This window comes from Oncorhynchus masou, chromosome 5 (genome assembly GCF_036934945.1).
Source record: "Oncorhynchus masou masou isolate Uvic2021 chromosome 5, UVic_Omas_1.1, whole genome shotgun sequence".
NCBI classification, from domain to species: domain Eukaryota; kingdom Metazoa; phylum Chordata; class Actinopteri; order Salmoniformes; family Salmonidae; genus Oncorhynchus; species Oncorhynchus masou.
In genome coordinates this window covers 44,563,744-44,687,017 of record NC_088216.1, presented here as the reverse complement: position 1 = coordinate 44,687,017, position 123,274 = coordinate 44,563,744, and the positions used below count along the sequence as shown (strand labels likewise).

Genomic DNA, 123,274 nt, shown 5'->3' with positions numbered 1-123,274 from the left:
GTGCACAAATTGCACGCGGTCTGTGCGCGCACCCGCAGCACATTGTGGCGACAAAAACGAGGTAAAGACTAGGCCAAATACGAATGGAGTCAAACTTTCAACGGAGGAGGAATGAATGTAAGACAAGAGCAGCAGCTGCACTTTTGAGGACGAGATTCTGTGCTGCCCGGTTGATAAACATCTGTTGCAAGAATATCCGAATAATATCATTAGCAGGCCTATAATTATAAAGGCTATTATCGAGCCTTGAGACTATTTGTTTCAAATAACGTTAACACATTTTTTTAATATGTTATTTATTTGTAGTATTGCTATTATATTTGCAACAAAATGTACTTATCATGTAGAACGCCTATATCATGTCCAAATTAGGCTATAGGCCTATATTTCACTAATCTACAGCCTAAATCAGTACATGGTGTCAAAGTTTAATAGATAGCCTAGACATTAACAGATTAGACATCTGAAATAACCCTGAAAGAGTTTCACACAGCCATAGATCCTGACATACTGTAAGATAACGTTCAAATACATTTGGGTTTGAAGGGTGAGGCTCTGCTTATAAGATGAGTTAAGGTTCCTCTCTTGTGCAAATACAATAACATTGAATCGAAATTCATTTGGATAATTTTTGGATCAATTTTGATAACAATCTGACACTATAAAGCTCATAAATAACAAGGCCTATTCATGAAAGATAGAGTGATGTGAATAAATGTTTGATTACATCGCCCCCTAAATGCAAGAAATAGTTCACCAAAAGTAAATTTTTGTAAATTCTTTTTCCTCAACCCTAACAACCCTTCCCTGATTGGAGTAAACTAATAGACAACACTTACAGCTATTTTTTACTCACACAGTGCACTCTAATCTTAATTTCAACCCTCAGATGTCCACAGACTAACCCATCTTTCCCAGTACCCTACCATTTTACTATTTCCTTTTGCAATACCTACTATTTTACTGGGATGTCTTACGAGGGTCTTGAACCTCTGTATTTGTACAATTTATACCGAGATTGCCCTTAAAAAAAATACTTTACCTAAGAATATAATCATATTTCCCATTGATTGGTCGTGTTATTTGTTCAAGATCTGCTAGCACTGTTTGTAGGTCCATCTGAACACAGACATTATGATTTAACAACCATTCCTGGACCTGACTCCAAGAGCGAGCCACTGAAGGACAGTACCAAATGAGATGATCTGTTGATTCAGTTTCCTCGTGCTGCATAGGGCTGACTGTTCAAGGGTAGCCTAGTGGTTAGAGCGTTGGACTAGTAACCGCAAGGTTGCAAGTTCAAATCCCCGAGCTGTACAAGGTACAATTCTGTTGTTCTACCCCTGAACAGGCAGTTAACCCACTGTTCCTAGGCCGTCATTGAAAATAAGAATTTGTTCTTTACTGACTTGCCTAGTTAAATAAAGGTAAAATAAATAAAACCTATATTGAGCATTATTTTTGTGGCAAGAAAATCCGCTGTCCTTTCTCCTGATACCTTTGTGCCTGTTTGTTTCTCTTCACTTAGCTAAGATATGTAAAAAAGAAGCTTCTGTACATTCGATGGAAAGAGTCCTGACTCAAAGACAGATTTACCGGAAGAGTGTAGGCTTCAGAAACCAACTCGATCAGCCAAGTGACATCACCTGTGGCGCAATGCTGTAGCCTATACATCCTGTAAAAGTGTGGAAACATGACTTTAGCTTCAATACACACAGTGCATTCGGAAAGTATTCAGACCCCTTGACTTTTTCCACATTTTGTTATGTTACAGCCTTATTCTAAAATGGACGAAGAAAAAAAATCCTCATCAATCTACACACATTACCCATAATGACAAACTGAAACCAGGTTTTGCAAATTTTTGCAAATTTACTACAAATTAAAAACAGAAACACCTTATTTACATAAGTATTCAGACCTTTTGCGATGATACTTGAAATTGAGCTCAGGTGTATCCTGTTTCCATTGATCATCCTTGAGATGTTTCTTCAACTTGATTGGAGTCCACCTGTGGTACATTCAATTGATTGGACATGATTTGGAAAGGCACACACCTGTCTATATAAGGTCCCACAGTTGACAATGCATGTCAGAGCAAAAACCAAACCATGAGGTCGAAGGAATTGAGCAATAAAGCAATCGGGGCAGAGTGGTCTTGGTCAGGGAGGTGACCAAGAACCCGATGGTGACTCTGACAGAGCTCCAGAGTTCCTCTGTGGAGATGAGAGAACCTTCCAGAAGGACAGCCATCTCTGCAGCACTCTCTACCTTTATGGTACAGAGGCCAGACAGAAGCCACTCCTCAGTAAAAGGCACATGACAGCGCTCTTGGAGTTTGCCAAAAGGCAACTAAAGGACTCTCAGACCATGAGAAACAAGATTCTCTGGTCTGATGAAACCAATATTGAACACTTTGGCATGAATGCCAAGGGTCACATCTGAAGGAAACCTGGCACCTTCCCTACTGTGAAGCATGGTGGTGGCAGCATCATGCTGTGGGGATGTTTTTCAGCGACAGGGACTGGGAGACTAGTCAGGATCGAGGGAAAGATGAACGGATTAAAGTACAGAGAGATCCTTGATGAAAACCTGCTCAGAGCGGTCAGGACCTCAGAATGGGGCGAAGGTTCACCTTCCAACAGGAAAACAACCCTAAGCACACAGCCAAGACAACGCAGGAATGGCTCGGTGAAAGTCTCTAAATGTCCTTGAGTGGTCTGGACTTGAACCCAATCGAACATCTCTGGAGAGATCTGAAAATAGCTGTGCAGCGATGCTCCCCATCCAACCTCACAGAGCTTGAGAGGATCTGCAGAGAAGAATGGGAGAAACTCCCCAAATACAGGTGTGCCACACTTGTAGCTTCTTACCCAATAAGACTTCAGGCTGTAATCGCTGCCAAAGGTGCTTCAATAAAGTTTTGAGTAAAGGGTCTGAATACTTATGCAAATGTTTACATCTGCAACCATTTCTAAAAACTTTTTTTAATTTGTAATTATGGGGTAGTGTATGTAGATTGATGAGTGAAAAAACAATTGAATCCATTTTAGAACAAGGCTGTAATGTAACAAAATGTGGAAAAAGTCAAGGGGTCTGAATACTTTCCAAATGCATTGTATCTTCAATATGAAGCAATCTTCACTCGACCTACAGCTGTGGGCGTAAAAACACTTCCATTTGACTTTCCATTTTAGTCATGAAGTGCTCCTCTCGTCTTGTTCATGTTGCAATGACAGCGTGTGTCACTCCATGCCCTTCCTTTACTTTGGAAAAGGAAAGGGCACTTTTACTTACTTTAGATTATACTATAGTAACCCAAATCTGAATGTCATCTTGTATACTGAGACAATAACTCATAACCTTTTCAGTCAGCAGGGGGGATTGTGTTGGTGTGTTCTGTAGTTAGAAGGTGGGTGTCCAGGAAGAGCCAGTCAGACAGAAACAGAGGGGCCCTGACAGTTAGCCAGTTTCCATTCCTTTGTATCGGCATTGACTCACCTAACATCCATGGTGCTTTCTGTCTACCCCCACCTGGGCTTCCCTGTCTTAGTCACACCGAGGGCTCTCTGACCCCAAACATTGTGTGTGTAGGTGGGGGGGATGACCGGGGGATGCCGGTGAGAAAGAGAGTTCCCTGAACATTTAGCACCAAGCACCACATTAGACAAATGGAGAGTGTGAGTAACGTGCCATTGACATGTAGTCAGAAGAAGGCTCCCGTCATTGGAGATGCAACAAAAGCAGTATTAGGATCATTTCCCCTGCCCTTATAGGGGCACTATGGATTGTGGGAAGGGAAGAGACGGAGAAGCTTCAGTTGGGTGAACTCAGCGTACAGTAAGTAGCCATGGCCGACTAGACAAACAGTCAGACAGACAGATTTTAAATACCTTATTTGAATCAACAAATCTCATTACAGTTGAGAAGGATTCAAGCAACTCAAAGGACACAGATATCTGGACACTTATGGACAAAGAAAGCACCTCCTTCTCCAAACAACTAAGCTGCCCATGACAGCTGACACGGAGCAGTAGCTTGCTATCTGCTTTGCCTTTGTCCTATGCAGGCCTACAAAAGGACACGTACTTTCAATCTATGTACACACGTACATGCACCTATGCAAGTATACACTCGCAGATGTGTAACCCCCCCAAAAAAGTATATGGAATTGTCTATTTTTAAGACAATGGGGCAATTTGTAAGACAATAGGACAATGTGTAAGACAATAGGACAATGTGTAAGACAATAGGACAATTTGTAAGACAATAGGACAATGTGTAAGACAATAGTGATCAAGTATATTATCAGTTCATTGTAAATGAACTAAGGCTACATTAGTTAAATACATTTTGCTAAGGGGTTTCTAATTGGGAATGCTGAAGCCAATGACATGAGGCCTTTCAAGATGCAGATTTGAAATATTTCAACATAATTTGTTCTAAATTTAAGCTGTCTGAGAGAGATATCTATTATCATGGTTGACATTGTTTCCGTTGTTTCTAAAGATTGATGTCTTAACTTTATGCGTTAAGTTTTGCTAATGCTTTGTCTGTGTTTGTTTAGGACTAAAATGTAAATGTAAACTGTATACAGCACTTCATTAAAATCACTGTGTATAGTCAACTATATTTCAATATTTCGTACATTACATAACCACGCCATGGCCGAGTGATCATAGATGAAAAATGTTCGGTAAAGTATTTGACCAAATATGCACAGGGACTGTGGTGTCGGCTATATGCACATAATAGGGGGAAAACCAAACAATAACAAATGTAAATAAATGTGGTTCTTGACATTGCTGTAGATTGCCCTTTGGTGTAACAATAGAAAACGTAACAGAAATGGATGTGCCCAAGTTTAATATTATGGCTACTGTCAGAAGGACAATCTACAACTGAGACTACAAATACTAAACATTATGAGACTAGAAGAGCAACAATATCTTCAGCAGTGCTTACATAATATTTTGTGCAAATGTTTAAACATATACTTTTTAAACTAAAATATAGTACTATTGTTTCTATCATAAAAAGCTATGTTTGGTTGTTTCATTTTCTCGTCAAATCAGAGGAAAGACCATAAAATAGTCATAGACTGTTTTCTCTGCTACAACCACGGCAAGCGGTACCGGAGTGCCAAGTCTAAGACCAAAATACTCCTTAACAGCTTCTACCCAATGCCGTAAGACAGCTGAACAATTAATCAAATGGCCACCGGGCTATTTACATTGACCCCCCCCCCATTTATTTTGTACACTGCTGCTACTCACTGTTTATTATCTATGTATAGTCACTTCACCCCTACCTACATGTACAAATTACCTCAACTAACCTGTACCCCCACACGCTGACTCGGTACCGGTACCCACTGTATATAGCCTTGTTATTGTTATTTTATTGTGTTATTTTTTATATATTTTTTTACTTTAGTCTACTTGGTAAATATTTTCTTCACTCTTCTTGAACTGCACTGTTGGTTAAGGGTTTGTAAGTAAGCATTTCACGGTCAGGTCTACACTTGTATTAGGCATATGTGACAAATAAAGTTTAATTTGATTTGATGTCTTTCAAAAACATAAAAGAGAAGAAGAATTTTAGGAGTACTCTTGTTTTTTCATATAATCCTTATTACACATTACATTCATAGGCTAATGTTTGTTTGTTGAAGTGGATATTTATAAAAGTGATATGTGTTATTTTTTACTATGCTCATACAGATACCATATATTAAAACATAGGATTACTTTTCAATTATAGTTTTTACTGTATATGCTTCCGTAACAATCATTGATATATTTTTTCTCAAGTGATTACTATTCTTTGTATATATTTTTTATTCTAATACATATTCAGTACATCTCTTTAGGATAACCAAATACCATTCCAGATAGATGTATTGGCTGTTGTGAACATGTGCACTAAATTGGAACATGTTGATGTGCAGAGCAAGAACATAGGATGCTTGATTTAGGGCAAGTGAAATGAGTAATGTTAATTTGATAGTACTGTTTCCACTGGTGTTTACCAGGACTGTAAAATAAAGTGTTTTCCTATGTATTTAGTATAGTATCAATGGGTACTTTTGTTCTGTTACCTGTGACAAAGAAACATCGTTTGTCAACCATAGGCTACCAAATACATAGTGATGCTTTTTTCAATTCATCTTTAAAAATAACAATGTGCAGGGTAACGTGGGGTAACTAGTGCTGTGTAAGGTGCCTTGCGACAAACCATGTCCAAGTCATTGTAAAGTATAAAAGATGACTGTGTAACTCAATTAATTTACTTGTAGATGATTTGGTAAATGCTAGTTTAGGCACCATTCACTTGCATTGGATTGCCGGGTGGGCAAGATGCCCCATTGGAGGGGGGAGGCAGTTACCCCCAACATTCTCACCTTAGTGAGACCTACTGCTTTATTAAAAACTGATAAAAATGTGTATCTCTAAACAAGTGGATTATTTATCTTTAGGCTCCCTAATGGTGTATACTGTATCTATACACAAGTTTATAGATCTAACTTAATCAGATTAATATATATATATTTAACTTTATCTAAATGATGAAATATTTGATAAATTTACCTAAGAATTGTTAAAGTGACTTAAATGAGACAGATAACATTTTTAGTTGAGCAAGAGTAGTGGAAACTGTGACCTTGGTTACAATGATTTGGGAGACAGGCGCAGGAATGCGTAATAAGGGTTTTTATTGTACCCAAATTACGGCGTGCCGTGTAAAGGCACAGGGACGAAGACCAAACAAACACTATACAAAAAACAAAGGGTGGAAACCCAGACAAAAGAGCGAGGAGTACCTCGAATAATGAACATACGTGCACAATGATTAACACAAGGGACGAGACCTGTAATCATCTGCGCAATCCACAATGGCACGAAAGCCAAAACACACAGCACAGGTACTCACACGCACCAATGGACATTGTAACAATAATAGACAGCACCATGGTGAACAAAGGGCACATATATACAAATAGTAATCAGTGGGAATAGGGGACAGGTGTGCGTGATGAAAGTTCCGGGGGGGATCCGTGACAGCAAACAGGGAATGTGTTTGGGGGGGGGGAATGGTTACCCCAGGTGGCTAGTTACCCCATGTTACCCTAATTATTACAAAGTGATTAGATAAAAACTCTGTAAAATAAAGTGTAACAATGAACTGAAATTCTGTGTACATTTCTGATGCCCACTTATCTTCCACCATCTCAACCACTGCAGCCAACTTTTCCCATTTATTTTGTCATGACAAAATGCCAATGAAATAAAGAATGAGACAACACAATGAGAGGAGTTTTAATAAAGTTGAGGGTTTTTTCATGTCTGACGACAGTGTTTTCTCTCACTTTTCCTCCCTCCCTCTCTCTCTCTTCTGTCTCTGCCTGTGGCGGGCTCTGTGGTCGCTCTGTGGTTATTTTGTTTCAGTGTCAAGAAGAGGGGCTCAAAGTTGAAAGAACAGAGAAAGAGTGATAGCATCTCAATGTGCACAGTGCGCTCTCTCCTCTCTCTTTCTCGTGCCCTCTCTTTCTGTCACACAGGAAAGGGTCTTGTTCACTCGCTGAGACCTGAAGAACCACGGAAGACAGATGTTTTTGCTGCAGGTGTGCATGCTGTTTCATACAAGCCTTATCGTTGTGTTTATTATATATATACACACTAATATTGTGGTTGACATCAAGAAAGACAGTTTTTATATAGTGTGTTACATGTCTCTGCTTTCTGTTCAATGCAATATGAAGTGAAATGCTGGAGCAGGCTTGATTATGTTTGTGTTTAAACGCACAGTCAGATTAAAAGTCTCCCACTCAACAGTTAAACAAGGAAATACCACACACACACACACACACACACACACACACACACACACACACACACACACACACACACACACACACACACACACACACACACACACACACACACACACACACACACACACACACACACACACACACACACACACACACACACACACACACACACACACACACGTCGCTCTGGTCCCTATGATAAGATGGCAGTAAATGGACCTGAAGTAATGAATGATAAAAAAAACGATTTAATTCATCAACACATGATGCACACAGACAATAATCACATTAGGCTACTGAACCAGAATACAATGATTCATATTGCTTTGACTCTATTGAAATTACAATTTTGCCAAATATCAATAGGCAAACCACGGTATTGTTATTCCAGATGGGCAATGCATGGCAAACACAAAACAATAGATATACAGTATGCACCTATTTACAAGTAATGTATTTTATTTATTTATTAAAAGCTGCATTTGTGGTATACTAGCACATGAGAGTAATAGCAGTTCATAAAACATGTCTTCTGTTAAATACATCCACTTAATTAGAAAACCATAGCCAGAGGCATTAACATTGTGGACAGCATCCTAAGAGTTTCCTTTTAGACAGTTGCATTTTCAGGTAAGTTCATTGCTGCAATGAACAAAGAATAGAAAAGTGACATGCTAATAAAACTGTGTTCAGATTCAGTCGAATTGGATTCCTGGAAGGAGAGCCAAGGACACATACAGCACTGTCTCAGAGTCTGCAGTGCGGGCTCTCTGTCTTACTTCATTGGTCTTTTCCTGTGAGGCAGATACAAAACAGACAAACAGTCAAAGAGAGTCAACTACACAGAGATGAATACAGGGACAAAGATTGTCTCAATTATAGAGAAAGTCAGATCGATCACACAACATTTAAGATTAGAAGCGTGACCAGGACCTGTATTCACAAAACGTCTCAGAGTATAGGATCAGGTCCCCGCTGTCCATGTAATCGTACTCACTGTGATCTAAAAGGCAAAACTGATCCTACTCTGACGCTTTATGAATACAGGCTCAGATCAAAGAGTCAAAGAGTAAGTCACAGAAATCGATACAGAAGCAGGTAGAGATATTTTATTGTGTTGTGAGAAAAGGGGAGAGGAGGAGAAGATAAACATCACATGGAACTTACTTGGCAAACTGATGTCGACACTTTTTGGGTAGTCCTGCAACACACACACAATTAATTCAAAACGGCATACTAACAGTCATAAACATGAATATATTACTGTCTCCCCCTTTCAACCCCATAGGAGCAGCAGGTATACTGATATCCCACACAGAATACATAAATTACAATGTTGTTGCTTACTCCCAAAATAATGCACTTTATTGTCTTTCCCTTGTTAAACGTTAAATGTTGCAGGTTAAAATGTTGTTTGACCATGGTCAGGGTTCATTTATAATTTGATATCCACGTAACTCGAGTTTTCCCGCAAATATTCCATTGGCATCAATATACAGTTTACACGAGAGTTAAGCACGTACATCTCAAGTAAGGATTAAGCCCTGCGTGAGCAGTGTCTTTGACAATTGACAATCCGAATTACAAACAGCACTGGAGTTGGGTGCTTCTGCTATGTTGCTTTACCGGCAGGTAAGCAAGGCGAAAAGATACTCACGGCTGAAGTAGTACAGTGTGTAGATCAAAGCCACAGACAGGGTGAGGAGTACTCCGACCAACGGCCACAGAACTTTGTAGCCACAGCCTGGAACCCAATACAACACACTGTTACAGTGTTTTAGCAGCTTGTAACACAACATACAACCAGTTGTAACATAACTAGACATACAAAAAAGTAACCTGTAACACATTCAACTTGTTACGCAGCCAACAAACAACTTATTAGACAGACTTCTTAAAAGTTATGAACCTCACCTTCTGGGGTTTGATAGTTCCTTTTGGTGCAGCGGCTGGTTGGGATTCCTGGGGGCTTGGGCTTCGTGACAGGGGTTAATGTTGGACGAGTTTCTGGTGGGACACAAAAATAGACAGACAAACGTACGAGACACACCGTGAGAGAAAAAAAATAAACAAAACATAATGGATAGAGATTTGGATAGATGAAGAAGCTTAAGGATGACAACTCAAAATACAGGTCTGCAACTGGTCGCAAGGGAAACTTCTAATTGCTTTTATTTTCTATAACAAGGCTGAATTCCGCACTGACGTTCTGACTTCACAATATTTGGTAATGAATTCCAACCCAGCTCTGAAGGGACACAACGCGAAATCTGAATCAAAGGTTGAACTGTTTCGGAAGAACATGGAAAATCAGGAAACTGCTGTGTTCCCGGGTCATTCTAATTATAATATGGCAGATGTGCGTTCCACAGGCGTGTAACTCGTTCTAGGAGGGAAATGTAGGAATTCTGGATTCATTCACGAAATCTTCTCATCTCTAATCAGTCATATGAACAATGGGAAGCGTCAGTGCCGTGCAGAGTAATGGCTTCCTCTCACCTCTGGGTCTGAGAAGAACTCCTGGCCTCCACAACTCGTTCTCTTTCTGGTTCTGGAGCATACAAGAGTACAACCCTGCGTCCTCTGCCTTTATTTTAATGATGCGCAGTGTGAAAACCACCTTGCTCCCCGTGTCCCTTTTACTGGCCTTGAACCCGTGTTCATCCACCCCGGGTCCGTAGGTGACCCGCTCAGCATTGTTGATGCTGAGAAGGAACTGGAAGCCGGAGTTGTTGTGGTGTGTGCGGAACCAAAAGACTGTCTGGCAGGAGCGGCTGGAACACTCACAGCTGACGACCTCTGTGTTGTTGATTAGTGGATACTGGACGAAGTTGGACTCGGTTGGTGTCAGGCTGTACACTGGAAAAGGAGAAGTGAATGGGGGTTGAGTTTGGCTGGACAAACTGTCGCCACATCAAAGAAGACCAACAATACTGATGAAATAAGGTCCTATTTTCATTTGTGCATATTGGACAGAGATCACAATGATAAGAAGACGTGACGGATGTCCATAACAGTGGTATGCTCTTACATCATTTTTACCTGACAATTTTTTTTTTTACTAGATTGAAACATTATTTGCTTGTGCTTCACTGTAAATTAATGATTGCGCTTTCAACAGTGTTATTGAAACCTGTTTATTTACGACAGGTACATTTGACCAGAAATACATCAAGCGAGACAGAATGAGATAAAGGGTCGAGATTGTTCCATTTAAAATGAAGCAAACAAACCTGAAGCGGTGGAGGGATAGACACAAACACTGTGTTCAAACCAATCATTTTGCAAGAATGGAAGTGTTAAATTATGGCACCTTGGAACCATGACATGTAGCAACACAACAGAAAGGTTTAGACGAGAGACTTATCTATAACAGGTGACTTTCTGAGGCAAACGTTGCGAGAGACAATGCTGAACTGTTTCGCTTCGCTTCTTTACATGCAATGCTTCACAGAAATATGTATACATATCTTAACTTCAGAGCTCTCCTTTGGATTTAAGAAAAGCTATTGGTTGTCATTGAATGTCAGTCATGTTTTGGAGATGTGACAATTATTGAAGGTCTGTTCATTTTTGGCTCCGGCCTATTGTTTTTCGTCGACGTTTATCAGATCATCACTAAAACAACGTATCACTCAAATCACCAAACATATTTTACAGGACTTCATGCAAAGAAAACACTGGGGCCTCATCCACACTCCTTTAACACTTAACATTTCCTGGTGTCAAACCTTCTTGCAAACATACACAAGTCTAGACAGAAATAACAACCTTCGCCAAAATGGAATGAGAAGTAAATAACAACAGCGCATACACTTGTCATTCTGACTCTCACTAGTTGTCAAGGTAGGCCTCACGCTGTTCCTGAGACCTCAACAGAAAATAACTTGTTGACCGTGAGGTAGAGAGAATATTGGGGTCCTTACCTGTTTTCCACAAGCACACCGTTGTCCATACCAGTGCCAACGGGGTCATCTTGAGTGGTCGTGTGTTTATGATGCGTGTCGTCTCAAGGGTTAGCTGAGGGTCGGCAAACTGCTTTCTTTTCCCTTTCTGCATCTGTCTGAGAACAGGGGAGCAACTGAACTAACATGGCCAAGTGTCGCCTGGGTAACACCCCTACGTGACAACACACAGCCACGCACCAGGCCTATCAGAGAGTGAGACACACACACACATACTTCGAATGAAGAGAGGAGATGAAGTTCAATGTATATCTAATGGCAACATGTCAGAAGTTCTCCACATATAAGACACTTCATATCCTCTTGTCGATTGCTCAAAAGGCTTTGTCTGTATATGTCACAGTATCATACACTATTATCAATAGTGTATGATACAGTCATGTAAAATCAAATTTTCAAAAACACATAAACCTTTGAAGTTTGTATACATTAACACTTTTTACTCCTAATTCAAAATGTTTCTTGCGGTATGCTGTAGAAGTGCCCAGACACTTTCTAAATAATTTCACTTGGTTTTAAGAAACTTACCTCACCAGTTACAACCCTCATCAGGAATATACTGCTATTACTTTGCAGTAAAGGGGATGCTACACAAAGATGTATCTACTCAGAATAAAGTAACGCTCATGGACCAACAAAGTGAACAATTCCATAATATCAACAATTACTTTTCCCAACCGATGGACATCTAGAACCATAGGCAGAAATTTCAGTCAGGGTCTGTAACAATAGTGCTGGTCTACACTATTTTTGTACTACGGTGCCTTTGGAAAATATTCAGACCCCTTGACTTTTCCCACACTTTGTAAGGTTACAGCCTTATTTAAAAAAAACAATTTTTTAAGTTTATTTATTCCCCTCAAACTACACACAATACCCCATAATGACAAAACAATAGGTGCTCATTTTTTTTTAAATGAACGTAAATATCACATTTACATAAGTATTCAGACCCTTTACTTTGTTGAAGCACCGTTGGCAGCGATTACAGCCTCGAGTCTTCTTGGGTAGGACGCTACAAGCTTGGCACACCTGTATTTGGGGAGTTTCTCCTATTCTTCTCTGCAGATCCTCTCAAGCTCTGTTAGGTTGCATGGGGAGCGTTGCTGCACAGCTATTTTCAGGTCTCTCCAGATATGTTAGATAGGGTTCAAGTCTGGGCTCTGGCTGGGCCACTCAAGGACATTCAGAGACTTGTCCGAAAGCCACTCCTGCGTTGTCTTGGCTGTGTGCTTAGGGTCATTGTCCTGTTGGAAGGTGGACCTTCGACCATATCTGAGATCCTGAGCAGGCTTCATCAAGGATCTCTCTGTACTTTTGCTCCGTTCATCTTTGCCTTCGATCCTGACTAGTCTTCCAGTCCCTGCCGCTGAAAAACAACCCCACAGCATGACGCTGCCACCACAATTCTTCACTGTAGGGATTGTGCCAGTTTCTTCCAGACGTGACCCTTGGCATTCAAGCCAAAGAGCCAGAGAATCTTGTTTCTCATGGTCTGGGAGTCTTTAGGTGCCTTTTGGCAAACTCCAAGCGGTCTGTAATGTGCCTTTTACTGAGGAGTGGCTTCTGTCTGGCCTCTCTACCATAAAGGCCTGATTGGTAGAGTGCTGCAGAGATGGTTGTCCTTCTGGAAGGTTCTCCCATCTCCACAGAGGAACTCTAGAGCTCTGTCAGCGTGACCATCGGGTGCTTGGTCACCTCCCTGACCAAGGTCTTTCTCCACCGATTGCTCAGTTTGGCCAGGCAGCCAGCTCTAGGAAGAGTCTTGGTGGTTCCAAACTTCTTCCACTTAAGAATGACAGAGGTCACTGTGTTCTTGGGGAACTTCAATGCTGCAGACATTTTTGGTACCCTTTCCCAGATCTGTGCCATGGCACAATCCTGTCTCGGAGCTCTTCAGAGAATTCCTTCGACCTCATGGCTTAGCTTTTGCTCTGGCATGCACTGTTAACTGTGTGACCTTATATAGACAGGTTTGTGCCTTTCCAAATCATGTTCAATCAATTTACCACAGGTGAACTCCAATCAAGTTGTTGAAACATGTCAAGGATAATCAGTGGAAACGGGATGCACATGAGCTCAATTTTGAGATTCATAGCAAAGGGTCTGAATACTTATGAAAATAAGGTATTTGTTTGTTATTTTTAATAAACTTGCCAATTTCTAAAAACGTGTTTTTGCTTTGTCATTATGGGGTATTGTGTGTAGATTGTTGAGGAAAATGTTTAATTGAATATAGTTTAGCATAAGGCTGTAACGTAACAAAATGTGGAAAAAGTCAAGGGGTCTGAATACTTTCCGAATGCACTGTATATGGAATTGTTTTATACCAACACATTTAAAACGAAGGCCAAGCTTTTCTGGTGTGACTAGTTTGCACAATTACCAAGTCTCACCTCTCCTAACCTCTCTGCCCAGGTGTGTGACCTAGCCCAGCTGCAGCCGCACTGAGTACTGGAGCACGGCTGCAGATCAAGCTACCTTAACTCCAGTTCATGTCAAAGAAATACAAAACCAACCAAAAATGAAGCTCAATGAGTACTTCTGTAATTGATAAATCTGATAAATACCTGAAAATGTCTGAGTCTTGACAATTTCAACAAAGCATGAACCTTACCACTGTGAGATGTGAAGCAGCATTGAGGTCACCTTTCCTGCAATAAAGGTTAAGTTATAAGTAGCCTATTTTTCATATTAAAATATTCTATTTCACAGCAAATATTGTAACTCACATTTACTTGTTCACAACCTTACAGCAAGATTTTCAATGTTGTGGATACGTTTTTAATTGTGGTTCTCATGAACAAATCTATTTAACACCACTCACTTACAACCCACATGTGATCATGCTTTCGTGTTTTGTTCACGTACATTATCTTATATCCTCTTTATGCCTGCCTTTATATGGGCACCCTGAGAGACGCACACAGCACACCAACTAAGGGATACAATTCAATAGAATGTGGAACGGTCTGCAAAATTGGTTCATTTTCTATTTCCACAAGATTTCCATTCGGTAAGAACATTACATCAGATACAGTGAGTTCCAAAAGCATTTGGGACAGTGATATTCCATTTGTTGTTTTGGCTCTGTACTCCAGCACTTTGGATTTGAAATTATATATGCAATGGCTATGAAGTTAAAGTGCAGACTGGCAGCTTTAATTCGAGGGTATTTCTTATCCATACCGGGCGAACCGTTTAGAAATTACAGTACTTTTGTACACAGACCCCTAAAATGGGGGGGGGGGCTAATAGGTATTGGGGCAAATTCCCTTATATGTATATTAAAGTAGTCAAAAGTGAAGTACTTATTTAGTCCCATATTCACAGCACGCAATGACTACATCAAGCTTGACGTTTGTTTTGGTTGTGTTTCAGATTATTTTTTCCTCAAAAGAAATGAATGGTAAATAATGTAGTGTCATTTTGGAGTCACTTTTCTTGTAAATAAGAATGTTTCTAAACACTTCTACATCAATGTGGATGCTACCATGATTACGGATAGTCCTGAATGAATAATGATGAGTGAGAAAGTTAGACGCACAAAGATCCTAACCCCAAGATATGCTAACCTCTCACCATTACAATAACAGGGGAGATGAGCTATGCATAGTCACTTCACCCCCACCTTCATGTACAAATTACCTCAACTAACCTGTATCCCCGCACACTGACTCGGTACCCCCTGTATATAGCCTCGTTATTCTTATTGTGTTACTTTTTATTATTACTTTTTATTTTAGTCTACTTGGTAAATCATTTCTTAACTCTTCTTGAACTGCACTGTTGGTTAAGGGTTTGTAAGTAAGCATTTCTACAAAGTCTACACTTGTTGTATTCGGCGCATGTGACAAATAAAGTTTGGTTTGAATAGCATGTCTTGAGGGTATGATATTTGTGCGTGTTGAGGGAATGATATAAACTTTCTCTCTGATCAGGACTATCGGTAATCATGGTAGCATCCACGTTCATGTAGAATTGTTCAGAAACATATTCTATTCTTATTTACAACAAAAGTGACTCCAAGATGACGCAATACATTATTTACCATTCATTTCTATTGGGCACAAAATAATCTGAAACACAACCAAAACAAACAGCAAATACATTCATCAAGTTTGTAGAGTCACAGACTTGATGTAATCATTGCGTGCTAGGAATATTGGACCAAAAACTAAACTTATAGCCTACTTTAATACACATAAGTGAATTTGTCCCAATATTTTTGGTCCCCTAAAATGGGGGGGACTTTGCACAAAAAGTGCTGCAATTCACAGACGTTCACCCGATATGGATGAAAATACCCTCAAATTAAAGCTGACCGTCTGCACTTTAACCTCATAGTCATTTGCATAATTTCAAATCCAAAATGCTGGAATACAGAGCCAAAACAACAACAAATGTGTCACAGTCCCGATACTTCTGGAGCTCACTGTATATATAGCAGGGTGATGGAGATATACAGTTGGGGTCATGCAAAGTTACCCCGTACTACAATACAGTAAAAAAAAGTGCTTAAAAGTCCATGTAACTGAACATTTCAGAAATGCTTTTCATAAATTCGGTTATTATTATATAATTGCTAATGAACTTGACATTTAACGTCATCCTGCCAGAGAGTTTGTCATAAAGGGAAAGTTATGAAAAAATGTGACAGCAATCCATGCTTTGGTCTATTTACCAGGCCAGTGTTTCCAAATGCTTAATCTAATGCAAGTCAATAATATTGATTAGCATTTTACATTCTTCATGACCAAGTAACTTAAGTGAAGTGTGAAAAATGCTCATATCGGTACCATTGACTTACATTGGATTTGTGCCACAAATGCTAAAAGGTTAGCATTTCAAAACAGTCAGGTCAGGTAAACAAAACCAAAGCATGGATTGCTGTCATACCCTTTCCAAGGACTGTTTACAGAGTAACAAAATACATTTGGTAATTTGGGTGAACCCTCCCTTTAACAATGTACCTTGCTGCAGTAAAGCAAAAGCATTCTGAAATTGTAAGCTGTTAATGCCTAACTAAAACTGTATGGCTATGGAGCTTGGTTTTTTAGAGTGTGTGTGTGTGGGGGGGTATAGGGGGAGAAACAAGGCCTAGGTGGGGGTCGTATAGGAGGAGGATGTGGGCACGGCACAGCTCTACGGGGGTCGAGGGTTTGAGAGAGACAAGGAACCAAACCACAGGATTCTTTGAAAACAGGAGATCTCAGAGGGCTTCAGAGCATCTCTACGCACCTCAGAACAGTCAAGCCTTTGTTGGGCTCTGGAGTCGCAAAGCTGAAATGGAGAAATATTTAGTCTCATGTCTGTTTAGGAACACAGTGTAGGAGATCTAAGAATGTTCAAGCATTATTTCCCATCTGTATGTGTGTATTATTGTTTGCAAAAAAAGTAATTAAAACATGGAACATCGCAATCTTGATAACAATGATCCAATTGACATTGTTCAAATATACACCAGATGTAACTGCTGTATATAAACTGTCATTAATTCTACAATAAACCATAGCAAGCCAAGTGTCCTCATTTTTACCACTTGCACCTGTTTGACCCAACACAGACACATTGCATTTTCTGCAGAACATTGTTCCAAAGATCCTCACTCTCTTCGAAACGAGATCTACCGCTATGTAGATCGAGATATCAGGCAACCTCTACATTCAATCAGAGATACATTTGTTTTTATTTCCTCCTACAGCTAATGTTATTACACTGAGAGTAACACAGTCCTACAGCATTGTAGCTAACTAATAGTAAAGTCATTTCAGCCCTAATTCCTAAGAACCTGATATATTTTATAGCCAACATAACAGATATGCATTCTAATTTACAATCTAGAAAAGTAGATTTGTTGAAGACCACATGTGTGCTTGCTCATTTTAGTATTTTTCATGGCAGTGACAGACTCCAAGATTGCAGAGTTGGATTGATCGACTGCTGCCCCCCTGTGGCAAATCTTGGCCCAAGCATAGAAGAGGTAAGATCTTTTTCTTTTTCTTTTTAACAAAAAGCACTCTTCTTTTCTCTCATGAGATTGAAGGCCAGCATCCCGGTGTCACCTCTTCACTGTTGACGTTGAGACTGGTGTTTTGCGGGTACTATTTAATGAAGCTGCCAGTTGAGGACTTGTGAGGCGTCTGTTTCTCAAACTAGACACTCTAATGTACTTGACCTCTTGCTCAGTTGTGCACGGGGCCTCCCACCCCTCTTTCTAGTCTGATAAGAGCCCGTTTGAGCTGTTCTATGAAGGGAGTAGTACACAGCGTTGTACGAGATCTTTAGTTTCTTGGCATTTTCTCGCATGGAATAGCCTTCATTTCTCAGAACAAGAATAGACTGACGAGTTTCAGAAGAAAGTTCTTTGTTTCTGGCCATTTTGAGCCTATAATCGAACCCACAAATGCTGATGCTCCAGATACTCAACTGGTCTAAGGAAGGCCAGTTTAATTGCTTCTTTAATCAGAACAACAGTTTTCAGCGGTGCTAATATAATTGCAAAAGGGTTTCCTAATGATCAATTAGCCTTTTAAAATGATAAACTTGGATTAGCTAACATAACGTGCCTTTGGACCTAGCTATTGGAGTAGGTACAAGGCTAAGTGCAAAACGACATTCAAGTTGGAAAGACGATTGTTTAACGACATAAATGGGTCCTCTAGGATAGCTGTTAGCTAAAGTTGACCTTAACATGGGCTACAGTGCCTTATTCGACATTTAACAGTTAGTGAACTAACCTTAGCTCCCTAATTTGAGAATGCCCTTGCCTTGGCTAAAGACATTAGCATTGCCACCTAGCTTTTTAGCTACGAACTGTAATTTCACATTCTTATTGAACTCACTTTCAATCTGTGAAACATTGGTATTATTAGTGTTTATACAGAACCCACGTTATGAGCAGAAATAATGTTATTTTCAGTATCTGACTCCACTAGCAGCGGAGAACATACTTTGCTCTTCCATCTTTGTTCCTATCTGAGCAGCGCATGTGCATTGCATAGATAACTAAAAATATGTTGCAGAATGGTCCTTGTTGTCTGGGTTCCTTGGGATGTCCCAACTCTGACTTTACCCCATTGAAGTTGATATTTAAAATGGTGAAGGTAAATGACCACCATACAAATATTCCTCCCTTAGTGGTCTTATCTTTGTGGACAGACTTTGAGCGGAGTAAACCTTCTCGCTTTGCCTCTTCTTCTCTGCTTTTTGAGATCTTATTTACTCTCTGTAAAGTTAGAATTTGGTACTCAATGTGCATTTAATAACTGAGAACATGTTTGTTTTTCTTTTTGTTTGTATTTTCAAATCATGTTTTCAAAAAAGATAACGTTGCTCTCATCATATGTCTCTTGACCTATTCTTTCGTTGAAACAAATCAATTAAAGAGAGGACAATGATGAAGACATTAATAAACAAAATAGATACTTTATTAAAGGAAATGGCATGTGCATGATGTTACATCTGTAATTGATAGTCTACAGCAGCAAAAAGGGGACAGAAGGAGAATGCAATGGTAAAGAGTGATGCTATATGGTTATCAAAGTGGATAAACCACAAAATTGGACCAAATCACATGAGATTAGAATAGAGGTCATGAAGGAAACAGACAGAGACAAGGAAGGATTTAAATCAGCCACGGTTGATAGGTTGTCTAAGGTTATTTTCGCTTCTGAAATTCTCTGGCCAGGGCATCCAACTGCAAAGAGAGTAACATGACATGAATTACAGGTACAGTATTTTTTTTGCCTTAATTTATTCCACATGTCAAAGTTATTTTACTTCCGGACCCCGTTCCCCCCACCATTTCCACCCCTGGATATGCAACATGCTTGTAACACCTGTAGACAAATAATAATACTACGCTCGATCACACACTAGTGGCCTTTCATTATTCACCCTGAATGAGGGACTGATTTAGACTTGGGACACCAGGGCTACATTCATCAGGGCACAACATTATGGAAATATCAGATAGAAATACATTATGTAGAACAAACATGCCTCTGACAGTGAAAAGGGCATCACATATGCAATGTTCCGCAACATTTGCCTATTCATCGACCATGTAGAAAAGAAAACGAGAAGTATTCCGACTCTCAGGCTCAGATTTGAGCTATCCCTGCCCTATATGATTGCCACCTGATACAGTATCATTACATGAATGTACTACTTTCGTCCCGCCACTGCACTCACAATAACGTTTTTAAGGATGTTCCTTCGCTGGGGTCTCAGGTAGCTGCATTCTCCTGCCTCACAGAGTTTAATCTCCTCTGAAATCTGAGACAGAGAGATAACAGCATGATGGTGACACAAATGACTACTGGGTGTTACCCAGACAGGTGCTAAAAACACCCGTCTTGACTCCTAATGAAAGGTGCTGTATGTAATATCCATTTGAGTCATTGAGATTGTAGTACTGTGACCCACCTCAGAGGTAGTAAATGAGTCAAGCTCCCTCTTGCCTCCAGGGTACCAGCCATGGGACCAGTGCTGGGAGGAAGACAGCTGGGCTCCCAGACACAGCAGCAGCCCCAGCACAAACACCAGTCTAGCCACACTCACCATCACTGGATCTGAGTGGAGAGGGATGGAGAGGTGTAAGGAGAGGGAAGTTGTAGGTGAAGACAGGATGCGACACTTGTCTGTGCAATAAGGCGTGCCTTTCACAAGGAAAGAAAGGGAGGGATAGGGGCAGGTTATACAATTAATACATCAGTAACGAGAGAAAGTGCGAGAGGCTGCTTTAACACTGGCTGCTCTATTCCCCTCAAAATTATCTAAACAAATTTGTCTTTTGAACAATCACATCTTTTTCCAATAATTGGGCAAAAGATCAGAATGAGGCTGTCTGTGTAAACGCAGCTCATGTGGCCTGTCCTACTACTGCTGGTAGTGACATTGGTGTCAGAAGTGTGATGGCGCCTTCTGATCGGCCAGACTTGCAAATCAGGGTATCCAAATGTTGGCGAAGAGGAACAATTGGACAGGCAAACAGCAACACGCAACGACAAGGCTTAAAGTTTAAAATGTGTTTTTCTTGTGCCACTCATATAATATTTATCCAGGGGTTGAAAATCTCCACAAACCCATTTTGCAGTGGGTTTTAAAGATTAGTTTTTCATAGGCAATTGTTGAGGTAATTTCTTCTCAAGATTCCACCAAGGCAGGATTGAAAATAAAGAATATGTGAACAGCGTAATATTTATTGTAAAAGGACGATAAATATCAAGGATTTTTTTTTACGTCGAATTATTCATAGACAGCATCAAACCCAAAGCAAATGCAATAATCCTATCCAAGATCTCACTTCATATCCATTGATACTCAAGAGCAAAAATCATAACACTCCTTACCTTAGACCCTTAGTTCGATAATCACTGTGGTATTTAATCGGTTGTCACTGTTGATGTCCCCCAGGTACGTCTGTGTCCACTGTTCACTTCTGCCTATTATTAACCTGTTGGTATACAGTGGCACGTCACTTTTCCTGAGCCGATAATGAGTGTTGTAGAGCTGGTCTCTTATGGCATCTCTGAAGCATCCTCTTCCTCCTCAATTTATGTCCCCACCCTCACGTCACTTGGCCCTGCCCATCGCTGACCCCTATGCTCCTTCCCCTCCCAGCGGTCAGCTGAGCGGTGTTTAGGGACGCATGGTGTGTCCGTAAGATCCGCTCAATTCCAATTATCATCGCCAAACAGTCCTGACCTCCCTCGGGATGTCTGTCCTCACTCTAATACCCCCATTTCACCCTCCCTCCCTGCCCCCTAACACCAAAAGCAACACATTTAGTGACGTAGGGTGAGTATTGGTTAAGTGGGACACAAGGCAAAGTGGGACACTTAAGCTTTGTAACGGATATCGTTGCATGTGTACAATAACATAACCAACGATCAATGCCTGTGTGTTAGAAATGATTAAAAAAAGGGTTCAGTGGGTATGATGTCGTCATTATGGCCGTGGCATCCCGTGTAATGACACATAATGGTTAGTAAAACGACATAAGGTTCTGAGGTGAATAATCAAACATTCAATTTCAAAAGCTTGCATAGCTGCATTTTACTTAGAAAAATATAAACTAACCAACATAAAAACTCCTAGCTAACTACTGTATACTCATAACCATTCAGGTATATGACAACAACAAAAAGTTTATTTTGCTGTATTTGACTCTGGTGACAATTAAGTTCATTTTATTTATAGTCTATACAATTACATATAGGCTACATCATATAACTATGATAAAGAATGATGATAATAAAAATAATAATAAATTACCATTCTTAATGTTCCACAAAAATACATAAAGAATTTTTTATTTATTTTTATTTTACCTTTATTTTACTAGGCAAGTCAGTTAAGAACAAATTCTTATGTTAGTATGAATAATTGAAGTTTATCACAAAAATATTGAAATTACTCATACATCCTCTAATTTATCCTTCTTCACAATAAAGAATTAAGTGTCCCACTTTGCCAATCAAGGTGTCCCAATTGGACAGTATCAACGTAAAAAATGTGGTCTCAGCGGTCTAATGTTGTAAATGACGATTGTAGCTGGAAACTGCGGATTTTTAAAGGAATATCTACATAGGCGTACAGAGGCCCATTATCAGCAACCATCACTCCTGTGTTCCAGTGGCACGTTGTGTTAGCTGATCCAAGTTTATAATTTTAAAAGCTGTTAGTAGCCCATGTGCCTATCCCTAACAATTTGGTCTGTTTTCACTTCTTAATTTTACCTACTGTTCTGACTTGGTGGTGCAGATGTAGCCTATAACCTGGTTTTGAGAAATGTAATTATTGAATATTGTAAGAGCTTTCATTGTATGCTTATATGCCCTCTTTATTTATCCTACGGTTCTGACTTGGTGTACAGGGAGAACACTGTAAGAACAGCCCATGTTCTGAATTCTGTCGCTGTACATTTCAAAAATGCTGAACAAACAGTTAGTTATATTGACTACGTTCGTCCTAGCTCGCTCATTAATGTCTTAATCGATAGCATTATATCTGCTTGTCGTCCCCGTTTGTACATCTCAATTGTCAGTAGAAACCACATTTGTTTAAGCAAGTCAGCCATATCAGCTATATATTTTTTAAAGGCAGTAAATGAGGCTGAATGAACTGTTTCGTTGCCAGACAAGGCTCCGCTAATAGCCAGGTGTAGCACGATTAAGGTTTTGGGACTGCTGTTGGGATTCTGCTGTTGGGACAGCTTTATATAGATCCTAACAGTTTGTAGGCACCGTTTGTCACTGGTATAGTGCAATTAATGTATTGTTTGGTGTTGTGTTGTGTAGTGGCTTTGCTGGCATGCATCCCACTTTTTTCTTTGTTTAGCCCCACCAAGATTGGTGTCATTTAACTAACAGTATGTGGGACCAGTCAACATCATCCCAGGGATCAGTGTTGGTCTGCAGTCCGGGGGTTGAGGATCACTGACCTAGGCCAAATCCCATTTCCTCTGCATTTGCCCATGCTTATTAAAGTGGTGCCGTGGCCCGTCACATGGCCTCCATCACACTGGAGTGACCGCCAGGACACGGTGACCATGGGGACACCAGACGAGCAAACACGAGCACGATCAAACATACCAGCCGCCACCATCACTCTCATTTCCGGTCTGACAGGCCTTTTTGCTTGGGGGAAGGGGTATCAATTGGAGAGTGGCTAATTTTCATGTTTAAAATGCACAGGGGGAGTTCCTATCAGGCAGTTGTTTGACAGTGTCGTCTCTCTGTTGACTTAGACAGAAATACTTTATCTGCTGACTGACACGGTGCTGACAGCACGAGGGGAGAGCAGGAAGCAGAAGGACATGATGACAGAGCACTGCATGAGTCACCGAGGAGACATCGCCTTGTCCGCCAAACCTTTCTGAGACGCACCAACGGAACCGGAGAACCTGGGCCCGTATTCACAATACATGTAGGATTAGGATGTAGTAGTAGGATGTATGATCAGTTGATCTTGGATCAGTTGAGCCTTTTAAACCATAATGAATAACAGCAGGGACCTGATCCTTATTACTCTAGGGGCGTCAAAACTCATTTTGTCCTGGGGGCCCGCAACGAGGTCTGGAGGGCTGCACAGAAAATTGGTTATATTTCCTCACCGGTGAAATTTGCAAAACAAATCTAAAATTTGGGGAAATGTTGATACTCATTGACTGTCTAGCTTTCATTTAGGTGATTATTAGCGAGCTGGACGCAGTCAAGGATCTCTATGAATGTAAGTCCACTATAATTTCTACAGTTTCCATTTGGTTTCAGTCATTTTAAAGTAGGGTATAATGAGTTTGTTTGTTTGCCCACCCGTGGGATAGACCATGGTTAGTTGGATTAGGTGTGTGCATAAAAGCCTACACACACAGTGCACTTCCAGGTCCAGATATCCATATCCTTGCATGAGTAGGCTCAATCAAGTTCTTATGACAAGCTGCATAATTTAGATCATGGATTATTTGGATATGGATTCAAATAGGGGTCTTCAACGTTTTCTTGCCCAGGCAAACCAGCGTCCCCCATCATGTATTTATTTTATATTATTTATTTAACCTTTATTTAACTAGGCAAGTCAGTAACATGTTTTTTCCCCCCCACATCTTCTCTCATCTGCTGAATAATAAATAACAAGGACAGGTAACCAACATTTTATATGGAATACACTTGGTTAATAGTTTTGCATTATTTTGACCTCCCCACATTATAACTGGAAGAAGTGTCAACTGTAACATAGCCTATTAGATAGAAAAGTAACTCCAAACGCGTTTGCTAATATTGTAGCTGCTGTTTAAACAAAGGTTAGCATTGTGTTGGCAAAAATGAATGTCCAAGTCAAGAAAGCTTGCCAGCAGCGAGCAGCACTTGTGACTGGTATTCGCAGGTGCTTTTTCAAAGCATATGTCAGATACTCCAGTGAGTGTAATTGGTTCCAATTAGTGTAATTACTCTATTAGGAGTTGAGAAATAAAGTTGACATTGTTAGAAAGAAGATATTCCCTTGTTGTTTATTCTGTTTTTGCTAGCAATATTCATAACATTGGATTATTATATATATATATATATATATATATATATATATATATATATATATACACACACACACACAGTTGAAGTCAAAAGTTTACCTACACCTTAGCCAAATACATTTAAACAGAGTTTTTCACAATTTCTGACATTTAATCCTAGTAAAAATTCCCTGTTTAAGGTAAGTTAGGATCACCACTTTATTTAAAGAAATGTGAAATGTCAGAATAATAGTAGAGAATGATTTATTTCAGCTTTTATTTCATTCATCACATTCCCAGTGGGTCAGACGTTTACATACAGTGGGGCAGAAAAGTATTTAGTCAGCCACTAATTGTGCAAGTTCTCCCACTTAAAAAGATGAGAGAGGCCTGTAATTTTCATCATAGGTACACTTCAACTATGACAGACAAAATTAGAATTTTTTTCTCCAGAAAATCACATTGTAGGATTTTTAATTAATTTATTTGCAAATTATGGTGGAAAATAAGTATTTGGTCAATAACAAAAGTTTCTCAATACTTTGTTATATACCCTTTGTTGGCAATGACAGATTCTCCACATTTGAAGCTGCACAAAGAACGGTAAATCGTAGTTAATATAGCCGACAGCTAACATTACATCATTTATAACTTTGCTCGTGGAGCATGTAGGTTAACCTAACGTTAAATCAATGAGCCTCCGAACAGTCAGTCAGTGCGGGAACGTGATCATTGCACCCAAGATTGAGGTACAACTGGCTAGTCAATTGGTATCCTAAATCCTGCCTGATGTTACTCCCGTTGCTAAAGCCATTGACATGCCTTAGCCTACTGTAACCCCACACAGAAAGGGGGTGTGTTAAGGTTGGGTGATTGTGTGCAAACCTACATCGCCCCATAGTGATCCTTGATAGTTGATCGCTATGGAGGGGGGGGGGGGGGGTCTTTCTCATGGCTACCCTTGTATTACCATGGAAATATAAAGTTTATTTGGAAAGTTGTAAATATATATATTTTTAAAAACATTCATGATTTGCGTAAATGTAATATACTAACTATTACTTTTGTTTAAAATATGAAATGGTATGACATTTGGTGAAAGAGCACATCATGACATGTTTAGGACTCGAAACTCAAAGTTTAGGACTGGAGACTTGTCGGTCTTGACTTGAGTGCCAAGACTTGAGACTTACTTGTGACTTGTAAAACAATGACTTGGTCCCACCTCTGATATATATACACACACACACAGTACCAGTCAAAAGTGATGGAGTGCTTGTTGGCTGCTTTTTATTCATGCTGTGGTCCAACTCATCCCAAACCATTTCAATTGGGTTGAGGTCGGGTGATTGTGAAGGCCAGGTCATCTGATGCAGCACTCCATCACTCTCCTTCTTGGTCAAATAGCCCTTACAAAGCCTGGAGGTGTGTTTTGGGGCATTGTCCTGTTGAAAAACAAATGATAGTCCAACTAAGCTCAAACCAGAAGGGATGGCGTATCGCTGCAGAATGCTGTGGTAGCCATGCTGGTTAAGTGTGCCTTGAATTCTAAATAAATCACTGACAGTGTCACCAGCAAAGCACCATCACACCTCCTCCTCCATGCTTCAGGAGTGGGAACCATACATGCAGAGATCATCCATTCACCTACTCTGCATCTCACAAAGCACGGCAGTTGGAATCAAAAATCTCAAATTTGGACCCATCAGACCAAAGGACAGATTTCCACCGGTCTAATGTCCATTGCTCATGTTTTTTGGCCCAAGCAAGTCTCTTCTTCTTATTGCTGTCCTTTGATGCAATTTGACCATGAAGGCCTGATTCATGCAGTCTCCTCTGAACACTGGATGTATCTGCTACTTGAACTCTGTGAAGCATTTATTTTGGCTGCAATCTGAGGTGCATTTCACTCTAATGAACTTATCCTCTGCAGCAGATGTAACTCTGGGTCTTCCTTTCCTGTGGCGGTCCTCATGAGAGCCAGTTTCGTCATAACACTTGATGGTTTTTACGACTGCACTTGGAGAAACTTTCAAAAGTTCTTGAAATTTTTCGGATTGACTGACCATGTCTTAAGACAACAAGGGTTACGGGTGAAAAATGACTATGTTTAACAGCAGAGAAACCCCCTAAATTATATTTTTTCAACTTGAAATTGGATTACTTTTCCTAGAGTGACCCCAACATTAGAAAAAAATGAAACCACTCGTTTGTTCATATTTCCATGAAAGCTGTACACCACCAGGGTATAAAGATTGTCTTAGGGTCATAGACCCGACAGTTATAAAATCATGCACACACCACAAAAACACAATGAGAAATTGAGATGATGTGTGCTACTGATTGAACTCAGCCAGCAGCTCCTGAAGAGGAAGATCACCATGGTTGGCACAGTTAGAAAGAACAAGCCTGAGTTCCCCCTTGCAATCCTCTCAACAAGGGGGAGTGAGGCATTCTCATCAAAGTTTGCCTTCATTCCCACCCCCACTCTAGTTTCTTACCTCCCAAAGATGAACAAGAATGTGGTCCTCCTGAGCTCACTGCACAAAACGGCTGAGACCAGTGATCGTGAGGACAGGAAGCCAGCCATCATCCTGGACTACAACCACAACAAAGGAGGCGTGGACAACCTGGACAAGGTGATTGGAACTTACAGCTGCAGGAGGATGACTGCCCGCTGGCCCCTGGTCATCTTCCATAACATCATTGATGTGTCCTCATACATTGCCTTCGTGATATGGAACAAGATCAACCCTACCTGAATGCCTGATGAGCGGAACAAGAGGAGGGTGTTCCTGGAGCAGCTGGGAAAGGCACTTGTAACTCAACACATTCAAAGAAGGGAGCGCCTCCCCCGTACAGCAGCCTCTGCAGCGCTTGTGAAAGCTGTTCAGGGGGCTGAATCTTGTCCTGATCCACCTGAGGCTGCAGCTGGTGCAGGCAAGAGGAGGATATGTCAATTCTGCCCCCCAAAGGACTGTAAAACAAATACTATGTGCTGCACATAGGCATACTTGCATACTGTCCAACATGTGCTAATTAGAGTTGATTGATTTATGTTCTTCACGTTTTGTTTTGTATCCATTGTCTTATTTTATTCTTATTTATTGTTGTTATACACCTTGTGGGTGGGGGCAATGGTTAAAAAAATAGGAGTTGACTACTATTTTGCAGTTGAATTCCTCATTGTACAGTTTAAAAACATATTATTTTGTCAAAAAAAGTTCAAGACTGTTATTGTTTCCCTTCAATAAAATGCATTCAAAACAACTTTCTGCACATTTTTGCCACTTTCTTAGGCTATACAAGTGCTATCTCTTGCAAACAAAAATCATGTTTACACCTATGCAGTACCTTTAGTAATAATAATGAGAATAATAAACATCTACTTTAGTAAAGGAAACAGTTATGACAGGTGTGTTGTAATAAAAACGAGTGGTGTCCACTGATTAGATGCAGTCTTTCTGCATTGTGAAGAGGGAAATCCCAGATATTCAAAGTTTGTGATGAATGACAGGTTGTTTCTTCATACAAAATATATTTGGGGTTTAAAATTTAATTTAGCTGATTTATTTTAGGCGTTTAGTGAAGGCGGGTCCTTTTTGACCCTTAGGACAAGGGGAGTATACAGAATGTTAAGACTACACAAAGGGTTAAAGTAATGATGGACGGCCGTTTCTCTTTGCTTATTTGAGTTGTTCTTGCCATATTATGGAATTGGTCTTTCACCAAATAGGGCTATCTTCTGTATACCACCCCTACCTTGTCGCAACACAACTGATTGGCTCAAAAGCATTGAGGAAATAAATTCCTTAAATTAACTTTTAACAAGGCACACCTGTTAATTGAAATGCATTCCAGGTGACTTCCTCATGAAGCTGTTTGAGAGAATGCCAAGAGTGTGCAAATCTGTCATCAAGGCAAAGGGTGGCTACTTTGAAGAAACTCAAATATAAAATATGTTGATTAGTTTAACACTTTTTTGGTTACTACATGACTCCATGTGTTATTTCATAGTTTTGATGCCTTCACCATTATTCTACAATGTATATAATTGTCAAAATAAAAACATTTGATAGAGTAGGTGTCCAAACTCTTAACAAGATATATATATATATATATATATATATATATATATATATATATATATATACATACATACAAATCGCAGACCTCCTGTCAAATACCCATGGATTCAAATATAAATGTTTCCAACACTGCCTTTACACACATTCCACCAACCCCCGCTGCAGTGTAATGTAATGAGACATGCAGCATGAATATTTGATAACTGCCAAAACACTCAACAGTGCATGACCTGGATGTGCATTTGGGAACACCACCATCAGTCAATCATCCAGAGTGTAATTAGTCTCAGAACAGGGTTGTGTTGTTGGGAGAAAACGATTGAAATGCCATTTAATGGGGAGATATTACCTATACTTGTCAAAACATATATTCACATTTTCTGTTGCAAAAGTTGTGCTATGGTGAAAAAAAAACAACAACATTTTGCTATGGTGTGCCCTACTGAAAAGAATGCAGGTTAGAGTACTTAGTTAAATTGAAGATGATAGTATTGGTGTTATATATATATATACAAACACGCACCCATGTGTGTGTGCTCAAAAAAATAAAGGGAACACTAAAATAACACATGCTAGATCTGAATGAATGAAATATGCTTATTAAATACTTTTTTCTTTACATAGTTGAATGTGCTGACAACAAAATCACACAAAAATTATCAATGGAAATCAAATTTATCAATCCATGGAGGTCTGGATTTGGAGTCACACTCAAAATTAAAGCGGAAAACCACACTTCAGGCTGATCCAACTTTGATGTAACGTCCTTAAAACAAGTCAAAATGAGGCTCAGTAGTGTGTGTGGCCTCCACGTGCCTGTATGACCTCCCTACAATGCCTGGGCATGCTCCTGATGAGGTGACAGATGGTCTCCTGAGGGATCTCCTCCCAGACCTGGACTAAAGCATCCGCCAACTCCTGGACAGTCTGTGGTGCAACGTGGCGTTGGTGGATGGAGCAAGACATGATGTCCCAGATGTGCTCAATTGGATTCAGGTCTGGGGAACGGGCAGGCCAGTCCATAGCATCAATGCCTTCCTCTTGCAGGAACTGCTGACACACTCCAGCCACATGGGGTCTAGCATTGTCTTGCATTATGAGGAACCCAGGGCCAACCGCAGCAGCATATGGTCTCACAAGGGGTCTGAAGATCTCATCACGGTACCTAATGGCAGTCAAGCTACCTCTGGCGAGCACATGGAAGGCTGTGCGGCCCCCAAAAGAAATGCCGCCTAACCGCCAAACTGGTCATGCTGGAGGATGTTCCAGGCAGCAGAACGTTCTCCACGGCGTCTTCAGGCTCTGTCACATCTGTCACGTGCTCAGTGTGAACCTGCTTTCATCTGTGAAGAGCACAGAGCACCAGTGGCGAATTTGCCAATCTTGGTGTTCTCTGGCAAATGCCAAACGTCCTGCACGGTGTTGGGCTGTAAGCACAACCCCCACCTATGAACGCTGGGCCCTCATTACCACCCTCATGGAGTCTGTTTCTGACCGTTTGAGCAGACACATGCACATTTGTGGCCTGCTGGAGGTCATTTTGCAGGGCTCTGGCAGTGCTCCTCCTTGCACTGGCGGAGGTAGCGGTCCTGCTGCTGGGTTGTTGCCCTCCTACGACCTCCTCCACGTCTCCTGATGTACTGGCTTGTCTCCTGGTAGCGCTTCCATGCTCTGGACACTACGCTGACAGACACAGCAAACCTTCTTCCCACAGCTCGCATTGATGTGCCATCCTGGATGAGCTGCACTACCTGAGCCACTTGTGTGGGTTGTAGACTCCGTCTCATGCTTCCACTAGAGTGAAAGCACCGCCAGCATTCAAAAGTGACCAAAACATCAGCAAGGAAGCATAGGAACTGAGAAGTGGTCTGTGGTCTCCACCTGCAGAACCACTCCTTTATTGGGGGTGTCTTGCTAATTGCCTATAATTTCCACCTGTTGTCTATTCCATTTGCACAACAGCATGTGAAATTTATTGTCAATCAGTGTTGCTTCCTACGTGGACAGTTTGATTTCACAGAAGTGTGATTGACTTGGAGTTACATTGTGTTGTTTAAGTGTTCCCTTTAATTTTTGAGCAGTAATATATATATATACTCAACTGTATGTATGTGTGTGTATGTATAATATATATATATATACATACATATATATATATATATATATACATACACACACATACATACAGTTGAAGTCGGAAGTTTACATGCACTATAGCCAAATACATTTAAACTCCGCTTTCATAATTCCTGACATTTAATCCTAGTAAAGATTCCCGGTCTTAAGTCAGTTAGAATCACCACTTTATTTTAAAGAATGTGACATGTCAGAATAATAGTAGAGAGAATTATTTATTTCAGCTTTTATTTATCACATTCCCAGTGGGTCAGAAGTTCACATACACTCAATTAGTATTTGGTAGCATTGCCTTCAAATTGCTTAACTTGGGTCAAATGGTAGCCTTCCACAAGCTTCCCAAAATAAATTGGGTGCATTTTGGCCCATTCCTCCTGACAGAGCTGGTGTAACTGAGTCAGGTTTGTAGGCCCTTTTTTAGTTCTGCCCAAAAATGTTTTATAGGATTGAGGTCAGGGCTTTGTGATGGCCACTCCAATACCTTGACTTTGTTGTCCTTAAGCCATTTTGCCACAACTTTGGAAGTATGCTTGGGGTCATTGTCCATTTGGAAGACCCATTTGCAACCAAGCTTTAACTTCCTGACTGATGTCTTGAGTTGCTTCAATATTTCCACATAATTTTTCTGCCTCATGATGCCATCTATTTTGTGAAGTGCACCAGTCCCTCCTGCAGCAAAGCACCTCCACAACATGACAGCTACCACCCCCGTGCTTCACTGTTGGGATGGTGTTCTTCGGCTTGCAAGCGCCCCCCTTTTTCCTCCGAACACAACGATGGTCATTATGGTCAAACAGTTCTATTTTTGTTTCATCAGACCAAAGGACATTTCTCCAAAAAGTACAATCTTTGTCCCCATGTGCAGTTGCAAACTGTAGTCTGGCTTTTTAATGGCGGTTTTGGAGCAGTGGCTTCTTCCTTGCTGAGTGACCTTTCAGGTTATGTTGATACAGGACTTTTTTTACTGTGGATATAGATACTTTTGTACCCGTTTCCTCCAGCATCTTCACAAGGTCCTTTGCTGTTGTTCTGAGATTAGCACTTTTCACACCAAAGTAGGATCATCTCTTGAAGACAGAACGAGTCTCCTTCCTGAGCGGCATGACGGTTGCGTGGTCACATGTTTAAATTTGCGTACTATTGTTTGTACAGATGGTACCTTCAGGCGTTTGGAAATTGCTCCCATGGATGAACCAGACTTGTGGAGATATGCAATTTTTTTCTGAAGTCTTGGCTGATTTCTTTTGATTTTCCCCATGATGTCAAGCAAAGAGGCACTGAGTTTGAAGGTAGGCTTTGAAAGACATCAACAGGTATACCTCTAATTGACTCAAATGATGTCAGAAATCAAATCAAATCAGAAGCTTCTAAAGCCATGATATCATTTTGGGGAATTTTCCAAACTTTTTAAAGGCAGTCAATTTAGTGTATGTAAACTTCTGACCCACTGGAATTGTGATACAATTCACTGTAAGTGAAATAATCTGTCTGTAAACAATTGTTGTAAAAATGACGTGTCATGCACAAAGTTGATGTCCTATCTGACTTGTTTACAGACAGATTATTTCACTTATTTGTGGAGTGGTTGAAAAACAAGTTTTAATGTCTCCAACCTAAGTGCATGTCAACTATATATATATATATATATATAACACGTAAATATGTAAACTCAGCAAAAAAACGTCCTCTCCCTGTCAGCAAACCTAATGTGTAAATATTTGTTTGATATTTAGATTCAACAACTGAGACAAACTGAACAAGTTCCACAGACATGTGACTAACAGAAATTGAATAATGTATCCCTGAAGGGGTGGGGGGGGGGGGTCAAATTCAAAAGTAACAGTCAGTATTTGGTGTGGCCACCAGCTGCATTAAGTATTGCAGTGTATCTCCACATGTATTACACCAGATTTGCCAGTTCTTGCTGTGAGATGTTACCCCACTCTTCCACCAAGGCACCTGCAAATTCACTGACATTTCTGGGGGCACTAGCCCTCACCTTCCGATCCAACAATCTGCAGTCCTCATGCCTCCTTGCAGCATGCATAAGGCATTTTCACACAGATGAGCAGGGACCCTGGGTATCTTTATTTTGGTGTTTTCAGAGTCAGTAGAAAGGCCTCTTTAATGACCTAAGTTTTCATAACTGTGACCTTAATTGCCTACCGTCTGTAAGCTGTTAGTGTCTTAACGACCGTTCCACAGGTGCATGTTCATTAATTGTATATGGTTTATTGAACAAGCATGGGAAACAGTGTTTAAACCCTTTACAATGAAGATTTTTGGATTTTTACAAATTATCTTTGAAAGACAGGGTCCTGAGTTCATATACATATATGCGCATCCACGCACACACACACACACACTTAACTGAAATGACCACTGAACTGCAGTAACTATTGCAGACTGCACCAGATAATGCTGTGTAGTCAATAAACAATCTCAAGCACTTTATTTAGGTTTGAACAGTATCTTGCTTTGAAAGGCCATTTGGCATTATATAATTATATCATATATATAATTATATATACACATATATTCAAATTTTTGAATAACAAAAACACTATAAAATGAAACAAACGCAAATTAAAAATGATTTAAGACAATAATACAAATTAAAAATAGCCAAAACAAAAAACATCAAATACATTTGAAAATGGTCCCAGTACAGTTAATATAGATTCTTAAAAAAATGAGAAAATAAAAAGCAAGGCAGCAGACAGGAATGAAATATAAATAACCCTACATTATGTACAGAAGGGAGCGGGACAGTGACCGGTTATAAGGGAGACAAAACCGGCCCCAGGGGCAAAGAGAACGAGGCGGAGGCGGAAGGAGAAAGAGGATAGGAGTTAAGAGAGAGACAACTTTGGGCATCTCAAAAGGGGACAGCTAAATGGTCTCAGAGGAGAGACAGGTTTAGGGGTGGAGGAGAGACAGGTTTAGGGGTGGGGGAGAGACTGGTTGAAACCTATGAAGTCCCACTCCTCCAGTCTGTTTCACTATCGTTCACCGTCTCTGGAGAAAGGTGTGCCCTGTAACCGGGATATTCAAAATACTCTACTGGGGCATTGCGTCACATTTTCAATCTGCAGCTAGCAGACGGTATGGAACAAGGACCCAGACACGCTAGGCTGTCCTCTAATAACCAGTAAACTATGTGTTTGTGATTGCAGTAACTCAGGGCAATGTATTATACCAACTATATTTGGTTAGGTGGAGGACACAACGAGGGGCCATAAAGAAGGAATAGTCAAAAGGTCCAACACTTCAGTGACATGGAGTGAAGACGTAGCTGGAACACAAAACAATGGGTTTGAATTGGAATGGAACCCGGTGTTACAGCATGAAATGGAAAGGGGGAAACCTAGTCCGTTGTCCAACTAAATGTATTCAACTGAAATGGGTCTTCCACATTCAACCCAACCTCTCTGAATCCGAGAGGTGCAGAGGGCTGCCTTACAAATCGACATCCACGTCGTCGGTGCCAGGGGAAGTGGGTTAACTGCCTTGCTCCGGGGACAGAGCGACAGATTTTTACCTTGTCAGCCTGAAGCTGGTTGAGCATGAACAGAAGAATAAAAAAGGCCCTGATCTTGGTCTCAAGAGTTACAAAGCCAAGAGGCAGCTCGGGCTTTGTACACAGGTGCTTTGGGTCGACAGAGTTCTATACGATGGCTCAGAGATAGTGGGAAGGGGGCAAATATATGTACTAATCTGTAAGGTGATACTGGTTTACCAAGCTTCTATACACAAACACTCAACCAACTCACTGAGGGAGAGGTGCAGTCAACATTTACCATATAAAATCAACATGTGAGGCACTTTCCACTTGTGAAGCTTTAGGTCAACAGGGTTGGGGGTTGGCACAATGTCATTGGGAAAAGGGGATTATTACATTTGGCTAAACATTCAGACACAGCCAATGACAGACAGAACCATAGCGTGGAAGCAAGGTGGCTAGAACCGCAAACCTTCGGGCTCAAAAAAAAAGAAGAGTAAAACCCTCCCTCCTCGTGGAGCACACAAACACCCACCCTGATGACTAAAGATTCAACACACCCAAAACACCCATGAAGTAAAACAAAAATGTAACCAATTGTAACCCACGGGCACTTGGGTAGAACGGGGTCTGAAATGACGGTGACAGTTGAAGTGACTGGTCCAAATGAGACATCCAGTTTGAAGTTCTCTACCTAGCTATTTATGTCCCATGGTTTAACCTAGGTTTCCCAGTCAGAACTAGAGGCCTAACTAGAGGCCATAACCAGAGGCTTTTATAAGGCCTCTCCAATGTTGACATCAGGGTTGCAAAATTCCTCAAAAATGTCCCCCAAAAAAGTCTTGGGAGGATTTCTGGAATCAGAAGGGAATAAAGCAGCAAGGTAATCCTCCAAACTGGAATTCTTTTAAAACAGGATAATAAATCAACAACCCTAGTTGACATCAAGTAATTTCCTATCTAAAGGGCCATGTTACCCATCTGGCCATTGTATCATTGGTTCAGTCACATCAAGGGCTTTTGTTTTTGGTGCAACTAGCACAAGCTTTTTGAACAATCAACAATAACAACCCAACAATTTCTCAATAAATGGTGCTTTTTTTTTGTGCAGAATTTTTAGGGACTCTTGTCAAATTCAATGATCCGAACACATTGACAGAGTTGGATTGTGCTCCTTCCTTTCTGCTCTATAAAAATATATTTAAAAAAGGGAGAAGTCAAACCGATCTATTCCAACTTCTGAACAGTGGGGGTTGTGCGTGGTGCAAGCGTTTGTCTACACACTGCTGGCTATCCTAATGACAAAAACGATGCTGAACCTCTATGATGGGACAAATAGAGCCATCTGCATATAAGAGAATGAGTTTGGTATCGACTAGGCTTGGCAGATCTTCATGGCTCTCTAGCACACCTGTCAACTCCACAGACCATTGGAGAAACTAGGATCAAAATGGCGGCTAAAAACCTCAAAATCGGTTACACCCCATTCACTCATACCAGGGTTGACACCTTGGTTCATGGGAAGGGGGTGGGAATCATGACCTGCACTCTACACACTATTACTGTTTACTACAATCCTTTGGGGCCAATTGGTAGCTATGATTGGCTAATGGACCAGGGGCAATTCCATTTGCACTCAACCAACTAAGTAGACAAATTGAAATTCTATTCATACATTGAGAGAACATGTATGGGGAACCCGCCCCCTCCCCCCAACAACTGGCAATTTCAAGTAATTTCCTGAGTTGACTGAGATGAGATGGAATTGACCTCAAACTTGTTGCTAGCTAATTGACATCATTTATATTTCATTACAATCGCAACTAAAAGACGGCGGCCTCATCCACAAACCCAGAGCATGTGTTTCTAGCCAAGCTGCCCTTGTAGGTAGCCATTTTGAAATGAAAAAAAAAAAAAAAAAAAAATCACTGCAAACAATCCATGTCACATGTTTCAACAATAAAAGTAACAATGTAATCCTTTGGGGGAGTATCAAAGCAACAGCATTAAAGTATAAAACATTGCTCAGTATTAGTCATAAAAACACTAACAGCACAGTATTGAGGTGCCACAACAGATGGTGAAACGTTCTAAATGTTGCAGATAGAAATATATTGAATAGAGCTGACAAATCTCCATTACATATGACAAACAAACATGTTCTACACAACACATTTCTATCGGAACATTCTATAACATTTCATCATCCTGAACAGGCCCCAGTTGAAAAACAGACAAACACGTCTTCACATTTTGACACCATTTTCTCAAACAACCTATACCGAAAATAAATATCTGCAATGGAGTACAAGTAAATGGAATGATACGTAAATAATAGATCGGAAATTTCTTCGCCCAATCTAATTGTAAGCAATTAAATATATGAATACATGAGAATCTCCATGACATTACAAAATGATAGGAAATGCACAGTAATTGCGTGGTTAATTTATTTGACCCATAATCTATGTAGTTTTCTAAATGGAAATTATGAAATAATAATTGTATTATGGCAACAATCAGGCCTCCTACTCATTATCATTATGCATAGGCTATTTTGAATGCATTGTTGGCCTAATCTTCAACAGGCCCATTACATTTAAATATATTTGACGTTTGATATTCAATTTATTTTCGGTATGGGCAACTTCAAGTTCCACAAACGTTCTACACACACAGAATCCACTGTGACGGCAAGCATGTGCAGGTACACCTAAACTACATTGTTTTCTATGTCCTTGAACACAAGCGCAGCAAAGCCACAATGTCTTGGACCGTGTGTGAGAGATGTGGCTTGTGACGGCCTGGCTCGCAGATGGAGACACGCTCCTGGGAGGAAAAGTGGCACTTAGGTTTAGATCTGGGATCAGCTCGCCCTCCCCAAATCCTATGCTTAACTATGAATGGGGGAAACGCAAAACTGACCCAAGAACAGCATCTAGGTGCAACTTCACCCTTCATCTGAAGAGACTGTTTGGCACATGGCTCCCTTTTAAAAACACACATATACAGTGTGTTTGTGCCCTGAGAAATCATTGGCTGTGTGATGCTATGCTCTTGTGTAACAGTGGGTTTAGCTAATGCCATGGCTCCTTGCCCTCTGTGTGAACTGTGAACTTTGAACTCAAAGGAAAACTAGTGGAAAGAGTTTAGATCATGTGATTGGCTAGGCCAATTCTGGAAGTGCTCCTGGCCAGCTGTAACGTGTTCGTGTGTGTGTGTGTGTGTGTGTGCGTGCGTGTGCATATGCACAGATTAATTCCGATTGGCTGTGTAAATCCATTCCTCTAAGGAAGATCTATCAGCTTTTAGCTTCAGCCTGAATCAGATAAAGCCATCAACAACGTAAGTCTCAAGTCACTCAACCGCAAAAAAACAAAAGAGAACAAAGAAAACCCAAACACCATTTCCTCGACTCTCGATTTGACATACACCTCTAAAGAATACGATTTATATACAGTACCAGTCAGAAGTACGGACACACCTACTCATTCAAGGGTTTTTCTTGATTTTTACTATTTTCTATATTGTAGAAAAATAGTGAAACCATCAAAACTATGAAATAACACATATGGAATCATGTAGTAACCAAAAAAGTGTTTAACAAATCAAAATCTATTTCATATTTTAGATTCTTCAAAGTAGCCACCCTTTGCATTGACAGCTTTGCACACACCTGGCATTCTCTCAACCAGCTTCATGATGTAGTCACCTGGTATGCATTTCAATTAACAGGTGTGACATGTCAAGTTAATTTGTGGAATTTCTTTCCTTCTTAATGCATTTGAGCTAATCAGTTGTGTTGTGACAAGGTAAGTGGGGTATACAGAAGATAGCCCTATTTGATAAAAGACCAAGTCCATATCAGGACAAGAACAGCTAAAATAAGCAAAGAGAAATGACAGACAGGAAGGTCAGGAAAACCAGAACATTTCTAGAACTTTGAAAGTTTTCAAATGCAGTTGCAAAATCCATCAAGCGCTATGGTGAAACAGGCTCTCATGAAAGGAAAACCCAGTTACCTCTGCTGCAGAGGATATGTTTATTAGAGTTACAAGCCTCAGATTGCAGCAATAGTAAATGCTTCAGAGTTCATGTAACAGACACATCATAACATCAACTCTTCAGAGGAGACTGCATGAAATCAGGCCGTCATGGTCGAATTGCTGCAAAGAATCCACTACTAAAGGACACCAATAAGAAGAAGAGACTTGCTTGGGTCAAGAAACACGAGCAATGGACATTGGACCGGTGGAAATTTGTCCCTTGGTCTGAGAAGTCCAAAGTTGAGATTTTTGGCTCCAACCGCCGTGTCTTTGTGAGACGCAGAGTAGGTGAACGGATGATCTCTGCATGTATGGTTCCCACCATGAAGCATGGAGGAGGTGGTGTGATGGTGCTTTGCTGGTGACACTGTCAGTAATGTATTTAGTATACAAGGCACGTGTAACCAGCATTCTGCAGTGATACGCCATCTCATCTGGTTTGCGCTTAGTGAGTCCATCATTTTTTTTTCAACAGGACAATGACCTCACACACCTCCAGGCTATGTAAGGGCTATTTGACCAAGAATGAGAGTGATGGAGTGCTGCATCAGATGACCTGGCCTCCACAATCACTTGACCTCAACCCAATTGAGATGGTTTGGGAGGAGTTGGACCGCAGAGTGAAGGAAAAGCAGCCAACAAGTGCTCAGCATATGTGGGAACTCCTTCAAGACTGTTGGAAAAGCTTGATTTGTTTAACACTTTTTTGGTTACTACATGATTTCATGTGTTACTTCATAGTTTGTGACTTCACTATTATTCTACAATGTAGAAAATAGTACAAATAAAGAAAAACCCTTGAATGAGTAAGTGTGTCCAAACCTTTGACTGGCACGGTCTATGTACACACACATACCCATAAAACACATTATGTCACCCTAAAAATGCAGCCAAACTTAAACTTTGCCTAAAAACAAAACCCCCAAATGTGACAGGGTAAAGTACAGTATATGTACATTGGGTGGATTGGGGAGTGTCGATGTGGGGGGATAGATGTGGGGGGATAGATGTGGGGGGGGGGTAGGGACAAGGGGCCCGTATTAACAAGCTCAATATTACAAAATATTCAAGAAGGCATCTCTGATATTCACTCCCTCCGGTACACTGCAGCGCTGCACTTGGCTCCGTCACAAAACTTCCATTCCCTTTTCCTCTGTGCACGCAGGCTGCCCAGTCATCTAAGCCGTGAACAGTTTGTTTTCTTTCCGTCGGGTACGTGTGGGTTTGGTGTTTATGACTGTGTATGGATGTCCGTCCCCTGTGTGGGTCCCTACTTGAAGTTGGCGTAGTCAGAAAAGGCATCGATATACTCCTGGACCACTTTGTAGCAGAACTCGTACTGCTCCTAAAGACGAGAGAGAACATCCCAATGATGAGTAGAAAATATAAAGTACACAACCAAGATCAATTCATTTGCACAAACTGAATTGCAAAAGTCTTTGAAGTCGCCGAAAAAAAGTTGTTTCCAATGCCGTCTAAAAACAGCAGAGAAAAGGGCGGCAGGTAGCCTAGCGGTTAAGAGCATTGGGCCAGTAACCGAAAAATCTGCCGATTTGCCCTTGAGCAAGGCACTTAACGTCTGCTAAATGATTCAAAAGTAAACGAACTCAAGCACACACACAGACAATGTCTCATTTGGTGATGATCACCTATTAAGAAGAAATGGAGGGGAAAAAAATAAATGTGGACAATAAATGTGGAGTTTCTAACTAGCTGAGCCAAGAGCTCGTTGAGGAGTTTACGCTAGCTTACTTGTGTTCACATGTTGTTGGTATGCTAGACACTAAGCAGCACCATTTTCACAATACTTTCCACATTATTCACACGAGGTGACATTTAGCACGAGTTAACCATAATAATAAAAAAGACAGGAAGGCATATTACTGAATGCCAGTTCCTAAGCTTGCAACTCCTAAATGCATCCCATGCAGTGAACAGTTGGCCAAACCCATTTTTAAAAGTACATCATTAAAGGTGTATAATTACATTGCGCAGCAGATTATAATGAGCTTTACAGTATATATATAATTTTTCTCTTTTTGTGTGATAAATTATGTCCATAGTGTGTCCTCACCAGTGTCTGCACCATGTGGGGCCTCTGCAGCCGGAGGCTCTTGACAGTCTGAAAGACATCCAGGATGGCCTCAGCCTTCACCCGCTCCAGGACCGTGCTCAGGGCACAGAAGGTCCCCGTCCGCCCCGCGCCCGCACTGACAACACACAGAGATAAACCAAAGTTAGACGCAAGCGCACCCACAACAATAAATGGCAAATGCTACAGAGTTGGATGTTAGGTTACACATTTCTGTAAAGGTATTGACTCGAACATTGTTAGAACGTTAGCTGAAGGTTACCTGCAGTGGACAGTGATGGGGTGGTTGCCAGATTGTTGCTGCTGCTTCTGGACCGCGGCGATGATGTTGATCATCCCCTTTCCGTCGCTGGGGATGCCCACCTCCGGCCAGCCATGAAAATGGAATTGCCTCACCGCACGAGCCTTGTTCTCCTAAAGAGAGCGAGCGAGTAAGAGAGAGAGTGTAAGGGAGACACACCCACACTCTGAAGACACACAGATGTGACTGAATTCAGTTGACCTTGGCAAAGGGTGTGTGTGCAGATGGTGTTTTGAATGAGTTGTGTTGACTACTAGAGTTCTTTTGGGGGGGGTGTGTTCGATGTAGCCTCTGTCCTCACCCGGTTGTTGGTAACCAGGAGGTCTCTAACAGTGTAGCTCTCACTCTCCTCCTCCCTCTTCAGCTCGATGGAGAGGTCACCACACACCATCACCCCATCACTGGGCCAATACTGAGCACACTTTTCCTACAGAAAGACAGCAGGAGATGGAGAGGGAGCGGGAGATGGAGAGAGAAAGGCAGAGAGAGAAAGGCAGAGAGAGAGAGAGAGAGAAAGGCAGAGAGAGAGAGAGAGAAAGGCAGAGAGAGAGAGAGAGAAAGGCAGAGAGAGAGAGAAAGAGAAAGGCAGAGAGAGAGAGAAAGGCAGAGAGAGCCGGAGGAAAAAGAGACAAAGTATGTGAAGCGCAGTCGTTTCCCAGGCTCATGGCACTGTGCATTCAGCTCCAGGAAGTAGTTAAACTAGCAGAGAACGATCCTCTAATGACAAGACAGAACCGGGAAACGGACCAATAAGAGGACTTTCCCCTTCCAATAATTGTTCTCTCTACTTCTGGCATGGCATGACTGGGCTGAGTAAAAGGTCCATCTCTCCATACCTGTCCTCTCTCCTCCAGCTCAGTGAGCATGACTATGGAGCAGCTCCTCCACTCCCAGATCATCCTCCAGAAGTCTTCGATGGTGTGCTGTAGCGGGCCCTGACTGGCCATGTACGAGTCCTTCTGACGGTAGCCCTGGACCAGACACACAGGTCAGCTCGGACACACGAAACTACACACACACCTCCACAACAACCATTGTAGGAGCCATTTCGGCCTTTATCAGTTGTGTAACCTTCCCAGACTCTCGCCAATGTTCTCTACCTCCACGATCATTTCAAGACAGGCTTATCCTTACATTCAACCTACATGTGAATAGTTACTTGTATTGGCGCTAAAGTTCTGTTAATTTGTCTAATTTTCAAAACCATCAAAACCTGTAACGCAGTACGACTGTCTACTCACATCAATGAAGGAAGCGTTGACATAATCCGTGCTCTCCTCCCCTCTCTTGACTGGATTGATCACTCTGTTGAACTCGTCTACAAAACACCCACAAACAGAGTTCTGTGACCGACTTTAACATTTGACTGCAGTAATCTGCTACGCTAAAGCCTAGGCATTAGCTCGGGGAGCTAACACAAGTCTTCAGGTCTCAGGCGAGGTATCTGGAACAGTAGAAGCCGTCAACTCACATGGGATGATCTGGAGAACTCGGTTCTTCTTCATGTTTGCCGGCAGGTTGCCCGTCCTCATCTTGTCATTCTGGATTTTGATGGAGGTCAGCTTCTGTGTGGGGAGACAAAACCAGAGGCTTAGCATTCAGAGACTCTGGAAAAAAAGGGGAAAAATGCTCTCAAGACAACTGCCACTGCAACAGTTTAAACTTTAATCATATTCTTAGTGCACAACGTAGTAAAACATTTTGCAACATCAAACAAAAACGGCCATCAATTTTCTTCCAATTTTCTTTGAGTCAAATAGATGTGCTATGGTCAAATCCTTTTAAAACACTTGTAGCGCTTGATTTAGTTTGCACTTTTGGGACTATTCCATTACACCAGACAAACAAAATCACCTTGAACTCTGCTTCCATGCCCCCACAGCCGGCGGCGGAGGGGGCGTAGAGCTTGGCCAGGTGGGACTCCAGGGAGGTCACCTCCAGCTCTGTGTCTCCGTACAGGTAGTGCTCCAGCATGGCCTGGAAGATGAACACGTATTGCATCTGTGGGGAGAAGGAAGAGGGTGAAGTAGAGAGAGAGGGACGAGAGCGCGAAATCCTTAGACTTTTAGTATACTTGCGATGCTCATACTATACATCCACAAGAGGTGTCAGCAGAGAACACAACAATAACAGGTAATACCCACACACTCAAAGCTCCCAATTTGAGACTTGAGTGGAAACCTGTTTATATAATTCATACATTATAATGATGTGAGTGTGTGGTCTTTATTCAAGTCAGGGTAACGTTGTGGTCTTACTCAAGTCAGGATAATGTTGTGGGGTCTTGTTCAAGTCAGGGTAATGTTGTGGTCTTATTCAAGTCAAGGTAATAATGTTATGTTGTAATCTTATTGCAGTCTAGGTAATGTTGTGGTCACAACAACTTACGTCGGTCTGGACCATTTGGCAGCGCTGGGCTCTGATGCGCGTGACGAAGCCAAAGACGTCCACCTTCCTCTCGGTGTTCATCATATCCAACATGGCATCTATCACTATGAAGGTACCCGTCCTCCCCACCCCCGCACTGATACACAGTCCGACACACACAGGTAGAGAGAGAAAGCGCGAGTCAGAAACTAACAAACAGAAAGCTACTTTGTAGTGTGTAACTGAACCTGGGTAGTGTTAGCCCACTCAGCTTAAACCTAGGCATTAGCTTGGCATCAGTGAACCACCTCGGCTGCCACCAATAAGACACAAACACACACACACACACTGACCTGCAGTGGACCACGATGGGGCCGGAGTACTGGGGGTTGCAGGTCTTGACCTTCTTGAGGAACTTAAGCATGCCGATGGGTGTGAAGGGAACGCCAAAGTCTGGCCAGCTGGTGAAGTGGAACTGGGTCACCAGCCGCTGGGGCTTCTTACCCCCCACATCCCCCACCTAGAGAGAGGGGTGGGGGGTGACAGAGACACCTTTAGTATAACTGTTTTGAAGTATCATACAACCTTAGTGCCATCTTCACCTTAACCTTTACCTCGCTCACATTTTAGAGACCTGCTAAGTGTGTTGTTCATTAGAGAATGCTTGGTGTCTGTAGGGCATGGGTTTGATAGATGGTGTGGTGAGAGGAGCCAGGAGAAAATAGGATAAATGAGGGAGGGAAGAGAAGCGTACCTGTGGATACAGAGGTGAGAAGAGGGGGACGCCAGGGTTACCTGTTGGATGCAGAACTTGCGGATGGTGTAGTCCACCAGCACCATCATGTCTTCCACAGAGACCCGGATGTTGCCGTAGGTCCAGCAGCCCTGGTCAGGCCAGTACTGGGCACACTTACACTGAGACACACAGAGAGATTGCCGCTGTATGGATTTCTTTCAAATGAAAAGAAACAAACACTCATAGTTGTACACTCATACGTTCACGTTGGAAATTTGACATGCTGAACATACCCCATCATCTTCATATGGCCTCTACTAAGAAAGACCGAGCCGGGGTCTTTTCAGGAGGGTGCAAGTTTACAGAACGGTTCAGATCCAAATACATTTCATAGAACATATATTATAAATGCCTTTAAAGTGTTAAAATAGCCAACGTTCTGAACGTTTCACCTTCCTGAACACACCCCAGTTCTCAACCCACCCCCTTCTTTCCCTACCTCTTTTCTCTCCTTCAGGTTGGTCACCATCACGATGGTGGCGGTGTTCTGTTCCCAGATCATTCTCCAAAAGTCGTTTACCGTCTCCTCCTTTGGCCCTGGAAGAGACAGAAGAGATATATTATCATCATCACTGATTAAATACAAAACCTGTACGTTTGATTTGGCAATGTAATATGTCGTCATATTACGATGCCAATAAAGCTCATCGGATTGAATGGAACCGAGAGACAGGGTGCTTTAAACCGGGGCCTGCGTCCCATACGGAACACTATTCCCTATTTGGTGCACTACGTAGTGAATAGGATGCAATGACTCTGGTGCAAACGTAGGGCACTAAATTGGGAATAGGGTGCATTACATGAGCCTATCCCAGCGGGTAGCTAGAATAGCCACCTTACCTTGAGCTGCAATGAACTTGTTCTTCTCTTGGTAACCCTGAGAACAAGAGGACGGCAGAAAAGAAAAAGGGTTGAGAAAAAAAAACGGTTTTGTTTGAACGCTGAATCCGTTTACTGACCATGTCTTGCATCGTTAAGTAAAGTTCTGATGTCTCATCCGCGTTTCTCTACTTCCTGATGTATTGATGCCGTTTCAAAACGTCATGCGCACCGAGAGTGAGACATGCGTTCTACAAATGAAATTGTATTTCTATAAAAAGAGAGAGCAAAGGAGAGCGACACAGGAGGGACGGCGAGAGAGCAAGAGTGATGAATATGTCACCATTCTAACGCAACCTTTTATCGATCCGTTTAAACTTTATTTATCCAGGGAGTCCCATGGAGGTCAAAAGACCTCTCTGACATGGGAGAACTGGCCAAGGGGTAGCTCAATATAAACAAATATAAAAAACACATCTTGTCATCGATGTCCATGGCTTTTGGCGTCACTCACGTTGATGAAGGACGCATTGATGAAGTCAGAGTCTGGAACTCCCTCTAGAGACGACAGATGCACCCTGGAGTGGTCATCTGAAATACACACAAACAGAACCTTGATCAGATGAACGGCAAGCCTGTCTTTTATAAAGCTGCCACTTGTAACATTTACATAATAGCGCCAAAATGTCAAATACATGCCGATCGAAGCCAGGGAATTAGAAATCCACGAGAGTAAAACATACTTTGTAGAGCACCGCTCGATGCTGCCAATTAGCTCTTTTACAGAGACTAGCCGGGTCGAGCTGTTGCTGTATACAAATTCCTGAATTACGATTCCTCTTGTTCGCAACGTTGACAATGTATTTCCAACGGATGTTTTTTGGATAAGGTAACAAGCAGTTCTATGCCATGCTAGCTATTTCTAAACAGAATTGGGATTTAGCTCTGCGTTGGGGACTCACATGGCAGGATGTTGACGTATCGGTTCTTCTCCTTGTTCTCCTCCTTAGAGGCCGCATCGCATGATGCCTGGATGGGACACACCGGCAGCGCCTGGACACACAGACAGGTAACAAATATTTGAGATGAATGCCCTGTAATGCATGTTCCTATCAGTGTCTCCCTAGAGTGATATTCTTCTTTGCAATTCCACAAAAAGCAAATAAGGAAAGGAAGTTAAGGGTATTCGGTGTTATTGGGACACAGCTTATAGGCTCTGTGTAGGGGAGTATACCACTCCAAATCAGTAGCTAGTCCCACGCAGAGCGTTCTAGTTGCAAATTCTACCCACCTATTGTCCTGACAGGGCCATAGATGACTGTAATGTGTGTAAGGCGTGTGTGTGTGCGTGCATGTGAGAGTATGCCCAGACGGCATCCCCAGCCGCGCCCTCAGAGCATGCGCAGACCAGCTGGCTGGTGTGTTTACGGACATATTCAATCAATCCCTATCCCAGTCTGCTGTTCCCACATGCTTCAAGAGGGCCACCATTGTTCCTGTTCCCAAGAAAGCTAAGGTAACTGAGCTAAACGACTACCGCCCCGTAGCACTCACTTCCGTCATCATGAAGTGCTTTGAGAGACTAGTCAAGGACCATATCACCTCCACCCTACCTGACACCCTAGACCCACTCCAATTTGCTTACCGCCCAAATAGGTCCACAGACGATGCAATCTCAACCACACTGCACACTGCCCTAACCCATCTGGACAAGAGGATTACCTATGTGACAATGCTGTTCATCGACTACAGCTCGGCATTCAACACCATAGTACCCTCCAAGCTCGCCATCAAGCTCGAGACCCTGGGTCTCGACCCCGCCCTGTGCAACTGGGTACTGGACTTACTGACAGGCCGCCTCCAGGTGGTGAGGGTAGGCAACAACATCTCCACCTCGCTGATCCTCAACACTGGGGCCCCACAAGGGTGCGTTCTGAGCCCTCTCCTGCACTCCCTGTTCACCCACGACTGCGTGGCCATGCACGCCTCCAACTCAATCATCAAGTTTGCGGACGACACAACAGTGGTAGGCTTGATTACCAACAACGACGAGACGGCCTACAGGGAGGTGGTGAGGGCCCTCGGAGTGTGGTGTCAGGAAAATAACCTCACACTCAACGTCAACAAAACGAAGGAGATGTTTGTGGACTTCAGGAAACAGCAGAGGGAACACCCCCCTATCCACATCGATGGAACAGTAGTGGAGAGGGTAGTAAGTTTTAAGTTCCTCGGCATACACATCACAGACAAACAATTGGTCCACCCACACAGACAGCATCGTGTAGAAGGCACAGCAGCGCCTCTTCAACCTCAGGAGGCTGAAGAAATTCAGCTTGTCACCAAAAGCACACAAACTTCTACAGATGCACAATCGAGAGCATCCTGGCGGGCTGTATCAGCGCCTGGTACGGCAACTGCTCCGCCCACAACGGTAAGGCTCTCCAGAGGGTAGTGAGGTCTGCACAACGCATCACCGGGGGTAAACTACCTGTCCTCCAGGACACCTATACCACCCGATGTTACAGGAAGGCCATAAAGATCACCAAGGACAACAACCACCCGAGCCATTGCCTGTTCACCCCGCTATCATCCAGAAGGCGAGGTCAGTACAGGTGCATCAAAGCTGGGACCGAGAGACTGAAAAACAGCTTCTATCTCAAGGCCATCAGACTGTTAAACAGCCACCACTAACATTGAGCGGCTGCTGCCAACACACTGACTCAACTCGAGCCACTTTAATAATGGAAATGGATGGGAAATTATGTAAAATATATCACTAGCCACTTTAAACAATGCTACCTAATATGTTTACATACCCTACATTATTCATCTCATATGTATACGTATATACACTGTACTATATATCATCTACTGCATCTTTATGTGATACATGTATCACTAGCCACTTTAACTATGCCACTTTGTTTACATACTCATCTCATATGTATATACTGTACTGTCGGAACTAGAAGCACAAGCATTTCGCTACACTCGCATTAACATCTGCTAACCATGTGTATGTGACAAATACAATTTGATTTGATTTGGGATTTGAGATATATATATAGTACCAGTCAAAAGTTTGTACACACCTATTCAATTAAGTTTAAAATTTTATTGACTATTTTCTACATTATAGAATAATAGTGTAGACATCAGAACTATGAAATAACACATACGGAATCATGTAGTAACCCAAAAAAATGGTTTAACGAGAAAAATATATATATTTGAGATTCTTCAAAGTAGCCACCCTTTTCCTTCATGACAGCTTTGCACATTCTTGGCATTCTCTCAACTTGCTTCACCTGGAATGCTTTTCTAACAGTCTTGAAGGAGTTCCCACATATGCTGAGCGCTTGTTGGCTGCTTTTTCTTCACTCTGCGGTACACCACATCCCAAACCATCACAATTGGGTTGAGGTCGGGTGATTGTGGAGTCCAGGTCATCTGACAGAGCACTCAATCACTCTCATTCTTGTTCAAATAGCCCTTACACAGCCTGGTGGTGTGTTTTGGGTCATTGTCCTATTGAAAATCAAATGAAATTTCCACTAAGCGCAAACCAGATGGGATGGCATATCGCTGCAGAATGATGTGGTAGCCATGCTGGTTAAGTGTGCTTCGAATTCTAAATAAATCACTGACAGTGTCACCAGCAAAGCACCATCACACCTTCTCCTCCATGCTTCACGGTGGGAACAAAACATTCGGAGATCATCTGTTCACCTACCCTGCGTCACAAAGACACGGCGGGCCGGAACAAAAAAAAATATCTAAAATTTGGACTCATCAGACCAAAGGACAGATTTCCACCAATCGAATGTCCATTGCTTGTGTTTCTCAGCCCAATCAAGTCTCTTCTTATTATTGGTGTCCTTTAGTAGTGGTTTCTTTGCAGCAATTCGACCATGAAGGCCTGATTCACGCAGTCTCATCTAAACAGTTGATGTTGAGAGGTGTCTGTTCTTGAAGCATTTATTTGGGCTACAAATTCTGAGGCTGGTAACACTAATGAACGTATCCTATGCAGCAGAGGTAACTCTGGGTCTTCCTTTGCTGTGACAGTCCTCGTGACAGCCTGTTTCGCCATAGTGCTCTGTGGTTTGTGCGACTGCACTTGAAGAAACTTTCAACATTATTGAAATATTCTGTACACTCTTTTACCAAGTAGGGCTATCTTCTGTATACCACCCCTACCTTGTCACAACAAACACATTAATAAGGAAAGAAATTACACAAATTAACTTTTAACAAGGACCACCTCTTAATTCAAATGAATTCCAGGTGACTACCGCATGAAGCCGGTTGAGAGAAAACCAAAAGTGTCTAAAGCTGTCATCAAGACAAAGGGTGGCTACTTGAAGAACAACAAATATATTTTGATTTGTTTAATTCTTCAGGATTATGTACCTGTACAGGAACCAAATCAGAGGAAATTCCAGAGCGCCAACTAATTGTACTCGATACAACTCAAACTTTCATTAAAATTCACATGCAGGGTACTCAATTCAAGCCACACTCGTTGTGAATATAGCCAACATGTCAGATTTGTATAATGCTTTTCGGCGAAAGCATGAGAAGCTATTATCTGATAGCATGCAGCCCCCAGAAACACACAAAGGGGACGTAAACAAAGAAATTAGTGTAGCCGGCGCTACCCAAAACGCAGAAATAAAATATAAAACATTCATTACCTTTGACGAGCTTCTTTGTTGGCACCTCTATATGTCCCATAAACATCACAATTGGGTCTTTTTTTTCGATTAAATCGGTCCATATATACCCAAAATGTCCATTTATGAACACCGAGAAATCCATGGAAAAAGTCACGTTTCCGAACGCGACGTCATTTTATAAAATTCATAAAGTTGCCTATAAACTTTGACAAAACACTTCAACCTACATCTGTAATCCAAGTTTAGGTATTAGTAAACGTTAATAAACGATCAAATTGATCACAGAGAGATCTGTATTCAAAAGCTAGAAGTTTTGAAAACAAAGTCCATTTCCTCACGGACATTTTTTTCAGTTGCGCACCTGAAGACCGGATGTGCAATTGACTAATCTGACCAAGGATAAAGGGCCCTGGTAATCACAACACTTGCGACATCGTGTGGAAGCTGTAGGAATTGCAAGCACAGTTCCATCATTTATGGCAAGCCATAGACAATACAAACACTGGCGGATGGATTTTTTCTTTGTCGATTTCGTGATCAGGTTTTCTTGGGATTTTCACCACGGAACTCGTTCTGTTATAGTCACAGACACCAATGAACCAGTTCTAGAAACTTCAGAGTGTTTTCTATGCACACATACTAATCATATGCATATACTATATTCCTGGCATGAGTAGCAGGACGTTGAAATGTTGCTACTTTTTTCAACATTCTGTTTAAAAATCGCTCTCGATCTCCAACAGGTTTTAACACTTCTTTGGTTACTACAAGATTCCATATGTGATATTTCAAAGTTGATGTCTTCACTATCATTCTACAACGTAGGAAATGGCACAAATAAAGAAAAACCCTTGAATGAGTAGGTGTGTCCAAATGTTTGACTTGTATGTTTGACTTGTACGTATGTATGTATGTATGTATGTTTGACTTGTACGTATGCATGTATGTGCACGCAGACTCCATACATTGAACTCCTCCCGGAAGAGCTTGTTGTCATCAGCCATGCGACGATTCATATCCTCCTCCAGCTTGTCAACAACAAGGGGTGGGTACTTCCTGTTGGTGCTAGGCGAGCGGGCCAATAGCGGCACACTCTGGAGCTCTGCAAGAGCAGGAAGGAAGGGAAGTAATGGGACAGGAAAGATAGGTGGCGATTGAGGCCCACAGGGGAAGGGGGGGGAGAAAAACCCTTACTGTTGAGACACTGCCAACAAAGATAGTGAGACATTCACCAACCAATTATTATAAATTAATGAACTATAGAAAATGTTATATTATGATAAATATGTTATACATTAAAACAGATTCTAATCTACACATGCAACTTCTCCAAACTGACTGTGGGTGTGTTAAAAGCCCACAAGGGGGCACCATAAAACAATCCAACATTGTTAGTGTGCCACAATTCATCATATTGAACAACTGCTTTGGCCAAGAATCAGTAAATGATCAGAAAACCAAATCTAATTTTATCTTAACACAGAACAATGGAGAAAGTTGGCTATGATAGAGACATGCATAAAAATTCTGGTAAATGTAAGACCACAGAAAAAACATGCACGTTCTCACACAGAAAACACACGTGTATATATACGCATGCGCGCACACACACACACACACACACGGTTACCTGTATCATCTGATCTACCGTTGGTCAGCCTGAAGGAGTTGGAATGGCTGCCGGCCTGCTTGTACTTCTTAAACCTGTCAATCATACGACACACACTAATACTCACACCCTTTGACTTTTTCCACATTTTGTAGTGTCAAAGTGGGATTAAAACGTCAACGACCTACACAAAATACACGGTTATGTCAAAATGGAAGAGATTTACTACTTTTTAGTAATGTAAAACAAGTATTCAACCACCACCCACCCCAAGAGTCAGTACATGTTAGAATCACCTTTGCCATCGAATACAGCTGTGAGTCTTTAGGGGTTGTACAACACCTGCCCATTATTCTTAAAAATATATATTTTTGTGTATATATATATATATATATATATATATAAATAAATAAAACATTGATTGTTGATAATTGCTAGACAGCCATTTTCAAGTTTTCCCATAGATTTTCAAGCCGATTTAAGTCAAAACTTTAACTAGGCCACTCGGGAACATTCAATGTCATCTTGGTCAGCAACTCCAGTGGATATTTGGCCTTGTGTTTTAGGTAATTGACCTGCTGAATGGTGAATGTCCCCAAGTGTCTTTGGAAAGCAGACAAACAGGTTTTCCTCTAGGATTTTGCCTGTGCTTAGCTGTAGTCTGTTTCTTCTTATCCTAAAACTCCCTAGTCTGTGCTGATGACAAGCATACCCATAACATGATAAAGCCACCACCATGCTTGAAAATAGGAAGAGTGGGACTCAGTGATGTGTTGGAATTTCCCCAAAGATAAACACGTTGTTTTCAAGTACATTTCTTTGCCTCTTTTTTTGCAGTATTACTTTAGCGCCCAAAATGCAAACAATATATTTTTATTCTGAAAAGGCTGAATTATTTTCACTGTCATTTAAGTTAGTATTGTGGAGTTTTTAATATCTCCTCAGTCACTTCCTAACCGGCAACGGAGTTAAAAAAGGACGTCAATCTTTTTTTTAGGCCAATAGGCTATTTGTCAACCATTGGAAAACATCCCTGGTCTTTCTGCTTGAATCTGTGCTTGAAATTCACTGCTCGACTGAGGGAACTTACAGATAATTGTATGCGTTGGGTACAGAAAGCTGCAGTAGTCGTTGAGTCCATGCAACGTGTGACTTCTTGTTAAGAAACCTTTTACTCCTGAACTTATTTAGGCTTGCCATAACAAAACATACTTTATTGACTTCAGACATTTTAGCTTTTTATGAATTGGTTCACATTTCTAAAAACATAATTCAACTTCGACATGAGTATTTTGTGTAGATCATTGAAACAATCTCGATTTAATCCATTTAAATTCAGGCTGTAATAACAAAAATGTGGAAAAGTCGATGGGGTGGGAATACTTTCTGAAGGCCTTGTACATGCAGAATATCACCCACACAGTCACGGCCATTGCCATGGTAACCACTATGACACTTGGTTCATTCACACTGGCCTCCATAGGGTGTTTGTATATGAAAGAAGACAAGCAAACGGTTTCCTGCTTTGCGCTTTTACAATGTGTAATGAATTGTGTGAGTATGTGTGTACAATACCGTTAGCATGGTACATGGGTCTCATATCTGACTATTGTATGGCTATTTCAAAGATAAATCATGCCTGCATCCAAACTCTTCTTTTCCGTTTAAAAATGCTTCCCTGAGACATAAGGCTGAAGGTGCGACTGTGAGGGAGAAAACCAGGGTGTATTCATTATGGTACACCATATGAAAATGTAGCCATATTTTTTTTTACTTTTATTGGACAAGTTCAGGAAGCCCCTCCCAGTTTCAGTCCATTTCTTCTATTTGGTGCCTGATGAACACGATCCAGGGACGAGTTTCCACTGGACCACACAGGCAAGTACAAGATGAACAAAACGTTTTGAACACAACCCAGATGAGTGGTGTGGGTAGTTTCTGCCAGAGAAACATGACTGACCTGAGCATATAGAGGATGATGATGATGAAGACGATGACGAGCAGGGATGACAGTGCCACCATCACCGCAATGATGGGCGTGTCATCTGATTGCGTATTTTGGTCTGAGAGAACGAGGGAGAGAGAGAGAGAATTAAACAACATTCTAAAAATGAGTACAAGTTCGATTTGGCATTTGATTGAGCCGGTCTCGGGTGCCCCAATGGGGTTTGGGTTAGCACTTTTTGGATAATTCATTGGATCCATCGCACCAGGCAAGCTCGATCAAGCGCACAAATCAGCTCAAGTATTTGAAAGAAAACTATTAACAGTATTGAATAGTATTGGTTAACAGTAGGCGTCAGACAGGCTGTATGAAACTGGTCCATGATTTCTGCACCGATTACAGGAGCTCCTAAGGACATCTTGGTAACATTTTTTTGGAAAGCATCGTCATTAGTCTTACATAACATTTTCATAATAATGACAGTAGCGATGCCGTTAACTGTCGTTACAGAGCAAAAAGAGTCAACACGACACAAACGATGAGACTTTACAGAAGCAGAGGGGTTAACCAAATAGATGAGGAACAGTCATATATTGCATATTAAGCAATAAGGCATGGGGGGGGGGGGTACATGGCCAATATACCACAAACCCCCAAGGTGCCTGATTGCTATTATAGTCATTTTTGGTTATTCTGTGGAATGTTCAGTGTTCTCTGTGGGACACTGTACACATTGAATGGTGCTGCACCATGTTGGTAGGAAGGTAAGTGAAACTGATGAGCAGTAGGAGGACTATTCAACCCATTCCAATTCAACGGCTCATACTGCGCGCACAGAGGACGGATAAAAATATATACAGACAGAGGCGAGATGCAGAGCTTGAATACTGCGTGTGTTCGACAGTTTAATTATTGGCACGTCGCTGCCACGACTGCTTATGACTTCAGAAAAGTAGTCACACCCCTTGACTTTTTTCTAAACGTTGTGTTACAGCCTGAACTTAAAACGGAATCAATTGAGATCTTGCGTCACTGGCCTACACACAATACCCCATGATGTCAAAGTGGAATGATGATTATAAATTAATGAAAAATGAAAAGCTGAAATGTCTTGAGTCGATAAGTATTTCAACCCCAGCCTAAATAAGTACAAATGTGCTTAAATCACATAGGTTGCATGGACACTGTGTGCAATAATAGATTTTTTAAATGACTACCTAATCTCTGTACCCCACACATACACTACATGACCAAAGATATGGTCCCCATTTTCTGCTATAACAGCCGCCACTCTTCTGGGAAGGCTTTCCACTAGATGTTGGAACATTGCTGCGGGGACATGCGTCTATTCAGACACAAGAGCATTAGTGAGGTCGGGCACGGATGTTGGGCGATTAGGCCTGGCTCGCAGTTCCAATTAATCCCAAAGGTGTTTGATGGGGTTGAGGTCAGGACTCTGTGCAAGCCAGTAAATTCTTCCACACCAATCTAGACAAAACATTTCTGTATGGACCTCGCTTTGTGCACTGAAACAGCAAAGGACCTTCCTCAAACTGTTGCCACAAAGTACAGAATCATCTAGAATGTCAATGCATGCTGTAGCGTTAAGATTTCCCTTCACTCGAACAAAGGGGCCTAGCCCGAACCATGAAAAACAGCCCCAGACTATTCATTCTCCACAAAACTTTATAGTTGCCACTATGCATTCGGGAAGGCAGCTTTCTCCTGCCATCCACCAAACCCAGAACCGTCCGTTAGATTGCCAAATGGTTAAGCATTATTAATTAATCACACCAGAGAATGCATTTCCACTGGTCCAGAGTCCAATGGTGGTGAGCTTTACACCACTCCAGCCGACACTTGGAATTGTGCATGGTGATCTTAGGCTTGTGTGCGGCTGCTCGGCCATGGAATCCCATTTCATGAAGCTCCCGACGAACAGTTCTTGTGCTGAAGTTGCTCCCAGAGGCAATTTGGTGCTCGTCATTGAGTGTTGCAACTGAAGACAGATGATTTTTACATGCTACGTGCTTCAGCACTTGGTGGTCCCGTTCTGTGAGCTTGTGTTGCCTACCACTTGTTTCCACTTCACAATACCACACTTACAGTTGACCGGGGCAGCTCAAGCAGGGCAGAAATTAGATGAACTGACTTGTTGGAAAGGTGGCAACCTATGAAGGTGCCACATTGAAAATCACTGAACTCTTCAGTAAGGCCCTTCTACTGCCAATATTTGTCTATTAAGATTGTATGGCTGTGTGCTCGATTGTATACACCTGTCAGCAACGTGTGTGGTTGAAATAGCCGAATCCACTCATTTGAAGGGGTCCCACAGTCGAGCAGTGAATTTCAAACACAGATTAATTCACAAACGAGAAAACTGAGGATCGATCAACAATATTGTCGTTACTCCACAAGACTAACCTAATTGACAGAGTGAAAAGGAAGCCAGTACACACTAAAATACTACAAAACATGCATTCTGAATGCAAAAAGTACTGCAAAAAAATGTGGCAAAGAAATTGCCTATGTCCTGAATACAAAGCATTGTGTTTGGGGCAAATCCAACACAACATCACTGAGTACCACTCTTCATATTTACAAGCATGGTGGTGGCTGCATCATGTTATGAATATGCTTGTCATCGGCAAGGAATAGAGAGTTTTTAGGATAAAAATAAACCTGATATAGAGCTAAGCACAAGCCAAATCCTAGAGGAAAATCTGGTTCAGTCTGCTTTCCAACAGACTCTGGGAGACGAAATCACCTTGAAGCAGGACAATAACTTAAAACACAAGGCCAAATGTACATGAGTTGCTTACAAAGACAACATTGAATGTTGCCGATTGGCCTAGTTACAGTTTTGACTTGAAAATGGCTGTCTTGCAATGATCAACAACCAATTTGACAGAGCTTGATAAAAAAAAAGGCAAATATTGTACTATCCAAAGTTCTTAAGAGACATACCCAGAAAGACTCACAGCTGTAATCGCTGCCAAAGGTGATTCTAACATTGATTCAGGGGTGTGAACACTTATGTAAATTTGATTTTTCTGTATTTCATTTTCCATAAATTTGCTAACATTTCTAAAATCATGTTGTTTTCACTTTGTCATTATGGAGTATTTGTGTGTAGGTGGGTGAGATTATTTTATTTAATCTATTTTGAATTCAGGCTGTAAAAACAAAACATGGAATAAGTCAAGGGGTATGAATACTTTCTGAAGGCACATTATGTTGTGCTCATGTTAGCTGTATGACCACGTTGCAACTTGAGACAACATACACACACTCTTACCTGTGTCGTCTTCTCCACCACCTGAGGGTAAAAGAGTATCATTACTATCCAACATTTAAAAAAACATCCTACACATCACACACAGACCTGCTCGCCTTTCACTCACAAGCACACACACACACACTCACACACTCAAACACACCTGTTGTAGTGTCACTAGTAGTGTCGGGCGACGTGGCTTTCACCGTAGGTTCTATGGTGGTCTCCAGCGAGGGATCTGTGTGACTGTCCGGAGCAGAGGGTGTGGTCCCATTCTCCCCACCCCGACTGACCGTGGTCGGAGCAGGGGGTGGTTGCGGGGCAGTGGTTGCACCCGTGGGGACTTGGGGGGCTATGGTGGGGCCAGGGGGTGGTGGAGGGGGGATGGGCACCTGGGTGACACTGGGGCCTGCAGTCAATATGTTCCCCTCTGCGGTGCTGGTTGTTGTCAGTGTCGTTGCGGCTGTTGGAGGGGTGGTGGTTGTTGCCACTGGAACATTGTGGAGGGTGGTGGCCGGAGAATCCGTGGGTTTGGCAGTGGAGACTGGACCTTCTATGAGAGAGATACAGTTCATCAAGGCCACGGGTTCTCAAACTTTTTGTGATAGCTAATTCATCAGGGACCATTTCATAATCAGAACAACTTCAGTGAGGTGAGAATAACAAGGAGTACAAGGAGTTTAATTATGACTTCGGCAGTGCATGGACGGACGGAAGGACAGACAGACCAAGTCTCGGGCACTGGGAAGGAACATTTTAAAGGTCTGCCTCTGAGAAAATGTTGCTGTTTTCAAGAGATTTTTCTGCAACACAACACATTTTGTCGTGGGGCAGAGAGATGTTTTGTTGCAGCTTTAAAGCCAATTCTACACATGTTACCATGTGGCAGATAGAACTTTGAAGTTTAAGTAAATTACGATGCATTTTATATAAAAAATAAAGAAAATATTTGGGGAAATACAAGAAGTATTGAGTTGAAAAAAATTATAATTGGTGGAGTACTGTGGATACCAATATTCCCATGTTGCCCAGGGTCAAGAACATACATTGTAGATGAATAATTTTACATTGTATTATATGACACCCTCTGAATTGAATCTGTTAGTAATATTTACAGTTGAAGATAGAAGTTTACATACACCTTCGCCAAATACATTTAAACTCAGTTTTTCACAATTCCTGACATTTAAATCCTAGTAAAACCACCCTGTCTTAGGTCAGTTATGATCACCACTTTATTCTAAAAATGTGAAATGTCAGTACAATATTAGAGAGAATGATTTATTTCAGCTTTCATTTATTTCAACACATTCCCAGTGGGTCAGAAGTTTACATACACTCAATTAGTATTTGGTAGCATTCCCTTTAAATGGTTTAACTTGGGTCAAATGTTCTGGGTATCCTTTCCCCAACAATAAGTTGGGTACATTTTGGCTCATTCCTCCTGACAGAGCTGGTGAACTGAGTCAGGTTTGTAGGCCTCCTTGATCGCAAACGCATTTTCAGTTTTGCCCACAAATTTTCTATGGGATTGAGGTCAGGGCTTTGCGATGGCCACTCCAATACCTTGACTTTGTTGTCCTTAAGCCATTTTGCCACAACTTTGGAAGTATGCTTGGGGTCATTGTCCATTTGCGACCAAGCTTTTACTTCCTGACTTGATGTCTTGAGCTGTTCAATATATCCAACTAATTTTCCTACCTCACGATGCCATCTATTTTGTGAAGTGCACCAGTCCCTCCTGCAGCAAAGCACCCCCACAACATGATGCTGCCACCCCCGTGCTTCACGGTTGGGATGGTGTTCTTCGGCTTGCAAGACTCCCCCTTTTTCCTCCAAACATAACAATGGTCATTATAGCCAAACATTCTAGTTTTGTTTCATCGGACCAGAGGACATGTCTCCAAAAAGTACGATCTTTGTTCCCGTGTGCAGTTGCAAACCGTAGTCTGGCTTTTTATGGCGGTTTTGGAGCAGTGGCGTCTTCCTTGCCGAGTGGCCTTTCAGGTTATGTCGATATAGGACTCATTTTACTGTGGATATAGATACTTTTGTACCCGTTTCCTCCAGCATCTTCACAAGATCCTTTGCCGTTGTTCGGCGATTGATTTGCACTTTTCACAACAAAGTACGTTTATCTCTAGGAGACAGAACACCTCTCCTTCCTGAGCGGTATGACGGCTGCATGGTTTCATGTTGTTTATAATTGTGTACTATTGTTTGTACAGATGAACGTGGTACCGTCAGGCATTTGGAAATTGCTCCCAAGGATGAACCAGACTTGTCGAGGTCTACAATTTTTTTCTGGGGGTCTTGACTGATTTCTTTTGATATTCCCATAAGGTCAAGCAAAGAGGCACTGAGTTTGAAGGTAGGCCTTGAAATACATCCACAGTTACACCTCCAATTGACTCAAATTATGTCAATTAGTCAACCAGAAGCTTCTAAAGCCATGACATAATTTTCTGGAATTTCCAAGCTGTTTAAGCTGTTGAGTGTAGGGGGCAGTATTTTGATGTTTGGATCAAAAACGTACCCAAATGAAACTGCCTATTTCTCTGGCCCAGAAACTACAATATGCATATAATTGTCCGATTCGGATAGAAAACACTCTAAAGTTTCCAAAACTGTCAAAATATTGTCTGTGAGTATAACAGAACTGATATTGCAGGCGAAAACCTAAGGAAAATCCAACTAGGAAGTGCCTCTTATTTTGAAACCTCCCTGTTCCATTGCATGCCTTCCCTCCATTTAAAGGGATATCAACCATATTTCTTTCCCTATGGTGTGAACAGTCTTTAGACAGTTTCAGCCTTGTATTCTGAAAAATGAGCGAGAGCGATCACATCGCGTCAGTGGATGGCTGGGTGCCAGCAGAGTTTTGCATGCGCCAACAGCTTGGAGCAGACATTTTCTCTCTCTCTCCTATCGAAAAAGCTACGGTCCGGTTTAAATATGATCAACTATTTATTGTAAAAACAAACTGACGATTGATTATAAAAAACGGTTGACATGTTTCTACGAACTTCATGGATACTATTTGGAATTTCCGTCTGCCCCGTCGTGACCGCTCGAGCCTGTGGATTACTGAACATAACATGCCAACCAAATGGAGGTATTTTGGATATAAAAATAATCTTTATGGAACAAAAGGAACATTTTTTGTGTAACTGGGAATCTTGTGAGTGCAAACATCCGAAGATCAAAGGTAAGCGATTCATTTTATTGCTTTTCTGTCTTTCGTGACTAATCTACTTTGCTGCTAGCTGTTTGTAATGTTTTGTCGTCTGCTGAGAGAGATGTCCTTACATAAACACTTGGTTTGCTTTCAGAGCTACGCTGTGTTTTGCAATATTGCACTTGTGATTCCATGAAAATTAAATATTTTTTGTAATTTATTTTGAATTTGGCACTCTGCAATTCGGATGTTGACGAAAATGATCCCGCTAACGGGATGGGTGCGCCAGGAAGTTAAAGGCACAGTCAACTTAGTGTATGTAAACTTCTGACCCACTGGAATTGTGATACAGTGAATTATATGTGAAATAATCAGTCTGTAAACAACTGATGGAAAACTTACTTGTGTCATGCACAAAGTAGATGTCCTAACCGACTTGCCAAAACTATAGATTGTTAACAAGGAATTTGTGGAGTGGTTGAAAAACGAGTTTTAATGACTCCAACCTAAGTATGTAATCTTCCGACTTCAACTGTATATATAAAAATATATATATTATAATTTAGTTATATTAAGAGATCTGGCTGGAGACCCCCTGCCGTACCTCCATGACCGAACTTTGAGAACCCGTGATGTTAGTGTTGAGTCATTTAATGGCTCAACTACAACTTCATTGGAGTTGCAGTGATACAAACAAGCATTTTACAATACAAGAACGTTCAATATGTCAAATGGTGTCAAGCGGTAGGTTCCGACTGTTCAGGTGATAATGTCATGTGGGTCCTCCTTACCTGTGGGGGTGAGAGATGGTCCCTGGGCTGAGACAGAGACCCCGAGGGCCACACTGAGCAGCAGGAGCAGGGGACACACACCCATACTGCCCTGGGAGAACAGGGATAAACGCCTTACTGACAACCCAAAAATGACCATTTCACAGTGCAGCTGGTCATGATCGGATTATAAATTCATATGCATGGTATTTGTAACTGGAGGCCTAAATCGTAAATCCTTCATGATCACATTTAGAGAACAATCCAACAAAATTTGGGTACTTACATTTTTGGGTGAGATTAAGATTTTTTTGGACAAGAAAATGCATTGATTATAGAGTAAATCATTTTGAATTCAAACAGTTTGACAGCACCGCTTTTTGATTTAAACCAAACTTTCCAGACATGTTTGCTCAGGGAAGACGTGGTCAGAAAGTGACTTTTTGGAATGAATGAGGTGCTCAAACTTGACCAATTTTGCATACCCCAACATACCACGAGACATCCATGTCTTTCACTGGAAAAGATAAACGGTTGAGATTTATACCATTTTTAATCTCACACACAGGGTTGTCAAACTATTATAATTTCTGGATATTTTTTTTTTTTTTTAAATGCAAGAAATTGTAAAATAGTTTAACACCGTTTTGTTTAGACCAAAAATGGGTGCAGTCAGAACATGATTGAAATGATATGGATTTACCCTATAATGATGAGTGGCACACGGAGTTGATCTCTTACCTTAAGGAGCGAATTTGGCATCAATCACTCATTCGCACAGTGTGGTCCTGGATGCCAACAGAAAAGGAGGAAGACACTGTTAGAATCTCAAAGAGGTGCTTAGAAATGATTCACTAGTTAAACTAACTAGTTTTGTATTATTCGTTTAACTTGGATCTTGCTGGTTTGCCTGTTGAGAACATTCCTACTATACTGAACGAAATTACAGTTCATATACAGTGCCTTGCAAAAGTATTCATCCCCCTTGGCATTTTTTTTGCATTTACAACCTGTAATTTAAACCGATTTTTATTTGGATTTCATGTAACGGGCAGACACAAAATAGTCCAAATTGGTGAAGAGAAAAAAAGTAATTAAAAACAAAATATAAAAAAATGGGAAAGTGGTGCATGCTTATGTATTCACCCCCTTTGCTATGAAGCCCCTAAATAAAATCTGGTGCAACCAATTACCTTCAGAAGTCACATAATTAGTTCAATAAAGTCCACCTGTGTGCAATCTAAGTGTCACATGATCTGTCATGGATCTCAGTATATACACACTCACACCTGTTCTGAAAGGCCCCAGAGTCTGCAACACCCCAAAGCAAGGGGCACCACCAATCAAGCAGCACAATGAAGACCAAGGAGCTCTCCAAACAGGTCAAGAACAAAGTTGTGGAGCTGTACATACTAGGGTTGGGTGATAAAAAAAATATCAGAAACTTTGAACATCCCACAGAGCATCATTAAATCCATTATTTAAAAAATGGAAAGACTATGGCACCATCACAAAACTACCAAGAGAGGGCCGCCCACCAAAACTCACAGACCAGGCAAGGAGGGCATTAGAGGCAAGACCAAGACCAAAGAAAGACCAAAGAAAACCCTGAAGGAGCTGCAAAGCTCCACAGTGGAGATTGGAGTATCTGTCCATAGGACCACTTTAAGCCGTACACTACAGAGCTGGGCTATACAGAAGAGTGGCTAAAAAAGCCATTGCACACAGTAAAAAATAAGCAAACACGTTTGATGTTCACCAAAAGGCATGTGGGAGACTCCCCAAACATATGGAAGAAGGTACTCTGGTCAGATGAGATGAAAATGGAGCTTTTTGGCCATCAAGGAAAACACTATGTCTGGCGCAAACCCAACACCTCACATCCCCCTGAGAACACCATCCCCACAGTGAAGCATGGTGGTGGCAGCATCATGCTGTGGGGATGTTTTTCCCCATCAGCAGGGACTGGGGAACTGGTCAGAATTGAAGGAATGCTAAATACAGGGAAATTCTTGAGGGAAACCTGTTTGTCTTCCAGAGATTTGAGACTGGGATGGAGTTTCACCTTCTAGCAGGACAATGACCCTAAGCATACTGCTAAAACAACACCCGAGTGGTTTAAGGGGAAACATTTCAATGTCTTGGAACGGCCTAGTCAAAGCCCAGACCTCAATCCAGTTGAGAATCTGTGGTATGACTTAGACTGCTGTATACCAGCAGAACCCATCCAACTTGAAGGAGCTAGAACAGTTATGCCTTGAATAATGGGCAAAAATCCCAGTGGCTAGATGTGCCAAGCTTTTAGAGACATACCCCAAGAGACTTGAAGCTGTAATTGTTGCAAACGGTGGCTCTACAAAGTATTGACTTTCAGTGGGTGTCAATAGTTATGCACACTAAAATGTTAATTTTTTTGTCTTATTTCTTGTTTGCTTCACAATAAAAAATATTTAGCATGTTTGAAGTGGTAGGCATGTTGTGTAAATCAAACCAAAAGAAAATCAATTTCAATTCCAGGTTGTAAAGGCAACAAAATTGGAAAAATGCCGGGGGGGGATACTTTCGCAAGCCACTGTAAATCAGTCAATTGTAATAAATGTATTAGGCTCTAATCTATGGATTTCACAAAACTGGGCAGGGGTGCAGCCATGGGTGGGCATAGACAGGGCCTTATTACAGACAGAAAAGATCCCACAGGTGAAGAAGCCAGTTGTGTGGAGGTCCTGGGCTGAAGTGGTTACATGTGATCTGCGTTTATGAGGCCCGGCTGGACATGATGCCACATTCTCTAAAACAATGTTGCAGGGCTTGACTAATCCCAAACTTGCCAGGTGGTGATTTATCTAAATATCTGACCCTTACCTCAATTTTTTTTTTATAATTCTGAAAGTGTTACATATCCCGAGTATGAAACCATGTCTGCATAAACACACCCTCTTTTGGTTTACTCATTTATCAGCAGCCTTTATCAAATGTTAGCCTAACACACTACTGTGACCCATGCGGGAATCTTACCCACAACCCCGATGTTGCCAGTACCATGCTGCAACCAACAGCCATCAGACCCGCATAGAAGCCCACCATTCTGTGTCTGCTAAATCCCAGACGCTGCCTCTCTCCGATTTCTAGATGTGTCTTGTATCCAGGTGGTGTTCCGTAACATGAATAATAAATTACCACATTCTGGGACACAGCGAAGAGAACAAAAAAAAAGCACTATTTTATGTAGGCATATATGCATTTCAACTTGGGCTATATGCAAGACTGCAGATAGCCTAGTTACCCGAGCTCTGGGGATAAATCAAGAAGTTAGAGACTGAGAAGGAACGCAGACTGGATTGAGACAAATTTGTTCAGATTTGGACACAGATTTGGCAAAATTGCCTGTATTGCACAATAATTTCAAATCAAATGTGTTGTATTTCTGCATTGACTGCAGTGGAGCTGCTATGAAAGGGAGTCAGTTGAAATAAGGGCGAGTGTGTGTAGGAAAGGGCCTAAAGTGCAGGCTGGGTGGGCTGACAACTGTGTAATCCCACCAGTCCACTGGGTGCGGCCTCACTGACTGAGCTGTGATAGTCTCGTGGTCTTGATACAAGAATAATCCAGCCCGTCTGGCTCTCTGTACTGCGTTCCAGCTTCGCGCACACACAAAGTATGGTTATCAGGGATTTACTGCCAGAGCATCAGAATCGGGTGGGAAAAAAAACACTACTGTGCCATTTGTATCTAGGGGGAATAACTGTGATCCATCCTTACTGTTTTGGGGAAAGCAAGTGGTTAAGATGGGTCTATCAACGTGTAGTATGTATTCTGTTTTGTTAGGGGCAATTTCACGTTAATGGAATTACACCAAGACTCAGATTTTTCACATTAGAATGTGTGCCAAACCAAATCTATTGATTTCAGAGTTTAACAAAGCATACAACTCTACGCACAAGGTCTACTAATTTACACAGAGAACTTCACAAAAACACATTTGCTGGAAGAACTGTTGGGTAACAGAATTACGTGAAAATCTCCCTCCGCATTTTATGCGACCACATTTTCCAGAAAAATGGGGTGTCCGCTATGACTGACACCTCGAGTTTTACAAAACTAAGGTAACGGAATTATGTCATGGGTCCCTGATCTGTACTATACAGAAATGCATAATTATGGATATGAATTTCATGCTCCTCATGGTGATGTATCCTGAATAGCTCCACAGGTAGAAATATGCAATATCCTTATTTTGCATCTTTGAATATTATTCTAATGAGCTCCGCCCCCAAACACGACAACATATGGTTGGTCCAGACCAGATCAAATCTGAACCTATCAGACGTTTATGATTCACAAGTTTGGACATCACAGTATAGTAGAGATCAGTAGATTACAGTACAGTGGGACTACTGTCCAAACTTGTGAAACATAGACGTCTATGATTGATTCAGATTTGATCCAGCCAGGACGGACTGAACTAATTTCACCGTCCAAGGATGTCCGATGTCGGTCAGTGCTTAGTGGGCGAAGATGCTCGCTACAGTAAACGGAAAGAAGGTAGGTGTCACTAAGAACCAGGTTGAGGTGACATTAAGGAGACAGAGCGAGAAGTTGTCCAGAATGTTTTTCCACAGTCTTGCTTTGACCACCAGACAAAGAAAACAGTTGAGCTGAACATAACAGCATGCCAGTGGAAGGGAGGACAGTAGCAGGTGACCCAACTGTGGTTTGTGACAACTATGATTTCCTATTGTAGCCAATTCAATTGCAGTAATTCCACTACCAATTTGGTTACAGAATTACGAGTTTTAAACACTTAACTATTCATAAGCAAACTTGACATCAATAAATACACTAACGAATTGGTAGGTCTACCTTTACTTGTTACTTCTGTGAACTTTCATTATCCTGCCTTACGAGGTAGCGAAATTAGAAAATATCTTAAAGTAATGTGGGCTTTTGGTAACAGAATTACAAGGCAATGTTTCTTAAATTTACAGAAGGCAAATCATTTCTCTAAAACAAAATATAAGTGTTGATATTAGTTGGCAGGGGTCTTCAACATGATTGTGTTTTGATTGATTTCTAACACCTTTTCTGGTAGATGTTGTCTAAGACCCATTTTCCATCTGTTTGACCAGAAATCAAAGCCTTCGCTCAATCCACATTTTTTGGGTTGGAAAATGGTTGAAAAATGTATGTATGTATATGTATATATAATATATAATATAAATATATATATATTCATTTGACACCCAATGTGACACTGCTCCTATGTATTGCACATGTTGGTGCTCATGGGTCCTTCTAGAAGGAAATGTCCCTTAGCACAGAATCGTTTTAAAATGGATTGTGAAAACCACACTTGGTATTCAAGCTTGCAGACTCATGCTGCATATTATTTAGCCTAGCACTGTACCTACCCTTCCCCCAATACTTTTGCCCTTCGCCCGCTTCCCTTCCCCGGTCTTACCCACCCACATTTACGCACCCACAGCTGACAAAAAACATCCACAATTACAGTTCTCCCTTCCATGCCAAACACCTCCCCAGAAACCTCAACCAGTGCTGCAGTTTCCCCTCAGACCTCAGCCAACTCTGCTACTGCTGCAGGGTGAATTTCACTTGTGCCGTTTTCCACCTCTAAACGAGAACAGGGAATGAGGATTTGTCCCTGTACTAAATTTAGAAGAGGTGTTCCTAATCAAAGGGTGGCCTAGTGCATCGGGAGTGTTTGTTTCACTTGACTTTAAAGCAAACTAATCACTGAAGACCGCACTGAGCTGAATCCAGGATAGAACCAAAAGGAAAACCAACAGATAGCCTCGGCCTACAAACTCAACCCACTGGGCAAAAACTGGCTGAATCAACATTGTTTCCACGTCATTTCAACCCTCCCAAAAATCTGATGATGACTTTGAATCAATGTGGAAAATTGATTGGATTTGCCTCAAGTCATCAACATAGGGGCATTTCATTTTTTTTGTCCAACTTTTAACCTAAATCCAATCGTGTTTTCAGTTTATTTTTTATTAACATTAGTTGACAACAACCAAAAGTAAATCAAAACTAGACGTTGAGCTGAGGTATGTACTTAACTGTAGCTTATGCATGTCATACCAAAAAGAAATGGATCAACTTTCCTTCCTCCTAAATAAAACACTTAAAGATGTGCCCAATAACGTGCAGAAAAAAAGTATGAATGGCGCATTTTACCCCTTTCTCTGCATCTCTCCCTCAATAGTAGGCTAGGCTGTCGATCCAGCTGACTCAGACTGCAGGAAAGTCTTAAAACGACGAGAACCCAGCACATTGCTTCCTTCCCCTGCAGTCTGGCTGCTAGTACCGCAAACTCCTCACTCATCCAAAATCAGCCTCTGACCCTTGAACCTTTCCTGTACAATGCCCCAGCCTCCCCTCACCTGACCCATAGAGCAACCATCCTCATAACCAATGACTCAGCTATGACACAACCATTCCCCATTGACATGAGTGACTAAAATCACATTAGCCTGATTGAAGTAGAAGCTTCCTCTCTAAATTAGGCTAAATGTAGCATGGTTGCATCATCGGTCTGGTATGAATCAGACTTTGTGCTTATGAATCAGCATGCATCGTTGGGAGCCTAAACAGCCTTTTTGGACAAACATGACTCACTGCTGTCACCCTGCTGTGATAGGGTGGCGTGTTCATGTTGGTGAGGTGAAGCTGTCCGACGCTAACTGGAGATTGTAGCCACATGGATGCAGTTTATGAGTGTAGTGCCTACCAGTCTGATCTATAGGTCTGAGTGCATCAGTCTATGGGGACCTGGTTAAATGCAGTTTGCCCACCAAAGCAGTCCCCAAACCCTTTCAGTGTGTGTGTTCATCCACAGAGGAGTGTGTGCTGTGAGAGGGATGTCCCAGTGACTTAAGTGGAGAGAGGACATTATTAATTCAAGGAGGCACTAGTAAAGTGTTTCTACTTCATACCTAGGCTATACACACTCAACACAACAACGTGCCATCTTTTATAGTCAAGTAAGAGAGCAGCCACCCTTTGGCGTGATGGATCTCCATTTGTAGCGGAGACGGCAGAGAAAGCTTTCTGAACAATCTCTGGTTGTAGTAGCAGTAGAACGGGAGGGGCACGGAATCACGCACATCCAAATGAGCATATGCAGCCTCATCACGAAGCTGACGATACAGTCTAGCGTTCTAAAAATACAAGTTGGACAACGCAAACATCTTATATGCCTAGTAGCCTATGCCATAATACTGTGCACTGTACTGCACAAAAGGTACAACGTTCTCCTCTTGCGCTTACCAGTTTCCTGTTACGAAAGCGGTGTTGACAGCCGTGCCCGACCAAGATATTCCACTCGCGCAGAGAACAAAGAAGTGGGTCCACAGCGGCTTCCTCTCACTGCTTCATTTCGGATTGCAATCTTCCGCTATCTAGGCCTAGTTCCACACAAGCACATCCCAATTTGATTAAGGCTATATTGACCACGTCTATAACGTTCTAGCAAGCTCCTGTGGAACTAAAAGATGTTTTATTAACATCACGCCACCTGGGTTTGCTCGGGCCAGAATCTGCAGCACTTTTCCAAAAGTGCCCCATTCTTCACTTCCTACGTTTCGATACATCTTGCTGCATTCTCATCACAGCAACCTCCTGAGATTCTATTAATTAGCCTAACTTTCATGACGCTTCAATTAGTCAAGTGCTATAATAAAGCCGTCCACAAAACAGTCATGTTCGATACTGCACCAGAAAGCCTGTTTTTCGGTATTTTTTCCTCGTGCTTCGTTTAGTTACCATCTGATTTCAAAAGGATCGAAAGAGGAACAATCTAAAATTTCTTTGCAATTGTCGGTAGGACAGAAAGGTGTTAAAGTGTGACCGAGCGCCCACCCAACCGTCTTCATATTCGGACAAAATGTGCCTCTAAAATAAACAGCAACAGTGGTCCATACACGGCCTATTCAGAACTCTGACTCCAGATAGAATGCAGAGTTCGCCAATATATTCCAAAAGCATCATGCATGTGGGTGACTGTTGCCTCAAACAACCTTTGGGGCAGCCTGAGTGGGATCTCTGCTACTTTTTATGGCCCATTTACATGGCCTCCTAGGCCAAATCACAGCCCTCCTTTTAGGCTGGGGCGGTATCCAGATTTCCATATCGTCACACTGTCCACTTACCCTGGGATTGATGGTATTACCAACACAGCACGCAGGGGGGCGCTAAACACCGCAAGAAAAGACAAATCGGGTCTCTTACCAGAATGCTAATAAAATTAGCACAAACGAATAGCAAAAATCAGACAACTAACTAAATGCAAAGAGAGGCAAATCCAGCTCATAAAGTTACACAAGCATAGCGAGAAGCTACCGAATGTCATTTTCAGTAAGTGTGGCATTGGCAAGTTTAAGTGAATGAGAGAAATTGTTCAAATGAACAAAGTTGTGACGCTGCTCTTCCTTCAGAAAAGCATGCACGTGTACACAGAGCAGAGAAGAAATATAGAAGAAAATTGAAATCTAAATACTACTCATATTACAGAGAGTTGTAAAGCGTCATATGACACCAATGTTTGCAGCGTAGCACCTACAGATGAAACACTACGGAGTCTTAAAGGAGGCCAGGGTAAACCCAAAATGTCATGAGCCAACTTTGATATATGATTTATCAATTATGCTTTTAGATACAAAATGCCAAATATGTGTCAACAGTCCTTCCTCCAAAGGACTGTTCTATGGATAACAAAAATCCCCAAATTCATGTTCTTTTTTTTTTTACGTCGGTTTCGTGAGGAATCACTCTTATCGAGCGTCACTGCTCCTTTTCTTTCACATGGACTGTGCCTAGGCCAATACACAGAGGCCATTCTGTCCCGCGCCATCCAATTAAGGATGCCAACGAAGAGATGATTGGGATGAAAACAAAGACACTTTGTGGCACAGCAGGATTAGAGTAGCCCCTCCCCCCATGCCTACGTTGCAGGTGTTAACATTAATTAACCAATGACCGGATCCATTACAGACGGTGAGCCTAACGAAGGCTAAAGAAGCCGACGTGGGAATCTCAAAGGACAGTCCGATTTTAAGAGCAGTCATTTGACACAAAGAAAGAAACAGCCTGTTACTTCAAAGTCTTCCCTGCAATTGCAGTTTTAACAACCGTGGATATGGATGCAGACCAGGGTTTTTTTTTTTTTTTGCATGCGAGTGGTGACCACAGCATGACCACAGAATAAATACATGGTTCCCTTTCTGCCTGTGGCCAAGTGTCAGCCTAATCGGTGTGAAATTACTGCGTGGTCACAGGACTGTGTTTCTCCTCATGGTATTTCATTCACACAATGAGAGAGAGATTTACTTCAAGGGGCATTTTACCATTCGTTTCGTATCTCTTGTCCATTTGGTCTCTAAATACCATAAAGAAATGAAAACAGCTAAAGCACAGCGCATTTTAAAAAGGTACGCTAGATCCTCCCACTTGTTCACGTCTGCTTTGGGTTTAGGCAATGCTCGTTATAAGCAGGCATACACTGATCAACAATCCTCTCCTCACCTTATAACATCAATCTGAGCAGCTGCACTAGACTCAGCGGATTCACCTAATTCTCTAAAGTAAAATTCTCTACAGTTGATACAGATATGGAAACTCGGCGCATCTGATAACAGCCATTACATTTGACTGAGTCACTCTGTAGACCTACAGCTCATGAGTGTACATGGCGTGCCAAACAACATCAACTCTAGTTCATCCAAGGCGGGTAGCTTAGATTGTCAGGACACCGGCTTGCCGGCAGCGCCCGCTGATAAGCAGCCCAACGGCCTTGATGAACTGACGACAGCAAGACAAGCATGTACTGGAGCAGCGCAAATCCCCCCCCCGCTCACTCACTCGAGGGTGCACGGCTTCACGAGTCATCGCGAGGAGAGATAATGGCAGTCTGTCTGCCCTCATTCATGGCATATTAATACTCTGCCTGTGTCCTGAGGGGGATCCGCTGAGGCAGGAATACTCCTCTTCATGGCGGCTCAAGTAGGCCATGCCCAAGACTCTCCCCCAACACAGACCACAGATTATACATCCTCAACGCCACACACATCACCCACAATACTCTGGACTTCCCTTTTTTTTAGGGCTAGTACTACTCCTAGTATGCTCTGTGACAGTGTTCGCTCACCTCATTCATTTGAGCCAGGAAATTGGTGAAACAGAGTGAAAGATCCAGGATTTGCGCCAAGGCAAAATGTGCTGTCAGCCAAAGCTTGTGGGAGCTAGAGTGTGTCCGGCTCAAAGGACCAAGCGCAAATGTGGCGACTCAGTCAGGCTGTGCATGTAGGCTGCTTCTGCTTTGTTGTGGGGTTTCTCACAGAGCACGCCAGGGGACTCCACAGTCTACCCACATCACACATAGGAGGATGTGGTGGCGCTAAGCAGCGGCCTTCCCCTAAAGCCACTGTGACCCGGGAGCGTAGTGTGGGCTGAAGGCCACAAACCCACACTTACTCTCACTCCAACAAATTTAGGGACGACGGGCTTCCATGCATTGGCCTGCATACAAAACTATAACAAAAGGTCAACATAGTGAACTTGTGCATTTCTAATGGTTTGAATTCCTTAAGCCTACATGTGGAAACTCATGTGCCAAGTTAGCTAGGATTGGAAACTGTGGCCATCGAGTTGTAAAGTGCAATGGGCAGTCTCATTGCTGCTTGCAGTCCTTCATACAATTTTGCTAGCATTAGCCTACTTTCATATTTACGTTTGTCATTTTTGCAGACGCTCTTATCCAGAGCGACTTATTGGAGCAAATAGGGTTAAGTGCCTTGCTCAGAATTTTTTTACCTAGTCGGCTCGGGGATATCATTTGAATAATCAACACACCGTCTTCTCTGCCAGCTACCCCGATTGGGAAGTGGACTGCAGTGTGAGGGGATGCAGAGGCTTGCCACCTGTGTGGACTGTTCGGATTATTGCCAAGGGGTGGTGGTCTTACTGGTGCTTTTACAGTCGCTGAAGCATCACCCAGGTGGTTACTACAACACAGTAGTGGAAGATTCAGCCTACCAACGGGGGAAGAGCTGTGAACGGGAAATGACCAGGTGCCCGATGAAGAGCTCCGGGGCTTGTAAGTCTGATGTTTATACCTCCCTGCCTATACAATAAATGCTCCCTATGCTCAAGATTCTACATTTCCAAATTGGCAATCACCTAAAAATGTGGACGACTATCTCCCAAGAACTGCCAGATCCCTAAAATGTGTTTGTTGTTTATTTTTTAAAGCTACTGATTAAAATGAAGGGACCGCAATGGAAATAAGTCATTGACTTACAATAAGCACTGTGAGTACAGTGCATTCGGAAAGTATTCAGACGCCTTCACTTTATCCACAGTTACGCTAGAGCCTTATTTTAAAATGGATTAAATTAATGTTTTTCCCTCATCAATCTACACACAATAGCCCATAATGGCAAAGTGAAAACAGTTTTGAACATTTGACAAATTATGATAAATAAACTGAAATATCACAATTCGGATTCAGACCCTTTGCTACGAGAGTCGAAATTGAGCTCGGGTGCATCGTATTTCCATTGATAATCCTTGAGATGTTTCTACAACTTGATTGGAGTCCACCTCTGGTAAATTAAATTGATTGGGCATGATTTAGAAAGGCACACACCTGTCTATATAAGGTCCCACAGTTGACAGTGCATGTCAGAGGAAACACCAAGCCATGAGCTCGAAGGCATTGTCCATAGAGCTACGAGACAGGATTGTGTTGAGGCACAGATCTGGGGAAGGGTACCAAAACATGTTCCAAGATTCCTCCGATGGCATTGAGGAGTAAACCACATCAGTCACTGGCTTCATCAATAAGTGCATCGATGACGTCGTCCCCACAGTGACCGTACGTACATACCCCAACCATTAAGCCATGGATTACAGGCAACATACGCACTGAGCTAAAGGCTAGAGCTGCCGCTTTCAAGGAGCAGGACTTATAAGCTTATAAGAAATCCCACTATGCCCTCCGACAAACCATCAAACGAGCAAAGCGTCAATACGGGACTAAGATTGAATCGTACTACACCGGCTCTGACGCACGTCGGATGTGGCAGGGCTTGCAAACTATAACAGACTACAAAAAGGGAAGCACGGCTGAGAGCTGCCCAGTGAGACAAGCCTACCAGGCGAGCTAAACTACTTATATGCTCGCTTCGAGGCAAATAAAACTGAAACATGCATGAGAGCACCAGCAGTTCCGGAAGACTGTGTGATCACGCTCTCTGCAGCCAATGTGAGTAAGACCTTTAAAAACAGGTCAACATTCACAACGCCAGACGGATTACCAGGATGTGTACTGTGAGCATGCGCTGACCAACTGGCAAGTGTCTTCACTGACATTTTCAACCTCTCCCTGTCCGAGTCTGTAATACCAACATGTTTTAAGCAGACCACCATAGCGCCTGTGCTCAAGAACACTAAGGTAACCTGCCTAAATGACTACCGACCTACAGCACTCGCATCTGTAGCCATGAAGTGCTTTGAAAGGCTGGTCATGGCTCACATCAACACTATTATATCAGAAACCTTAGACCCACTCCAATTTGCATACCTCCCTACAGAGCCACAGATGATGCAATCTCTATTGCACTCCACACTGCCCTTTCCCACCTGGACAAATAGAACACCTATGTGAGAATGCTATTCATTGACTACAGCTCAGCGTTCAACACCATAGTGCCCTCAAATCTCATGACTAAGCTAAGGACCCTGGGACTAAACACCTTCCTCTGCAAATGGATCCTGGACTTCCTGATGGGCCGCCCCAGGTAGTAAGGATGGGTAACAACACATCCGCCTTGCTGATCCTCAACACAGGGTCCCCTCCTGTACTCCCTGTTCACTCATAACTGCATGGCGAGGCACGACTCCAACACCATCATTATGTTTACCGATGACACGCCAGTGGTAGGTCTGATCACTGACGAGACAGCCTATAGGGAGGAGGTCAGAGACCTGGCCATGTGGTGCCAGGACAACAACCTCTCCTTCAACGTGATCAAGACAAGGAGATGATTGTGGACTACAGGAAAAATAGGACCAAGCACGCCCCCATTCTCGTCGACGGGGCTGCATTGGAACAGGTTGAGAGCTTCAAGTTCCTTGGTGTCCACATCACCAACAAACTAACATGGTCCAAGCATACCAAAGACAGCCATGAAGAGGGCATGACAAAAACCCATTCCCTCTCAGTACACTGAAAAGATTTGGCATGGGTCCGCATATCCTCAAAAAGGTTCTACAGCTGCACCATCGAGAGCATCCTGACTGGTTGCATCACTGCCTGATATGGCAACTGCTTGGCTTCTGACCGCAAGGCACTACAGTGGGTAGTGCGAACGGGCCAGTACATCACTGGGGACAAGCTTCCTGCCACCCAGGACCTCTATACCAGGCGGTGTCAGAGGAAGGCCCTCAAATTTTCAAAGACTCCAGCCACCTTAGAGAGAACAGTCTATGACTGCTAAGTGGTACGGGGGCCAAGTCTAGGTTCAAGAGGCTTCTAAACAGCTTCTACCCCAAGCAATAAGACTCCTGAACACCTAATCATATGGCTACCCAGACTATTTGTATTGCCCCCCCCCCTCTTTTACACCTTTGCTACTCTCTGCTGTTATCATTATGCATAGTACTTTAATAACTCTACCTTCATGTACATATTACCTCATCTAACCGGACACTAACCGCACAATGACTCTGTACCGGTACCCTCCTGTATATGGTCTCGCTATTGTTATTTTACTGCTGCGCTTTAATTACTTGTTCCTTTTATTTATTATTCTTATCTGTATTTGTTAAAACTGCATTGTTGTTTAGGGGCTCGTAAGTAAGCATTTTCACTGTAACACCTGCTGTATTCAGCTCATGTGACTAATAAAATGTGATTTCATTTTTACACATTGGCACACACAAAATAACCAGTTGTTTCTTTGTCACTATGGGCTATTGTGTGTAGATTGATGAGGGGAGGGAGAAAAAAAACAATTTAATCCATTTTAGAATAAGGCTGTGACAAAATGTGGGAAAAAAATCAAGGGGTCTGAATACCTTCCGAATGCACTGTATATGAAAAATAATATGAATCTATCCATTTATCTAATACCAGGCAGGCAGGCATTAAAAATGTACGAGCACATCAGTTTGAGCGACGCACCAGGAAAGCAGAGTTTTCCCTTTAAACATTTCACTCCCCTTCCCAGTACACAGCCAAATCAAGCGCATCCTCTATTTTCAAAGGACTGGCCCCACCCATAACCTCCAGGCATATTTGACTTTGCCACACTGACCAACCTCTGCAGAGACCATAAATCACACTCCCTCAGCAAGATAAGAGACCCATCCCAGGCCCATCAAAGACCCAGAGCTTCTCTACACCCTGTGATATCAGTGTTCCCTCTAGATTTGTTTTCTTATGTAGGGCAGGAACGATTGACACCAAATAACTTTTCCACTGATACCATTTGAGGACAAGCCTAACTGGGCTATGGTCAGAGCTAGGTGAGGTGGGAGGCCCACCATACATTGGCTAATAGGTTGAGAATATTGTAGGACCTACATACCATAATACAACCCTCTCCAGACAGTTCTTGTGCGACCTTTTAATCCATAGGTGAATTAATGTCAGTGATTTGGGTCCCCATTGAAAAGACACAGAAAAGAGAAGTGTTAGCATCGAAATGAGACCATTACTCTTAACACTCACCGTGGAATTTAGCCTATATCAAAACCTTTTAATAGGTCCAAATTCTGCAACGAGTGCAGGTGATAGTCCAAGTTATCACGGTCAAAAATGAGCCTAAATAGGCTAATGTGTTTTGAAAATAGCTCCACTAGTATTTACAAGGTCAAACTGTCACTCAAAGTGCACTTTTTCCAATGAGCTGCTACTACCGTGTCTTGACTCTGGGGCACTAGAAACTGTCCAACACCCCATAGTTGTTAGATAGGGCCTAAATATTTACCCTGGCATCTGATGTTATTTACATCAGTAGCTAGGCTTATGCTAGTGTTGCTATCCAGGGGCGTTGCTAGGATTTCAGGACATTGGGGGCTGACCGGGGGGAAAAAACTATTTAAAGTTTCAAAAGTTAAATGTATCAATCTAGTGCACTTTGAGATGAACATTGAGTGAGATTAAATCTAAGAATACTGAAAAAGTAGAGGTCGACCGATTAATCGGAATGGCCGATTAATTAGGGCCGATTTCAAGTAGTCATAATCGCCGATTTGCCGATTTTTTTTATATATACACCTTTATTTAACTAGGCAAGTCAGTTATTAAGAACACATTGGTATTGTCATTGACGGCCCTCAATGGGTGGGTTAACTGCCTCGTTCAGGGGCAGAATTTCACCTTGTCAGCTCGGGGGATTCAATCTTGCAACCTTACAGTTAACTAGTCCAACGCAATAACGACCTGCCTCTCTCTTGTTGCACTCCACAAGGAGACTGCATGTTACGCGAATGCAGTAAGACAAGGTAAGTTGCTAGCTAGCATTAAACTTATCTTATAAAAACAATCAATCATAATCACCAATTAACTACACATGGTTGATGATATTACTAGATATTATCTAGCGTGTCCTGGGTTGCATATAATCTGACTGAGCATACAAGTATCTGACTGAGCGGTGGTAGGCAAAAGCAGGCGCGTAAACATTAATTCAAACAGCACGTTCGTGCGTTTTGCCAGCAGCTCTTCGTTGTGCGTCAAGCATTGCGCTGTTTATGACTTCAAGCCTATCAACTCCTGAGATTAGGCTGGCAATACTAAAGTGCCTATAAGAACATCTAATAGTCAAAGGTTAATGAAATACAAATGGTATAGAGGGAAATAGTCCTATAGTATATAGAGGGAAATAGTCCTATAAATCCTATAATAACTACAACCTAAAACTTCTTACCTGGGAATATTGAAGACTTATGTTAAAAGGAACCACCAGCTTTCATATGTTCTCATGTTCTGAGCAAGGAACTGAAACGTTAACTTTCTTACATAGCACATATTGCACTTTTACTTTATTCTCCAACACTTTGTTTTTGCATTATTTAAACCAAATTGAACACGTTTCATTATTTACTTGAGGCTAAATTGTTTTATTGGTGTATTATATTAAGTTAAAATAAGTGTTCATTGTTCCTTCAGTATTGTTGTAAATGTCATTATTACAAATAATAAAATAAAATAAAAATTGTCTGATTAATCGGCATCGGCTTTTTTGGTCCTCCAATAAATCGGTCTCGGCATTGAAAAATCATAAATCGGTCGACCTCTAGAAGAAAGTAAAATCAACTCATGTCAATTCTATTCAAAAGTCAATACATTTACATTCTGGTAACTTGCACCATCCCACCTGCCACAGCAGACACGGCCAGTTCCAATTACAGTAGCTGTGGGTCACTCTACGCTGGAACACACATCTACAGTGTATTGCCAAAAACCTCCATACCACTCAACAACTGACTTGTCCAATGAGCCAAACTGCTTAAAGAGTCAGTCACTCTCTCTGAAAATGATATCATAATAATCGAATGACTAACTTACTTTATCTTTCAAAAGGAGAGATGTGGCAGACTTTAACGCCGAAGTACAGTGAACTCCACTGAACACAATCATTTTCTGTCCTATATATTTACTGCTCTATTAAAACATGCGTTTTAGAATAGAACCCTAGGTGTATGTGAAACAAATCTGTAAATAGATTTGATGACGCTTTATAAAAACAACACAAAGATATGTCAAACCAGCAAATGCCTGAATTAAGTATGCTTTCAAGTTATTGAAATGCACCATGCCGGTAATGGAAAATTCAGGAAAGAAAAAAGGAAGATTATTAGACAATCATTGTTTATTTAATCTTTCTGAGAACAGAAGACATGTTTCTGAGAGTCTTAGCTTTCAGGAATGGGGTCATAATTGCTAATTGCCCAAACCGTCCCAAGGCTGGAGCCAAATTCATAGGAAGAAGATCACAATTGAATTAGCATTTTGCCAAGGCAGCAGCTACACTTCCTGGGGTCCTAACACATTAAAGCACTTACATTACATACAAAAGAAAACAGTACATCATATAACATCATTACACCACTACATATCTACAACACAAAATGTACAATACCACCATACAACAATATGTGTGTGTCTGTACCTTTGTGTGTGCCTCTTCACAGTCCCCGCTGTTCCATAAGGTGTATTTTTACCTGTTGATTTTTAAAATCTGATTCTGCTGCTTACATCAGTTACCTGATGTGGAATAGAGTTCCACGTAGTACTGTGCGCCTCTCAAAGTCTGTTCTGGACTTGGGGATTGTGAAGAGACCTCTGGTGGCATGTCTTGTGGGGTATGCATGGGTGTCCGAGCAGTGTGCTAGCAGTTTGAACAGGCAGCTCGGTACAATTCAGTTCCCCCAGTAGTTCTGTGCAGTTTTGTAAAAGTCCTGGCTGAGTCATGCGTGACTTGTGAACGTTGTAGAGGGAAACAGAGGGGAATCTTAGCTTTCATTTGTGGGGTCATAATAGCTAATAGCCCGAACAATTCACACGCGAGAGCCAAATTCATAGGAAATAAACTCAACATGCCACACTGGCTTTAGAAACGGCTGGGTGCAAAGTTAAACAGCCTGTCAGCTCATTCCGATGCGTCTGCATGGTCCTAAAGCACACTGAATCATATTTTTTTATAGCAGGCAATTTGACAATTCTTCAAACATCAATAGGGTCAGGGCTGCACTGTGCCACACCCTTTTATCCATTTAGCTGATATCCTGTTTTTATTAAATGGATCACTAAATTTCCTTTGCAACTTTGGGTAGAAAACCGATAAATAAATTGTGTGGTCATCACAATTCAAGCCAGTCGTCCATGAAAGCAATCAATTAGCTTAATTTCTCAGAGATCAAATTCTATTTCAACAAAATAATGTTTCAGGAACGCTAATCTTATCTGTTTCTAACTACAGAAAAAGTTATCCTATTGATTCCTGTTTACTTGCAAAAACAATAGCAGGAAGCACAAGTGACTGTCAACAAAGAAGTGGTCAGACGACGCAGATGCTAAGCTACAGGACTGTTTTTCTAGCACAGACTGGAGTACATTCCGAGATTCTTTGCGATGGCTTTGAGGAGTACATCACATCAGTCACTGGCTTCATCAATAAGTGCATCGATGACGTCATCCCCACAGTGAAAGTACGTACATACTAGAGGTCGACCGATTATAATTTTTCAACTCCGATACCGATTATTGGAGGACCAAAATAGGCCGATACCGTTGAATCAACCAATTTTATATATATACATACACACACACACACACACACACTTGAAGTCGGAAGTTTACATACACTTAGGTTGGAGTAATTAAAACTAGTTTTTCAACCACTCCACAAATTTCTTGTTAAACTATAGTTTTGGCAAGTCAGTTAAGACATCTACTTTGTGCATGACAAGTAATTTTTTTCAACAATTGTTTACAGATGTATTATTTCTTATTCTTATTATTATTGCTTACCTATTGCAGATTCAGTCTTCCCAGCCTGGTGCAGGTCTACAATTTTGTTTCTGGTGTCCTTTGACAGCTCTTTGGTCTTGGCCATAGTGGAGTTTGGAGTGTGACTGTTTGAGGTTGTGGACAGGTGTCTTTTATACTGATAACAAGTTCAAACAGGTGCCATTAATACAGGTAACGAGTGGAGGACAGAGGAGCCTCTGAAGAAGAAGTTACAGGTGTGTGAGAGCCAGAAATCTTGCTTGTTTGTAGGTGACCAAATACTTATTTTCCACCATAATTTGCAAATAAATTCATTAAAATTCCTACAATGTGATTTTCTGGATTTTTTCTTCTCATTTTGTCTGTCATAGTTGAAGTGTACCTATGATGAAAATTACAGGCCTCATCTAAATCTCACTATGCCCGCTGACGAATCATTAAACAGGCAAAGAGTCAATCAATACAGGACTAAGATTGAATCGTACCACACCGGCTCTGACGCACGTCCGATGTGGCAGAGCTTGCAAACTATTACAGACTCCAAAGGGAAGCACAGCCGCAAGCTGCGCATTGATACGAGCCAACCAGACGAGCTAAATGACTTCTATGCCCGCTTCGAGGCAAGTAACAAGCAGACCAACATTGTGTTCTTGGGCACAGAGACTATGGTAACCTGCCTAAATGACTACCGACCCGGTAGTGAAGTGCTTTGAAAGGCTGGTCATGGCTCACATCAACACTATTATCCCAGAAACCCTAGACCCACTCTAAATTGCATACCACCCCAACAGATCCATAGATGATGCAATCTCTATTGCACTCCGCACTGCCCTTTCCCACCTGGACAAATGGAACACCTATGTGAGAACGCTATTCATTGACTACAGTTCTACAGACTACAGTTCAACACCATAGTGCCCTCAAATCTCATGACTAAGCTTAGGACCCTGGGACTAAACACCTTCCTCTACAACTGGATCCTGGACTTAACAGGCCTCCCCCAGGTGGTAAGGGTAGGTAACAACATATCCGCCATGCTGATCCTCAATACGGGGGAGCCTCAGGGGTGCGTGCTCTGTCCCCTCCTGTACTCCCTGTTCACTCATGACTGCATGGCACAACACCATCATTAAGTCTGCCGATGACACAACAGTGGTAGGCTTGATCACCGACAACAACGAGACCGCATATAGGGAGGAGGTCAGAGACCTGGCCGTGTGGTGCCAGGACAACAACCTCTCCCACAACATGATCAAGACAAAGGAGATGATTGTGGACTACAGGAAAAAGAGGACAGAGCACGCCCCCATTCTCATCAACAGGGCTGCAGATGAACAGGTTGAGAGCGTCAAGTTCCTTGGTGTCCACATCACCAACAAACTATCATGGTCCAGATACACCAAGACAGCCGTGAAGAGGGCACGACAAAACCTATTCCCCCTCAGGAGACTGAAAAGATTTGTCATTCGTCCTCAGAAGGTTCTACAGCTGCACCCGTGCCTGGTACGGCAACTGCTCGGCCTCTGACCGCAAGGCACTACAGAGTGTAGCGCATACAGCCCAGTACATCACTGGGGCCAAGCTTCCTGCCATCCAGGACCTCTATACTAGGCGGTGTCCGAGAAAGGCCCTAAAAATTGTCAAAGACTCCAGCCACCCTAGTCATAGACTGTTCTCTCTCCTACCGCACAGCCAGCAGTATGGGAGCGCAAACTCTTGGTCCAAAAGGCTTCTTAATAGCTTCTACCCCCAAGCAATAAGACTCCTGAACAGCTAATCAAATGGCATCCCAGACTATTTGCATTGTCCCCTCCCCACACACTTTTACACTGCTGCTACTCTGTCTATTATCTATTCATAGTCACTTTAACTCCACCTATATGTACATATTACCACAATTACCTCGACTAACCTGTGCCCCTCCACATCGACTCTGTACCGGTAGCCCCTGTATATAGTCTCTTTATTGTTATTTTACCGCTGCTCTTTAATTTGCTGTTATTTTTTACTTAACACTTATTTTTCTTAAAACTGCATTGTTGATTAAGGTTTTGTAAGTAAGCATTTCACTAAGTTCTACACCTGTTGTTTTCGGCGCATGTGACAAGTAAAATTTGTTTGAGTTTTTTGGTGGAATGACCCTGTATCAACCCCCCCATCACTACTAGATTCCTAATTGTGAGGAGCAGTGATGAGCCCAGACATGACGAGGTCGGGCCAGCCCTGTCAGCATGCTAGGGCAGTCCAGGTCTGACGAGTCAATGTCAGATCGAGGCAAGCAGCGTCTGCTTTGCACTTGAATAGTCAAGACATGACAAGCCGAGCTCGGTGGAGAGGAAACTGCATTCTGGGATAGCGCATAGTGGGGCGAGACCAATGCAACTGCTCACACTGAAGCAGTCCAGACATGACTCGTCAGCTTCCTTTGTACACAGCTGCACACAACTCATTTATGATATGATGACAGGCCAAGCTCTGCCATAGGCCTACTTCCTACTTGGAGTAATGCCGTAGTCAATCTATCCTTTCTTAATCCATTCCTTCCTTTCTTGACATAATGTTGATATTTGACCATGGTATCATGCTTCTTTGACCCAAATACTGAAAACCATAGTCTGTTCCCTTTTTGTAAGCTGTTGAGTCTTATCCATGTTGCTGGCTGTGACCGACAGTGAGCATACATGCATGTCGCTTTTATAAATAAAGCTTATGTGCATTAGGCCATATTCTATACATATAATATATATCCACTGTCACCATGATTAAGTCAGGTCTCATGAGAATGAAAAAGACTCAAGTTGCACTACATTCTCAAGCGTTGCTGCAAATATCGGCTAATGATGAAACACAAATGGCATCAAATGACAGTTGTCTTCAGCTTAATAAATTCCCTGGTTTCAAAAGGTAAAGTGACAGAATGTAGCAAATTTTCCTGAATGACTCCTGCTTTGCCAAATGTATTTTCTGTGTTTAGTAACCTTTATTGATTAGATAATTGAGGAAACTACAGCATGTCACTACAACACTACCTACAGTATGTGGTAAGTAAATACTAAGGCCCTGCCCTGAAACTTTTTGAAACCAACCTACCTGCATAACTATGTTTAGGCTTGACTAAGTCGACTCAGGATCCAGTCAAGCCAGAATAATTCGTATGAGAAGAGGAAATGGGGAGTGCGAGGCAGTGTCAAGGAGTATGATGCTTGTCGAAGCTAAATAAAGAATATCTGCTGTGATTTGAATGGGCCTGGCTGTCTAAAACGACCTAATTCCTGCGCTGTGGTCGCACTCAGCCACCTATCCACCCCACCCCGGCAACAAAGCATTGATCAATATGTACTTTTCAGTGAGGTAGAACTCACTGGACCGCCTATTGGTTTTATTTCGCATTGTTACAATGTATGCGTTCACAGAACACACTAACATACGGACTTCCAATCAAAAAATAACTATGTAGACACTCTTCCTCTCCCCTTTTCTCGCCAGCCCACCTCGAAAAATGTCCCTCCCTGCCTCCGAGCTAGTTGTGTGAATGTTCTGTCGCAACAAACATTATTTGAGCTCCTATGATGATAGCCATGGAACGTTACTTAAAAATAAATCACCTCGCTTCCCTCTCGGCCTTATCGCGTTCATCACAACGATGTTCGCCGTGGAATACTTTGCTATGATAATGTGTGGGACAAACCAAAAGTGCTCGTTTGTGACCAAGTAGTCGGACCTTATTACAACTAAATGAAGCACGCTACACTGTAACTAGTGACAATTTACAGCAGAACAAAAACAAAACTCACCACGACTTCCGTTTGATTTTGCACAATCCTGAATATCTAGTTGTGCAATTCCTTTCTTCCTTTTTTCCACGTTCTTAACCCCAGCCCCTGTCTTCACACCCCAGGAACCAATAGTGTGTGTATGTGGGGTGGGGGGCCTGGGTGATATGAACGATCTGGGACAGACCGCCAATTTGGAGGCAACAGATCGCAAGTATGTTTATGTTAACGAATGACTAGAACGGTCCCAAAAATTCCTCAATGTTCCCGAGGGTGTTTCTAACAAATTGGTGTCTCTCCGTCTTCCTTGAGCATAGGGGGCGTGAATCCCACTGTTTATTCGCTGTATCCGGGCGGGTCAGCCGTATCTTTTAGTCCGCCATGTTGTCTGCATTAAGGAGGGATGGGAAGCAGAGAATTCCCAGTCCTGGCCCCTCCTCTCCCTCCACCCATAGCGCCGGTGCGACATCTGGCGGTGAATCTGTGACATCGTCACGAAACCGAGTCAACAACAGCAGCCCTATGCAGAAGAGCAGGAGTCCGCCATCTGGTCATGTCTATCACATAGGCTGCGTTTACACAGGCAGCCCAATTCGGATATAGATAATTTTCACTAATTGGTAATTGACCAATCAGATCTGAAAAATAATATCAGAATTAGGCTGTCTGTTTAAACAACGAATATTGGACAGGCTTATTAATAGCTAATATACTGCCTGGGCACACGCTCCCATTTAGTTTACAACAGCAGCTTGCTCTCAACATAGGCCAGTGGTGGTCACTAACCATGGTCCTGTTAGTGGGTGCAGCCTTTTGATCCAGCCCACTGAGCCCAGCACTACCACACCAGATTAAACTAATCAAAGTCTTGAGACTTGATGCTCAATTGAATCAGGTGTAGTGCTAGAACAAAAGCCTGCACTCTAATAGGACCATGGTTGGTGGGTGAACCAGGCTTTACTAAAACTTAACTCTGGACCACAAAGCCAGTTCCACCACATTTAAAATACAAGTTGTTCACCTCTTGTCGGGGACTGATTTGGCCCTGACACCAGGTGTGTGCAATTAATTATCAGGTAGAACAGAAGAATCAGGGTAAGAGTTGAGTACCCCTGTACATGTTTCTCTTGACAACTTCAAAGTTCTAAGATGAAAAACAGTACTGTCCCAATCAGTTTTTTTTTTCTGTAAATGGTATCCATTTTTGGAACTTCAAGATTAAATGTTTGCAAGATTTACATACATTTTACTGAAGGTTTCAAACCCAGCATCACACTGTTGCAATTCAATATCTATACAACACCTAAATGAACAAAAAACAATTACATTTCTGTCTGCACTAATATCAGTCAATATATTAAATTACAACACACTTTGTTAACATTGATTTTCCACACAGCAAAGTATCAGGTATAGGAATATGTTTATTACTAATTCTAAATGAACAAGTCAATAATGCATATAACACTTGTAGTGAATAAATAAAATATACTGATATAGTACATGTATCTTGTATTAATATCTAAACAAGACCCATTCATTGAAGAACACCACTCTGGTAGAGAATGTGGAATGTGACTTACAAGTTCCATACAACTATCGTTGAATGGGAAAACAATTATTTTGGTACCGTTCACAAGACTTGTAGGTGTCGTCCCCATATCGTCTTCTCATTTATGTAACCGGTCCTCAATTTCATTGTGTGTATTTTTACATATTTTGGGGATTGTATGCATTTCAGTCTATGGGTGTTAGCTGTTGTTGAGCATGGGTCAGGATTTAATCTGTTGCGCAGCTGTTTGAGTGGTCAATGCAGAGAGACTAGGCAGTAAAATAAAGTGTGTTTGAGAGGCTAGCTCAGATGGCTAGGTTGGCGATGACAGCTCTGGTGAACTCGTCGCTTGTGGCATAGCCCCCCAGGTCTCCTGTGCGCACCTGCCACAAATAAAAGAGTAGTGTCACACACACACACACACAGGCCTGGTTTCCCCAAAATCAGCTTAAGGCTGCTCATCCTTTGGGAAACTAGGCCCTGGTCCAGTCCCGGAAAGACAATGGTCCTCACAAATATATACACAAAACATGACTAGTGTGTAAGAGAGCCTTTTTCACCACCAAACTCAGACACACATAAATAGGGTAGAGGAATATTAGCTTATGTTGAAGCAACTCAAGTCCATGGTCGTATGTATGTATTTACTCATAAAACAGTTAATGACCAAACATACTAAATAAGAATGGATGACTCAGGAATCTACATTTATGGCTAGCGTTGTCTATGTTGGTCTTTCAACAGATGCTGCACCACTCATCCTACGTCTGGAAAACAATGCAAGTTTAAATCACACCTTTGATTACATTTGTTGTTGTTGAGAAAACAGGCCAACACAAACATTTTCCCATCTTTTATTCTTCAGTATTTGACCATGATAACATGACATAAGCCAATACATTTGAAGTCCCAATGACTGACTGACACATGCCAGTCTAAGTCTCTAATAGAAATGCTACCACTGAGATCATCAACATAACCAATATATAATTTATTGGACATTTGGCAAAGTCCAAAGCCAAAGTGAACTCAGGCAAGGCTGGTCGTAGGCTCGAGTTACAGTGGCTTGTTCGTTTGCAAATTTAATGATGAGAGCTTTGCCTGACTGAACAGCCAAACACGATGGTTCTCCAAGGTCACAACTCCAGCAAAAAGCTACCTAGATAGTGACCTCTACGATACACATTATGTGCGTTTTACAGCATACACAGTGAACAAATTATTAAGATTTATTTTTAGTCACAAGTGATGACTAGAGTATGCAGATGAGCGACAATGGATAATTAAAAGGTTCTATGAAGCTAGCTACAAATACCAAACGGTGAAATTGGCTAACGTGTTAGCATCCCTGCAAATGTAACAATATCAAAACATTTGATTGTAGATTCTGAAAAATGTCACCCTTCTCAGGAATGACCTCTACATCCTGCCTCCTTTAAGACAGTGGTGCTGATATGCGTTCGTGAGAAACTTCCATGTTTATGATGACCAGTGCAGTTTAAAAAAAACTTTTCTTTTTTACAGCAACTAAAACAGTCTTAACCTGACTGTGCACGTAATTAAAGGTTGTGATTGAAAAGACCTTGTTAAAAAGGATACTGCAAGATTCTGGCAATTAAGCTGTTTTTCTACTTACCCAGAGTCAGATGAACTCATGGATACCATTTTTGTCTCTGCGTACAGAATGAAGGCAGTTAGAGGTAGTTTCAAGAGCCAATGCTAACTAGCGTAAACGCAATGACCGGAAGTCTACAGCTACGGTAGTCTACGCATATGCTACCACGGTAGCCTGGACTCCAAGCCAAGAAAAGTCTGCACATAGAGTCAAAGGGTTATGAACGACGTACTGTATATGCCTGGCACGACTCAGGACTGTGAAATGACAGGCCAGATATCCATTGATACAGTGCTGTGGTAGAGATTTCTCACTCGCTTTGGCGTCGGCGAATTGTCCCCGTGGCTCGAAACTTGCTTGACCAATACTGCTGAATAACACACGGCCCGACCAGTATGGACTGCGAGGCTGAACTAGTGGAGGTCAATGTAATATAAAGATCATATGCTTGTCCACAGCAGAGACAATGAAACAGCTCAGAGAGAGAAGAGGAAGAGTTGGAGTGGAGGGAAAGAGAGTAAGCTGACAAATAGGAGAGTAGACTATAGGGAGTTAAGTAGAGCAGACAAAACAGAGAAGATTCTAGAACAGCTTATAGAAGAGTGCAGCCAACAGCAGAGGCAGTACAAAAGAACAGGCTGACATGGAGGAAAAGAGAGAAGCAGGAAACGGCACCAAGCAGGGGGTGCTCAGTTGGAGAAAGGGTTCCACAAGGAAAAGACTGGGAGAAAATAGAAGCCCACTGCATAAATGGACGATTTGGTAAAAAAATAAAAAATAAATAAAATAAAAAAGATGATAATTATCTGCTTTGGCCAATAATTTTTGAATTTGAGCAAGAGAGAAAAACGAAATAAAGGATACACCGAATGCGTAAAGAGGAATATGAAAAGAAAGCGGAGGAGAGAGCTGCCAAGAGTGATGTAAGTGTTAGTTTAGTGGGAAAGTGAGCAAAAAAGTTAGTGGGGTAAAGTTTAGGGAATGTGGCAATATTGGGTTCAATATATCCAGATTATATTTGGTTGGCCGTCCAGTTTACAGAAAAGGGCAGGGCGTTCAGGGGATCGGGACTTCTTTAGTACATGGGTCGGTGGCGGAGGTTCCCCACAACGGCTTGCACAAAGTCCCCGGTCGTGCTGTAACCGCCCAGGTCTCGCGTCCGCACCTGGGACACACACACACACGCACACACACACACACACAGGGTGCAGGGGAAGAGGAGGAGCAAAGGAGATGGAAAAGGGGAGGGTACTTCAGACACTAGTGGACTGACAAACACCATACTTCACACATTCAGATAACCCGTCCTTCAACACTCAAATTGAAATAGCCCACTTTGCCCACATTCAAACCACAAAGGCCGGTCTGTCGAACAGAAATCATTCCCCTACACTCCTTCTGCAAAAGGACACCTTCTGTGCCATGGCTGACATGACAGAGCCATAGCTTAGCGCAATGGTGTGTTGACCCATGTGCCTGCCTGAGGAACCATGGTATTAGTTCGGGTTAGTGTTGCTGCTATTAGTGCAAATAAGGGCTGGGACGCACACCACAGTTAGTAGGATCTTTGTTACCAGTCAGTTTCTATGGTTACAGAGCTGTGTTCCGTCACCTCACTGTGCCGGCTGAGAACAAGGACAATGTTTAGCAGGACACACAGAGGGGTGTATACGACACCACCCACGTCGACATGCATAATCAAAAGGCTCTCTCACACACACACACATACACACACACAGATATGGGTTATCGATTGTTAGGTGTAATTCCATGGCCAAAATGCAATTTGAGTCATGAATTGACGTTTGGATCAGAGTATTTCTCTTTACACTTTTCGCCAATTTTTATTGTATTTAAAAAAAAAAATAATTGACACACAAAATGCATGGACAAATATGTTATCTTGCAAGAACACTTCATAACCATTGAACTTTAGAATTAGTCATACTGTATACGTTTAGACAAACACTCACTCCCAAACATACACATTTGCATGCACACAAACCAATAAGATTGAACAGGATGTTGATACAATAGTCACACACACACTCTTACCTTGCCCTGTTTGATGACCTTCCTGACAGCATCTGACACCATATTGGAGTGGTATTCCAGGCTGTAACACAAAACAGTCAGTTGAAATTGTGTGTGCGCTCAGACACACACACACCCACACACTACACGTCCCATTGGAAGCAGTGCCCACTCACTTGAGGTGATGGAGCATGTTGGCAGCACTGAGCAGCATGGCCGTGGGGTTGGCGATGTTCCTGCCTACAGCCTGGGCAAAGGGGTGCCGAGCTCCCTAAGAAGGAGAGGAAATGTTTGTTTTCAGGCTATTTTACACATGCTTATTGTAGCACTATACTGACGGTTGAATGTCTAATGTAACAAGTGTATGATTGCAGCTGACTGGTTAAGATGAATCTCCGGCAGACAGACACTCACGGTCTCAAACACGGCGTACTCGGCGCTGTAGCTCTCTCCTGGCACCACTCCTGCCCCGCCGACCAGCCCAGCGGCCAGGTTGTCAATGATGTTGCCATAAAGGTTGGGCATCACCAGCACGTCAAACTGGTATGGGTTCTGGACCAGCTACAGAGAGAGGGTGCATATTTGAGTGAGAGACAGAGAGAGAGAAAGAGACAGAGAGCGCAAGAGAGAGCGAGGCATACCTGCATGCAACAGTTGTCTATGATGATGTTCTCATATTTGATCTTGGGATACAGCTCTGCCACCTCGGCACAGCACTGTAGGAACAGGCCATCTGCAAGCTTCCTGTAGAAAGACAGAAGGAGACTAAATCAGACGTAGAATGTACATGTCAGTGCAATGGTGCTGTAACGTACCTCAAGCCATTTGAATATAAAAAAAAAAAAATTAACAGCTACACAAACACTGTGTGTTTCTGATTCCACGTGTTGATCCGGGACCACCTACGTCCACCATCCTTAGCAGGGATTGACGTTTATTTAAGTTATTGTTACATTTATTTTACGCCTGTCATTCGGGCAAGTAGGACAGACTTTTGTCTGAAAGCTCCAGTCGCTTCACAACACACAAAAAAAGTCTAACACCATGCGCCAAAAAGGGGCCTGAAAAGGTGTATTGTATGATGTAAGGAACCACTTTACAAAATAACATTTATCATCATCATCATCATACAAAGAATCAGGACAAAAAGTAATCACGGTATTAACCCATTTTGGTCAATAATGATAAATATCCTAAATATATTTTTTTAATGCAGTTGCTTTCCATTAGTGGCAGGGCTCTAGCCTGACTTTTTCCAGCGCCAAGACAGACATGAAAGAAGTTAGCCATTTCATCTAACATGTTCAGGGAATGCATGTTGAATATTTTGATGTGCAACAATAGGATTCAGAATGAGCAGATTTCTGCATCTTTATTAAAAATGTTTTGCATATTGGCCTAGGCTACATGCTAAATAATTCACCACCTGAGGAAGTGGGAATTCAAAACACATTAGCTAGATTTCTAACCGTAAATATATTGTTGCTAGATAGCCATGTAATTGATCTAAGAGTAAATTCAATGTCCAAATTATTTTTTCTTTTTCACCCCATTGGCAGGCCGAATAGGCTACTTGACGTCTTCACCGCAAACGGCGTGCTCCGCTCCGACCTGCGTATCATCTCCATACATACTCTGTAAAATGGTGGTATTTCCTCAATATTGAGTTTTGAAAAAAAATAAGTACACTCCGAGACTAGCTGAGACTCCCCTCTCTTTAACAGCATTTATACATGCTAATAGCTAAATAGATGTCGGCTCGGGTATTCGAACCAGCAACCTCTCAGCTCTAACCACGAGGCAACCTGCCGCCTTAGTTTACTACCGAGACAACTAGGAAGACTAGGCTATATTGTTTTAATTGGCTATCTAATTAGTCTGTTGTCTCTCTCCTCGAGCAACGGTACATGACTGAACAAACCCTGTTTGCTGACCAAAAAGTAGCTGCAACTGGGCAAATAACTCACTAACTAGCAAGGAATATCAACAACCCGCCTCAGGGTTTGATCTCAAAAGTGCATCTCGCGACCACAGGTGATTAAAATACCCTTGTACCTCAATGCAATTCAATAATTCTACTCATGCGCTTTGCAGAGATGGGGAAAACAGTGTGCAACATCGCCTCCAGAGGAAAATCATCAGATCAGAGTAATTGTTTGAGTAGTGATGGTATGTTATATGTTTTTACTTGTCCATTCAAACAACTTAATCTATATTCTGCTTGCCCCACAATTATATATATTTTTTACTTGTCCCGGACAAGAGGGCAATGTCGAGCCCCACATAAACAGTTGGGTTGGCTGTAGTTGGATAGATGTGTAGAAGCCTTTAAAATGAGGTTGCTTATTTGGCAGCGAGACTCACATGATGTTGGCCTTGTGGACCGCCGTGACCTTGCTGCGACCCTTCTTGGTGGCGTAGTCGAAGGCAAACTTGGCGATGCGCCGAGACTTCTCCCTAGTGATGATCTTCAGACATTCAATCACTCCAGGCACGCTCTGAGACAGAGAGCACAGTTCAGACCAGGACACACCTCCATCTGACCATGGTTTGACCATGGTGTTGGAGAGCTTAAATGTGATAAATCTTCTGCCCAGTGTACACAGGCACACAGCGATGCGGACTGGAGCTTGATTTGGCCTCTGCATGCCTCCAGAGGCTCTGGAACTGCGTCAAACCCTCCAATACGAAGCCTCGGCCCACATTTTGGGATCTACCACGAATTGGCTTTTAGCGGTGTGAATGTTGAAATGAAATTGGGATCCTTAACGTTAAGATAAATCCCTAACCGATTTCAATTTCTGCAACAACTAAGAGTGTTGGAGGAGTGCGAGGCTCAACTTCTCCCCTATTTAGTTTCCCTGGCTACCACACTGAACAGCGTGAAGCAAACCCGTGCACAGATACTGTGTGACTGTGTGAGAGCGAAGTGTTGCATCTCGCTCATCTCAATATCCTAGTCTATTCATTGATGATAGGCCGTGCTTTACTGAAGTTGTGAGGCCAAAAATAGCGAGAGACAGCATTTCATTGCGAGAGACAGCTTTGGACTGCCGATAGATAGGTCTAGTGCACGGTTCTGACTAGCTGCCTGGTGGCCGACCTTCCTATACTGTGCACCTCCCCCCTCGCTAGCTCGCCATGAAAGATGCGAGTGTTTGTGTTCTCGGAAGTACACCAACTAATCAGTGTCCCCCATTCCAAAAAAATACTGAGTCTTACGAGTCGATTCCTGGCGGAATAGAATCTGAACACTCATAAATGGGAGTCGATACAGGAAGTCAACGAAACAGTTATTTTGGAATCTATTCTCCACCACGTCATCATTGTTAACAGTAGGAAAAATGGCAGAGAGAGTTAAATAGTACTTTTAGAAGTTAAATGAGAAGTAAAAGCAAACTTTGAGGTGGAATTGAGGTACAGTAATGGTAGTACAGCTGCAATGCTTAACCATCTGAAAGGGACACACCGTGAGACCCAAACGGTTGCCAGCAGCACAGCTGCATTGTAAATTCTATACATTTTTCTTAACGTTTTAACAGAAAAAAGTAGCGCCCGCTTTACTTAAAGTAACTAATATTATTACTCAAACTTGAAAAGTAATGTTACAGTAATAATATTACTTTTGAGTAAAATTAATGTAACGCATTACTTTTGAAACACGTTACACCAACACTGGTTGTGATAGATGATTTCATCTAAAAATGTATGTATTACCCATACAACAAACTTAAACATGGTTAGATTTCAAATGAGGACTGGGTTAACTGGTTTTACCTAGCCAGGCAGGGTGAGTGGAGATTTCCATTTAGGACCAAAGAAATGGTCATGAGTGGGCAAACTTCACCCACCAAACTTCACCCCTTGTCGAGCTGAAACCAACACACCCATTAGTTGTGACAGTGTGTGGTGATGTACCTCATGCTCCAGAGAGCTGTACTCTCCCTCAGTCTGCTCTCGGATGATGACCAGGTCCAGGTTGTTGTGGCGGGTGCTGTAGCCGGGCAGGCTGTTCACGTGTACCACGTTTGCAAACAGGTCCAGCCTACGCCTGAGCAGAGCACAGGAGGGAGAGGCTCACTAATAAGGACAGCCAGCCACACACTAAGATATCTCATAAAAATATTCATTTATTGTGTTGGATTCATGCTAGCGCTAGATCTAATATGGCATTACCTAATTTTCATCTCAAAGCCAGCCAGCTCCCCTTTGAACTCCATGGGGGTGTTAATCTTTCCTACACACACAGAGAAAAGAAAAACAGTCAGTCAGAACACACTGATATGGTAAAAGCAGACAAAAGGAAGCAAATCCCCAACAGAGGAGACAAGTTAGTTACCTTTCATGGCCACCCTGTTGGTCTTCATGGAGGCCAACACCTGCTCCAGCTTCTCGTCGCTGTCCATGTGCTGCACCTCACTTAGGTGGAACTCCTCAAACTCCACTGGGACGTCACCCGCCTGGAGAGAGAGATGGAGGGAAGGAAGGAAAGGCAGGGTTAAGGGTAGAACCAAGGAGATAAGACAAGGGGATGAGAAACAGGATGGACATAGAGGATGGATGAATAAATAGCAAATGAAGGCAAGCCCCCCCAAAATTGTTGAAGACTCCAGTCACCCAAGTAATAGACTGTTTTCTCTGCCACCGCACAGCAAGTGGTACCGGAGCTCCAAGTCTAGGTCCAAAAGGCTTCTACCACCAAGCCATAAGACTGCTGAACAATTAATCAAAAATGGCCACCCGGACTACTTACATTGACCCCCCACCCCCTTTGTTTTTACACTGCTGCTACTCACTGTTTATTATCTATGCATAGTCACTTTACCCCTACCTACATGTACAAATTACCTCAAATAACCTGTAGCCCTGCACATTGACTTGGTACCGGTACCCCCTGTATATAGCCTCATTATTGTCATTTTATTGTGTTAACTCTATTTCTTGAACTACATTGTTGGTTAAGGGCTCCTTAGTAAGTATTTCACGGTAAGGTCTACACCGGTTGTATTTGGCACGTGTGACAAATAAAATGTTATTTGATTTGAATGGACTATAAACATTATGAATTAGTCTAGCATATTCAGTTATCAATGAACACAGAAAGTATTGGATTGAGCTCAGAGCATGCTTGGCGCATGGTGCTGGCAATAGTGAATTCCATTCCCACATGGGCCACATAATGTGTGTATTGACTGCTGAGACAGGGTCACAAGCATGGGGGTGAGGTGGGGAGTAATAGCATACCTGGAGGAGAATGTGCTAAGGAGATGAGTCCGCTATATGTCAACATAGGGACGACACATCCACACCAATCTGCACTCTCAGTCAAATTGTCACTCCAGGTCAGCCTTGAGAAAGTGGAGCCACCATAATGTACATACCTTGAACACCTCCTTGACGGCAGTCATCAGTTCAGGTCCTACTCCGTCCCCGGGCACCATGGTGACTTTGAATGTGGCGTCGGCGCGGGCCGGGGGTGCCTCAGGCCCACCGAGACTGGCGGTCATATTGAGGGAACGGGCAGCCAGCTGCTGCCACCGCTGACCAGTGCCAGTAAGGCCCTAGAACAGGACACAATAGTTAATTAGGTCCACTGTAGAAAGGAAGCATAATCAGATGGTCTGGTTGTCGTTATAGCTAATGTGTCTTATCTGCCAGTGGCTATATTCTTTAAAAAAAATCTTTCTATAAACATGAGACTGTCACATGGAATGTATGTCACGATTATCAGACAATTACAGACTTTAACTAGCTAGCTAACCCTGCTTTCACAATGTAGAAAAGCTGTTGCGTACCATTTTGTTTGAACAATAGGAGAAAAAGACCACCAAATCAAGTTTAATCAACTGCCCAAGGACCAGGTTAGACGAACCTCTTGATTTCAGGCTATTACGGTGTGATGAAGTAAAGCTGTGGGCTCCAGTTACTTATAACATGTGTGTTCGAAGCACTGCATCACTGGTAAGTTAGTCACACTTGTTTGTATCCAACTAGTATGTGTATTGCGGAACGCTTGCTAGTTAAAACTTCTTAAGGCTAGGGGGCAGTATTTTGACATCCGGGTGAAAAGCGTGCCCAAAGTAAACTGCCTGTTACTCAGGCCCAAAAGCTAGGATATGCATATAATAGATAGTAGATACTATAATATATTTGTATAGAAAACACTCTAAAGTTTCTAAAACTGTTAAAATAATGTCTGAGTAAAAAAAAGGTCAGAGGATTTCCCAATGGTTTTCTATGGGAAGCCCTATTTATGAGGAACCTGGTTGCAGTTCCTGTGGCTTCCACTAGATGTCTTCAGAAATTGTTCGATGTTTTTCTTTTGAGAAATTAAGAAGTAGGGCTATTCATTCCATGTGTCACTCTGGAGGTCCCTACTATTTTGGTGCGCGTGAACAGGAATGCGCTTCACGCTGTTTTTTATCCGGTATTAGAAACAGTTTATTCCGTCTTAAATTTGATTGATTATTTACATTTTAGGAATACCGGAGGTTGGATTAGGAACGTTGTTTGAAATGTTTGGACCAAGTTTACAGGTAACTTATTAGATACTTTGTAGTCATGTTGGGCGAGTTGGAACCGGTGTATTTCTGAATCAAACGTGCCAAATAAAAATTGACATTTTGGGGATATAAAGAAGGAATTTATCAAAAATAAAAAAGACCATTTTGTATCACAGACATTTGGGATTGCAAAAACAATTAGATCTTCAAAGGCATTTATTATATGGTTATTTCTGACTTTTGTGTCGCACCTGCCTGGTTGGAAAATGATTTTCATGTGTTTGTATGCAGGGCGTTGTCCTCAGATAATCGCATGGTCTGCTTTCGCCGTAAAGCATTTTGAAAGCTGACACAGTGGCTGGATTAACAAGAAGTTAAGCTTTATTTTGATGTATAATCGATCCCACTAAAGGGATTGGCTCGTGAAGGGATCCATAAGAGGTTTTAACTTGCAGTAAGGACTAGTGATATGTATCCGTCGAAATAACAGCTATAATATTCTTCTGCATTTGGAAATGTATGCAAAACTGGAGATTCCACCAAGTAGGTGTAGATATGGCAATAGGCTACTTTGGGACATTTGGTAGGGTTGTCTCCCCAGCTGGTCACCGTCAAGCTGAAAGGACATAGAGCATTTGGAAAGTATTCAGACCCCTTGACTTTTTCCATATTTTGGTACATTACAGTATTATTAGAAATGTTTTTTCCCCCTCAATATATACACGCACACACAATGCCCCATAATGACAGAGCAAAAACAGGTTTCGATTTTTTGAAAATGTATTTTAGGGTCTGAATACTTGTAAATAAGGTAGTTCATTTTTATTTACTTTTTATTTTTAAATCCATTTTAGAATAAGGCTGTAACGTAACAAAATGTGGAAAAAGTCATAGGTCCAGAATACTTTTCGAATGCACTGACTGTATAGGCAAGCCAACAAGAATCAACTTTTCTAAATACTTACACCAAACAAAAATATAAAACATGTAATGCAGTGGTTTCATGAGCTGAGCTAAAAGATGCACACAATGAGAGAAATAAGCTTTTTGTGTGTACAAATTTGGTTACATCCCTGTTAGTGATAATTTCTCCTTTGTCAAGATAATCCATCCCATTGACAGGTGTGGCACATCAAGAAGCTGATTAAACAGCATCATCTTCAACAGGTGCACCTTGTGCTGGGGACAATAAAAGGCCACTAAAATGTGCAGTTGTCATGACAACACAATGCCACAAGTTAAGGAAGCATGCAATTGGCATGCTGACTGCAGCAATATCCACCAGAGCTGTTGCCAGAGAATGTAATGTTCATTCCTCTACCATAAGACGCTTTCAACGTCGTTTCAGAGAATTTGGCAGGACATCCAACCAGCCTCACAACCGCTGGTTATGTGTATGGGGTCGTGTGGACGAGAGGTTTACTGAAGTCAACATTGTGAACAGGGTGCCCCATGGTGGAGGCGGGGTTATGGTATGGGCAGGCATAAATTACAGACAACAAACACAATTTTATATCAATGGCAATTTGAATAAACAGAGACACCGTGATGAGATCCTGAGGCCCATTGTTTTGCCATTCATCTTCCGTCATGACCTTATGTTTCAGCATGATAATGCACAGCCACAAGTTGCAAGGATCTGTACACAATTCCTCAAAGCTGAAAAATGTCCCCATTCTTCCATGGCCTGCAAACTCACCAGACATGTCAGCCATTGAGCATGTTTGGGATGTTCTGGATCAACGTGCATGACAGCATGTTCCAGTTCTCGCTAATATCCAGCATCTTCGGGCAGCCATTGACGAAGAGTCAGACGACATTCCACAGGCCACAATCAACAGTCTGGACAACTATGCGAAGGAGATGTGTTTCGTGCTGCATGAGGCAAATGGTGGTCACATCAAATAATGACTGGTTCTCTGATCCACGACCCAATCCTAAATTTTTAACCTCTACGGGATTGGTCTCCCTATACCGTGACGGTTGATGCTAACGTACGCTAATGTGACCTTGTAAGTAACAGCAAACTTTCCAGGACATAGACATGTCTTATATGGGCAGAAAGATTACATTCTTGTTAACCTAACTGCACTGTCCAATATACAGTAGCTATTACAGTGAAAAAAGACCATGCTATTGTTTGAGGAGTGCGCACAACAACAACATCATCACGGCAACTGGTTTGATACGTACACATCTGAAGGAAAGAGATAAAATGTAGCACAGTTGTGTTTGATAAAATCAATTTTTATATTCAAATATAGGAACTGGGTTCTAGTTTGAACCCCTGCCGTCTCTGGCTCCACACCCACCCCGCCCGGCTATCTAGATGTGTGAAAGTTAGCGTATAAGCTAATGATCCATCATGTATGACATTCCTGGGAGTATGTACACTTACAAAATGATATGGTAATAGAAAATAAATGTTCTCTATAGTTATGTACTTAAAATGTATAAATTGACCAATTCGACACATTTGGGAAGACTTGATACAAAATAGTGTGCAGTATTGCAATCCTTCACTGGATTGACAGTGCTGCCATCTAGTGGCCAAAATCTAAATTGTGCCTAAAATGCAATATCAGATTATGGCCTTTCTCAAAGATGATGGGGGAAAAAAGAAAAGAGAACATACGTTTTTTTATTTTATTATCTTTTATCAGATCTAGTGTGTTATTCTCCTACATTAATTTCACATTTCCACAAACTTCAAAGTGTTTCCTTTCAAATTATATCAAGAATATGCATATACATGCTTCAGGTCCCGAGCTACAGGCAGTTAGATATGGGTATGTCATTTTATGCAAAAAATTGAAAAAAAGGTTTAGATCTTTAGGAGGTTTTAAACTGTCTGTGACCAACAGATGCATATCTATATTCCCAGTCATGTGAAATCCATAGATTCGCGTCTAATTAATTTGTTTAAATTGACTGATTTTCATATATGAACTGTAACTCAGTAAAATCGTTGAAATACAGTTACGCGGCATATCTAAGAGTAGCAAATTAGATTAACTTATCTCGCTAGCCAGCCAGCTAACATCAGCTTACACAAGTATAATGTGATAGCTTTACTGTCTGTGTTAGCAGGTCGGGTAAGAAATTAGTGGCAGAATAAGTATTATGCAAATAATTTGTTGTTGTGACAGTAAAGTATGTTAATAAATACATGTGAGGCTACTGAGAAGGTTAATTGAAGATGACCAAAAATAAATTAAAAAAATGTCAGTTTACTTAGGATGCTGCCAAAGTTAGGCTAATTACATGGGAGTAACAGGAGTACCCTACTGCTGTACACCTACTCAGGGTGTGGTCACGTTTAGCACATTTTTCATGTGACTGACATGCGTAATGAAAAATAGCTTAATAGCCTACAGTTCTTGGAATCCGTTTTAATTGTGATAGGCTCATGTTTTACCAGTACTGCATTACCCCCCCAATACTTATTTGCCAGTAGGCTACTCAGTACTGGACCATAACTGTACTGACTTTCACCCCTGGGTTTAACATACTAACCTAATATACCAGACATACACTACACGATTTTGCAACGTTTATGCAGTCCCAGACTAATTTTCACGATCGAGGTGAAATCCTTTGAACTTGGGCTAGGATCAGTATGTCGGGACTCGCTTAGTTTGACTTGGCTAAGGACGCACCGATGATGGCTGTTCCATTTTCCAGACCCCTGTTGGATGTCCAGATAATTTTCTGACATGTCAGAAGTGTTGGTCATGTATCTTGTAGAATGAGCAGTGCTACGACGCGACTGGGCAAGGACCGCTGCCAATAGCCAATGAGCACTTAGCGTTTAAGACCAAAACAATGATAGCGAAGAGAATAGCGACAACACCCACCGTGTGGACAGAGATGATTGGAAGACAGATTAGTGGAGCTGTGGAGAACGCGGCTGCCTTTTCAATGGGCCAGTTCATTTGACATGGTGTCACGGATGAGCGGCGTTAACTAATTTTAAACTATTCATTGGTTCTTAAGTGAAAGCTACACCCACATGGAGCATGCAAAACTAACTCCACCAAAAAAATATATGAATTAATATTATGAAATTAAGTCCATATTCTGAGCCTGACTCTCTTTAATGTTTCTCCACACTAATAAAAGCAGCTCAGTTTGCTTATCGGCATTTTTTTCCCCTGACAACTAAGAAAACGCGGGGGAGGGGAGCGGGGAGTGAACTTGACTAGGTTATTATCTTAGCGTAACGTGAGCACCCACGTTCTGGGTTTGAAGATGGATGGAATGAAAGGTTTGGGAGTGGGAAATGTGAGCACGTTCAAGTTGTTCAAGTTGTTTAAATCGTTTAACGTTACTAGTGTATGCCCTGCATAACTGAAGCTGTGGTCTGAAGCTGATAACCACGAGACATCAATCTGTTAGGTTGTTCATTGTTACGTTGTTAGATTGCTGATTAACGTTCGTGACAAATTTCAATGGCATGTGAATGCGACAACCATCCAATTTCAACCTGGCTGCGTATCTTAGTTAGCTAGGTAGGTAGCCGTATCGTACTAGGAGCTAGCCAGCTATGGACATTATTCTGTCGCATTACCATTGGTGACTAACGTTACAAACTGCTTAATATAAATTCCCCTAACAAAACAATGGTAGTCCTCAATAACACATACAAAAAGATTTACGTCACACGAAACACTTTGTCCACAATTTGATGACTGTAAACATCATCTACCGACTCACCTTGGCCAATGTTACAACGCTTCCTCTCAAGGCGGCAGCCATCATGATCCACAAACCAGAAAGAATGTGGAGGAAATTAATTCTTCTTCGAGGTTTAAGCGCAGTTGGCATCCAATAAATGTTGTATTACCGCCACCTACTACACTGGAGTACAATTTCCTTACACTTTGGTTGAAAAAATAAATAAACAAATACCCTACCATCTAACGCTACACTCACAAAAAAACTTACTCCACTAATTAAATCTATTTAGTCCTACCTCAGGCCAACCACCTGAAAGGATGGGACACCACCACTTAACACACCCTGTAACTCCTCTGATGTCAAGTCGCACACCCAAATACCTCTCTGCAACTGCCACCACAACCTCCATTTTCTGTGACTTATGTTCCATCCCTGCAGTAAAGTTGATAACCATTGCTATAAATGCTAAAAATCCAATCTTACTGAAACGTATCACTTGTTGGCCTATCCCTTTGTAGTGGTACAGATCTACTACTCACACCACTCCTCTCACAACCCTTCCCCTTGACCCATCTTCCTCTACTTTCTTCACTGCATGTGACAACTTCTGCACTACTCTAACCCTGGAAACCTCAACCTGCCTCTCTCGCACAGAACATTTCTGCACTAAATCTTTAAATTCATCTTCTATGATATCATGGTGGTCTGCAAACAAACGTGAAAAGTGCATGCCACCACCTACTGTGCTGGAATGTAAGATCAATCATGATCTGCCCAATTCTATACTACCATGAAAATTTAAAAACAAAAAAATCCCTAATAACTTCTACAACACCCTCCCCAACCCCCCTACCCAATTAAACTTGATCTATATCATGCTGAAACACTCCACTGTTAGGATTGTTCAGCATGTCAACCATTTAAACCACAGGCACGGGAAGTATGGGTGTTGAGGGTGCTGCAGCACCCCCTGAAAAATCGGAATTAATATATATATATATATATATATACAGCTCTGGAAAAAAATTAAGAGACCCCTGCAACATTATCAGTTTCTTTGGTTTTATTATTTATAGGTATGTGTTTGGGTAAAATTAACATTTTTGTTTTATTCTATAAAATACTGACAACATTTTTTCCAAATTCAAAATAAAAAGATTGTCATTTAGAGCATTTATTTGCAGGAAATGACAACTGGTCAAAATAACAACAAAGATGCAATGTTGTCAGACCTTGAATAATGCAAAGAAAATAAGTTCATATTCATTTTTAAAACAACAACACTAATGTTTTAACTTAGAAAGAGTTCAGAAATCAATATTTCTAAGGAGTAATGTTAGACTCCTTTTATCCATTATTAGACTAGGAGATCCCTCATCCGCATTGGAATGTGCTGGGTACCAAAAGGGATCAAATCTAAAAAAAAATGTCACATGCTTGGTAAACAACAGTTGTAGATTAACAGTGAAATGCTTACTTACGGACCATTCCCAACAATGCAGAGAGAAAGAAAATAGAAGAAAAAAAATAGAAAAGTAATGACACTAAATAATAAATACTCAATGGGTAATGATAACTTGGCTATATACATGGGATACAAGATAATTGAGGTAGATGGATAATAAATAGATAATAAACAGTAGCAGGGGTTTATGAGTCAAAAAAAGTTAGTGCAAAAAGGGTCAATGCAGAAAGTCCGGGCAGTTATTTGGTTAACTATTTAAATAACTATTTAGCAGTCTTGTGGTTTGGGGATAGAAGCTGTTGAGGGTCCTCTGGGTTCCAGACTTGGTGCATCGGTAACATTTGCCATGCGGTAACAGAGAGAACAGTCTATGACTTGGGTGGCTTGAGTCTTTTCTGGGCCTTCCACTGATATTGCCTGGTATAGAGATCCTGGATGGCAGGGAGCTCGCCCCAGTGATATACTGGGCTGTACACATTACCCTCAGTAGCACCTTGCAGTTGCCTTACCAAGCAGTGATGCAGCCAGTCAAGATGCTCTCAATGGTGCAGCTGTAGAACTCTTTGAGGATCTGAGGGCCCATTTCAAATCTTTTCAGCCTCTTCAAGTCATTCCCTCTTCAAGTCTGTATTGCTGGTGTGTGTGGACCATGATAGATCCTTAGTGATGTGGACACCAAGGAACTTGAAGCTCTCAACCTGCTCCACAACAGCCCCGTCAATGTGAATAGGGGCATGCTCGGCCCTCCGTTTCCTGTAGTCCTAGATCAGCTCCTTTGTCTTGCTGACGTTGAGGGAGAGGCTGTTGTCCTAACACCACACTGCCAGGTCTCTGACCTCGGCCCTATAGGCGGTCTCATCGTTGTTGGTGATCAGGCCCACCACCATTGTGTCATTGGCAAACTTAATGATAGTGTTGGAGTCGTGCATGGCCACGTAGTTGTGGGTGAACAGGGAGTACAGAGGGGACTAAAATTTCACCCCTGAGAGGTTCCCGTGTTGTCAGTGTGGCAGATGTGTTGTTGCCTACTCTCACCACCTTGGGGCGGCCCGGCAGGAAGTTCAGGATCCGGTTGCAGTGGGAGGTGTTCAGTCCCAGGCTCCTTAGCTTAGTGATGAGCATTTTTGAGCACTATAGTGTTGAACACTGAGCTGTAGTCAATGAACAGCATTCTCACATAGGTGTTCCTCTTGTCCAGGTGGGAGAGTGCAATAGAGATTGCGTCATCTGTGGATCTGTTGTGGCGGTATGCAAATCGCAGTGGGTCCAGGGTGTCTGGGATGATGATGTTGATGTCAGCCATGACTAGCCTTTCAAATAATTGAATGGCTACAGATGTGAATTCTATGGGGCGATAGTCCTTTAGACAGGTTACCTTGGCGTTCTTGGGCACAGTAACTATGTTGGTCTGCTTGAAACATGTAGGTATTATATACGGGGTCAGGGAGAGGATAGAAAATGTTAGTGAAGCCACTTGCCAGCTGGTCAGTGCATACTCTGAGCATGCATCCTGGTAATCTGTCTGGCCCTGCGGCCTTGTGAATGTTAACCTATGGAGAGTGTGATCACACAGTCGCCCCGAACAGCTGTCGTTCTCATGCATGGTTCAGTGTTGCATGCCTCGAAGCAAGCATAGAAGGCCTTAACTTGTCTGTTAGGCTCGCGTTGCTGGGCAGCTTGCGGCTGGTTTTCCCTTTGTAATCTTTGATAGTTTGCAAGTCCTGCCACACTCGATGAAAGTCAGAGCCGGCGTAGTAGGATTCGATTTTAGTCCTGTATTGGCGCATTGCCTGTTTGATGGCTCATCAGAGGTAGTAGCGGGATTTCTTATGTGTCCGGATTAGTGTCTCTATCCTTGAAAGCGGCAGCTCTAGCCTTTAACTTCGTGAGGATGTTGCCTGTAATCCATGGCTTCTGGTTGGGATATGTATGTACAGTCACTGTGGGGAGGACATCGTCATGCACTTATTAATGAAGCCGGGGCTTCTGGTTGGGATATGTATGTACAGTCACTGTGGGGAGGACATCGTCATGCACTTATTAATGAAGCCGGTGACTAATGTGGTAAACTCCTCAATGTCATCAGATGAATCCTGGGACATATCCCAGTCTGTGCTAGCAAAACAGTCCTGTAGCTTAGCATCCGCTTCATCAGACCACTTCTGTATTGGTACTTCCGGTTTGAGTCTGCTTATAAATTGGAATCAGGAGGATAGATATGGTCAGATTTGCCAACTGGAGGGCGAGCTTTGTATGCGTTTCTGTGTGTGGAGTAAAGGTGATCTAGAGTTGTTTTTGTATCTAGTTGCACAGGTGACACGTTGGGAGAAATGTGTTAAAATGGATTTCAGTTTTCCTTCATTAACATCACCGGCCACTAATACACCTGGGAATCCCCCAACCCCACACCCAATGCTAATAGCTGCTAAACATTTTAAAATAGCTATTTTTACCTATTTGTCATCACATCCTCCATAACCTCTGGGGCAAAGTTTCAAAGTGTTTTATATTTACCTTGTTGGGTATCTTCTTAAACTACACTATTCAAGCAAACGTCATTTCCTCAATAGGCAAGTGATCGCAAGTCAGCGGCTGCTCTCGTCGGAGTTTACTATATATGGGCAAGGCAAGGCATACCGAGAGTGGCGTTTGCTTCCGTGTTTGTGCGATTAGCAGTCTAGACTAGCCGGTGGATCAGAGAGGTTTGGTGTTTCATTCATCCGGAGGAATTAATACAAAATCAGCGAACATGTCATATGAATTGAGTAAGTCGATTAACTTATTTTGCTTTTTGAAACAATATACAATAAAGGTGGGCCTTTAATCGCTTCCTCAGAATAAATTAAGTGCTTCACTGGAGAAGCAGCTAGCTAGCTTGCTACGTGGTAATTGCACAAACCTCGCCCAATTTGCATTTTCAATCACGTTTCTTGTCTTGAAAGCCGTCACACCGCTGCCAAGGTCCCTCTGTATAAATAGCTACGCATTCGTAATTTGAGGTGATTTTCCTCTTATTGGATGGAGCTTGAAAGTGAACCTACTCGGTTTTGAAATTGCCATACGAAATATGCAACGCAATATGACAATTCACAGAATGTGGGTCGTTGTGCGTGCTTTTAGCAAATATATTACAGTCGTGCGCATAGTTGACATTTTTACATTGATTAGCTAAAAGCAGAGGTAGATTTCGGCCTCTTTAGTTATTGTCTTTGTGTCAGACGGCTATTTACATATATATATGTGACTTGCCTAGTTAAATAATTGTAAAAAAAAATATATGTATTTCAATGACCTGGCATATTTACATGATACAAACTATAGTGTAATTCAGTTTATTAGTTGATTTTGAAGTACACTTTTGCTTTGTCTGTTTTTACTACCACTGTTATCGTTGTGTGGGTTATTTACCAACCACATAGGTCAATGCCTAGACTAACTTATGCCATGCCTATAATCAGAGCCATAATAATAACACACTTTTTTTGTGTCATTCACACAGAGCATGTATTTGCCAGCCTCCCGCAGATGGAACGAGGAGTCGCCAAAGTCCTAGGTGGCGATCCCAAAGGCAACAACTTCCTCTATACCAATGGAAAGAGCGTAATCATCAGGAACATTAATGTAATTATTTCAATCCAATCAATGTATCACCTGACACTGTTGACAGCTGATAATCTTAAACTCATAGGCCTATATCTGAGTGTGTTCATGGAGAGTAAAATATGTGATCTGGGCTTCCTGGTCAGATTTATTATAGGATATAACCTCTTTCCCCAGTCTATATTGCAGCTGTGTGCATTTAAAAAGTATTCCTGTGATGGCTGGTGTGGGTGTGAGACAACCTTTACTAATGTTAGAGTTCTGCTTCATCTCTGACAGAACCCTGCCATAGCTGATATCTACACTGAGCACCCTCATCAGGTTACTGTCGCCAAGTACGCCCCCAGTGGCTTCTACATTGCTTCTGGAGGTAGCTATGGGTTATCATGTCTTATCATGCTTCAGATGCCAAGAAACAGGAAAGCTTTTCCAATTCACTCGCATCGCTTCTGTCAATGGATTTGGCGTCTTCATTGTGAATGGTGAAAAGACCAACTATAGATGTCTTGCATGTACCTAGTCATCTCATGCGTGTTTATTCTGTGGAGATTATGTCATTTGCATAGAGCCAAATGGCCGGAGATCATTTTCATGGGAGTGATGCCTAATCTGCAACGTTCAAATGTAATGTTTTCTACAGATGTGTCTGGTAAGATCCGTATCTGGGACACTACCCAGAAGGAACACCTGCTGAAGTATGAGTACCAGCCTTTCGGAGGGAAAATCAAGGACATCGCATGGACTGAGGACAGCAAAAGGATTGCTTGTGTGGGAGAGGGACGTGAGAAGTGAGTCTATAGGGCCTAGTGCAGGACAGGGACATGGAGCCTGCACACTTGTCTTCCAAATAAGCTTACAGGTTTTGCTAACAGTGCAGTATGTACACATTGGCGAACAATGGTTGAAATGTCATTGACAATTGTATTAGGTCAGCAGTCATCAACACGTTACCTGGAGAGTTACAGGGTGTGCAGGCTTTTGTTCCACATCAGAATTAAAACACCTGATTTGAATTTGAGAACCTGAGTCAGGGTTGTGTTCAGTAGGCGTAAGACATTGTTTTGAAACAGATCCCAATAATAATGCTTATTTTAGGTTAAGGCGATAGTTTCTATTAAAATTTATAAAAATCCTTCAATGTTCTCTGAACACAACCTGGCATGTTGGTTCTTGGCTGGAACAAAAGCTTACCGCTCTTGAAACAGTTGTGGCCACCCCTGTTCTTAAAGTGAACATCCCAGTATCTGATAAATTCAATATTCCAGTATGTTACATATCATGTTAGATTTTTTTTTTTTGACCTCTCCTCCCCTCAGGACTGCATTTTGGGACATGAATACTTTTCTTCCCTAAAATGAAATTTTCTTATTGGATAATGGGAACTTCGCAATCACCCATGCGCTTGTGAATGACTTGTTTAGATTTGATTCTGGCTCTCTTGGTGAATGTTTTGTAATTTCCTGTCTCACTTTTATTTTTTATATATATTTGTTCTTCCTCCCAGGTTTGGGGCTGTGTTCCTGTGGGACACTGGCTCCTCTGTGGGAGAGATATCGGGCCACTCCAAAGTCATCAACAGCGTGGATATCAAGCAGACTCGCCCCTACCGTCTGATCTCTGGAAGCGATGACAATTGTGGAGCCTTCTTTGAGGGACCACCTTTCAAGTTCAAGTTCTCAATCACAGTGAGTGTGAGGTTCCCGAGGAAAATATTGGAACTGGTTCTCAATGTCCATCAGTGTGTGGTTGGGAGGGACTTGTCTATAGGTCTCTAACTGTTGTCCTGACTTGACTTTAGGCCGGATTCACTTGGGGGAATTCCGACCGGAGTTAAGCGCACGTAAATTGACCCGAATTTCCTTTTATGCACTTCTTTCCACGCATAGCTGATCGTTAACTTAAGCAAGGGAATAGCATGGTATTCACCCACTTTGTTTGTGGAATAGATCAAATAAAGGTGTGGCAGAGACTTAACTTAATTCCACCACCTTTACACACGAGGAAACCATGAATAAGCTCTAGTGAACCGACCTGTTCCAAGTGGAAGAAGCATCCCATCTACTTAATTTTTCCCCGATGAAAAAAATACCATCACTCTCCATGCACTGTAATTTACAACTTGATAAGAGCTAGGTAAAGGATTCATCTGTTTGGATAAGGGAGTTGTAAATATAAATTACACTTGTTTTACACTGATCAAATGTAACAATTTCAGAGATTTTACTGAGTCACAGTTCATATTAGGACATTTGCCTGCGCCTAATCTATGGATTTCACATGACTGGGAATACATATGCATTTGTTGTTCACGGATACCTTAATTCAAATGGTGTGACCATTTCCGTTGATCAGGCTGTTGGTGGCCTGTGGAATGTTGTCCCACTGCAGGCAATGGAAGAACTGGGACATGTTCAGCTTCCAGGAATTGTGTACAGATCCTTGCGACATGGGGCCGTGCATGATGCTGAAACATCAGGTGAAGGCGGCGGATGAATGGCACGACAATGGGCCTCAGGATCTCGTCACGGTATCACTTTGCATTAAAATTGATAAAATGCAATTGTTCGTTGTCTGTAGCTTATGCCTGCCCATACTCTAACACCGCCTCCACTCTGGGACACTCTGTTCACAACGTTGACATCAGCAAACTGCTCACCCACACAACGCCATACACACTGTCTGCCATCTGACTGGTACAGTTGAAACCAGGATTCATCTGCGACGAGCACACTTCTCCAATGTGCTGAAGTTGGTTCTGACATCGAACTGCAGTCAAGACCCTGATGCGCTTCCCCGAGATTGTTTATGGCAGTTTGTGCAGGTGAAAAAGCTGGATGTGGAGGTCCTGGGCTGGTGTGGTTACATGTGGTCTGCGATTGTGAGCCCTGTTTGACATGCTACCAAATTTTATGTAAATTATGTTTGAGAAGGCTTATGGTAGTGAAATAAACATTCAGTTCTCTAGCAACAGCTCTGGTGGACATTCCTGCAGTCAGCATGTCACAAAGGTCTCAAATTGACATTTTGTGAGAACTGCACATTTTAGAGTGGCCTTTTATTGTCCCCAGTACAAGGTGCACCTGTGTAATGATCATGCTTCTTGAAATGCCACACCTGTGGATGTACATTTCCTAAGTCTGTATTGGCCCCTTGGTGTTTGTCCTATGGCCGGGTTACCCCTGTTGTGAATACTTGGATACATTTGTTGGCCATGGAAGGCATCAAGTCTACTTTGGTTTCTTGTAAAAGAGAGGAGATATACTTTGGTAACTTTGTTTGTCGTGCTAATCTTCTGCTGGAATTAGTCTGGTCAAATGTTTTTATTTCTGATGTCTATAGGGTTCCAGAACAAATGAAAAGCCTTCTCCATTTGTCGTGTACATATAGAGATGTGGTCAAGGGGAAGTACTCTGGTCTTGGGCCTGTGTGTTTATTTTCTTAGCTACTTTTTTGAGTGGTTCTCAGTTTGTTCCACTCTTTGCTTTCACAGCATGTTTTTATTTTTTTGTTTGTCCATTCACATGTTACATAGTCCACAACCCCCTTTAAAATCTGTATGTTTGTGAATGGCATTTCTACATTCTACAGGGAAGTACAGTCTACTACCAACTTATTCAGTAAAAACATTTTTGTGCAGTATGCCTATCAAACACTACCGGTCTTGGCGCAGTCATTGTTTAGCAATTTAAAAAAAAAAATATATATTTTTTTTGCATTTTCCCCAACTGCCCTTTAGCAAGAAAGCTGTCTGTTTGGACTTGGCTTTGCAACAGGCTACCACCAATCACTGTTTGTCTTGGACCACGTCCATATTCATTCAGTTCTTACACATCCCAATTTGAGTGCCGTAGGGTAGCTTGGCAACAAATCTGGGGAGAGGGGAGATGACCCTAATAAAATAAATGCTTTTGTTTATTTTGGGAAGAGCTAAGTGTCGTGCTTTAGCTTAGAGTATGTATTCAGAAATCATGGCAAGCCTTGCAATGAGCTGAACATTAAACAAACACACTCACTGTTCATATGTCTGTTTACCCCACCATGCTGTAAATATTCTTTAAGCAATGTCCGCACATCACTTCTGCTGTAGATGGTAATGCTGAACGCTATACCATTTCCTCTGTTAGTTAGGACTCTAAGGGATACCCCTTTTCAGTGATCTAAAAATAGGCCTTGGATGTGGTTTCAATAGTCAAATTGGACAAGATAATGTGTTGTCAGAATGTTGCGTCTGTCTGTGTAAATGTTTCTCAAACCTGATTCGTCTAACCAGCATGCACTCCGAGATGGAGGCATCTTAAGAGCATTGTGTTTTAGTTAAAGTGCTTTGGCAATTCCCGATTGCTGAAAACATTTGTATTTGGAAATGTTCATGCCATTCTGAGTTCCATGACAAGATGCATGAGACTTGTGTGATCTAGCAGATGGTGTCATTGCAGGTTGAAAAGAGAGCCTTATGAAATGAAACAGAGATTTCTTTGTATTTCCCCTAAGGGTCTCCAGAAGTAGGTTGTCCCTTCTGTGTGTGTGTGTGTACATATTCTCTTTTAAAAGAGAAGGGGGTGGCTGTTCCTGAAAGCTGGTTCCAATGAGTAAGCTGCTTCAAATAACTTCAATATTTTCAAGAAATAGACTTAAACTTGACAAGGTATAATTGACTTGGCGACAACAACCAACATGCAAATGTAGCCCTCTTAATTCAACCAGAAAATCCAGAGTTATATTTTACTTTTTATCAAAGTTAGCTGCCTTAATTTATAATCCTGCTTTTTGGAATGGCCTGAAGTGTCTAACAATCTCTGCTTCTCCCGCTCTACCTCATCCTAGGACCACAGCAGGTTTGTCAATTGCGTGCGTTTCTCTCCAGACGGGAACCGGTTTTGTACGGCTGGCGCCGACGGTCAGGTGAGTACGTGAACTGCTCCAGGGTCAGGTACCCAGCATCACTAAGGTTGTCTCAAAACCCACAACTGATGCTAGAGCATTGACAGCCTGTCTTAATTGTTAGAGAAACAGGTTTTGTTATGCCTAATATAGGAACTGAATAACGTATTGTCATTGGAGTATTTTGTAAATTAGAATCGATTTTTATGAACACTTCTACATTCATATGGATGCTACCAAGATTCTGGACGATAATGATGAGTGGGGAAGTTAGAGGCACCAAGATCTTAACCCCCCCCCCCCACCCCATTTGTCTTTTTTGTTTGTTTTTTGTTATATAACCGCCCCCGTTATTGGTGATGGTAAAAGATAAGCATGTTTTGTTGTAGCCTCTAAATTTCTCACTCATGATTATTCTTAGGATAATGATTAAGCCATGTTAATAAACATCTTATCTACTCACTTAGAAATCAAATTACTCCAGTCACCATTCAGATACAATTTGGCAAAACAAACCGTAAATGCAGCAGAGTTTAGAGTCAAAAGCTCGATGCCGTAATTGCATGCAAGGAAAAGGGGACCAAATACTAAACTATTGATTACTTTATACATGAAGTGAATTTGTCCAAAATACTTAGGACTTCTTCAAATGGGGGGGGGGGAGACTAGATGCATAAAGTGCTCTCATTTCTAAATGCTACAACAGATTTATGGAAACATCAAATAAAAGGTGACCTTCTGTACTCTCGCCTCATGAATCATTTGATCTCATTCCAAAGTTCTGGAGTATAGATCCCCATAAAATGTAGCTTCACTGTCCAAGTACATATGATGTTGAGTGTAGTTCTAGTTTGTTGGAGGGGAGTAAGAGTACAGTAGGAAACAGCTGTAAATTAGCACATTTTGTCATATACATTTCAGTGAAGCCACAATTGCTGACTGTATGCAGTAGCAATCACGTGTTTCTTCCTGATGGTGAATGAAGTAATTTTACCGTACGTTGCTGGTTCTTACTCGTTACTGTTTTCCTAGATCTTCCTGTACGACGGAAAGACTGGTGAGAAGATTTGCGCTCTGGGCGGAGCCAAGGCCCACGAGGGAGGAGTCTATGCCGTAAGTACCTCGCAGGCTTCCGTATCGTTTTTATTTTCCACGTCAACGTTCAACTCTGACTTGTTGTTTGAAACGTGTCGTCATTGGGTTTTTACTTTAGCCTGCTGAGAATGGAAACTTGTATATTTTTCCCCCCCTTCAGCATAGCTTGTCAGGCTCCAATGATGAGGGGGGTGAACACCCAGTCCAGATTAAAGTGGCAATGTCGTCTTCCAGAGGGGCTTGAATGTAAACAAGCTAAAGGGATGCTTTCCTTTTCAAATTAGTAGTGCAATCTATTCCTGTGAAAAGACCTACTTAATTTCATTTCCCACTAAGAAATTATTTAATCTTGTATACCCCAACGATGCTTGTTTTTTTCTTCTCATGAATGTTTTTGATTGACCCTTGTTATTTTAACAGGGTAGACATTGAGACATTTACACATTTGCCCTATATATACAACAGAAATATTGACATTCTACCCCCCCATAAAGTATGTATGTGTGTGTGTGTGTGTGAGCACACATATGTGTATATATATATATGTATGTATATGTGTGTGAGCACATCAAGATGAAATGTATTTACATTTTGTTCCAGCTATACAGTGCATCACAACTAAAAGCAGCTTTACCTAGCTCTGGAGACCGTAGAAACCTCGAGTTAACCAATCCTGTGAATGGGTTATGCAACTCGGGTGTGTCTGTACTTCAACAGCAGTGTTAGATAAGATGAAGTTCATGAAGTAGGGCCTTGTGAGCAGAAGGGACCTATAATGTAGAGATCTACGTGTCTAGCGAAGTCCAGCCAACCTTTTTGTTGCAGGATGACACAGTGTGTCAACTGTCACCGGTAACAAAACGAAGGGCACTATGGTAGTAGCTGCTGTTGCTTTGATAAATATCACATAATCAAGAACAGATGAGGTTGACTGAATAACCTGCTTCCAACTTCAAACAACCAAATAATTATCCAAATACCTGAGTACCGGTATGTATATGCGGGAACACGTTAATGTGGAGAACCATCTGAGTGAACATGTAGTTCATCTGAAACCTTACGAGAGTTTAAAAACATATCTTTCATTTTGCCTGTATTAAGCACAACTTTTAAATCAGCAAGGGATTCCTTCATAGCTATAAAATCTGATCAGTTTTTTATATAAATAGTGACGCTCAACCCCTTTTTGTACTTAAATTCAGATTTAACTACATCAATCATGAATGAAAAGTCAGAACTCGGGCCTATCGAGGACAACTCATCCAATAAAATAGCATGATCAACAGTATCAAGCTTTTGACAGGTCCACAAACAAAGCAGCGTATTTAGTTTGTCTAAAGCATTGACAAGCTCATTTAACTACAGTGGTTGCTGAAATGGTGCTATGCCCAGGCCTAAACCCTGATTTGGTTTATATTCAAAATACATTTGTCAGATTTTAAATCGCAAAGTTGTAAATTTACCAAGAATCTTAGACAAGGAAGCCTTGAAATGGAGCAACAATGAAGATCACTACTCTCCCTGCCCTTATGGAGTGGCACAAGCTAATTTCCATACTTTTTTGAGTATTTCCTGTTCACAATGTTAAATAAAGAATGTGTGTTATTGAGCCAACAATGATGGGCACTGCACACTTAAACAGACCAGGATCAAATTTGTCGGCCCCTGTGGGTTTCTCATCTATTGCTAGGACTTATTTTTCTGTAAATAGTCTAAGCTTACTTTAAACAGTCCCCTATCAGCATCCAGACCAATATTCACAATGATGGGCTTAAGTTCTTTCAAAGAGAGCCCTCTGAAATAAAATTGTGTTTTTTAATGCATCAATGATGGCTTTTTTTTCTATAATGAGGCCAGCGTCGGAATTATTTTGTTTTGGCGGAGGAAGTAGAACCCTTTAGAGATTTGACAGTTTTCCAAATTTGCATTTTTTTATTTTTATTTAGCCAGGTTCCCATTACAATCCGAAGGAGCGGTTACATAATAATCAGGTTTAGCCTTTCTGATTTGTCTTACACAATGATTCCTCAGTTGCTTAAAAGCTTGCCAGCCTAAGCCTGTGTTCCTGGCCTTGACCCAAGCATCATATCTTGGTAGATAAGATCAGTAATTATGTTTATTTGTCACTGGCACAGTCACTTAAAACACATGAAATTCTATACATATTTGTGGATTAATTTACTTCTACGCCATGCCTCCTTTTGCATTTGATAAAGTTTTTGAGCAAGGAAAATTGTCATGCTTCTACCACAAGAGAAACTGTAGCTGAACAGGTTTCTGCTGAAAGCACTGTGATAAACGACAGTGATTCGACGCTTCCAATCTGTGACCCTGTGTCCACTCCTTGTCTCTGTTCTCCTCCAGGTGAGCTGGAGCCCCGACAGCTCCCAGCTCATCTCTGCCTCGGGCGACAAGACGGTGAAGCTTTGGGACGTAGGCACCAGCACGGCCCTCACCACCTTCAACATGGGCGCCGACGTCATGGACCAGCAGCTGGGCTGCCTGTGGCAGAAAGACCACCTGCTCAGCGTCTCCCTGTCTGGCTACATCAACTACCTGGACAAGAGCAACCCCGACCGGCCGCTCCGCACCATCAAGGTCAACCCAACGCTTTCTTTAACACTACACAATTTTCAGAATGTTATATGTTCATAGTGTGAAAGCAGCTTAAAGAAGTTGGGGATCCAGAGTCGGGGCTGGAGGGGTTGTTAAGATTAGGGTTTTCTTTTGAACTGTTTAGACACAACTGGCAGGCTTTATCTCCTAATTTTGGACGGACCGCACAGAAACTGTTCCTAGCAGATTTATTTACATGATAAGCACTCTATGAACATAGTCTGTTTCCCGATCACAAAATCATCCTTTAAAAAAACTGATTCTCATGCCACTTGTTGCTCACCACATGCACGTAGCTCAGTGACAGGACAGGAAATGGCATACAAGTGGTTCTCGGCAGTCACCAAAATTCAATAGTTCATTTGACAGTTTTTCTGGAGAACGCTAAAAGTTGCTCATTGATTTGAAGTGCTGACATTGTGCCCGAACTGAAAATGTCACAACTGATGGTTTTGAGTCCAACTGAATGAATGTTCTTCTCCACTAATCATTTGATGACTGGGTGCTAAACGATACGTCTTCCTTTATCATGTGCCTTACAGGGTCACAGCAAATCCATTCAGTCCTTGACGGTTCACAAAAGCGGGGGGCGTTCTTACATCTACTCGGGCAGCCATGACGGGCACATCAATATCCTTTCACTGGGAGGAGGGCCTGCTGTGTCAACACTGAGGCCTATTAACGATGAGCGGCGCTTTCCGCTGAGTCCATTTCCCCTGAGTGAATGGGAATTCATATAATGGGGTCTGATTGGCATTTGGAACATGAGGCTAATAAATACCCTGAAGTTCGAATAGTCAATGCCTTGTGTATGCAGAATCCAACAGCATGATTGGCACTTATGAAGACTCACATAAAATCTAATAGCCATTTCTGCATATGTCCCATAGCTGCAGCTGACGTCATCGTCTCGGGTAGATTAGCAGGAGGCCCACACCGCTGTTATGGTTTTATGGTCCCTTGTGTTTAAGTTAAGCCCATGGGACCTGCTCCACTGCCCTCTCTTGGTCTGTCAGATGATCCTTAACTGTGGCCTCCACATTACTGGGACGCGGAGACCGGGGAGAACAACGACTTCTCAGGGAAGGGCCACAGCAACCTGGTCACCAAGATGGCTGTGGACGATGCTGACCAGCTGGTGACCTGCAGCATGGACGACACGGTTCGCTTCACCAGCGTGACCAAGAAAGAGTACAGGTGGGTCCAGACGCGATCGGCTTTAAGGTGGATCACCAGAAGTGCACTTAGCATAGTGTGATTTTGGAACTTATCCTTTATATGAGAGGGGGATACATTTCACTGAACTCTTGAACCGCTTCCTATGGAATATTTTTATGTTGTGTTATCTGTAGTTAGGGTAGCTTTGTCATGTTCACTTATTCTCATTGGGCAAGCGCCAGTAGTTTTGATGTCTATACATTATGTTCATTTATAAACCCGGAGCAACATCCTATATTTGACACGTCCTTTGATACACGTTTTATTAAGAGGGAAAAGTACACGTTAATGGGGATCTATTGACATCAGACATAGCTTTTTCACCCAGAGGACATAAAGGTCCATGTTTAATGGTAAAAAGGATTCAATGGTACTTTGTTGTTTTTGGCAGTGCTTCTAACCTGGTAAAGATGGACGTCCAACCTAAACATGTGTCAGTAGCAGCAGGGGGGCTCGCTTTGGCTGTGTGCATCGGACAGGTAACCCAAGTCAACTCCTGACGTGTGCCCACTCATGTCATGCAGGCATCATAGTTGGGGGGTCTAAATAAAAACAATATTGACTCAGAATGAGGCTGTTTGTCTGTGCAAGTTAATGTTGACTGTGTGTGATGGTCCTCAGGTGGTGTTTTTGAAAGACAAGAAGAAGGTGTTCACGCTGGACAGTCTGGACTACGAGCCGGAAGCAGGAGCAATCCACCCAGGGGGCAGCACTGCGGCAGTGGGCGGGGCAGTAAGTCTCCCTATAGCAACTTCATTTGAACTGGAACTATTATATTGTGGTGTTGGCTCAGAAAAAATGGAATTCCAAGATCTATTGGACGATGTCTTGTCATATTTTGTCAAGCAGTATGTTGTGTTTACACTTGCATCAGGGGCACAATTAATCATTGCTATGAAACACTTCAGAATGTACTTAACTGCACACTAAAGTTATTTCTTTTCTGGGTCAGATCAAACTACTATATATTTCTCCCCTTGTCATTGGCATTTCTCATTGCCACCTCTCGCTCTCCTCCTGGCAGGATGGAAAGGTCCGCTTGTATTCTGTCCAAGGCAACACTCTGAAGGACGAGGGGAAGAGTGTGGAGGCCAAGGGGCCAGTCACAGACATGGCCTACTCCAAAGATGGCGCCTACCTGGCTGTCACTGACGAGAAGAAGGTCGTCACAGTCTTCACAGTGGCAGACAATTACTCGGTACGCAGCTTCTCATATCCCTCTAAAGCAAAAATAAGCCTCATTAATGCGTTCCTCTGTACTCGCTGTCCTGAATGCTAGACTTATAAACGTGTTTACAAGAAATATATTCCTAAAGCCCAATGAACAGAGAATGCCATTTGGGTTTATGAATATCAATCAGTCGTGTGAGGTAGACTTTTTATTTTCCATGGTGGATTCTGCATCCATTTCTGTTTATCCCCCTTCAACAGGTCAAAAATGACTTTTATGGACACCATGCAAAAGTGGTCACCCTGGCCTGGTCTCCCGACAATGAGCACTTTGCCAGTGGTGGGATGGACATGATGGTCTATGTTTGGACAGTGAATGACGCAGACAAGAGACTGAAGATCCCAGGTGAGGGCCAAAATAGTATTCAGTTAGCAGAGGTATACACACAAAGTATTGATTTAACTCCCGGTTGGGCTGCCCCTGTCTAACCGTATCCAGATATTTCACACCAGCACTATGGAAACTGAAGGTTTGAATGGATACTGTCACCACCACCTCCTCCTTTCTGTATAGCAAACATTTAGAGCAGGTAGCTAAATATGTTTTTGTGCAGGTACTTAGCTTTTTGTCTGAACAACAAAAGCTAAAAAAAAAAATACACTTTTCAGTGCCTCTGACAAATGACAAAGCATCTTAGATTTTTATTACCATTGCTGATGGATCTTGCAGAATTTCTCAAATGTCCCCAAAATGAATTATATTCCCCACCAGTGGATGGCAGTCAGCATTATTCCTTCCTGTCTTCTGCAGGAAGACATTCAAAATGCTCACACTTTTCAGTGGAAACCTAAACACTCTACTTTTTAGCAGTAACACGTACTGTATATGCACTCCCAATTCTAAAATGTTAGTTTTGACATCTCTTGATAACTAGTCATTTACCCCGTTATGTCTTTTGTTGTCTGTCACTGTGAAATGACTGTTCTCCCATCCCTTTCCAGATGCCCACAGGTTGCACCATGTCAGTGGCCTGGCCTGGATAGATGAGCACACTCTAGTGACCACCTCCCATGACGCCAGCGTCAAGCAGTGGACTCTTAAATTCTGATCGTCACAAGACTGGATCATTAGGGACGACTGTAGACCACTCTTTCCCTTTTACTTTCTGTATCTAATTGATGGTCTCTTGTCAGCCATCCCTGAAATAGTCAGTGTGTCATTGTAGGGAAAAGCTCATATTTAAAACAAAGTCCCACCGCTGTTTTAGTCTTTGAAGCTTTTAAATGATTCACTAATCCACGAACAAAGAAAAGGACCCAAATAAGCAGCACTTGATCTCTTGAGCTTTTCTGATCAAGAGAACCAATTTTAAGATCGACATTCCAGAGGCAACAGCCTTATCTCAGTTAACTGAAATGCCTGTCTGTGGTTGGAGGGTCATTTCATCTCAACTCAGGGAATTAAATGAAATTCAATTCATGAATTGATTAAAGTCCTTATTGAAAATAATGGAGGTATATTTTGGTTACAATCCTGAATGGCGTTGAGAATGAATGGCCCTCCGACTGTGCTTGCCTGTTAGTTTATGTTACCATTTGTATGGGGGTGGGTATTTAGTTCTCGTTTTTTCTTTGACTCCATAATTTGTTATTCACAATAATGTGAATAATAATTTGTAATTCACAATTTCTAGTTGGAACAAATGTGGTTGGTATAGCAATAATAGGAACTTTAAACAAAAAAGAAATGAATCATGTATTCAAAGAAGCTCCTGCACTGTTGCCGTGTGTTTGTTTTGCCTCACGATGCTCCCATGTCTCACTTATTTTTATTTTTTGGATGCTTCCACCTTTTTTCTAAGGGTGGATATGATTCATAATATTAATGACAAAAATAAATTTGTATGCATTTCTAGCAACTCATGTCCATTTCGTGCTACTCATGCTTAATGCGAACTGTGCTTGTTAACATCTCATTACCAGGAGGGTAATGGGTACCAGTTACTGGGTTAATCAAGGGTCGACGAAGCTGAACATTTGCTTTATGATGATTGGAGAATACATGTGCGTAGGGCTACAGGACTTCCCAAATCAAACTCCTAGTGGTCAGTAACTTTTCAGGAATAGTGGAATAACAAATCTCAGGTGATAGACATTTGACTTCAACTCACACTTTGCTGGTAGTTCCTTAAGATATAAAGCAACTATTTAAAAATTATTCTAATTGCACAGGACCCTTAATTTTTTTTTTTTTGGGGGGGGGGGGGCACCTCTACTATAAATATTTTAGACTTTGGTTATGCACCAGATCGTGCAATTAAATTATTTTTTTTACTAATTGAATCATTGAACGACAGTGACAAACTTTGTTATAACCCAATTAACTCCCCATCTGATTTGTGTTGTCTTTAATCGTGTGAAGAAAGGTACATATTTCAATCAATGTAACCTTTTGGAAACTGCACAATGCATTCAACTGCAATGTGTCTCACATTTAACTGAATCAGAGTTGCGAGGGGCTGCCTTAATCAGCATCTGGGGAGCAGTTGTTTGGGGTTAACTGCCTTGCTCAAGGGCGGAACAGCAGATTTCTCCACCTTGCCGGCTCGGGATTTGAATGGTGACCTTTCGGTTACTGGGCCAACGCTCTTAACCACTATGCTTCCTGTTGCCCGGATCACAGGGTAAATGTATGTATGTATGCCTTGCTAAAAAATTGCGCATTCATTCATTACTTGTTTACTCTCTTGATGCCTCCATGCTGATGTTGTCAGAGCTAAGTGCTGAATATGTCTTCTGGTGGGGTGGCAAAGCCTAATGATAAACACACCAAATTTGGCACATACAGTAAAATGTTTTTACACCTAACCATTCAAGGCTTTTTATTTTTACTATTTTCTACATTGTCATTGCATAGTTTGTCTTCATTATTATTCTACAAACTATGGAGTCGCGTACTAACCAAGTGTTAAACAAATCAAAATATATTTTAGATTCTTCAAAGTAGCCATCTTTTGCCTTGACTGCCAAGAGTGTGCAAAGCTTTCTCTCAAACAGCTTCACCTGGAATGCTTTTCAAACAGTCTTGAAGGAGTTCCCACATGCTGAGCACTTGTTGGGTACTTTTCCTTCCCTTTGCTGTCCAACTCATCCCAAACCATCTCAATTGGGTTGAGGTTGGGTGATTGTGGAGGCCAGGTCATCTGATGCAACACTCCATCACTGTCCTTGGTCATATAGCCCTTAGACAGCCTAGAGGTGTGTTGGATCATTGTCCGATTGAAAAACAAATGATAGTCTCACTAAGCCAATACCAGATGGGATGGCGTATCACTGCAGAATGCTGTCGTAACCATGCTGGTCAAGTGTGTCTTGAATTCTAAATAAATCACTGACAGTGTCACCAGCAAAGCACCATCACACCTCCTGTATGCTTCACGGTGGGAACCACACATACGGAGATCATCTGTTAACTTACTCTGCGTCTCTCAAAGATGCAGCAGTTGGAAACAAGTCTCTCAAATTTGGACTCGGACTAAAGGACAGATTTCCACCGGTCTAAAGTCCATTGCTTGTTTCTCGGCCCAAGCTAGTCGTCCTCTTAGTGTCCTTTTAGTAGTGGTTTCTTTGCAGTAATATGACCACGAAGGGCTGATTTCACGCAGTATCATCTGAACAGTTGATGTTGATGTGTTTGCTCTTGAATTTATTTGGGCTGCAATTTCTGAGGCTGGCAACTCTAATGAACTTATCCTCGGCAGCAGAGGTAACTGGGTCTTCCTTTCCTGTGGCAGTCCTCATGAGAGCCAGTTTCATCATAGCGCTTGATGGTTTTTGCGACTGCACTTGAAGAATCGTTCAAAGTTCTAGAAATGTTCCGGATTGACTGACCATGTCTTAAAGTAATGGACTGTGGTTTCTCTTTGCCTATTTGAGCTGTTCTTGCCATAATATGGACTTGGCATTTTACTAAATAGGGCTGTCTTCGGTATATCTTCCCTTTTCACAACACAACTGATTGTCTCAAACACATTAAGGAAAGAAATTCCACAAATGAACTTTTAACAAGGCACACGTTAATTAAAATGCATTCCAGGTGACTACCTTATGAAGCTGGTTGAGAGAATGCCAAGTGTGTGCAAAACTGTCATCAAGGCAAACGGTGGCTACTTTGAATTATCTCATATAAAATATTTGTTTAACACTTTTTTTGGTTACTACATGATTCCATATGTGTTGATGTCTTCACTATTCTACAATGTATAAAATAATACAAGAAAAACCCTTGAATGAGTAGGTGTGTCCAAACGTTTAACTGGTACTGTATAAGATAACATGTTTTAATGTCATATTCAATGAGTCCATGAATTCAGTAAAACTACTAAATAAGCTGGATGTTTTAAACCACCTCATTCTGGAGGATTCTATTGAACATAACAGACTTTACTTACCAACAATGTGATATAGTATACATTATATGGTTACAGTCAAATTAGACTATTTTAACAATTTAGTCAGGAATTTTTAAAAAATCTCTGAATATCAACAAAGATAATTTTAACAGAATTGGTTGTATTGTAATATTTAAATCAAATGCCTGTGCCGGGGTAGCAGTTTGACAGAGATTGTGTGAGTATGTGGAATATTCTCTCCAACGTTCATTAAGGTATGATCATGAATATGACCAAAGTCATGGGATGGAAAATATCTTCCATTGCAATCATATTGTGAAATGAGTGCAATCAATCTTCAAGTGTGTGAGCAACAGTTCCAACTATTATATATACTGTATCCCTTAGTTACACTATCAATCTAGCTATCTTATCCAATTAATTTGGAAATTTGCTACAAACTCAAAACTTTTCTCATTGTTATTTTTAATGGGGTAGCATTAGTACTAGGCACAAAACAAAATATAAACCTTAACCTGAGATATAAAAAACAATATATTCAGAATATTAGCCAAATTGATCACCCTATCCAAATGTTTAACGATATCTACACGCTATTTGTTACATTAAAACACGAATGGATGGCCCTGCATAACACATTTAGTCTTGGATGAAGTGTTCTTATCCTGAGAAACTTTAGAGGGTGGCTTAATTACCATAGAATGGTAACACAGAGCACATCATCAAATGGTTTAGAAATGTGTATTTGTGTGTATCATTAGTTACAGTAATCATCTTCAATAATCTGTCATTTATTCAGAATATAAATATATGTGTATATATATATATGGTATATACACACAAAAAAAATGTATTCAGTGATAATGGATAAAATATGTAATTACCTCAAAAGAAAGGTGTGACTGCATTTACACTTGACCCCTTTACACTCTGCCCCAGATTGTCTGATCCTCACGAGGGAAAGTGCTTATTGTTTGGAACTTTTTTTCCGAGTAGTTATAGGGAAGTTCTGGTGGTCAAGTCTGCACAACGCTGGCCTGACCAATAAGAATCCATATTCCAAGGCTGTTTTAATCACGTCGCCTGGAATATGTTCCAGGGCGCCTGGGGGAATGACATCAATTTTTATTTTATTTATGTTATTCATTTCACCTTTATTTAACCAGGTAGGCTAGTTGAGAACAAGTTCTCATTTACAACTGCAACCTGGCCAAGATAAAGCAAAGCAGTGCGACACAAACAACAACACATGGAATAAACAACACATACAGTCAATAGCACTAGAAAAAAGATAAGGGAGGTAAGGCAATAAATAGGCCATAGTGGTGAAATAATTGCAATTTAGCAAATAAACACTGGAGTGATATGTGCAGAAGATGAATGTGCAAGTATACTTGATACTGGGGTGCAAAGGAGAAAGAAGAAAAAATAGCAGTATGGGGATGAGGTAGTTAGATGGGCTATTTACAGATGGGCTGTGTACAGGTGCAGTGATCTGTGAGCTGCTCTGACAGCTGGTGCTTAAAGTTAGTGAGTGAGATATGAGTTGTCCACATATTCTAAGTCAGAACCGTCCAGACTAGTGATGCTAGTCGGACGGGCGGGTACGGGAAGCAATTGGTTGATGAGCGTACATTTAGTCCAGACAACAGGCCCTCTGATTTGACACAGTGAACTCTACCTGAGAAGTAGTTGATGAACCAGGTGAGGCAGTCATTTGAGAAACCAAATGTTAGTATTTTTATTTGGGTATATTATATCAGCTGGTTACTGAAGTTTGATAAATGGGTCTTTATCCAATCATAACTACTTTTTCTACATATAATATGGATGTTTGTCATTTTTATGCCACATGATTTATTTAAATTTTTCATTGGGAATCTACTGATGAATTAACATGAAAACAATAACGTTATAGTTTAATTCAACAAGTGTATTCATTCACAGCGCAGTGTTTTGTTGTCGTTGAATTCACCACAATTATGCAATTATGCGTAGCACATGCGGAAGTGCGAAACTTACATGCCTACCAAACCGCTCGCTAGCATGCGCATGTTGATTTTGTACCCCCACACCAGACACAATCAGGACACGCAGGTTGAAATATCAAAACTAACTCTGAACCAATTATATTTATTTGGGGACAGGTCGAAAAGCATTAAACATTTATGGCAATTTAGCTTGCTGTTGCTAGCTAATTTGTCCTGGGATATAAACATTGGGTTGTTATTTTATCTGAAATGCACAAGGTCCTCAGCTCCGAAGATTAATCCACAGATAAAACGGTAAACCGAATTAGTTTCTCGTCATATCTCCTCCTTCTTTGGACTTTATATGGCGGTTGGCAACCAACTTTACAGTGCATTACTACAACCAAGTGGAGTGTGGACTTCAGTTTATTTTTCAATCAACCAAGTGGGTATATACTCCTAAAAAACAATGAGGGGATTTGAGAGGGAGGACTTGCAGCGCGTTGAGCGTCACAAATAGAACCAAATTCTATTTTAGTGCCTGGCCAAGCAGACGTTCGCTGTGGCGTGCGATCAGTGTGGGTGCAATGATTGAATAACATGTATGTGTAAATTTGTGTTCCCACTTGCACAGCCTAATAGTTTTTCACATGCATAACTGGCAGCAGCCATCCTGGTGACCACTCTGACCACCTGCACTCATTGGTCGTGTTCCCATGCTCAAACATTGCATGCATCAACCAACGGTTGCGTACCACATCTTCAACTGTGCCGTTGGGCACCAGATTGCTTAAACATATGATGTGGTTAGCTGATACGTAAAATTCCTATCCAGGAGGTGCAAGATCTGGCATGTGTTAGCAAAGTCTGAGCAGGGGAACACAACCAATAGCAGTGGTCTCTGTAGTTATGAAATTAAGGGGGACACCTCAAAAAAGGGCATGGCAGAGCCCATAAGACCCACTGTTAAACTCAAACAAACCACACGGGGTGACGGAGGCAGTTTTGTGGCGATCCGCTTCGCCACCTGATTGTATTCACTTGCCAAATCAATTGCTGAAAACTGCTATCAACCTTGATCATACTACAGTTCAACAAGACCTTTTGGCTGTCTTTTACAGTGGGTGAATAAAGATAGCAAATATGAAACACTTTTCAATGCGATAGTGATGTGGTTTGGGAAGGCCATTCAGGCATTTTTTTCCCCCCAGTATGTTAAAATTAAGTTACCCAGTCATTCCTCATGTGATAATGCTTATGGGTTTAGTGAGAGTTCTTTAAGACAAGGAAACAGACTGGTGAGTTATCCTGTCTCTATTTGTTTATTTTGTTTTGTTTTGGAGCTTACAATTGCATAAATGTGATGGTGCATTAACTAATGTTTCCACAAACAAAAAGCAATTCATGTCAATAATATATATGTAGTAGTAAAGTGGTTTGTTTACTGTCAGAGTAGCTGATCCAGTCACCTTCATCAATTTGAACAGCAATGTCTTTCTGATTCACTATTGGTTCTGGTTCCCGGCAGTTGAAAACATGAACATTATGACTTGCAATAGCAAAAGTCTACGGTTGGTTTCGTGATCAGATTAAAGACTATCGGTAGAGGAAACACCCATAAATGAATAGTTCTAACGAGATGCTACATTGATATGTGTGAATGTTTTGTCTTTTTTTATTCACATATTGGATTAGTTTGGGTCCTTCTCAGAGTTACTGTTGTCATGAGG

At 41.8% G+C, this 123,274-nt stretch overlaps 6 protein-coding genes across 11 annotated transcripts in view; 2 read left to right on the top strand and 4 right to left on the bottom strand.

Moving 5' to 3' along the window:
- Positions 1 to 8,064: 8,064 nt before the first annotated feature.
- On the bottom strand, positions 8,065 to 11,996 carry LOC135526841 (uncharacterized). Its single transcript, XM_064955516.1, has 6 exons — positions 11,761 to 11,996; positions 10,334 to 10,693; positions 9,749 to 9,841; positions 9,492 to 9,578; positions 9,002 to 9,035; positions 8,065 to 8,628 (listed from the first exon to the last, which is right to left on the bottom strand). Exons 1-6 carry the CDS (start codon positions 11,891 to 11,893, stop codon positions 8,610 to 8,612), a joined length of 726 nt encoding a protein of 241 aa, XP_064811588.1. The 5' UTR covers positions 11,894 to 11,996; the 3' UTR covers positions 8,065 to 8,609.
- A 7,463-nt stretch (positions 11,997 to 19,459) lies between these two features.
- gnrh2 (gonadotropin-releasing hormone 2) lies at positions 19,460 to 20,367 on the bottom strand. Its single transcript, XM_064955508.1, has 3 exons — positions 20,230 to 20,367; positions 19,996 to 20,079; positions 19,460 to 19,498 (listed from the first exon to the last, which is right to left on the bottom strand). The coding sequence occupies exons 1-3, from the start codon at positions 20,365 to 20,367 to the stop codon at positions 19,460 to 19,462; spliced, it is 261 nt and encodes an 86-aa protein (XP_064811580.1).
- Positions 20,368 to 33,473: 13,106 nt separating this feature from the next.
- LOC135539640 (receptor-type tyrosine-protein phosphatase alpha-like) lies at positions 33,474 to 83,130 on the bottom strand. Of its 5 annotated transcripts, none has more exons than XM_064965640.1 (23): positions 82,755 to 83,130; positions 61,161 to 61,207; positions 60,441 to 60,531; positions 56,635 to 57,024; positions 56,493 to 56,513; positions 53,210 to 53,312; positions 51,271 to 51,344; positions 50,606 to 50,742; positions 45,924 to 46,014; positions 45,476 to 45,552; positions 44,983 to 45,019; positions 44,582 to 44,679; positions 44,142 to 44,297; positions 43,700 to 43,866; positions 43,368 to 43,503; positions 42,834 to 42,980; positions 42,451 to 42,544; positions 42,221 to 42,297; positions 41,816 to 41,950; positions 41,281 to 41,406; positions 40,941 to 41,092; positions 40,661 to 40,796; positions 33,474 to 39,931 (listed from the first exon to the last, which is right to left on the bottom strand). In XM_064965640.1, exons 2-23 carry the CDS (start codon positions 61,179 to 61,181, stop codon positions 39,857 to 39,859), a joined length of 2,541 nt encoding a protein of 846 aa, XP_064821712.1. In that variant the 5' UTR covers positions 61,182 to 61,207; positions 82,755 to 83,130; the 3' UTR covers positions 33,474 to 39,856. The 5 variants fall into 5 exon arrangements, with proteins under 5 accessions (XP_064821712.1, XP_064821715.1, XP_064821717.1 ...); XM_064965643.1 differs by having other exon boundaries at positions 42,451 to 42,541; XM_064965645.1 differs by having other exon boundaries at positions 44,142 to 44,261.
- Positions 83,131 to 84,139: 1,009 nt separating this feature from the next.
- On the bottom strand, positions 84,140 to 99,218 carry idh3b (isocitrate dehydrogenase (NAD(+)) 3 non-catalytic subunit beta). 2 transcript variants are annotated; one of them, XM_064965639.1, is made up of 11 exons: positions 99,154 to 99,218; positions 93,316 to 93,495; positions 92,274 to 92,394; positions 92,111 to 92,171; positions 91,853 to 91,985; positions 90,299 to 90,432; positions 88,576 to 88,678; positions 88,349 to 88,495; positions 88,111 to 88,205; positions 87,956 to 88,016; positions 84,140 to 84,668 (listed from the first exon to the last, which is right to left on the bottom strand). In XM_064965639.1, exons 1-11 carry the CDS (start codon positions 99,196 to 99,198, stop codon positions 84,591 to 84,593), a joined length of 1,158 nt encoding a protein of 385 aa, XP_064821711.1. In that variant the 5' UTR covers positions 99,199 to 99,218; the 3' UTR covers positions 84,140 to 84,590. The 2 variants fall into 2 exon arrangements, with proteins under 2 accessions (XP_064821711.1, XP_064821710.1); XM_064965638.1 differs by lacking the exon at positions 84,140 to 84,668 and adding an exon at positions 85,124 to 87,065.
- A 3,993-nt stretch (positions 99,219 to 103,211) lies between these two features.
- On the top strand, positions 103,212 to 117,081 carry LOC135539637 (WD repeat-containing protein 1-like). Its single transcript, XM_064965637.1, has 15 exons — positions 103,212 to 103,347; positions 104,082 to 104,203; positions 104,462 to 104,552; positions 104,823 to 104,970; positions 105,687 to 105,867; positions 109,007 to 109,084; positions 110,096 to 110,176; positions 112,523 to 112,756; positions 113,317 to 113,406; positions 113,817 to 113,971; positions 114,384 to 114,471; positions 114,614 to 114,724; positions 115,017 to 115,190; positions 115,424 to 115,568; positions 116,165 to 117,081. Exons 1-15 carry the CDS (start codon positions 103,332 to 103,334, stop codon positions 116,269 to 116,271), a joined length of 1,821 nt encoding a protein of 606 aa, XP_064821709.1. The 5' UTR covers positions 103,212 to 103,331; the 3' UTR covers positions 116,272 to 117,081.
- Positions 117,082 to 123,125: 6,044 nt separating this feature from the next.
- Positions 123,126 to 123,274, top strand: part of slc2a9l2 (solute carrier family 2 member 9, like 2) — a 227,922-nt gene continuing 227,773 nt past the window's right edge. Inside the window, exon 1 of the mRNA XM_064965635.1 lies at positions 123,126 to 123,274. This exon is cut by the window's right edge and continues 244 nt beyond it. The gene's annotated coding sequence lies outside the window, so the exon portion shown is untranslated.

What these genes read in the sequence shown, in the direction of transcription:
- LOC135526841 (XM_064955516.1), bottom strand. Translation starts at nt 11,893, where the DNA reads ATGCAGAAAGGGAAAAGAAAGCAGTTTGCCGACCCTCAGCTAACCCTT. An exon ending in GGTGTGCTTGTGGAAAACAG is followed by an intron (nt 10,694 to 11,760) that starts GTAAGGACCCCA and finishes CTCCTTTTCCAG; the next exon opens with TGTACAGCCTGACACCAACC. An exon ending in GAACTATCAAACCCCAGAAG is followed by an intron (nt 9,579 to 9,748) that starts GTGAGGTTCATA and finishes ATTGGGTTCCAG; the next exon opens with GCTGTGGCTACAAAGTTCTG.
- gnrh2 (XM_064955508.1), bottom strand. Translation starts at nt 20,367, where the DNA reads ATGGTGAGTGTGGCTAGACTGGTGTTTGTGCTGGGGCTGCTGCTGTGT. An exon ending in ACTCATTTACTACCTCTGAG is followed by an intron (nt 20,080 to 20,229) that starts GTGGGTCACAGT and finishes TCTCTGTCTCAG; the next exon opens with ATTTCAGAGGAGATTAAACT. An exon ending in ACATCCTTAAAAACGTTATT is followed by an intron (nt 19,499 to 19,995) that starts GTGAGTGCAGTG and finishes CTCTCTTTGCAG; the next exon opens with TTGGATGCCCTGGCCAGAGA.
- LOC135539640 (XM_064965640.1), bottom strand. Translation starts at nt 61,181, where the DNA reads ATGCCAAATTCGCTCCTTAAG. An exon ending in TCTTCCGGGAGGAGTTCAAT is followed by an intron (nt 46,015 to 50,605) that starts GTATGGAGTCTG and finishes CTGTGTGTCCAG; the next exon opens with GCGCTGCCGGTGTGTCCCAT. An exon ending in ACCTGAAGGAGAGAAAAGAG is followed by an intron (nt 44,298 to 44,581) that starts GTAGGGAAAGAA and finishes TTCATTTGAAAG; the next exon opens with AAATCCATACAGCGGCAATC.
- idh3b (XM_064965638.1), bottom strand. Translation starts at nt 99,198, where the DNA reads ATGATGGCTGCCGCCTTGAGAGGAAGCGTTGTAACATTGGCCAAG. An exon ending in CAACAGGGTGGCCATGAAAG is followed by an intron (nt 92,172 to 92,273) that starts GTAACTAACTTG and finishes CTGTGTGTGTAG; the next exon opens with GAAAGATTAACACCCCCATG. An exon ending in GGCTTTGAGATGAAAATTAG is followed by an intron (nt 91,986 to 92,110) that starts GTAATGCCATAT and finishes TGCTCTGCTCAG; the next exon opens with GCGTAGGCTGGACCTGTTTG.
- LOC135539637 (XM_064965637.1), top strand. An exon ending in CTTCTACATTGCTTCTGGAG is followed by an intron (nt 104,553 to 104,822) that starts GTAGCTATGGGT and finishes TGTTTTCTACAG; the next exon opens with ATGTGTCTGGTAAGATCCGT. An exon ending in GCCATGACGGGCACATCAAT is followed by an intron (nt 113,407 to 113,816) that starts ATCCTTTCACTG and finishes TGGCCTCCACAT; the next exon opens with TACTGGGACGCGGAGACCGG.